General features: G+C 38.9%; 10 protein-coding genes and 3 long non-coding RNA genes across 18 annotated transcripts; 7 read left to right on the plus strand and 6 right to left on the minus strand.

Moving 5' to 3' along the window:
• The first annotated feature begins 9086 nt into the window (after positions 1–9086).
• LOC112172662 (GDSL esterase/lipase EXL3) lies at positions 9087–11234 on the plus strand. Its single transcript, XM_024310098.2, has 5 exons — positions 9087–9499; positions 9955–10085; positions 10187–10420; positions 10506–10761; positions 10863–11234. The coding sequence occupies exons 1-5, from the start codon at positions 9100–9102 to the stop codon at positions 11051–11053; spliced, it is 1212 nt and encodes a 403-aa protein (XP_024165866.1). The 5' UTR covers positions 9087–9099; the 3' UTR covers positions 11054–11234.
• Positions 11235–24539: 13305 nt separating this feature from the next.
• On the plus strand, positions 24540–27847 carry LOC112174424 (GDSL esterase/lipase EXL3). 2 transcript variants are annotated; one of them, XM_024312193.2, is made up of 5 exons: positions 24540–24854; positions 26483–26613; positions 26722–26955; positions 27056–27311; positions 27406–27847. In XM_024312193.2, exons 1-5 carry the CDS (start codon positions 24566–24568, stop codon positions 27594–27596), a joined length of 1101 nt encoding a protein of 366 aa, XP_024167961.1. In that variant the 5' UTR covers positions 24540–24565; the 3' UTR covers positions 27597–27847. The 2 variants fall into 2 exon arrangements, with proteins under 2 accessions (XP_024167961.1, XP_040365531.1); XM_040509597.1 differs by having other exon boundaries at positions 26746–26955.
• A 16721-nt stretch (positions 27848–44568) lies between these two features.
• On the minus strand, positions 44569–48288 carry LOC112174426. Of its 3 annotated transcripts, XR_005802334.1 has the most exons (7): positions 48128–48288; positions 47926–48034; positions 47696–47774; positions 46724–47199; positions 46321–46475; positions 44920–45012; positions 44569–44838 (listed from the first exon to the last, which is right to left on the minus strand). It is a non-coding gene; the product is annotated as an uncharacterized LOC112174426 (long non-coding RNA). The 3 variants fall into 3 exon arrangements; XR_005802333.1 differs by having other exon boundaries at positions 46724–47774; XR_002926010.2 differs by lacking the exon at positions 46724–47199 and having other exon boundaries at positions 48128–48287.
• A 1418-nt stretch (positions 48289–49706) lies between these two features.
• On the plus strand, positions 49707–51548 carry LOC112174425 (GDSL esterase/lipase At5g42170). Its single transcript, XM_024312195.2, has 5 exons — positions 49707–50088; positions 50203–50333; positions 50430–50663; positions 50746–51001; positions 51099–51548. Exons 1-5 carry the CDS (start codon positions 49836–49838, stop codon positions 51290–51292), a joined length of 1068 nt encoding a protein of 355 aa, XP_024167963.1. The 5' UTR covers positions 49707–49835; the 3' UTR covers positions 51293–51548.
• Positions 51549–55255: 3707 nt separating this feature from the next.
• On the plus strand, positions 55256–58004 carry LOC112174315. Its single transcript, XM_024312056.2, has 3 exons — positions 55256–55547; positions 55921–56400; positions 57009–58004. Exons 1-3 carry the CDS (start codon positions 55431–55433, stop codon positions 57714–57716), a joined length of 1305 nt encoding a protein of 434 aa, XP_024167824.1. The 5' UTR covers positions 55256–55430; the 3' UTR covers positions 57717–58004.
• Positions 58005–58538: 534 nt separating this feature from the next.
• On the plus strand, positions 58539–59699 carry LOC112173783 (SKP1-like protein 1B). Its single transcript, XM_024311464.2, has 2 exons — positions 58539–58967; positions 59336–59699. The coding sequence occupies exons 1-2, from the start codon at positions 58662–58664 to the stop codon at positions 59507–59509; spliced, it is 480 nt and encodes a 159-aa protein (XP_024167232.1). The 5' UTR covers positions 58539–58661; the 3' UTR covers positions 59510–59699.
• LOC112173784 (CO(2)-response secreted protease) lies at positions 59515–63569 on the minus strand. Of its 3 annotated transcripts, none has more exons than XM_040509313.1 (9): positions 63113–63569; positions 62750–63009; positions 62542–62653; positions 61900–62410; positions 61716–61816; positions 61358–61603; positions 61163–61277; positions 60862–61072; positions 59515–60762 (listed from the first exon to the last, which is right to left on the minus strand). In XM_040509313.1, exons 1-9 carry the CDS (start codon positions 63310–63312, stop codon positions 60203–60205), a joined length of 2316 nt encoding a protein of 771 aa, XP_040365247.1. In that variant the 5' UTR covers positions 63313–63569; the 3' UTR covers positions 59515–60202. The 3 variants fall into 3 exon arrangements, with proteins under 3 accessions (XP_040365247.1, XP_040365248.1, XP_024167234.1); XM_040509314.1 differs by having other exon boundaries at positions 62750–62995; positions 63113–63568; XM_024311466.2 differs by having other exon boundaries at positions 62750–63039; positions 63113–63568.
• A 1757-nt stretch (positions 63570–65326) lies between these two features.
• On the minus strand, positions 65327–68535 carry LOC121049662. The gene is made up of 2 exons (XR_005800998.1): positions 68379–68535; positions 65327–65510 (listed from the first exon to the last, which is right to left on the minus strand). It is a non-coding gene; the product is annotated as an uncharacterized LOC121049662 (long non-coding RNA).
• A 4635-nt stretch (positions 68536–73170) lies between these two features.
• LOC112173617 (protein FD) lies at positions 73171–74710 on the minus strand. The gene is made up of 3 exons (XM_024311300.2): positions 73889–74710; positions 73697–73774; positions 73171–73611 (listed from the first exon to the last, which is right to left on the minus strand). Exons 1-3 carry the CDS (start codon positions 74423–74425, stop codon positions 73552–73554), a joined length of 675 nt encoding a protein of 224 aa, XP_024167068.1. The 5' UTR covers positions 74426–74710; the 3' UTR covers positions 73171–73551.
• A 778-nt stretch (positions 74711–75488) lies between these two features.
• LOC112171981 (la-related protein 1C) lies at positions 75489–80029 on the minus strand. Its single transcript, XM_024309127.2, has 6 exons — positions 79198–80029; positions 78320–78902; positions 78090–78240; positions 77879–77969; positions 77022–77093; positions 75489–76395 (listed from the first exon to the last, which is right to left on the minus strand). The coding sequence occupies exons 1-6, from the start codon at positions 79690–79692 to the stop codon at positions 76120–76122; spliced, it is 1668 nt and encodes a 555-aa protein (XP_024164895.1). The 5' UTR covers positions 79693–80029; the 3' UTR covers positions 75489–76119.
• Positions 80030–88833: 8804 nt separating this feature from the next.
• LOC112173210 (probable cinnamyl alcohol dehydrogenase 6) lies at positions 88834–94559 on the plus strand. The gene is made up of 5 exons (XM_024310793.2): positions 88834–89028; positions 89123–89464; positions 90851–91139; positions 93906–94059; positions 94188–94559. Exons 1-5 carry the CDS (start codon positions 88934–88936, stop codon positions 94418–94420), a joined length of 1113 nt encoding a protein of 370 aa, XP_024166561.1. The 5' UTR covers positions 88834–88933; the 3' UTR covers positions 94421–94559.
• LOC121050259 lies at positions 91736–92370 on the minus strand. Its single transcript, XR_005802497.1, has 3 exons — positions 92239–92370; positions 91947–92002; positions 91736–91839 (listed from the first exon to the last, which is right to left on the minus strand). It is a non-coding gene; the product is annotated as an uncharacterized LOC121050259 (long non-coding RNA).
• A 2665-nt stretch (positions 94560–97224) lies between the features above and the next one.
• Positions 97225–98669, plus strand: LOC112174770 (aquaporin PIP-type). The gene is made up of 3 exons (XM_024312581.2): positions 97225–97607; positions 97717–98015; positions 98211–98669. Exons 1-3 carry the CDS (start codon positions 97307–97309, stop codon positions 98460–98462), a joined length of 852 nt encoding a protein of 283 aa, XP_024168349.1. The 5' UTR covers positions 97225–97306; the 3' UTR covers positions 98463–98669.
• The last annotated feature ends 14829 nt before the right edge of the window (positions 98670–113498 follow it).

Genomic DNA, 113498 nt, shown 5'->3' on the forward strand with positions numbered 1-113498 from the left:
AAATCCTCTCACCTTCGCTCACTGCGTGACGTGGCCACTCTGCTTTGTCTCTACCGCCGACTCAAACCCGTTGCCGGAGTTCCCGCCGATCTCGGATCCGGGCAAGGAGAATCGAATCATCAGCTGCCCACTTCTACTCTCTTTAATTTTCTCTTCTTTACAGTTTGCCTCTCCTCCCCTTTACCCATCTCCAAGAGAATGAAGGCCAGATCTCATCTCTTATTATCATACAGCTTTATGAATCCCAGTGAGTGAGAAATAGAGAAATTGGAACAGTATCTGTAGCAGAAAGAAAAGAAAAGAAAAAAAACGAAGATGGTCAAAAACTGAAAACGACGGGCCGTAGCCGATCAATCCATAAGCCATAGCCTACCGCTGTAGCCAAGATGGGAATATTTAATTTGGTGTTGGGTGCACCAACCAAATAACATCAGAGGATTCAATGAGTCATTATGAAGAAAACGACATGGATTGGAGTATCAATTGCTGAGTGGTGCATGTGTATCTACAGTAAGGTAGGAATGGGTCATTTGGCTATAGTGTGAGTTTGGATTTTATGAGATATTTCTACATGCTAATTTTTTTGGACTTAAAACATTTCTTTTTTTGTTTTGTTATAACAGACTTAATTAGTTAATTTGGTATAAGTTGCAGAGATTACATAACTATTCTTTGGGTCAAATATTGCAGGTTTGGTTATATGAATTTTGTTATATAGGACAAAAAAAAAATCGAGTATTAATATCTATTAATATTCATATTTGGGGGGTAATAATGGTCTACTGGGGGCATTAGAGGTCTGTTAAGGGTCTATTGGAGAGCAATAGACGTTTTAAATTGATGTAATTTTTTTTTCTCTAATGAAAGTTTTATTTGTCTAATTTTAGGAAGATTAGTTCTTATTCCGGTGACCAACAGTTCTATTGGGGGGCAATAGACATCTATTGTCTCTCTATTAGGGGGGCAATAGATGTCTATTGAGGGCAATAAATATTTCAGGTGAGGTTTTCAGAAAAGTCCGTTGGGCGGCTGCAGGTGATCAAATTCCTACGACCGGTGACCGGGTTCCGGCGAGGTCCCCTATAGTTTCTCTCTCTTTCATTTTTTTTTCTCTCTCTAAGTAACAAAGGTGAGGGTAAAATGGTATTAAAAAAAATAAAAAAATCTTAATGGGGTAGACGGTAAGAGGGAATTAAAAAAACTTAAGAGCAACTCCAACAGATTCCTTATAATTTATGTATTATAGTGAAGCAAGATTCAAACCTTTAGCCTATTTTTCTTCTCCAACTCCAACAGATTCCCTATTTTACAACAATCTTTAAAATTTCCATATTATTCCTTAAAATTTTAGAGTTTGCTGTAAATATAGGGAATTTGGTTTTCTCTTTCCTCACTTTCCCTAAAATAGATATAGTTATAGGGAATCTGTTGGAGCAAAAGAGACTTATTTTTCCCTAAAGTAGAGAATAATCAAAATATAGGGAATCTGTTGAAGTTAATGGGGTAAGTGAGAAAAAAATCTCTAGAAATAGAGTAAATGGACAAAAAGTCATGTTTCCATTCTTTTGCTTTGTTGATGTCTTTACTAAAGACATCAACATTGCGTATATGCATTTCAAAAGAACTTGTAAGAAAAAAAAAAAACTTGTTGCTTTTTAGTGCTTTATCCCAAAAAATAAAGTCAGTAAAGAATGTGTTATTTTTTCTCTCACTTAATCGGTTCATCGGATTCTTTTCTTTTTGTAATGGAACTCTTCCGCCATAAGTCCTTTTCCTTTTCTGGCGTTTTGTGGAAGTGAAAGCTCTTGCAGTAGAATACAAGAGACTAAAGCATTGAACTTTGATGACTCCATTAATCTAGTTGTTGAAGTAATTTATTGCAATTAACGTTTCTTAGTTGCCCGTCTTTTGCGCGTTTTCTGTGGTTGTCTAGAAAGATAGCATTAACCACTGCCTCGGTTGGTACAAGCAAATTGACATGAAGTTGCCACCCTCCTGTTTTATTTTGCTCTCTTAATTTCTGTGTAATGTTTGCTAGCACCGTGTTTTGGTCTCTTTCTAACTTGCAAAGAGAAGGTTGCGTGAGTTAAGGCCGAAAAGCCTAGTCACACTGAGGTCGATCGGGAAGTGAATTGCTAAATGGGACGCTGATCTGAGTGAAACAGCCTAACTGACTAGCTAGCTGAAGGGAAAGCTGTGTTCGGTGATCATGGCTAGTTGAATCCCCATTAATTAGTAAACCGTTGGGAGTGTGGGAGATGGATAGGCTTTAAATCATGCTAAAAAGTAGACGTTGAAATCTGATAGCGTCAATGTTGGTTCCATGTCCTTTAACAGAAAAATTATTCTTTGGTGGTCCTGGACTATAGTACTGATAATTTGGGTTATGTCACTGATTCACATGCACTTGTACTGATTGGTTCCTTTAATTTAATCGAATATTAGAATTTTAAAGAGACTAAACATGTCAACTTTTGAGAAATTTAAGATATTAAATCCTAACTTACATTCCTCACATTTTTAAATAAAATAATACGTTGATGTTAAGTTGTTAATAATGATAGCATACCAAATCTTAAACCTATATTAGTCGGTTTCTCGTCACCAATCATCACACTAATGTTGATAACATCTAAATATGTTTTTTCTATTCTTTTTTCCTGCGCCACAGTACTAGTTCTCTTCACATATGCAGTGTGCCCTTAATGCATATGTATATGTACGGCATTTTTTCATGTATTTTCACAATCACTTTATTAAAGATGAACACTAGTACTGTTTAGTTTCTCTGGTTGTTAACGAAGTATCAAGAGCTCCTGCCTGACCTGCCATGCGTTTCAATTTTTTTTTTTTTACGTACCCTATATACTGCATATCCATAAGCTCAAAGACGCTTTATAGCTAGTTTCAGCAAGAGACCTTAATGCTAAAAAAGCTGACCATGCAGAGAAATTAAATAGTGTTATAGCTTAGAAATTTGACCCAAAGGCTAAATAGAAGTGTGCAGCTACCAGCTAGCTAGCTACGTAGCTTGTAGGTACGTCAGATGTCAAACTCACAGCTTAATTAGATGGTGCGAGTGCGACCAAGGTTTTAAATATCTGCGATATTTTCGATATCATATCTCATTTTTTCGACCGACCAATATATCTAAATGAATAAATATCTTATTTTTTACCGTTTCTGTGAAATTTCTCCCACATCGTCAAATATCTCTGATATATTAGATATTTGCGATATATCCTCGATAAAGTGAAGAAATATCTGTAAAATTTGAACTAAAAAAAAAAACTCAATAATTCTCTAAATGAAAATCTGTGTGAAGTGACATCTCCTAAAGACAAATCTGAGTGAGGAGAAATCCCCTCAAGATAAATCTAGGTGAGTAGAAAATCCCCTCAAGGCGAATCTAGGTGAGGAAAAAAATCTCCTCAAGGTGAATCTAGGTGAGGAGAAATACCCTCAAGGCGATTTTGGGTGAGAAGTAATTCTTTAAAAGTCTAAATGCAAATCTGTGTGAGGAGAGATTTGGTATTGTGTAGTCTGTAACTATGTCTGTAACTCTGTATGTAGCTTGTAACTCTGTAGTTGAATAATAGAAAGAAGATAAAGTCATAAAGGTTCAATTATTCAAATGAGGCCAAATGACATTGCAGAAGGAAGTCAAGGAACCATATATGGATGACATGATGAGAAGAGAGTGCAGAGTACGGAGTATTAAATTTTGGCTATGCATCTTAAAAAATTTTGGCTTTTCAACCGCCTAGAGTCTCTTTTTTGATGTAGATGAAGTTGACATTCATATGTATTTATATGTAGTTCTAAATTTCTAATAAATTGACTTTTTTAAAAAACGACATTTTGTTACCCAGTATCTCAAGACATAACTTTCAGTGATTAGACTTTTAGGGTGCCTAGAAGTCAATAATGAGGGTCAATTGATGATTGGTCTGTTATAGTGTCTTGTCTAGCTCTATATAAAGGTCACTAGTCTGTTCAAGTCAGCATGGATGAGATTGATTTTGTTTTGTTATCAACATTTTGCTGTCGAGTGGTTGTGAGAAGTCTTGGTGTGATTTCAAGAAATCTCAATATGAAGCCAAGAACTTTTTCCGATATTTTCTTTTTTCAAAGAACCAATACATATGAAGATACAGATATTTAAAACCTTGGGTGCGGCAAAGTATGATATTCCAAATCGATTAATTATATCGGGTATGAATCTCTCTGTCTTTCCCCGCTGGGGCTGGTCACTAGTGTTTGTCGGCAAAACGGTTGAGCAATTAACACTACAATAATGACCACGCGCAATGCAAATACGTGGATCCAACAAATAATTAAAAAGCAGCCTTCTCCTTTTGGTAGAGGTCCCACATTTCCTCTCATATCCGATTCCCTCTCCGGTCCCGTGAACGTTCATTCATTTTAATCGTGATGTGCGTCGCTCTCTCCATCCATGCACATCTCATGCAAACAAGTACGACAGACAGAAAACAAGTCGTCGAGTTTTCTGGGTAGCTAGCATCGTCAAGTTTTCTCAGAGACCTCCAGCTGGCTACTTGATTAAGAAAGAAAATGATGCTTCTGGATTAGCCGGTAGATAATAAACCTAACTGCACGTAATACTCACAAAGCTGATAAGAGTTTTGGGACCCTCTATCTTTGAACGATCAAGTTATGTACTACTTAATTAGAATGTGATCGATCGGTGTTTAATTTTTAGTTGGACCAGTCAGTCATTCTCGATATACTCCTATATATCTACGGTATTAATTTCTTAATTGCTTTCTGTTACTTCGTACTGCTGCTCCCAAACACGAGAATTGGCCTGAGCAAGTATATATATAGGAAAAAGATTTGTGGCCTCAATTTTAGGTATCATGCCATGTCACCTACACACATCACCTATTTGTCAAATCATGCCATGTAATTCTAGAGTAAAAATACTATCTTATCCTTCCAAAATCTAATGGCTCTAAATTATTTTGGTTTTCATCTAAAAATAAAATATATTATTTTGGTTTTTTTTCTTTTTCTTTTTTTCGTTATATATATAATTATATATATATATATATACTTGTTTGTGAATATATATATATAATTCGTCAAAAATAAATTATATACAAATGTGTTTGTGTGTATAAATATATATATATATATATATATTCACAAACATATATATATATATAATTATATTATATATGTATATATATAATTCGTACAAAAATTTATATATGTATATTCGATGTAGAATTAATATGGTGTATATATATATATATATATATATATTAATGTCATAATTCTAACCCACAAAATTTTTTAAAAAAAATTTAATTAAAAAAAAAGTCAAATTTAAAATTGATTCCACAAAAATGGAAAGAAAATATATTAATATCTTAATTATAACCCATCAAATTTGGTAAATTGAAGTAATATTCAACTCTTTTAATAAATGAATTTAATAAAATTAATGGAAGATTAGTTTACCTTACACTAACAAGTTAATTAGAAAAGGCAAAAATTAAATTAGATCCACAAAAATGAAAAGAAAATGTATTGAAATCGTAATTAAAACCTATGAAATCTGGTAATTGAAGAGGTAAGAAAATATCATTAATAAATTGAATTGATAAAATTCTAGATTCCATCATTTCAAAATTTCTCGATAATTTAATATTGTCTCATCCAAACGCAACATTAGGAAGTGTTCCTTAAAGGTCAAGTGACGCTTCATTAATACAACTGTTCGTTTATTTTTACATGAAAAAACAATCATAATGTTATTAATATTATGTAGAAATTCAATGAACAATAGGTGTATAACACAACAATAATCAAAGAAAAAGTGCAATTAAGGAAGGTGAAAAATAGAAGTCATCGTCCACATTAACATTAAAGTCAGCTAACTTGTCTTACATGAACAAATAAGTAATAAGTAGCTAATAATGAGCCAGTAAAGTTTACTGGGGACTTTTCCCTAATGGCATATTTACACTGAAATAGAAATCATCATCCACACTGAAATTTAAAGTCAGCTAACATGTCTTACAGTAACAACTAAGTACTAAGTAGCCAATGACGAGCCAGTAGAGTTCACTGGAGACCTTTAGCTAATGGCATATTCACACTTAAATAGAAGTCATCATCTACTGAAACTGAAAGAACTAACATGTCTTGCACGAACAAGTAAGTATTAAATAGCCAATGATGAGCTAGTAGAGTTCACTGGAGACCTTTACCTAATGGCATATTCACACTTAAATAGAAGCCATCATCTACTGAAACTGAAAGAGCTAACATGTCTTGCACGAACAAGTAAGTATTAAGTAGCCAATGATGAGCTGGTCAAGTTTACGGATGATCTTTTTCTAATGGCATAATTACACTAAAATAGAAGTCATCATCCACATTGTCTTACAGTAATAAATAAGTACTAAGTAGCCAATAATGAGCTAGTAAAGTTCACTGGGTACCTTTTCCTAATGACATAATTACACTAAAATAGAAGTCATCATCCATACTGAAATTTAAAGTTAGCTAGCATATCTTACACGAACAATAAGTACTAAATAGCTAATACTGAGCCAGTAAAGTTTACTAGAGACCTTTCCCGAATGACATATTCACACTGAAATAGAAGCCATCATCCATTGAAACTTAAAATAAGCTAGTGTGTCTTGCACGAACAAGTAAGTACTAAGTAGCCAATAGTAAAGTTCAACGGGAATCTTTCCCTAATAACATATTCACACTAAAATTGAAGCCATATATCATTCACATTGAAATTGAAAGTTAGCTAAGTACTAACATGTCTTATACGAACAAAAAAGTACTAAGTAGCTAATAATGAACAAGTAGAGTTCACTGAGAACTTTTTTCTAATGACATATTTACACTAAAATAGAAGCTATCATTCACATTTAAAAATCATTATTGTCTATTGAAAAAATTGGGATCAACAAAACAAGTATACTTTCAAAAATTAATTTCCTCATGTGCAATATATTGTATTCCATATTAAGCAATTTCTTTTCAGATATCAACTTCCCAATCAATTTAGATATCTAGGTTTTCAATCACCAGATTTTATGAGTTAAAATTACGATTTAAATACATTTTCTTTCCATTTTTGTGAATCTAATTTAATTTTTGACTTTTCAAATTAACTTGTTAATATAAGGTAACTAATCTTCCATTAATTTTATTAAATTTATTTATTAAAAGATTTAAATATTACTTCAATTTACCAGATTTCATGGATTATAATTACGATATTAATATATATATATATACACACACACACCCATACTTTTTTTTTAATATGTATAATGAAAAAAAAATCCAAAATAATGAAAAAGAAAGAAAGGAAAAAAAACCAAACAATATTTTTTTAGAAGAAAGTCAAAATAATTTAGAGCCGTTATATATTCAACAACATATATATATATATATATTTTGCCGAATTATAGATAAATATATATATATATATATTCACAAAAATATATAAATATAAAAAAAATTTAGACGAATTATATATATATATATATATAATAAAAAAAAGAAAAAGAAAAATAATAAAATAATGTATCTTTTCTAGAATAAAGCTAAAATAATTTAGAGCCATTAGATTTTGAAAGGATAAGATAGTCTTTTTATTCAAGAATGACATGACATGATTTGATAAATTAATGAGGTGTATAGGTGACATGGCTTGACACCTAGGATTGAGGCCACAAATCTTAGGCCTCATTGAGACCCTATATCATTTGCCCATATATATATCAATATCATCGTAAAATTGAGACCAGATAACCCCATTTGGGGACATGTGTCGACCATTTATTACATTTTGCGTTGCTCTCTCATCTGTTATCTTTTTTCCTAGCCTTTTACCATAACGGGGGGTTGAACAAAAACGAGTGGATGGTTAGAAACACTGTAACGGATTTGTAATGGAAATGGAAATTCTGTAAATTATCCAAAAGGACATTTTTACATAATATACAAACAAAGAATACTAATTGGGGCTTAAAGTTGGTAGAAATTATTAGGCAGTACTCTCCGATGCACGATTCCAATTCAGAGTATGCTCCTATCCATCAATTAAATACATAACTATTGGGAACGAAAAAAATCCTTTATTTTGTAAGCCCTCTTTTTTTCAGAAATAGAAAGAAGAATAGGAATGAAAAAAAAAAAAAGAGAAAGAAACCCAATTCCAATAAAAAAATATCTTTCTTATCCTTTTCCATATCCATATTCATATATAGAATATGTATCATAATTCATAAATTAATATGAAATCCTTAAGTAAAAACGACGGGCTAGTTATAGTTCTACAAGAAGTATTTTATTGAAGAATTAAGTTATTACTCAACAAAGAAGAATTGAAATTATTAAAGAAGGGGTGAGATCAATTCACAAGTACTTTGTTTTTATTTTTTTATTATTTATTATTAATTTATTTAATTTATTTATTTATTTTATTTTATTATTAAAATAATTATAACCGACAGAATTCAATTGTTCTAATTACATGTGTGTTGACCAAGAAGGTCAATCTTTTGGCCTTTTCGGGTCCTAAACGAACTAAACTCCGAATTTTTTCTAGTGTTCTAATACTACTATACTAGTAAAGCATAGTTAAATAACTCAGGTAAAGTGTTTGATTGTTTCGAAGATACTTAAATCCTTACGCATACCTAGATATAATTAGTTTGTTACATTGACATAAAATTACGAACCTAAATTTATAGCCTGTTTTACCAAAGTATGCATCTACTGCTTTGGTCCAGTACAAAAATTCTACTATGGACCAACGTTCAGATAGACCATAGGCAAAATGAGGGGCAAAATGGGACATTTGGGTGCAAAAAATGCTCATTTTTGGCCTTGGTGCAGGTGGACCAAGGTGCACACAAGAGTCTTTGGATCGAAACCAATTGAATGTGGCAGTTGAAGATACATTTTCACACCTACTTTTCTAAATTGGACAGCTCGGATCTTCTTGACTTTCTTGTTGTGTGCAATAAATGACTGGGAAATTGCACCTGTTAAACTTGTCTATATATGGACACACACTGAGAGAACCACCTCCGCATGAGCTTAAAAACCAACATTTGTCACTTATCCTCTTGTATGCTTCCTCTTTGGACCGGAGGAAATTCCAAAAGAATGGGATTCCTCTTTATAGAAACCTTCTCTTCTTCTTCTTCCTCTGGTTCCATAATGTCGTCTTCGAAGGAGCTCTTGATATTTGTTTGTAGTCTTGCTGTGGTTTTAGGGCAGTACCCCAGAATCACGGAGGGTCGGGTGAATATACCACCAGGAAAGTCAGTGCCGGCGGTTATAGTGTTCGGTGATTCGATCATGGACACCGGCAACAATAACAATCTTAACTCTGCTGTTAAATGCAATTTCCCTCCATATGGTGAAAATTTCCCAGGAAAAGTTCCAACCGGTAGATTTGGCAATGGAAAAGTCCCCTCAGACTTCATAGGTACAACTATATATCATACTATATAGACAACTATAACAGACAAATTCCTTCATATATATAGATCTCCGACAAAGATTGTATGGTTTCAATTTCCGCAGCATAAAACTTGTAAACTTTTATGCTGCATATATTGTTTTAATTACTCTAACACCTTCAGGAGGTAATGTATGTGATCAGTTTAATTTTGCACACCTATTTTATTTTTAATTTTACACCTTTACCACCGCCTCAATATATTGATTTAGCTTAATCTTTCCTCTTAGACTTAATTCGTCTGTCCATCTAACAAAGTGACACTTACGTGTATTTATGGATTCTATATATTAAGGTGAATTGGACTTGACTGATCATCTAAAATTAAAAATAGTAATTAATTTCTAGTTGAATTAATATATATATATATATATATATATATATATATATATATATATATATATATCCTGGTTGATCATCAGCTCAAGAACTGGGAATCAAAGAGTTTGTGCCGGCATATGCGGATACTAGTCTAAAACCTGAAGATCTCAGCACTGGAGTCTGCTTCGCTTCAGGTGGCACCGGATATGACCCTCAGACCCCCGAATTAGTAGTAGGTCTATATGTTGCATATAACTTCAAATTTTTCAATTCAATTTGGCTCCTCATGTATTTCTTAGTTCTCGTCCAACGATACACACGGTCATACTGCAGGCAGTTATATCGCTATCGGAGCAGTTGAACATGTTCAAGGAGTATATAGGGAAGCTGAAAGCCAATTTTGGCGAGCAGAGAACAAGCTTCATCCTCGCCAACGGTCTCTTTCTGGTGGTCGCCGGTAGCGATGACATTGCCAACACCTATTTCACTATTGGCATCAGAAAGGCAGAATATGACGTCCCTGCTTACACTGACCTTATGGTCAACTCTGCCACTAGTTTCCTTCAGGTAATTACATTTTAATCATATAAACTCACCGGTCATTATCCTTAATAATTTGTTTAATTAATGTGACTCTATTCTTAATTGGCAGGATTTGTATGCACTTGGGGCTAGAAGGTTCGGTGTTTTCAGTGCACCACCGATAGGGTGTGTACCTTCACAAAGAACTCTAGGTGGAGGAATACAAAGACAGTGTGCAGAAGAGTACAACGACGCAGCGAAGCTATTCAACTCTAAGCTGTCGTCCAACATGCAGTCCTTGAATACAAAGCTGCCCGACAGTAGAATGGTTTATATCGATGTTTACACCCCTCTACTTGATGTCATTCTTCACCCTGCCAAATACGGTAAATAGTTAAAATTTTATTACATCTATTCATGTTTAATCTCAACCGATCGATCATCAAGATTAACATACATTCTGGTGTGTGTTAATTATCTTGTTTAGGGTTTAAAATGGCGGAGAAAGGTTGCTGTGGCACAGGGGCACTAGAGGTAGCGATATTATGCAACAAATTGTCTCCAACGTGTGAAAATCCGGCGGATCATGTATTTTGGGATAGTTATCACCCTACTGAACAAGCATACAGAGTACTCATTCCTCCAGTTCTCCAAAAATACGTAAACCAATTCTTTTGAAGAAGACATATGCAGTTGCCCTAAACCCAATTATTCAAGCTTAATTAATCAACTTGTATTGTTTTAATCTTCTAATTTCTCCAGACAGTAATGTGGTTTGCCTTTTCCTTATCCATGTATTCTTTGAGATCAATATTATACATCCTTTCTTGTTATTGAATAACATACTGTATCAATCAAACTGATTAATTGTTCAGACATGCTTGATTATTCAAGAATAAAATTATAAAATAGATATAATTTTGTGGTGCACTGAATGATAATTCTGTCATGGCAGCACCGCCAACGTAATCACTATCAAAACCCAATGGATATATAATAGAGATATGTTGCAAGAGATCCCATAATTTTCTAGATGAAATGAAGCTTCCCAATGTGCGGAGTTTAAAATTAGGTTCAAAGCATCACATGATATCCCCCTATAATGAACCCATGCATATATTGAGGACCAGGTAAATATCGCATTGTAATGTCAGTGTCAGTCTCCACCTACGTACATAAATTACTGAATCATAACTACGTAGTCAGTGTCTTTTTTTTTTTTTTTTAAGGACTAAAGGATTTCACTCCTATTCTCATGGTGACTTGAAATCATGACCTGAATTCTAGGTAAGTGAGCGCTCTAACCACTAAGCTAACACCACTTGGTCAATTTAATTCTACGTACGCAAACCATCCATGCTTGACAGGCCATCTACCCGTATATTTCACATGTTTATGTTTATTAATTTTTCTATAGAATTTTATTGAGTGATTGCAGGTTTTGGGTTTAGATGCAGTTATTTCATTTTGATAGCCACCGAAAATGAACAAAAGGAAAATCTATACATTTAACTTTTTTTTTTTTTTTTTTTGAACAATGGTATTTGGACGGGAGAGGCAGCCAACTCAGGAATATTATAAACCACTCATAGCCCGCAAGAACCCAACTAAACTGGGTTTTGGGGAGATGAGGGAGGCCACAGTTGCAGACTTGCAGTTGTGGTGGCCGGAGAGAGAGAGACATAAATTAAAAAAGATTAATTTGTTAGTATTAACCATAATTAAGTTATAATACACGTGGCATGTATTTATTGAGTGGTGATACCATCATCAATGTTTATGTGATGAGAAAATTTGAATCCACTAATATCTGGGTTCAGCGCCAATTACCACGTGAGAGCAGTTAGATCCCGCACCTTAAGGTTTTAATTTCGACCTTAAAAGCCCGCAAGCATCTGACAGTCGAGTCTCATGATGACTCATACTCTTAGGAACCTAACACCTTCATCAATATCTCATGGATCCCGCAAGACCCCGGTACTCAGTAACCTACCAACAAACGACTTGTAAATGTTGGAGCTCAACTTGAGTGAGGGTTCCACTCAAACCAACGCCTTGCTATCTCAGCTAACCCTCATTCACATCTAGACATTTAATTTTAAAATCGATGGACTCCAACACTTATGAAGTACGAATCAACTTCCGAAGTCCTTGATTAATGTGATTGACAATGGTGAATATCTTTCTCCTGGTGCCCTCAGTCTTCTGACCTAGACAATCCAATATAACAAAAAGCTATAACCGAGGGAACCTTAACCAATATATATATATATATATATATATATATATAGAGGACAACAATCCACATTCTTACATAAATAAGGGAAAAAGTCACAAAGAGTACTCTAACTTAAACTCATTCTACACTTTGGTATCTCATCTTCTAAATAAATCAGTTTAGTACTTGAAAGTATTATTTCTATATATATATAACATTCATACACGCCGTTACTAACACCGTTAACTCAAGTGCCACATAGCTTTTTCTATGGGTGTTTTCGTCATTTAATGTTTTCCCTCGAAATATATATATATATATATATATATATATATATATATAAAAATCTATAGAACAACAATCCACATTCTTACATAAATAAGGGAAAAAGTCACCAAGAGTACTCAAACTTAAACTCATTCTACACTTTGGTATCTCATATTCTAAATAAATCAGTTTGGTACTTGAAAGTATTATTTCTATATATATAACATTCATACACGCCGTTACTAACACCGTTAACTCAAGTGCCACATAGCTTCTTCTATGGGTGTTTTTGTCATTTAATGTTTTCCCTCGAAAAATCTCATAGCTTTCACTAGATCAATTAGTTCCCTCCAAAAGTTATAACTCCCTCCAAAATATTTGTTCATGGTTTGCAATATTCCCTCCAAAAGTTAAACCCAACTCAATATATATCAATGTGTCATTTTTATCATTGATATAGGGGGGGGGGGGGGTGAAATTTGCACCCCCAAAATTACAAACCACACCCATCTTTCATTTTTTAAATAATATTTCATGTCTCTATCTTTATACTTCCTAGAACACCCTCGTTTGGGTCTTTTCTTCCCTCTTTCTCCCCTCCCCTCTCTCTTCAGACCACCCCCAAGGTCCTCTCTCTCTCTCTCTTCTTCCCGATCAGGACTCTCTCTCTCACACACTGTTCTCTACAACCAAAATTATCCAAGTTGGGTACCTCTTCTACGGCGCTGTCACCGTCGCTTAGCCCTCGGCGGTGCTCCCCTGGCCCGGGCCAGCGATCTCTCTCTCTCTCTCTTCTGGCCAGTGATTTCTCTCTCTCTATGGAAATCCCCAACTTTGTCTTCTTCCATTCTCTCTTCCTCTCTATATAGTTCTCTCTTTCATGACGCCTCTCTAACCCTAGCGCCCTTTTTATTGTCTCCCACCCATGATCTTAACACGCATTGACGGATCACGAATCCCAATCCACCCCTTATGGGGAGAAACCGAACCCAGCCCATTTCCTCCCCTCACCGGTGCCTGATTGCCGGAAACTACTGCCACGACGTTCTCATCCGCGACTGCGTCGTTTTGGCCGAGATGCTCGGCGGGGCCGCTTCTTTCATCTCCAACGTGTTTGACGACGTTTCGGTGAGCTACAATCTGGTATAGAAAGTCAGGTCAGATTTTGCTTACTCGGTCCACCGCGACCCGATTGTGGTATCCGATTGCAGGACGACTCTGTCCCACGCGCATTTTGATTCTGGAATCGAGGGGGAAGGCCAGCAAGATTGGGTTTTGAAGCGGGTGGACTGCGACCCGATTTGCCCCTCAGATCTGCCCGAATCCAGGTTTGATTTCGGAATGGCAATTGGGGTCGGCGGCGAGATTATGGTGGAGACGGTTGAGAACTGGTGGAGATTTGCGCCACTGTGTTTGTGGACATTCAAGCTCTGTTTCAGGTTTTTGATGGGGTTGATGGGGTTGTGAAGCTTGTGGGTTTGAAAGAGAGTGGGTTCTTTCACCTCTTGCCCAGAAAAGAGAGAGACGACCTTGGTGGTGGTCTGAAGAGCTGGGGAGGGGAGAAAGAGAGAAGAAAAGACCCAGAAGAGGGTGTTTTAGGAAGAACAAAGATAGAGACATGAAATGTTACTTAAAAAATGAAAGATAGGTGTGGTTTGTAATTTTGGGGGTGCAAATTTCACCCCCCTTGATATATTGTGAATGGATGGTTATTACCAGAAATGGGAATAGCTTATGGGACTCACCCTTCTCCGCAATTGTACTCATTTTTGGCTATGTGATTGATTGGTATAGGCCGGGTAATGGTCCAATAGCTAGTATCATTGGGGACCTAGGACTGAATTTTTGGTTACTGCAATTTTGTTTACTATTTTTGGTTAACTAGTTTTGTTGGGTAGCTCATCTTAAAAGGGTCGTTGTTTTAGATAGTCGATTGGATGAGAATCATAAGATTTGCCTTTGTATTATCAATGCAACAATCTCCCTTTGTCCATGATCATGCTACTACAAGTACGTATGTAGGGTGCTATTATAAGGAATGAAGTGTCATAGTTACTATTGCTACTAAAATTGTGTACTACTAATATTCATGAGTTCAAATAGATTAATAAGCTCCATATATAAGACATTTGCATTGTTTCAAAGGCAAAACCATTTGTTACACAAAATATTCAAAGGAGCATCATCAATTGTACTTTAATTGTTTTCCAACACAAAAGGATAATAAAATGTCATAGAAACAAATGGCCATGAATGTCACAAAATGTCATAAGTTTGCAGCTGCAAGCATCAGTACTTCCATGGCTTGTGGCTTGTGGGCTCCTGGTTTTGCTCCATCTCCATTCTTAGTGCTTGTGCCAACATTAGTTGCTCCTAGTTTCTTAAAGGGTTTAATCCTATTTGCAGCCTTTGAATCGTTGACTAATAGATAAGGTAGGAGAAAATGTAAATAGACGAGAACACCCATAAAAAAAGTCATGTGGCACTTGAGTTAACGGTGTTAGTAACAGCGTGTATGAATGTTATATAGAAATAATAAGTTGAGCGAAAATTCTTCCATGCTCCGAGCTTGCCATGCTTGGGCATGTCAGCTTACTATGGACTGTTGGATATCAAGTCTAAAATCTAACGGTTGAAAATGTTGACCGGATGACTTGTTATTCTATTCTCTTTCTTTTAACACTATCCCATCATCAGCATCAACACTAACACAATGGGACAGTGGCTGTAGCTTTGTGTGATTATCTTCCATAGATTCACTCCCCATATTCATAACTAACAAAAACCTAGGGTCTCCAATTCAATTAGATCAAGATTGAGAACAAGAACTTTCATTCCAGTTCATGGACCAAATCTACCAAATATCAGAATTCCAAATCAAAATTTGATCTTTCACTATAAATCAAACCTTTGCGATGCAGCTGAGACCTCAGAATTCTCGACCTCGATCGACCTCATTGTTTAATATACCGCAAACCTGTGGCCAAACCCAACCCAATCCCCAACCACCCTCATATCCACCTCACTTTCAGCTATGACCACACTTGCTTCAAAGAGGGTCGTCGCAACCACAGCCAAACGACACCGCTTCATGTAGCGGCAACTCTTATATTATCCATCACTGGCAATCATGCATCAAATTTCACCTAAACCCATCAAATCTCACCAGCACCTGTTTCTGGCAAGAGCCAAAATTGGAAACAAACCAACAAAACTTAGAATAGCTACTATGAGCAGTAAAATTAAAAACCCACCTCGGCGGAGGCTGACTCCCCCCACACACCAACTTGTCCAAAACTACAATAAAATTGAAAACCAATTTCACCAACGTAGAGTTCGATGAGAAAGCTAAATTTCATACCTCATACTGTCATACACTGCGAAAAGTGACCCTACTCGCCGGAAACTTGGAGAAACCGTCGACGGCTCGGCGCCACCGAAACTTTCGGATTTCGATTGTCCTCCTTCACCTAAAGATTGGATAAATCGAGACTAGAGGCATAACACAGCAAATAGACAAATCTAACGGCACCGGCGCACCCCTTTGTGAAGAAGCCTAAAGGCAGAGCTCTAAAATCGGTTCTTCTTCATGGGTATTCGAGTTGAGGAGACGGGTTGGAAGCTAGATCGTCCAATCTGACTTGGGCTATTTATAGGCCAGAAATAATAATTAAAGAACTATCCTGATTAAGAGGTGCTGAGATAAAGGTCCAGATCGCACCATCTAAAATATTCTTTTTGTTAAACTAATTTAACTAGCTTCAACCTTTTGAAAATTATAGAAAATATCTCGGCTATCTGAAAAAACCTCCAAAATATAGCACACTTTATTATAGTGTCCCAAGCCTTGTATCTGTGGTTGTTATCTCATCATTCAACCAAGAGGTTATATATGTTATTTCGGTTGACTAAGTGGATCGAAGTCGAAACTATGATGAAATTGGCTAAATTTTTGACAACATACATATAATATTCCAATACTATCATCCAATGGTCGGTTCCCCCATTTTCATTTTTCTCGATATATAAATTTATGTTTATAAAGGTAAATACAATTGACCAAGCATATCAAAATCAAAACAAATGCAAAATTGGCTGAATTTTTAACAACAACCATAAAAAATTTCAATATTCCCATCGAACAGTCGGTTTCTCCAAATTCATTTTCCACCCTGTTGTCGCTTTTTAAAGGTCCTCATCACTTTAAATGCAACCTACTAGTTAGACAAGCATTAGTAGGCACATTGATATTTCTTACGGTCCGCAAAATAGAAATATAAATTTTTTTGTTTTTAATCATTCACATGTATCCACGGCATATTTATAGATGTCGTGTGAAAAAATTAGCACGTTTCATGGTCGTTATGTCATCGGTCAATCAAGAGGTTGTATACGTTACTTCGGTTGATTAAGTGAATCGAAGTTGAAAATATGATGAAATTGGCTAAATTTTTTACAACTTGCATAAATTATTCCAATGCTCCCATACAACAGTCCGTTCCCTAATTTTCATTTTACTCGATGGGGTTATTCTTTGAAAAATTTGATATATAAATATATATTTATAAAAGTAACTATAGTTGACCAAGTGGATCGAAGTTGAAACGAATACGAAATTGGCTGAATTTTTAACAATAACCATAAAACATTTCAATCTTCCCATCGGTCAGTTTCTTCAAATTTATTTTCCACCTTGACGTCGCTTTATGAAGATCCACATCACTTTAAATGCAATCAACTAACTATACAAGATTAGTAGGCACATTGATATTTTTACGGTCCACAAAATAGAATTTGATTTTTTTTTTTAATCATTCACATGTATCCACGACATGTTTATAAACTTCATGTGAAAAAATTAACACAGTTTGTGGTCATTATGTCATCAGTCAATCAAGACGTTATATATGTTATTTCGATTGACTAAGTGGATTGAAGTTGAAATTATGACGAAATTGGCTAAATTTTTTACGACATGCATAAATACTTTCATCCAACGGTCGGTGCCCCCATTTTCATTTTTTTTCAATGAGGTTGCTCTTTGAGAAATTTGATATATAAATATATGTTTATAAAGGTAACTATAGTTGACCAAATAGATTGAAGCCAAAATGAATACAAAATTGGTTGAATTTTTAACAACAACTTCGGGTTCAAAATTCAGACAATTCCATCATAGTAATGACGTCGATCTACTTGGTCAACCGATTAAGGCGTAATAATCCTATATTTTTTCACTACAAGCTTCAAAGAACAAGGGTGTCATCAGATGGTACACTTGAGACACTATTCGCTAGATATGACAAGTACATAATTTTAGGTTTTGGGTTCAAAATTCAAATAATTCTATAATAGTAATGACGTTGATCCACTCAGTCAACTGGTTAAGGCTTAATAACCCTATATTTTTTCACTACAATCTACAAAGAGCAAGAGTGCCATCAGATAGTACGTTTGAGACACCGTCCGTTAGATATGACAAGTACATAATTTTAGGGTTCGGGTTCAAAATTTAGACAATTCCGTCATAGTAATGACATCGATCTACTCGGTCAACCGATTAATGCTTAATAACCCTATATTTTTTCACTACAAGCTTCAAAGAGCAAGGGTGTCATCGGATCGTACACTTAAGACATTGTCCGTTAGATATGACAAGTACATAATTTTAGGCTTTGGGTTCAAAATTCAGATAATTCTGTAATAGTAATGACGTCGATCCACTCGATCAACCAGTTAAGGCTTAATAACCCTATATTTTTTCACTACAAGCTGCAAAGAGAAAGGGTGTCATCGGATTGTACATTTGAGACACCGTCTGTTAGATATGACAAGTACATCATTTTAGGCTTCGGGTTCAAAATTAAGACAATTCCGTCATTATAATGACGTCGATCAACTCAATTAACTGACTAAGGTTTTTTTCTTATTTGTATTAACTTCGCACTTCGAATGGCTAGATCGTTAATGAATACAAGGTTTGGGACACAATATTAGAGTACAAATCATGACAAGTCTACGAATTTTTGGGAATTTTTACGGACACTCGAGCTATTTATTATGATTTTTAGAAATTTTAAAATTTAAAAAATTATTTATGTATTATTCTTTAAAACATAGAAATTATTTGTTAAAAAAAATTCCTAAGAGGTGCGATCTAGACCGTTTACTCTCCACTGTTTGATCTGAACCGTTGATCGAAACTATTTATCTGGGCCCCAAAGATTGATGAGATCAACATTCCAGAAGAGTTCTCGATCCAGATACTAGCGAGGATGACCCAACCGGAACTCCGGCTTCAGGCGGCGTCACGGCGGCCCACTAGCTAGGACAATGATGGCTTCTTTCCCGCGCATTTCGTTAAGTCCGTTGAGGAACTTCCCTACAACATCCGTCATCCATATCGACGCCATCCTGGCCTCCGCCGTCAATCTCATCAGGATCATGTCGACTCATGACTGCAAGGTCTTTGCCGGAGATGAAGGTGGTGCTACTGCCGTAGTCAGAGTCCAAGGGTGCACGTCGGGGATTATAATGCCAGAGAGCTTCGAGTAGTCACCACTACTGTCGCCTCCGATTCCATTGAAGAGCAGAACTAACACCGTGAGCAAGTGGAGCTTCCACGTTGCTCGTATTTCTCTCTGCGATTCATTCCCTTCTATTTCTGGATTTTTTAGCAGAACAGGAGAGAGGAAGAGGTGACGAGGGCAAAACGGGAAGATGGAATTGGTGATCCCATCAGCTGACCAAACTAATGGCTGAGAATTTGGCACCTTTCTGGGACCCACTAGGCTGCACTGGGTTCTCGCTACATTCCAGAACTTGCCTTAGACTAATGAGTAATGAGATACTATCTTCTCAAAACAAAAAAATGAGTAATAAGATACTAGGAACCGGTCAAGCTTTTTCCTTGTACATTGAAATATAAATAAACTGTCACGTGCATCTCACATGTGTGGACCCAATAATCCGAGTATGGAAAACTCCGAGCATGGAAGACATTTCCTAAGTTGAGGTACCAAAGTGATTTATTTAGAAGATGAGGTATCAAAGTGTACAATAAACTTAAGTTGGGGTACTTTTGTGACTTTTTTCCCATAAACAAATAAGACTGAATTATTTGAACTTGAACGTACATTCTAACAATTAGGCATTTATGCTGCAACACGATCTTTGAAGTGGAGAAGCCATGTGATATGGAGGGAATGGTGGGGTGTGTGGGCAATGGGCATTGATAATTGAAGCTAGCTGAAACAGTAGCGAAGGAGTGAGCCCCTTGGATCTTAATTGATATCAATGTATGGGGTCAGAATTAAACAAGAAAGGACGCTTGAGGAGGAGTTTGTTAGAACCGATTGGTATAGCTATTGGAATAGCTAGTGCTCCCTTATCCCACATAGGAGATAAGGTCATGCTTTGATCTCTTTATATATGTTTTCACAAGAAACATATTATATAGACAAAGTAAAGGTGGAGGCTCATTGAATGGGAAACAAGACCTTTGCAATGAAAATATTTGATATATATATATATAGATCTTATCTAGAGCGGAGCTCCACTTTGAAATTAATATGTGAAGTCCGAGTTTTTGGTCACTTTTCAGTCGCATATCCACATCTCGACCGTTTAGTTTTTAGGTACTAGTGTATAGATCATCTCTGCAAATTTTCAGCCAAATTGATGATCGTTAAGGTATCTAACTCGCTTAAACCAATGGACCAACTAAATCTGTCAACCTGAACCGTACTAGCTTTAAGGCAATTATCAATGCCTTAACGATTATTATTTTGGCTGAAAATTTGCAGGGACGATCTATACACTAGTACCTAAAAACTGAACGGTCGAGATGTGGATATGCGACCGAAAAGTGACCAAAAACTCGAACTTCACACGTTAATTTTCAAAGCGGAGCTCCGCTCTGGATAGGATCTGTATATATATATATATATATATATATATATATATATATATATATATATATTTAATATATCAAAGAGGGCCTTGGGCCGAAATTAAAATTCCAATAAAACCATTTCTTTTTATAAATTCGGATAAAGACAATATTTTTGGTAAATCTGATCCAAAAATAGTTTTTGGAAAAACTGATCCCAAAACGGTTGTAACTGTTCAAATCAAATTCAAATTGATTGAACAGTTACGTCTTCTTCTTCTTGTCCGCTCTTTATAAAAGAGGAATGAAGGTTCATTGCAGAATAAGAAAAAATCATTTCTGACATCTCTTCTCATAAACACTCGAGAGAAACACAAGTGAAGTTCGCTAGGTTTCAAGGTAACGGTGCCACGCCTTGGAACGAGAGTTGTATCTTGCAGGGCAGTAGACATCAACCGCAGCACCTGTGTGGGGACGAAATTCTGTCTTAGGACATTGCGTTGCATACGCAAGCCTCTCTCAACCAACCAAGTCAGTGATTGCATTTTTGTTAATTCAATTTGCTTTAGTATTGTGATCTTCGGATATATATTATAATATATTATAGTTGCGATTTTCTTATTTAGTTCTTAAATATATATTGTGTATTTGCGACAAAAGATTGATCAGGAGGGTACTCATACCCCATTTGGTATAACAGAGTTTACCGGAAATGAAGGATATGGGGCTGCAACTAGTTTTACCGACTTTTCTGGCGGGCTTACATCAATCTTCTTTCATCGATTAGAATAAGTTGGTGTTGAATTTGATCGGTTGGGAATAATAGGCAGAGCGAGTTTCATATCTTGGGTTAATTATGTAGTACCTGCAAACTACCCAAAGATATATCTGACGTACTGTTGTAAATGTTAGAATGTGTTAGCTAGAAAATAAGTCTGATTAGCTAAATGCCTCAAAAAGTTTGATGTAGTGTAGCCTATTGTTCCTTAGCATGGGTAAGGGGATCTTGGAGCTTAGCTTTGACCCCGTGAACTGTGGAGTCTAGGAGAGGAAAAGACTTGGATAGACAGCATGCATGGGTTGATTCAATATTCACAAAGTCCACGATATGACTAGGCTTTTCGGCTTTAACTCTCGCAACCATCTCTTTGCAAGTTAGAAAGAGACCAAAACACGGTGGTAGCAACATTACACAGAAATTAAGAGAGCAAAATGAAACAGGAGACTGACAACTGCATGTCAATTTGCTTGTACCAACCGATCGAGGCAGTGGTTAATGCGATAGAGAGATTTCACTTCTAGACAACCACAGAAAAAGGAGAAAATTAAGACGGGCAACCAAAACAGCTAATTACAATAAATTATTTCAACAACCAAATTAATGGAGTCATCGAAGTTCAACATCCTTCACTAAATTATTCCGTAGTCTCAGATTATCACATGTTGATGATTTGGAGCAAACTAATTGGTCTATATGACCTTTTTTTGATTGTAATAGTAATTGATAGTATCATATAGCGATCGATACCGCGGACAAGTGCTAATCCGTGACCACATAATCACTTAAAAAAAATAGTTGCACTCGATCAAATGAACTATAAAGGAAGAGAGGAATACCAAATTAACTTTCACGAGCTCAACAGTTCTACCAATACCTGCTAAGTAGCTAGTTTCTGACTTGGCTTCTCTGCTATAATATTACATGCTATAATTTGCTTGGATTTTATCACAACCGTCAGATATAGTTTTAAGGGCCAGATGATGCCACATCAAGAAGCATCAAGAAATCACTTTAAGTTCATCCCTTGCAGTTTTTTTTCTAGCAAATTATAGTTATAGCAGAGAAGCCAAATCCTTCCTGAAGGCATTAAGAAAACTGGGGTACAATCATTTCCTTCCCATGTACTTTATATAAAAAAAAAATTTCAAATTTGTACAATGTAATGGGACTAATGTCCTTAACTAAGAAGCTGCTTGGTACGGAATAGTTGAGGGGATTCAACTCATTCAAGGCTGGATGACCTAATGCTTGAGCTAGCTGGTTCTATAAATAATATATACATACATGGAAAAGAAGAACGTACATGCACAAAACAATAACTGAGTGAGCCATGACTCCCTTGCAAATTTGGGGCACTCCTCTTCCTCAATGTCTGTCTGGTCGAATCACATCCCTCCGGCTGGTCGGGCTGCTTTCCAGTTTGATATTTTCGGTAGAGGCTGTGCTAGGGCAGTTAGTCTTTAGTTTCTGTGTTTTGTTTTTTGTTGGTTGTAGTTTTGTTCATCGAGAAAAAACAAAAAAAACAGAACCATGATGTTTTTTTTTTTTTGAGGGGAATGGAAGACTGATCCATTGATATTAAAATCATACGACCTCACTTAGTCAAGCTTGAGAGGTCCAAAGACCACCTCATATTACAAATCAATGCTCGAATAAAACGACTAAAATCCAAAATGAACCTAAAAAAAAAAACTAAAATCCTAAAGGAACTGCAAAAATAAAATGCAGAAATTAAAAACTCCCTATCTCTACACTGCCCTAAAATAGAACCACCGGATTGAACATCTTGGCGCCTAAGATCTTCATGGTGTACGTCGCAACACTGAACACAGCCACAACAACATTCGAGGAACAGTACAGGGTAAAGAGCAAGATAGGCCACCTCCCAGAAATCCCAAAACCCAGCCCAACCCAAGTGTAGGAGGAAAGGGGAACTGAACCAACTAGGCCTAGTTCACCAGCCTGCATATGCAGCCCAGATCGGTAGAGGCCCAAAAGCCCACTACCCAAACCCTTCGCCTCCCACCCCCAGATTGATCGGTTCTGACCTTTCAGAACAGGCGGCCTCCGCCCATCACCACTTTGGCGGCCTTCCACGGCCTTCCCCCATCAAGATAGCTGGAAAGATAGCTGCTTTAGCTCTAGCTTGGAGGCACCTGCAAATGAAGGAAAAGGAGATCCCAATACGAAGCCTGCTTTGCCTTCGGCAAAGCACGACAAGCGCTTCACACCTCCACCAACCCAAGTCGACGCCGCTTCACGTCGGCTACACACCACCTCAGATGCGCCTTAAATCCCAAAGCCTGATAGCTCCGATCACAAGTCGAAGCTGATCCACCACCAGACTGCACCGCCTCCGCCAAGAAAGAGCGACGCCTGCGACGCCCGAGTCACCCAAAGAAAATGGAGATCCGGAGATCGCCGCCGTCCTGCTACCGAAGCCTCGAGGGTTTGGTATGCTCAGCTCCGAGATCTCCGGAGTGATTTTTTTTTTTTTGCCTGATTGGTAATTTTGTATGAGCTGAGCCATGATGTTTATTATTCATTATGTTCAAATATATCTAATACGTCTTAGTTGATTAAGTGAGCCATTCATTCTATTAACTACCATGCCAATTGCATGTGCGTAATTTCATATCTACTGTCATCCTTACCACATTATTATGTGAAGCATAACACAATTACAGAACTCGTTTAGTTACCATAATTAGCAACATTAAATCATGCCCATGCATGTATTTATTCCGCGGCACAAAGAGTTAATTAGAACAGCAAATCTTAATATAATCTGTCTTTTTTAAAAAAAAAAAACATAATCAAAGTTGGTGTGACTTACTTTTGATATTGCTTCACTTTGTGAAAACTGCTAGTGCAGGTGGATTTGTTGCCTAATTTAATCTGTCATGAGCTCTGTTAACCTGTTTCAACTTCCAACAGTATGTTGAAATATGAATAAATGCAAGGAAAACGATACAAGTAATACGGCTATATATAAGACCTGCAGGCAATGCAAGTGCAACCAGATTCAGAATCATGGATGCAGCACGAGCAATAGTACTACCGTGTATTCTTTGTTATATTCTGATGTGCAATGATAGCGTCGGAGAGGATTTAACCCTGAAGCAGATGAAGCTTAAAATACCAGCGAACGTAAGTGTTCCGGCAGTGATTGTGTTTGGAGATTCAATAGTTGATACGGGCAACAATAACAACAACTTCATAACATTTGCTCGCTGCAATTTCCTCCCTTATGGCATAGACTTCCAAGGTGGACGTGCAACCGGACGATTCTCAAATGGAAAGGTTCCTGCTGACCTTGTAGGTACGTTCATTATTTTATGGTTGATTTTTTTATCCTCTTAGAGCAAGTCCATCCGTTATTAAGAAATGTCAAGGTCGAAAAGTCAAGAAACTGTTCACTGCCACTGGACATAGGTTTCCACCCATTCATTTTCTTTACCAGTTAGATTTACTGTTCATTGAAATTTGTTTTTTTTTTTAATTGGAAAATTGAAATAGATTTGATGTAAATAGATGGTAATAATGGAGATTTATGGATAATTAATGTCAGAATTGTGATTGCTATAGCTTTTCGGAAAGGGAACACGCTAGGAAGAGAACTCGTTGCTTTGGCACGACGTGTGGGGTTTTTTGGGCTTTCGGGATCGTTTTGGGCCTCAAAACCGCAATTTACTATTTTTATAATATTTTCGGTGGACAAATTATGAGCCACTGGACGTGTTGGGACTCATCCGTCCATCTCCTCATGGATTCGGTATTATCATCTTCACTTTCATCTCCCTCTTGTCCGGCCACTGGACGTGTATTTCCCCTTTGTTCGGCCATATTGGATATAAACAAATTTGGAATATGAAAGCAATAGCAAGAGGAGGAAGAACAAAATTGGGTTACTATGAAAGATAATTTTTTGGGTGTGAGATGTAAAATAAATGGTAGCTATCTATAGAGAAATGTTTAGAATTTTTTTGTTACCGTTTATTAACCTTACACACACACACACACACACACATATATATATATATATATATATTACATATTAATTGTTTGCCGTTGGATTCTCTTCTTAATTGAAACCAAGGGCTGAGATTAATTGACCGTTACTCTCTCTATTCAAATTGGACCAATGACTCTGTTGCACGTGGCACAGGCCGGTCCCTTCTTTGTCGCTACATGACAAGCGACTGGGCTTCAGTTTCTGCCTACTTGCGGCGCCACGCGTCAGCCTCTTGTCCTCCAATTCCTTCCTTGAGCGCGTCGCCTTCTCCACTTGTGCAGATGACGTCACCCACGTTCACCTCTCTTCTGAGCTGGCAGACTTCTTGGCTGGGTCAAGGAAAATGTCATGGCCTTGCCTTTTTTCTTGGCTTCGGTCAAGAAAGTCTGGCTTTTGGCCAACCAAAAGCCCACCGCTGGAAACCCATTTTTCCCTTCCATGGTCACCACCTCAGCTTTTCCTAGCTGGTGACCGGTCAAAAACACACCGGTGGAGTTGCTTTTAAGGTCATCTCCAATGGATGGTTCTAAACTAAATTATAGCAACTTTTGGTCAAAACCCATCTCCAATTGATGGAATAGAACATAACAGTTCCAATTTGCAGTTCTAAAATATTACAGTTGGTTGCTCAAGCTAAAGGAAAAGTGGGCCCCCCATGTGCGTTATGATTTGAATTATAGAACTTATTAGTTGAAGTTAATTTGGTTATAGAACCTACTATTTAAATGAATAGTGTCAAATGGGGTTGCATTTTCTTGGATAGAACACTTTTTTGCAACCCTCAGCTGGAGAAGGCCTAAGAGATCAATCAAACTGAGAGATTGTTTAGTTATTCATCAAAAATATCAAATACATAAGAAATGTGCTATGAAGCTTCAAAATTAATGTGTCTATGTATGCACTCTTTTGAGTCTTTTCATTATTTTGTTGTCCAGTGGAAGCATTTGGAATTAAGGAGCTGTTGCCACCCTATATGGATCCATCCCTAGAGCCTAATGATCTCCTTACTGGTGTTAACTTTGCTGCTGGAGGTGTAGGTTATGACCCTTTGACATCAGAAGTCGCGGTACGTACAACTATTTCACATAATAATTCTTATAGCTTTTCTATGTCGAAAACCTCGTACATTTTTATTGATCGATCTTTATATATGATAAATGCTGAAATTAAGTAGGCAGTTGAATCACTGTCCGATCAGATGGAACAATTCAAAGGGTACATAGAAAAGCTGAAAGGAATCGTCGGAGAAAAGAGAACAAACTTCATCATATCAAATAGTTTGATTTTAGTGGTAGCAGGAAGCAACGACATTTCGAGTACCTATTTTGTTAGTGGTATCAGGAAATTGCATTTCGATGTTCCTTCTTACACTGACTTCTTGCTCAACCATGCTTCGCAATTCTTCAAGGTGCAGAACAGTTAGCCTCACTCGATACATACACCAAACTTATCTTGCAACCAATTACTAGTATATATATGGATTCTTAGATTGTACGTATGTATGTTAGGAATTATATGGATTGGGTGCACGAAGAATAGGCGTTTTTGGTGTACCAGCTATTGGGTGTGTGCCATCCCAAAGAACAATTGGAGGAGGCATCGGAAGACATTGTGCCGAGAATCAAAACCAAGCAGCGGAGCTCTTCAACTCCAAATTATCTGCAGAGACGAATCACCTCAGACACACACTCCCCAACTCAAAGTTCGTTTACATAGACGTCTACAACCCATTACTTGATATCATCACAAACTCTAATAAATACGGTAAATATTTAATATTTGCTATATGTCGTACTAATGTAATTACTCTTACAGAGATTAAAGATAAAACATGATATGTATATTACATGATGATCAGGGTTTGAAGTTGCAGACAAAGGGTGTTGTGGTACTGGTTTGGTGGAAGTGACAAAACTGTGCAACAAGTTTCAGCGAACCTGTACGGACACCTCCAAATATGTCTTTTGGGATAGTTACCATCCAACTGAAAGAGCAAACAGGATCCTTCTGCAGCAACTCCTAACGCAATCTGCAAGCGGTTTCTTTTGATCGAGACACAGACACTAGAGTATAGATTAAATTCCTTGTGTTATACAAATATATATGCCAATTATATATATGCTTCAAACTTAAGTTCTTATTGTCTCATCATATACTTGTACGTTGCCAGATATCTGGCTGGATTTACTCCTGGGTTTTGTTTCTACAAGTTTTTCATTTATGTATGTACGTACTCATGGGATCGATCTCTGGTGTCTTGGCTAGTTTTGGATCAATAAAATCAATCACAAGTTGGAAAATGCAAGTCTTGCAACAACTATATCTTAACCATTGCCAAATTGAATTGTTTCCAATTATTTTTAGGTTGGATGCCTCAATTTACTATCATTCTAATACCAACCAATCGGTAAGTTCATACACTGGATCAATTAACGCAACGATCCGAATTCGAAAAGGCCAAATTAGACTTTAGATTTTTTAGTGGCAGAATGGGTTTGCATATTGAATGTGTACATACATGCTTGCAAACTTAATTTCACACGTATAGTATTGCACATAGTTAGTAATTTTTTGTATTATACGCGAATAAAACACGTACTTATGTTTTTTTCAAAAATACTTCCGTATTTCGTATTTTTGAAGGAGACTTATTAAATTTTCTGTACTTTTGAAGCCAAAGCTATTATTCACGTACTATACACAATTTTTACATTTTTTCCGTATTTTACAGTTATTATTGAACAAAAATGCATATAAGTTAATATTTTAAATGATTAAATTCTGCTTACTACCTTGTACTTTCAAAGGTTCATCAGTTTAGTCCCTACACTTCTAATTTAATCAGAAAAGTCCTTGCACTCTCCAATTTCATCAAATCGATCCAATCTGTCACTATTCCGTCAATTTTCGCTGTTAAAATGCTGACGTGGGACCTTCTCACAAGGAAAATTCCTAAACTACCCATCGCTAGGCAGCCCACCGACGCATTAGTGTTGTGAATGCCAGATGGATGGTTTGGAAATTTTCTTCGAAAATTGACGGAGTGGGGACGGATTGGATTGATTTGATGAAATTGGAGAGTGCAAAGACTTTTCTGATTAAATTAGAAGTGCAGGGACTGAACTGATGAACCCTTTAAAGAACAGGGTAATAAGCATAATTTAATTATTTTAATTAATTTAAAATATGTTGCCAAACTTTTCAACGAACTATTTGAAAAAAATGTCTGAATAATACGTACACGTACATATTTTTTGCATACTATACAGGTCCCAATTTTTACTAACTATGGTATTACATGCACATGCGATAAAAGATTTCGTGTAGACAATTGATCTTAAAGTTGTTCATAAATTGAATTTGTCATTATGTCTAGTATTTCCAAATTGAACTGTTTCCAATTATAATATACCTCAATTTAGTACCATTCTACTACCAACCTATTGGTAAGTTCATACACCTGGAATTAACGCAACGATTCCAATTCGAAAAAGCCAATTTAGACGTTTTTAGTGGTTGAATGGGTTTGCATATTGAAAGCGTACATGCATTCTTGCAAACTTAATTTCACACGTATAATCACCACAACAATTGTGGGCAACAGCCACACAACTATTGCCACGAAGACTGAATGGTGGATAATGGGGTCATACCCACTGTTCTTGAATAAGTTGGTGTCTATATCTCTCACGTACCAACCATTGAGGGTTGCTATGTATTATTTTATATTTGTGAAAGTCTTCTTTACTAGAAACAGTGACTAGACCCAATTTTTATATAAATTTTTTACATTTTCTATTATTTTCTTATTGAGTGGGTGTTTTTTTTTTGGGCAAATTTCATTTTATCTTCTTGATTTTTAGACCCTAAATCATTTGTGCCCTTGAACTTTTAATTTCATCATAGGTGCCCTGTACTTACCAATTTCAATCAATCTTGTCTAACCATTGGCTTTTTTTCCAACTATTGTGTGATGTATTTTGAAATTGTAGTCGCATATAATATAATTTTGCATGCCACATTAGTAAATTATCATCATACATGGGAGCCCATTAGACTCATATTTTCAATTTACAAAATACTTGAAAAAAAACTAATGATTGGACATGATTGATTAAATTGAAGAACACAAGGGTATATGTGATGAAATTAAAAGAGCAGGGTCATAGCTGATTTAACGTGTAAAGGTTAGGGAGGTAAAATGAAATTAGCTTTTTATTAATTTATTAAACTTCATGAGTGGGTGTTGTTTTTATTTGTTTTACATTAAAATTGAAGAGACCCAACTCCCTGTTTTCCTTACTTAAAGTATATTTGCCACTTTTCCTCCAAAAAAAAAAGAAGTATATTTGCCTCTTGGGGTCTTGGTCTTATACTGATCTTCATTTTGATTGGACCAAACAATTAAGGACTCAGAACTAGAGAGGATAGGATTATAAGAAAACAAAGTAGCATGGTTATCTAACTAGTATCAAATAAAAAATGCTCTCTCTTGAGGAACCCTAAGGCCGCAACCGGCCTTGATTAGAGGCGGCACTGCAAGTTTCTTGATTCTCGACAGAGAGGTTTCGCTGCTATGTGTGGCTTGAAAATTTGGATTTGGAATGGTGGTGGCGCTTCTCTTTCTTCTCCCCTACTTGGCGATGACGACGATTGGCTTCGACGGTGTCCCATGATGTTAGGTTTGGATCGGGTTTGTCCTTTTGGTGGATCAAAGCCTCTGATAGAGGTTATCTTGGCTGTGAAGGCGCTAGACTTCTCGCCTTCAATCTCATCGGTGTTAGGCGGAGCTGGGCCTTTTGCTTTGGGCGATGTCAGATGGGGACTTGATGATGGCAAGGCTGCTCAAGTCTATTTGGGTTCAAATCCGATCGGGTGCACCTTGGCTTCTGTCTCTAAGAACATCGGCTTGGATTTGGTGCGTTGTCCTGGTGGTTGGATCGATGGGACCGGCGACCATATGACTGGTTTTCAGCCTTGGTCTGGGGGCGACGACGATTCTTGGTTGGGATCTAATTTTCTCGATGTCAAGGCAGGCAGCGGTGGTGCAGTGGCAGTGCTGAGCTAGAAGCAACTGTTGTAAGATGGCAACGATACCTTGACATGAAGGCCATAGATCATAGGTTGTTTTAGCTCAATGTCTTTGATTGGCGCGACTTTCGTAAAGGAAAGAAACTAGATGAGGCATGGGATGCAATCAGGGTAATTATACTTACCTACTTAAGTGTCGGTTCATAATTTTAACTTTGACATTCTTATTAGTTTAAAGTTTAATCATTTGCAGCTTCATAATTTAATAATATTTTTTGTATCTATGTAATATTAGAGAACACTTGATTGGTCGGACCCCGAAACTCAAAAGAAGAATGGGAGGATAAGGTTTGTGGTCAAGAGGAAGTTAAATGATCGTTGGAAGACATTTAAGGCAAAACTTCAAAAAGTATGGTATACCCCAAATGTTGGCACTGGAGAGTGTTTTAAATGCAAAGATGGGAGGGTAAGCAAAAAGCAATTGACAGGACCCGCCCCGGATTCCACCCTCGAATCCGAAGTGGCCCTGCGGGACCCACCTTTAAAGAAGGTTTACCAAAAATTTTGGCATAACCTCCCCTAAAAATGGACAACCCAAAAACCTGCGGAAAACCAAAATTCAAATCATTAGAAATTCACTTCTAATGATCCAACCACAAACTCCTGGAGCCACCCTGCTCCCATAATTCAACCAATCCAATCTCAAAGATAATAATATCATAACATAATCTCCAAAAGGTAAAAGAGACTCGAAGATGTAAGATACCACAATCCCCAACGTTAGGTCATAGACCTCAAATCTAATTCGTACAAGTTTGGGTCACAAATCCCATAGTAATCAGAGCATTCTAGGAATGTAAATGGACAAGGAGTGCAGTAGGCTAAACAGGTAACCTACAGAATGTGATGGCGGAAGCAGGTGCGGTCACTATGGCTCACTCTCGTACGCCGAGCAGCAATACTGCAATCTGGGCATTTGAAACCGAAGGGCCCAGGGAAAAGTATATAAAAACGTTAGCGTGAGTGGACAAAAATAAATAATTGAAAAGAAAAAGGAATTTATACTTTCCCACATTTATATCAATAAAACTCCCGATGCATGCAACAATTAAGAAAACCACGAGAAGCTCCGCTGAAGAAAAACCGACTAGCCCCGCTAGTCAAGAACAACAATAAAAGGATATGGGGAAGAGAGTTCACCATACGGGAATGGAGCCTCTCAGGCTCTACCTACCCTCGACTGCCACTCACACATAGATTGTGCGAGGAGGAGAACTAATAACCTCTACTTCCACTCACACATAGATTGTGCGAGGAGGAGAACATTACCTCGACTGCCACCCACGTGAGGAGGAGAAAGGCTACCTCAACTGCCACTCACAAACACAAAGTAAGTGAGGAGGAGACCTAATCACATGACCCGTGTATGGTGAGGAAGAAAATCGTCGAAAACCAATAAATCCGTATAGCTTCCCCACAATTCTCACGAGATAAGAATCCAAGTGTGCAAAGACGTGACCCCGCACGCCAAGATTTCTCTCAATCTCAGAATAGTAAGTAAGAAAAATCCATAATAACCAATATTTCACTTTGGCGGATATTTTGAAAATAAAGTAGAGTATAAATTCTGAATCCGCGCATAGCAAAAATAATGTCCGAAATTAATTATAGATTCTTATCTCGGAAATAAGTAATTAGTCAAATAATATTATAAATCATAACCAACCTTTGAAACTCATTATTGAAAGCAAATCCCCAATATAAACCGAAATCAAATTCTGAAAAAATCAATTCATTTGCTCAAAATGTAATATGATTAATAACCAGGGCATTATTTTAAGAAATAAATGCATGCATCACTATTTAAAAACAAAAGTCCACTCACGATATACGGCTAACGTGGTATCCAAGCGTAAGGATCCTCGTCGAGCGATGGTTCGGTATCACGTCCTGTACACAAATACATTCCGTAAACAATAATTCGATAAACACGTATGTCTCTATAATGAATCCTAAAGCCCTACGTAATCCCACAACTCCATCTCTTTCCGGGTTCTATCCAAACTTCACCATTAATATATATCCGTCGATTAAAGTATTCCATATCGGAACAAAGGAAACCCGAAGGTCGGATTCCCACAATTCGACAACCAAAACTTCCAAACTTCGGGAGTTTCACAAACAAATCCAAACTCCTCTAAAATTCACCAAACAAGCTCCACAAAATTTATACAATTTAATGGGCTAAAAACTGAAATTAAAACGCTGCCCTACACGCCTCCACGCGCCACCAACAGTGGCAGCGCGTGGGCCCCACGCGCCGGCGGTCAGCACCTCCAATGGCCACCATATTTTGACAGTAGCACCTACTCAACACACTGATCAATTTTCTCAACTACAACACATTCCAATTTTACCTTTAAACGGTCGAAACCGGCCGGTGAAATTTTTCCAGAAAATCCCAAGAACCCTAGGATTTGAAATCTTCGATTCGGCCTCCACACTGAAAATCTTGACTCCAGGATAGGGGCGAAATGATCCTTGGCAAAAACCGATCCTTCGACTCCAGTTTGGTGGCCGGATATGGCCGGAATCGCCGGAAATCGATGAAACCTCCGTTCGGCTACCGTAATCTTCGCGGCTCAATTCCGAGCTCCTCCGGTCAAGCCGCCGCAAAACACCACCACAGGCGTGACAAGGACGAGGAGACGAGCTTGCCGGTGCCCGGATTCCGTAGTGGGTCGGCCGGAGAAGGGAGATATCGGAGGAAGAAGAAACCGGACAGAAGGGAAGAAAGGGTCGGGGGATAGGAGAGAGAAAGAGCCGGGTAGGTTTCCAAAAATGGAAACTTACCACAGTAACTCGGCTATTTATAGAAACTTACCATGAACAGTAACCGTAAACAGTAACTTTAATCTTTTGCCTATAACTTTCACATACGAGCTCCGATTTTTTTCGTACCGCATATGCACACGCTCGGTTTAACGTCCTCTACGACTTTCATGAAGGACATTTTCTCAAATTTTGACCCGAACAAAAAGTCAATTTTTAGGGCTACTAAAAGTATCGAAACAACTAGAAAGTGGAAGTAATTGTCGTTTACCGTCCAAATGACTAGTAAACGGTTAAATTTAGGTCCAGGACGTTACAGCAATGGGTTGCACTAGTTAACCATTGGGAAAATAAAAAGGAACATGTATGTCTATGGGATGCATAATGTTTTGATATGGTTGTGTAATATTCGTCCTAAAACATGAACTTTACTGCTATAACTGTTCGCACTAGAAGCAGGGATTGAATATATCTATGTTTAATGAAATCTGCAAAAGTATGGGGTAGTTTATAATTTACCTTACTATAACATATTGAACCTTGATGCAGTGGCGTTCTATATATTGTGAACAAGTAGAATCGGGAAAAGCGTAGGATGATGCACACAACTGGCACAAAGACATTTGCAGAGATCAGGAACAAATATGTAGGTCGTTATGTTATTGAATAGCCATACATATTGAATTAATATGCTAAGTGTTACATATAAGCGTCTATGTTTTCTCTATAACTTAGTGACTCTAGCAGCAGCAACAGAGAACTTAGTCACTCTAGCAGCAACAGAGAACGTATTAAATTATGAGTATCTACTGTGAGAGAATGTAACTAGCATGTCTTAATATGTGGTAATTAGATTCTTGGTTCATATGTATGTAGAAAAAAGAAAATGGAGGTGTAAACCCAGACCGTTGCACAATGTTTGAGCTTACCCATGTCCATGACTCTGAAAAACCTGATGAACCAAATTCTAAACAAGCTATTGTAAGCATCAAATATGACTTCTTGATGTTAGTGTGAGTCATAATTCCCTATTAGGAATAGACTACAAGGGTTTTTTAGTGTGAGGAATTAATTCAAAAACCATTGTTAGGGTTATTTCGTCCAAGAACGATCAATAGCATCTTCTTCTTGGACGTCACTCAGACTGGCCTCGTCTTCAGCCAAAGGCCGCCCTCGTCTTCTCTCCTTCAGATCGACGTCGTCTCGTTCAAAGACCGGTCGTCCTCATCTTCCTGACCAATCTACACCAGCTGTAGTCTTCGTCTTCCTGCTCCATCGAGCCAAACCGGCGTCGCTCATTCATCTCAGTGTCGCCCATCCAGACCGGCATCTCGGGCCCAGATCCGGCTTCGTCTCCGACAACCCAGACCGCCGTTGCTTCCATTCCTCACTCAAGTCGGCCGGATTCTTCAGTTGGCAGCCTAAGTCCGACCAGGTCTGACCTGATTCTCCACCTCGTCGCAACTCAGATCGATCAGACCCAACTCGGTCAACTCAACTCTCAACTCGGTCAACTCAACCCAGTCAACTCAACTCTCATCTCGGTCAACTCAACCCGGTCCACTCCAACAGGTTCCAAAAAAAAAAAAAAAACTGTTATTATTTTTGGAGCCTTCTGTTCTTATTATTTCCGCTGCATACGTTGGGATTTGTGTGTTTTTTGCTATTGTACTATTGCAATGGGTGGTGATGACAGTCAAAGTTCTAAGGCAAATGAGGTCCAGAAGGTTAAGGTCTCTGTCAAGAGCTCAGAAGGTGGTTCTTTCGGGGGTACCAAACTCACTGGTCCCAATTTCCGAACGTGGAAGAAGATTATGTCAGTTTATCTCCGTGGAATACACAAGATGGGGCATGTGACTGGAACAATCAAAGCTCCTAGTGAAGATAATGTGGAGGCCTATGCTAAGTGGGAAGATGATGATGGTTTTGTAATGTCAATTCTATTTCGAGCCATGATTGATGATGTGCTACAGATGGTGGAGGAATGTGAAACTGCTGAGGCGATCTGGAAGACATTGGGGGATTTGTATACCAATGAGTCTAATTTTATACAGGTTCATAAATTGATGTGTAAAGCTGCTAGTATGCAACAGAATGGGCAACCAGTAGCTGTGTATTTCACCAAGCTGAAGAATGTATGGGCTGAAATTGATCAGAAGCGTCCTTGCAAGATCAAGAATCAGGAAGATCTTGTGTGGTACCAGAAGGAGAAGGAGCTAGAAAGGGTTCATGTATTTCTGAGAGGGCTTGATGAGAAGCATAGCAGTGCCAAGGGAGAATTGCTCAAAATGACAAACCCTCCTAGTTTGAACACAGCTTTTACATACATCCGTAAGGATGAGTCTCAACAGGAGAGTGTCAAACATGCACAGATTGAAGTCACTAGCTTAGCCATTCAGGCCAAGTCACCGGCACCTTTCCTTCAGCAGCAGAGTTCAGCCCCATTTCATCAGCAAGGTTCACCACAAGGCTTCACCAATCGCCCTCGTCCTCAATGTTCTTATTGCAACGACCTTGGGATGTTCGGGAGACTTGTTGGAAGTTGAACCCACACCTTAAACCTAAAAAGCAAGGTTATCGTCCTAAGGCGAAAGCAGCTGCTGTTCAATTGGTCCAAGAACCGGATTTCTATGGAGTGGCTGGCCAAGATCATCATACAGCAGGTGGAGCTACCCCTACTGCCTCTATAGCTGGTCGAGGTAAAATTGGTATGGCTTTACAGATTTCAAACATTGTTGGTTCTGATACATGGATTATTGATTCTGGTGCCTCCGATCATATGACTTATGACAAATCATATTTTACTGAATTGTCTTCCCCATCAGTGTCCTATGTAACCAATGCCAATGGTGAGGCTTTTCCTGTGTTAGGGTCAGGGTCAGTGCGTATTACTCCCACTTTAGAACTTCATAATGTGTTATATGTGCCTGACTTATCTCATCACTTGATATATGTCCCACAATTGAACACTGAGTCTAAATGCTCTGTAACCTTTTATTCTATGTATGTGATTTTTCAGGATCTTCTCACCAGGGAGATAGTCGGTCGGGGGTATCTGAGGGGCAGGTTGTTCCATCTGGATCAGACATACGCAGGAGAGAAACCAGGAGCACAGTTCCGAGCCGCTTTGACTTCGACTTCTGATAAGCTAAGTGAGATTTGGTTGTGGCATCGCCGTTTAGGGCATCCATCTTTTAGTCTTATAAAGAAAACCATGCCTACTCTGTTTATTGGTGTGGATGAGTCAGTTTTACGTTGTGAAACATGTGTTTTGGCCAAGAGTCATCGTGCTACTTATTCTCCTAGTATTTCTAATAAAAGTGTTATTCCTTTTGAGTTGATTCATTCTGATGTTTGGGGACCTTCTAGAGAGCCTACTGTATTGGGTATGCGATATTTTGTGTTGTTTATTGATGATTGTACAAGATTGTCATGGGTTGCTCTTCTTAAAACCAAAGATGAAGTCTTCCCCGCTTTTCAAACCTTTCGTAATCTTGTTCAAACCCAATATCATAGCACCATTAAAGTCCTTCGTTCTGACAATGGGGGGGGGGGGGGGGGGAGTATGTTAATCATGTGTTCCAAGAGTTTTTTAAAATCCATAGGATTGTTCACCAAACCACGTGTCCACAAACCCCAGAACAGAATGGAGTGTCCAAACGGAAAAACCGTCATTTACTTGATATGGCTCGTGCCCTTCTTTTTAGTGCTCATATGCCTAAGTATCTTTGGGGCGATGCTATACATGCTTCCTCTCATCTTATCAATCGTCTTCCATCCAGTGTCCTTCAGGGCAAAATTCCATTCGAGGTTCTCGCCTCTCATGTCTCTTTACCATCCTTTCACAATCTTCCAGCTTGTGTTTTTGGTTGTGTTGCCTTTGTCCATGTACTAAAAAATCAGAGGTCTAAGTTGGATGCCTGGGCCCTTAAGTGTGTGTTTGTTGGCTACGGAGGTCATCAGAATGGGTACAAGTGCTATCATCCACCCACCAGCAAGTATTATGTCACTATGGATATTACTTTCTTTGAAGACATGAGTTATTTCTCCTCTTCAGATACAGCTCTTCAGGGGGAGAATTCATATTTTGAAGAGCTATATCATGGAAAAGGGGAGGAATTAGAGGGAGAAGGAGTAGACACACAGCCCGGAGGTATTTTGACGGATCTGGTTGAAACTATTAGCTCGCCGCCTCCAGCAGCAGAAGCACCAGTTCCTATCACTCAGAATGAGGTTGAAGACACAACTGCCCCTCCTGCCATCGCTTCTACCCCTGACCCACAGCTTCCTGGTACTGAAGATCACCCATTTGAGGTATGTCCATCCACTGATACTAGTAGTAGTGAGTCTAATGTTGAGCAATATGTGTTACCCCATAGGACCACTCGAGGTCAATCAGCCAAAAGGTATGAACCTACTCTTACTACCAAATCAACATATCCAGTAGCCAACTATATGTCCACTAGGAGGTTGTCTAAGTCATATGAATCATTTGTGAATCAAATATCTACTGTGTCAGTACCTAACAAAGTGCAGGATGCGTTGGGGGATCCAAAGTGGAGGATGGCTATGGATGAAGAGATGGAGGCGTTGCAGAAGAACAGTACGTGGCAACTTGTGCCTCCACCACAAGGCAAGAAGGTTGTAGGCTGTCGTTGGGTGTTTACCGTGAAGCATAATGCAGATGGATCAGTGAATCGATACAAAGCACGTCTTGTAGCAAAGGGATTTACTCAGACGTATGGTATAGACTATGATGAAACTTTTGCTCCTGTTGCCAAGATGAATACTATTCGGGTTCTGCTCTCGTTCGTTGCTAGTTTAAACTGGCCACTTCGATAGTTTAATGTCAAGAATGCATTTCTTCATGGAGAGTTAGCCGAGGAAGTATACATGAGCCTCCCACCAGGGTATGTAGTTGCTTCTCCTGGTGAGTTTGTATGGAAATTGAGAAAGTCTCTGTATGGTCTCAAACAGTCACCTCGTGCTTGGTTTGGAAGATTTTCACAGTTCATGCGGAAGGTTGGTTACAGGCAGAGCAACTCAGACCATACCTTGTTTCTCAAGCATCAACAGGGGAAGGTAACAGCTCTAATTATCTATATGGATGATATGGTAATCACTGGTAATGACACTGTTGAGATAGATAGACTGCAGAGACAGCTAGCCTCTGAGTTTGAGATGAAGGACTTGGGTGAGCTTAAGTACTTCTTAGGAATTGAGGTAGCCAGGGGGAGAGAAGGAATCTATCTGTGCCAGAGGAAGTATGTTCTTGACTTGCTGACAGAGACAGGTTTGTTGGATTGCAGACCTATTGACACTCCTATTGAGCAGAATCATGGCCTAGCTGAGTATCGAGATCAGGTACCTACTGATCGAGCTCACTATCAGAGGTTAGTTGGGCGCTTGATTTATGTGGCTCATACCAGACCAGACGTTGTGTATGCAGTGAGCGTGGTGAGTCAGTTTATGCATAATCTGAGTGAGAGTCACATAGATGCTGTTATGCGAATTCTAAAGTACTTGAAGTTAGCTCCAGGTAGGGGAGTGCTATTTTCTAAACACAACAACATTCTTGAGGTTTGTGGCTTCACAGATGCAGATTGGGCTGGAAATATCACAGACAGGAGGTCGACATCAGGTTACTTTACCTTTGTGGGAGGTAATTTGGTTACATGGAAGAGTAAGAAACAGAAAGTTGTGGCACGTTCTAGTGCTGAGGCCGAGTATAGAGGTATGGCTCACGGAGTGTGTGAATTGTTGTGGCTGAGAAATCTGTTACGTGATCTGGGTTTCATACTAAAAAATTCCATGCAGTTGTATTGTGACAACAAGGCAGCTATTGACATATCACAGAATCCAGTACAGCATGATCGTAATAAGCATGTGGAGGTTGATCGTCACTTTATAAAGGAGAAGCTAGATGCCAAAATCATTAGCTTTCCTTTTGTTCCAACTGAAGAGCAACTTGCAGATGTACTTACCAAAGGAGTTTTTAGGAAGGCGTTTTATGACTCACTAAGCAAGTTGGGCATGGTCGATGTATATGCGCCAACTTGAGGGGGAGTGTTAGTGTGAGTCATAATTCCCTATTAGGAATAGACTGCAAGGGAATATATTGTTGTAACTACTTACCTTGTATATGTTGTCTAGTACAGTAGTACACAATAGTTGTAGTACGATTGTAATCTGTTTATATACACCACAGAATGGGTATAATAATATATCAGAAAATTGATTCTCTCAATATCGTCTTGTTTGACTCTTGACATATTATTTTCAAGTTCTTAAGCGTACTCAGCATTGATATTGTACTTACCGTACCACAGTGCTCTGAAGAACTGTAACAGCAAGTAAATTACTTTATATCTTATCATGTGTGATGTTTTGTACTATACTATACTTTTTGATATTATATGCTTGTTCTTGCTATGGACTTCACATGATTAGTTTTAGTAATAAGAGCTTCGTTCTTCATTAGTTCTACTGGGTAATTTTGTAGGACAATATGAACTACTTTAGTGTACAAAAAGCTTCCTAAAAACTTACTAATATAATCATACATGTCAATGTAAAAGATAACATATGACTAAGTAAACTTACAACTGTATGATAATGCCTACATGTTTTAGTAAGTTTATTGGATGCTACCTATGGTCATGAAGCATGAATGACCTAGCATTCTGAGACAACTTTATTCATTGTAGTTAAGTTATAGAACTGTGGTATATTCTCATGCTAAAACATGTCAATGATCCATATAGAGAATTAACCAAGAAGTAAAAAGATTTGTATTGAATTTGTGCCAGCCCCCATATGTTTGCAATTGGAAGTTGGGTAAGCTGACTAAGCTCACATCTCTTATTTTAAGTGTCATTTAATATTTGACTAACAACTTTGTTCGTGTATCATCTTCACACCTTATGTTTATAGACAGATTTTGCAGGAGTTGGAGTTGTTGGAGCCTTAACGTGAAGTTGTAGTCATAAGTCATTTAGTTCAACTGGGGCTTAATTTAGACAAGTATTGATGTACTGATGTATCAATTAGTATAGGAGGATAAATTCTTATTAGTACAAGGCATGTACCCATATTTTAGTATTAAGAGACTACTGTAGTATTTTTATTTATCAAATTCGAGAATTTGATATTTTTACTATTTTCAGTGGTTGTTTCAACAAATAAATGTTTTTTTTTATATAATTTTTATAGATGAAGACACGCACAATGAAACAAAGGTGACTTGCACATATATTATAATAGATTTTTTTGATACGACATATATTATAATAGATTAATGGAATATGTTGGTGGCAATTTCAATTACATGGGCCCACCAAGTCACAAACTATACATACGTGACTTTTTTCTGCCATAGCAACTCCCCTACAGCTAGGCCTTGTCAACGGGCCGAGCTGGGCTCGGTCTGGCTCATTCATAGCAGGCTTGGGCCGGGCCGGGCCGGGCTGAGCCTTACTATATTTTTAAATAATGGTGGGCCGAGTTTTATTGTAAATCAAAGAATCCAAGTCCGTCCATATAAAGCGGGCCTTGTGGGCTTTTTGGGGACGGGCCTTGTGGGCTTTATTTATAATAAATATTTAAAGACACTAATTTTTTTATAAATCTATATTTATATATCATACATTCCAAAGTGCAACCTCTATCAATTCAAAGAAAATGGAAAAACCGACCGTTGGATGTGATTATTACAATAAATTATGCGTGTGGTTAAAAATTTAGTCAATTTTACCAAAGTTTCGAACCCGATTGGATTGGTCAACCGTAATCATTTGTATGTTTTCTTGGTTGACCGATGGCGTGACGACCGCGAAACGTGCTTATTTTTTTACTTCACATTTGTAAATATTTCATCGATGGATGTGCGTGGACATAAGATAAAAATTTCAATATTAATTACAAATACGTTGGTCTATACCAATTTGCCTCCTAAAGTTGTATAATTTTTACATTGCATTTAAATTGTTGAGGTTCATTCTAAAGCAAACATGAAGTGGAAAATGAATTTGGAGAAACCAACCGGTCGATGGAGAGATTGTAATGTTTTATGGTGGTTGTAGAAAATCCAGCCAATTTGGTTCTCGTTTAGAATTCGATCAGTTAGGTCAAACTTAGTTACTCTTAAAAACCTATATTTATATATCATACACTCCAAAGGGCAACCTCTATCAATTCAAAGAAAATGAAAAACCGACCTTTAGATGAGATTATTATAATAAATTATCAGTGTGGTAAAAAATTTAGCTAATTTCACCATATTTTTAATTCGATCGAATTGGTCAACCGTAGTCATGATATGTAGAATATATATGCACATATTCTATATAGAAGTATGAGAACGTCCAATTTCACCATAAGCCAAATTACAACAAATTCACACTCACACAAAGAGACACACACACATATAATGATGATGTGGCACACTGAAGATTTCCAAATATATGTGCTCGGCCTTCTAGACATAAACTTGTATAAGATGTTGTAGATTCCCGTCCAAACTGAACTACCTTCACTTAAATTGCCATATCTCCTTCTAGAAAAGTCAGAATCGCAGACCGTAAAATTCTTCAGAAACTAGATACATGAGGATTTCCGTGCATATAGGGTACAGCTCCTAATTCTATCCTAGCAGTTCCCAGTAATTCAGTGAAGTTTGGTTCTAGACATGAACTTGTAAAAGATGTTGCAAATTCCCTTCCAAGCAGAACTGCCTTCACTTAAATTTCCATAACTCCTTCTACAAAAGTTAGAATCGCAAACCGTAAAATTCTTCAGAAACTAGACACTTGGGGCTTTCCGTGCATGTAGGGTACAACTCTTAATTCCATCCGAGCAGTTCCCAGTAATTCAGCGAAGTTAGGTGTTCTGCACAACAGTTTATGTGTTGCAGATTCTCGTTCAAGCTGAACTGCCTTCACTTAAATTGCCATAACTCCTTCTAGAAAAGTCAGAATCGCAAACTGTAACATTCCTCAGAAACTAGACATATGGGGCTTTCTGGGCATATAGGGTACAACTCCTAATTCCATATGAGCAGTTCCCAGTAATTCAGCGAAATTAGGTGTTCTGCACAACAGTTTTTGTGTTATTTATATAATATTTTTTGTTTGGGGGCTTTTACAGGTCGGGTCTAACAGGCTTGACGGGCCTGGCTTAACGGGCTTTTGGCGGGCAGGGCCTATGGGCCGGGTTTCAAATCCCTAAACCAAGCCCGGCCCTCTACCCACTGGGCCGGGCCTATGGCGGGCTTTTTGACGGGCTTTTGGCTCTCGGGGCCGGAGGGCCTCCATCGGCCCACTTGATCCGCGGGCTTTTTGATGAGGCCTGCTACAGCGCACTGACTCAAACATTAGTGGCTGCAGCGTTGCTTTTGCAGATAGACACGTTCATTCGTGGGTAATTAGTTTGCTATTGGGGTCAAAGGCACGCATAAGTGATGTGGCTTTTGCTCAAATTTGTAGCGGTGAATATTGCATGCACATGCGATAAAAGATTTCATGCAAGCAATTAATCTTAACGTTGGTCACAAATTGAAATTGTCATTCTATTGGATATTTCTAAATTGAATTATTTCCATTTATTTTTAGGTTGGATGCCTCAATTTACTATTATTCTAATACCAACCAATCGGTAAGTTCATACACGTAGAATTAAAGCAATGATCCGAATTCGAAAAAGTCAATCTAGACTTTAGATGTTTTTAGTGGCTGAATGGATTTTGCATATTGAATGTGTACATACATGCTTTAAAACTTAATTTCACGTACGTATAGTATTGCATGCATATGAGATAAAAGATTTCGTGTAAGCAATTGATCTTAAGGTTGGTCACAAATTGAATTTGTCACTATGTCTAGTGGATATTAATTTCCAAATTGAATTGTTTCCAATTATTTTTAGGTTGGATGCACTACTAGAATTTTGTTCATAGACATCGGTTTTGGATCGATGTTAACAATGGCGGAACTTGAAACTTCTCTTTGAGGGGGCCAAAAATTTTGATACATTTTTTTTTTTTACAATTGAAATTTACTATAAAATTCAAATACAAACAAATATTGAATAACAAGAAAGGAAAACTATTTTTTCTTCATTTTCAAAGCCATATATCAAGCATGCATTAATATTATCCTTTAAATGCACTCATTAATTTATATTTTTTAGGATTCTATAAGATGCATAAGGCTATTAATTAAGGAAATTATTATAGTTATCTGTTTACTGCAATAATTAATGTTAAAAATTCAATTTGAGGGGGCCATAATTATAAATTTTAGTCAAATAGCTTTTAATTATGATAAAAATATAAGCCTACCAATAAAATAATTTCATTTTTCAAAATAATTGGGGGGGCCAAGGCCCACTCCGGCCCCCAAATAGTTCCGTCATTGGATGTTAAACTAATTTTCGACCGATGTCTTAGTGGGTGTAGAGAAAAGTATAGACATCAGTATAAGCGCGTTTTCAACCGATGTCCCAGACAACAACCAACATCGATTCTAAAAAACAAATCGATGTATAATCATTATAATTATCATATTTTTGTATGTTAGGTATGTCTAATTCTTCATATTTTCACATTTTATGCTTAAAAAAGTATATGTCGAACAATACCTACTTGAACATTTGCATCGATTTCTATTCCAGAAGCGATGTCCAGTACATTTGTAGACATCAGTTCCCATGAGTATTGTTTGTTCGTGGCCATTTTTACATGTAGGTTGCCACATTATTTTCCTAGGAATGATGTCTGTATCTTTATTCTACATTGTTTTTTTATTCAGAAATGATGTTTCCTTTAAGACAGAACATCGTTTCCAATTAAGTAAACCGATGTTCAATGGTATTATGTACGTAAGCTTTTTTTATTCAAACTGATGTGTTAGTTCATTGAAGACATCAGTTTTGGTTTCCAGAACCGATGTTCACCTTTTGACCACACATCGGTTTGCTCCGTGGTAGGTGATTTGTATGTTCATAATAGATTACGGTTTGGTGATTAGAAATTGAGAAATCGATGTGCAGTAGTTTTGATTACATCGGTTTTGAGTTACAATTCGATATATTGATAATCATAGGACATCGATTTCATCTAGTTGCTGGAAAAAGAAATACATTTCTCATCACCCAAAAATTAGAGCTTTCCATTAATTTTCTTTCCAAATTCATGATTCAACATAATTCACAAAATAAAACCCAAAACCTACAAAGGCTAGCTTAGAAACATATTAGCAACCAACTACAAAAGTACGTTCTACACCAAACTTTGCTTCAAAGCAAAAACTAGCCTTACTCAAAATCATGGAAGCCAAAAGTCTTACACCAAACTCTATATATAATCAGCCACTTCAATGCACACCTCGTCAATATCATTTTGGCTATATGATTTGCGCGCCTTTACTGCCCACTAGAAATGTATAAAACAACATATAAGTCACAATCATTGGGTAAAATCCCACAGTTCACTCAAAGTAGGATAAAGCCTTACCTCTTTCCTTAAAACATGTGTTATCAATAAGGGACCCTATAAGTAATGTAACAAAATTCTTCAACCAGGGGTGCACAGATCTCCTCATATTTTCTGGAAATATAAAGTATTTTGTCAAAATCATGTGCCAAGTGTAAAAGAGAACAAAATATAAGATGAACAATCAATACATAAGTAATTTTAACACACTGCAAACAAAGAAGGATGTAAGTTCTTACGACCTTGTGATTAATTGTTTTCTTTGTCCTTTTTTCTTTCTTAGCCTTGTGCTTATACCAAACCCAAAGTCCAATCAACATCCCTTATTATTTTACTCAAATAGATATATCTCTCTCTAGAAGTCTATTAAAACCATAATTAAAATCTCCACCCCTCTTTTCACTTATGCACCTTGAAAGTATTTAATACAGTTGATCAGGATCACTAACCAGCAAATAAGTATATGGATATCAAATATATCGCAGTTGATCACAGTTGCTTAATTTCAATATTTCATGATCACAGTTGCTTATTTTAATATTTCAACTGTAACACTGCAGTGTAACACTTGTAACATTCTTTTGAAACAAAACAAAAAAAATGAACAGAACAATGATGCTGGGGATGACACAGAGGTATAGTGGTGAAATAGAATGAGACAATTATCGAAAATTATAGAAGGTTGAATATCCAATATTTTTCAAGTTTAACATGTCATTAGAGAGCTAGTTGGCTGGATCAGTTATCGTGATCATTCACTTTCACCAACTAATTAGTCATTATATATAGGGGCTAACAGTTGAGCTGAAATATAAAACCACGATTTTAGATCATAAATATGCAGTACTACCCTGCATTAGTATCCCAGGTAAATAAACAACTGGAAATCCAAGTATGGCACATAAGATGAATCATGCTATGTCTCAATGATCTGAACAATTTTGCAGATCCGATTATTTGTTTCAACATTCTGTTATTTAAACTGTATAATCAAAGTGAAAGAGTAGGTGAAGTACAGCAAAAATAGATAGATAGTACAGAATTTTCAAGTACACATATCATTAAGGCAGTTGATATTTGATGGTAAGTACATCACACATGGTCAGCTGAAATATACATCATAGATTCATAGGGGGATTGCATCTCCAACTTTATATACATCACTGCAACTGAACCATTTATGTCTGAAAAAATAGTTCAGAGAAGAATTGTAGTTTTCAAAACTTTATGGATATGTAGTCACAGGATGTACTACAATAGATAACTGAATGGCAGATATTGGCCTTCCAATTTTGGCTCCCTTTTCCGATAGTTTATAAATCAGAAGCATATTTTTTCAAACAAACTATTTGTGGTTTATATATAGAAACACATAGTACTTTTAAATTTAAAGTTGGTGATTTAAAGTTTGGGTTGTGCTACCTGTAATGTGGCTGCTGCATATCATAATCTGGGCAGATTATTAGTTGACTCAGTGGCTTTTTCCTCATTTGCTTCGAGCAGGGGTAGGCTGCATAGAACCACCCATCTTCTGGCACAAACCTGGTTAATGTAGCTTTGCAATAGAACAGCTTGTCCTGAGATGTAAGGCAGAATATGTTTACTGTTGATATATTTAGAGATGTAAATACATTGCGAATGAAAAAAATATAGTTGAAAGTAATTCATGTTGTGAATAAATTGTTTACTGTGGATATATTTAGGGATGTAAATACACTGCTGATGAAAAAAATATAGTTAAAAGTAATTCATGTTGTGAATAAAGTGCTGAATGAGTTTCTATAGCTGGTTGTGAATCAAGTAATTGACTATCTACATTGTTTACCTTCTATATGGCTGGATCCAAGATGTTTAATTCTTTGAGAGTTTTTTTCTCAATTGCCTCTTACTCTTTAGGACTCATTAGCTGCTTAGGTAGACTTGATAAGATAATCACAGTATGATATGGACCTGCAGATCTGTTTTTTTTTTTTTTAACACAACAAAGCAGTCGATAGATGTTAAACCATGAAACATTTGGTACTATTCTGAAAACATAGAAATCCTAATTATACTGAATAATTAAACATTCATTACTATCAACTTATTTTAATGAAATGTTCCTCACTTGTAACACTGCAGGAATGTTTGATATCCATGATCAAATGTTACACTTGTAACTTAATTTTAATATTTCATGATCAAATGTTCCTCACTTGTAACACTGCAGTTGATCACAGTTTCAATATTTCATGATCACAGTTGCTTATTTTAATGATCACAGTTACTTAGAGCCCATGTAACACTGCAGGAATGTTCTCCCTGAGAAGCAAAACAATTGCAACAGAGGAATCATAGTGAGTACCCTACATAATCAAAGCAAACAGAGAAGACCTACATCTCAGCAATGTATTATATATGCAGAGAATTCATGAGTTCCTAATTCCTGCTGAAGAAGACAATGAACCCAAGACTTTGTATGTTTCAAAGGATAAAGTCCACAACTCCAAAAAAAAGAGTACAGAAGCATCATAATAATACAAATCTACCATCCAATAAGATCAAAATAAGACCACAAAATCACATGATCTGAACCGGATCAAAATCCAAAAATCAAAACTTTAATGCAAGACAATACCAATTGGATCCAAAAGAGGGGTCATGAATGGAATTACCTTTAGAGGGAAAAAAAAAACACTACAACCACAACTAATATAAGCAAGAAGCTATTAGCCTATTACAAAAGAAGTCCAAGGCATGAATCAAAGTGCAGTAACACATTCTTGAAGCCAAGAAAAATAGTATGTGGAAGCATTACCAGGCCTTATAAAATCGGAGAGACCAAAATCAATAACCCTCACTGAAGCATCCTCTTCTCTTGTGGCAAAAAGAAAATTCTGCCAAGCAGTCATATGAAAAGAGTTATTGGTAATAGGTTCGGACGAGAACTGAAGATGTAAACAAACTACATGTGGAGGGGACTTTCAATACTATTCCATCCAAATACAAGAAAGTAGTGGAAAGTAGAAACTCTGAATTTAGTTGTACCTCTGGCTTTAGATCACAATGCACAACATCTTGAAGATGACAATAGGCAATAACACTTAAAATTTGCACAACAATAACTTTAGCATCTTCTTCTGTGTATCTTCCACCCCTGCCACAAGGAGTTACTGAGAATAAATCAAACTGAAATCATAAATCTGAAAGTGCCCAACCACAAGTTTCAATATAAAGAATATAAATCTACCTGGACAAAATTTTATCTAGTAGTTCTCCACCTTTACACAACCTGAAAGTGAAAGAAATGAGAGAAAATCATATCAAATTTCAAAACAGGTTTTTCTGCCAACAAAAGTGTTCATTCTTCTCAGTTCTAAGACTAGGCTTAATATATGTGTGTGTGTGTGTGCGTGTGCGTGTGTGTGTGTGTGTGTTCATAAAACTAAACCATAAACAACAATACAAATGATGTCCCAACAAGGCTGACTCCTATAAATTGGTGTGAAGGAATAAGACTAAAAGAAAAATTACACGTACTCCATGACTATGTAGACATTATTGGCATCCTCAAATGCATCATAAAATATGACCAGATTCTTATGTCTAGATAATATTAGATAGGATACAGCAAGATAAGATCAATAAATTGAACCAATAATCTAATACAAGCAAAACCCATAAAGAGAAACAATCAAAATTTCCCTCCAAATAGTTGAAAGAATCCAATTAGATAAAGGACCAGATCTGTGACCCAATAACATGTAATCAAAAGGAGCAAACTTTACATAAGAGAAAAGGAAGCAAAGGCAAAGAGATCGCAAAGCAAATGCAGAGAAAGAAAAGGTACCTCATAAACCAAGTCGAAGAGGGATCGGAGAGTCGGAGGCGATGAGGAAGGCTCGACGCGTTTCAGAACCCCTTTTTGATTAGAGGGGGAGAGAGGGAGAGAGAGGAAAACAAAGGGAAAAGAGGAATAAGGGATGCTGTGATACGACCTCGAAGAAGAGCAGAAGCATAACGATGGAGGAGGCGAGAGTGATGACGTCGCCGGGAAGGCTACCACTGTAGAAATCTTCATTGATTTTGGGGTTGGTCCGTAGCTTGTTCAACATATTCTCCATAGTTTATAGAGAGAGAAAGTGAGAGTCGGGGGGGGGGGGGGGGGGGGGGCGGCCTTGGGTTTGAGGGAGGGGGAGAGAGGGAGGGAGAGAGATAGGATTTGGAAGGAGTGAGAGTCATTAGGGTTCGAAAGTTTCAGAGAAAGTTTTTGTTTCAGTTTTGGGGTTGGGTGCAATTATTTTTCTAAGTGCGAAAGTTTTGAGTTTTAGTCCCCGCTTCTTCATTTCACTTAAAATACTTAGCGCTTTTTGCAAAAATAGGTTCCCGCAAATTTTCAAACAAAACTTTTAACACCGGTCATTTTAAGAACTGATGTTAATGATATACATTTAAATCGGTATTTTCGTAAAACGATGTTAGATTACTTTTTTACATCGTGGGCAAGTCTGACCGATTTAAAATATGCGATGTCTAATAACATAATTCTAGTAGTGATGCCTCAATTTACTATCATTCTACTACCAACCGTCGGTAAGTTCATATACCTGGAATTAACGCAACGATCCGAATTCAAAAAAACCAATTTAGATTTTAGATGGTTTTAGTGGCTGAATGGGTTTGCATATTGAATGTGTACATACATATGCTTGCAAACTTAATTTCACACGTATAGTATTGCATGCACATGCGATAAAAAATTTCGTGCAAGCAATTGATCTTAAGGTTGGTCACACCATCCGCACACGATGATCTCATAAGCCATGACCATGATTTCCATGCCTTGCCCATTCCTTCGGATTTCACTGTAATAACGAGGAGAAGTCTTAATTGGAAGTAAGTAACCAGTTAATTGGTCTGTTCCCGGTCTGAAGTGAAGATTAATCAAACGGCCGGCAATGACTTACAATGTCCTATGGTTGTTTCTTTCTCTGGATCTGATATTTACCAGTGCCCTAGCTATTGTTAAGCTACCGAAAAATGCAACAGTTCCTGCTGTTTTTATGTTCGGAGATTCGATAGTCGACACAGGCAACAATAACAACCTAACAACCATTATAAAAAGCAATTTCCCTCCCTACGGAAGAGACTTTCCCGGAGGAGTTCCAACCGGAAGATTTAGCAACGGCAAGGTTGCATCCGACTTCGTTGGTATGTAATATATAGTTAATTAACTATAGATCCAAATCATTCTAGCATCCAGTGCCTAGTAATCTTCTTGTGTTCCTTGTTTTATTATTATTATTATTATGATTATTTTTTCAGTGGAGGAACTGGGGATCAAAGAATACTTGCCAGCCTATCTTGATCCAGATCTACAAGAGACGGACTTGCTTACTGGAGTAAACTTTGCTTCAAGCGGCTCAGGGTATGATCCCTTGACATCTACAATTATGGTAATAACATGAACACATCTATATAATACGTGCAACTTTAATTATTTAATATCTTCAATACATATTCCGAGTTTCTAACGTAATTTTCTTCATCAGAATGCTATGCCATTATCAAAACAGTTAGACATGTTGAAGGAATGCATTGAGAAGCTGAACAAGTATGTCGGAGAAGAGAAGGCGAACAGCATTATAAGCAACAGCTTTTTCATGGTGGAAACTGGAAGTGATGACCTTGTGAATACCTACTATCGTACACCGACACGTTTCTTTCAGTATGATATTTATGCCTACACTGATCTCCTTCTCACCGAGGCTTCGGCATTTGTGCAGGTAATTAGTTCATTTGTTCACTAAATCGTACTAGTATTGCAAATATATAGATCAATGATTATTTTTATGCTATTCAATGAAGAAATTATATGAATTGGGAGCACGGAGGATAGGGATCATAAGCCTGCCACCAGTTGGATGTATACCGTCACAGAGAACATTAGCAGGAGGTACAGAAAGAAGGTGCGTCGAGAAGTACAACGAAGCGACTGAGCTATTCAACACCAAGTTATCAGCGATGGCTCATTTTCAGACCAGTAACCTACCAGATGCCAGAGTCGTCTTCATGGATGCATACAATCCTTTCCTTCATATCCTCCAACACATACACAAATATGGTAACCAATTTAATTTGATTACGTACCATTCAAATTACATATGTATTTATCTCCTATAAAGCAGTCATTAAATATGCATGCCCATATCTATGTGCAGGATTTGAAGTTGTGGATAAAGGGTGTTGTGGAACAGGGATGATAGAGGTGATCTTTCTTTGCAATAGATGGGCTCCTAACACATGTACAAACGTGTCGAGGTATGTGTTTTGGGACAGTTATCATCCTACGGAAAAAGCATATCAGATTCATACCCATCAAGTACTCCAAAACTCCATCCATTCTTTCTTCTGATCATGGAAGATGCCGCTCGCTGATGATCATCGATCTGGCCTTGCTGGATATTCATGTGTAATCGATCGGCATTGAAGCAATCTATCAGCATTTATGATTCAGTTGACAATTAGATAAGTCAAATCTATTTTGGTGTTATAAGAACCTGTAGACATATACTTCATCCATATATGCTTAATTACAGCTAATACAGAAATCAACTTATTTCAACCAGCTCTTCAAGCAATGATCCTTGAAAAACTTTTTCAGATTATTGAAATGCCATACTTTTTAGGCAAAAAATCACAAACCATTCCTGAATTATCGACCACTAGTAACTTTCGTACCTAAGTTTTTAAAAATATCATATTGGTACCTGAACTTTTAACCCCGACCCAATATTAGAATCAGGGAACATCAAAATTGTTAACCCCATCAACTTTTCAAGGATAGAATCGTCATTTCACTGTTCATCTTCTCTAAAGCTCTCTCTTATCTCCCTGTAATCCCAGATTTTTCATCTTCTTTTTCTACTTCTACTTCAGTAACACCAATCCTATCTCTATTTAATGATTCACACAATCAGCTAATCATTTCCAAAAATCAAAACAAACAAAAATAAATCAGCAACAAATCCCTTAGTATTTCCAGGAGAGTGAAAATTTAAGAACCTTGGTTTTCTTGGAATTCTCATCTTCCATTATTTTACTATCACTTCATATAGCTATTTTGGCCTGCTGGGTTTTCCCATCCTTCCCCAATATATGCGTTCTCACTCTGATAACTCAAAAAGTTGAGTTCTTTGTGTTTTCCCACTAATCCCAAAACCCATGAAATAGGCTTCAAGCTGTAAGAAGTAAAAGCCCATAAGACCATGAAACACTCCTTATTAGATTCGTTTCAAATGTCTTCCATCTCTCATGACCACTCCTTCAGTAACACCATATCTCCAATCATAGTCCATGTGCTTCTTCTTTCTTCTCTTTCTACTTAGGTTTTTCCCATGAAAACTCACCATTGCTCTTAGATCCCTTCCTCTCTATTGGGTTTGAGTGTGTGATTCGTGGCATCGCGTATTAATCGAGGTAACTGAGGTATGAAGAAGATGACAATTTTGGGATTACAGAGAGATAGAAGAGAGCTTTGGAGAAGATGAACCGTGAAAGGATGATTCTACCCTTGAAAAGTTAACGGAGTTAACGATTTTACTGTTCTCAGGTACTAATATTAGGTCGGGGTTAAAAGTCCAGCCGTCTAGGTACCAATCTAATATTTATAAAAACTGAGGTACGAAAGATACTAGTGGCCGATAGTTCATGAACTGTTTGTGATTTTTTCCCTACTTTTTAGGACGTTTATGTACAATCAATCACTATAGATTAAGTAGTTGATCCTTATTTTTTGTTGATAATAATTTAGATACTATTTAGAAAAATATTAAAAAAAAAAAGAGAAAATGAGTCCATATTTATGAGTTCTACCTATTGGATACCATTTAAAAATCATGCTTTACGAGTGGTGAGTTCATGGCATGGAAGAACTTCAATAAAAATAAAGATTGACATGATTTGACATGTTTGAAAGTGTCATATATGATCGTCTTCTGAAATTCAAATTTCACATATGTTAGAGAATAAGAGCATGAATTTTAGAATTAGAATATGGTTGAAGTTGGGGCATGAACTCGCATAGTTTTTAACTTTTTATTTTTTGATAACTAGAGTCTATTAGGAAGTAGGGGTATGAACTCGCATAGTTTTTAACTGGGTTCGATTGGCATCGAGCATATGAGATTATGAGAATATCCGTACCTCATGAGGTATTCTAAAATACCTTTTGTTCCAAACCCCTTCTAAAAAAAAGAGTCTATTAGGAAAATGGAAATGATTGAGATAACATATTAGCCCGATGGGTTCTTGAGATGATGGGCTATTGTTTGACATATGCGTGACTCATACGTAGCCGGCTCGTGGAAGGGCCCAATGGGTTTCCTAATCCGAGTGCTGAAGAGAAACAGCGCACCGTAAATGTAAAGAAAAAAAAAGGGTCCTTGCCCAAAAGCACCAAAATGAGCAAAACTTTGGCCACTTACCCCAGCAACAGTTTTTCATTCCCACTAACCCAATTTTAAGGAAAATGACTATTTTGCCCATAACTTAATTAAAGAATTACAAGCTTCTCTCCCTCCCTCTCCCTCCGGTATCCACCTCCAGCACGACATCACTCTATCTCTCTCTCTCTCTCCCCTCCTCCGATCTCTCTCTCCCTCTCTCTCTACCCCCAAATCAAATGAGACGAACTCCGTCGTACGGACGCCACCGCAACTCCAGCTCCGATGCTCGGAGCAAGCCTGACCGCTACCCCTACTCGCCTACCCCCTCATCCTACTCCGACGCATCCATTGCACGCAAGTCCACCTCCGGCCAGACCACCTCCGCCCTCCGCAAGATCCGCCAAGCCCCCTCCGTCAAAGTCTCCGATCTCCGCTCCCTTATCCACGAAGACTCCGACCAACCGCAGCCGTCTGATGCCTCCAAGCTAGTCGTCCTCCGCGGCCGCGTCCAAGCCACACCCGACGCCGACGGAACCTATAAGAGCCTCAAGTCCAGCCCGATCATCAACCCCGATAATAACGAGAACACCACCATCGACGCCGTCATCGTTCAGAGGACGCAACGGGTGCGTTTAGCGTTTTTGATTTTCGTTCTTGCTAAGCAAGTTTCGGAGTCACAAATCCGAGTCACCGGCGCCGGCTTTTGACTTGGGTGCCCAGTAACCTCCAAAAACCTCCAGATCTGGATCTTCTGTTGACTCTTTGTCGGAGACGAAGACTGTATCCCTCTGCAATTTTCTTTTTCCGTCTGAGATCGACCGCTCTTCTTCCTTTTTTCCTTTTTTTTTTGGACGACGTCCTTTTTTTTTTTGGACAACAATTTTTTTTTTTTAATAGATAACATGGGGCAGGAGGCCTATAATCAAAGAAAAAAGAAAAAAAAATGTTTTATTTGGGAGCAATAGACGTCTATTGGAGGGCAATAGACGTCTATTGGAGGGCAATAGACGTTTTGAATTGATGTAATCTCTGCGTTTTTTTTCTTTAATGGAAGTTTTATTTGTTTAATGTAGAAAAATTAGTTTTCATTCCGGCGATCGAAAGTTGTATTGGGGGGCAATAGACGTCTATTGAGGGGCAATAGACGTTTTGAATGTCTATTGCTCTCTAATTGACGTCTATTACACATCTATTGGAGGGCAATAGACGGCTATTGGGGGGCAATAGACGTTTTGAATTTATGTAATCTCCTTGTTTTTTTCTGTAATCAAAGTTTTATTTGTCTAAATTTTTGGAGATTAGTTCTCATTTTAGCAACTGAAAGTCCTATTGGGGGGTAATAGACGTCTATTGGGGGGCAATACATGGCTGATGGTCGTCTATTGGGGGGCAATACATGGCTGATAGTCGTCTATTGGAGGGTAATAGACGTCTATTAGGGGGCAATAGAAGTCTATTGGGGGGCAATAGAGGTTTATTGCCCATCTACTAGGGGGCAATAGATGTCTATTGGGGGCAAAAAAACTTTCCGGTGAGATTTTCAGCAAATTCCGGTGGGCGGCAGTAGGTGACCGAAATCCGGCGACCGGTGACCGGAATCCGGCGAAAGTTGGCCGGAATCCGGCGAAAATTGGCCGGAATCCGGCGAACGTTGGCCGGAATCCGGCGGCCGGTGACCGGATTCCGGCGGCCGGTGACGGGCTCCGGCGAAGTCTCCCATGGTTTCTCTCTCTTCTATTTTTTCTCTCTCTCTCTCTAAGTAACAAGGGAGTGAGGGTAAAATGGTATTAAAAAAAATTAAAAAAAAAAAAAAAAGGTATTAGGGAAGACTCCCTTAGAGTGTATTGGGTAAGAGAGAATTAAAAAAACTTAATGGGGTAAGTGGGAAAAAAATCCCTAGAAATGGGGTAAATGGACAAAATCCCAAAAAAAAATTTAGAAAAGGGAGAAGATTCCAGTAGACCAATCTCTACCAGCTTGCCGCTCTCTCGTCGGCTCTGGATTTTGAAATCCAAGTACCTGAAACAAGAATTGTTCCTCCCTGAAATTTACAGTAGTCTTTAGTCGTTGTGGTCTGGCTCTGTGGCCCTCGATTTGGGCTCGGAAATGGAAGCCAAAGCTTTCGCAGCAGACAAGTTTAAAGCTCTGACGAAATCCACCCAGGACTTCTTCGACAGTCTCATCCATGGGCCTCCTAAACCTCCACCTCGCCGCAATAATCCGGTATTTCCAAAATTCCTCTGTGTGTGTGTGTGTGTTTTTTTTTTTTTTTGGGTTATTTTCAGTCCATTTCCCACTGTATTTATGCATATGCTTGCTAATTCCTAACTTGATTTTGCCTTAATTTTTGCTCCAAAAGAAGAATATGTAGTTTATTAATGAACGGAGGTGCTGGATTTGTAGTAGACTAATAACATTGACGGTCACTAATTTAATCTGAGAGAGATGAGAAAAGGTAGTGTTCTTATTTAGCTTGGAGTGAGAAATAGTGAATAGTCGATCAGTTAGATAGAGAACATTCCATTTGGGACTTTTGGGTGAGGGTTAAGGAGCAATAAGCTATAAGATGAAGGTCTACATGTTGTGGAATTTTCAGATTGCTATATTGAAGCGGTTGCAACGAGAAGCGTTTTCGGACTTGATGAAATTGAGGGATAGACAGGATAAAGTTGAGAAAATTGTGTCCTTGTATGGGACTTCAGGAGGAAAAGGGAGTCCTTTCCAGGAGGCCAACACCCTTATCGGGGGAGAGTTTGATCACTTGGCGGCGTTATCATTCATGCATAATGATGATGAGTCTCATCAAGAATCCGAGGCTCTTAGTCAGGCAGGAATATTAACTGGGATTAAGTCAAGGTTCAGTGTTGAAACAACTGTTCGAGAAAATGATACGCTTGTGGCGGAGTTTGTGGCCAGAGAAAAACACAAAAATGATCTCTCTGATCTTTCAGAATGCTCGCTTTCTCTAGCAAAAGTGGCATATACAGCAAATGTTAGTGATTGGTTATCTGCAATTGCAATCCCAGTGGGAGCTCAATGCAGGGATGTTGCAGTTCTTACACATCCTTCTCATCAGGTATCAAATCTTCGCACTAACTTTGATACTCGCCTTGATTGTTTGGTCTATTCATTTTTGTTTTCTTCATAAAAAAAAAATTAAAAAAATTGCATGCAGGTATGGGGTGGTTGAGTGGTGTTCAGGTTCTTTTTGGTAACATTAAGGTCATGAGTCATGAACTAGATATCAGGCTACTATTGCTTGAAGACAGTAATGGCTGTAAATGGTATGCCTTTTGCTTAGCTTTTTAGAAGAATTGTCTGGTGGATATAACAAATTGTCATTATGGCTCAGTTGGACAATCCTTGCGCAAGAGTGTTATTTTATTGAGACATGTGTTTGGTTTTCTAAGTTGAGTGATATTAATCCTATCATTGAGAATGCTGCACATGCAAGAGTGTTATTTCTGTTGAGACATGTGTTTAGTTTTTTAGTTGAGTGGTATCAATCCTGAGAATGATGCAGATTCTGTTGTGCCTCATTGTACATACTACTTGTCATGGAGAATGATGCTTGGTCGTAACAACATAATGTGTTTTCTCATTGAAGTTTCACTGGAATTGCCAGTCAGTCTTGTGATGAGCTTTAGTATATCACTTTTTCTTTTCTTTTTCTTTTCCTTGCAGGGAAAGGGCCTAACTCATTTTTCATCATTTGGACCACCTCTTTTAAATGAGCGTAATGGTAGTGCAATTGGCTTGATGGTAAAAAAATCAAATGTTGTTGCTTCATTGGCACAGTTTGTTTCTGGACAAGTAGGTTCTAGTAGAGTCGGGCGCTGCTTCAGCACTTTTGGGCAAGTTGTCTGTCAACTCCCTGCAAGAACAAAGCTCTCACTTCTGGGTCTTCACCAAGTGCCTAAATTATCTAGTGAACATGTCAATCATGCAGCTTCTAACTTTGGATTAGGCGATTTGATACAACATCTATCCCCTGAGACAACAGTTGAAGCATATACTCCACCCCTGGGAACAAGCTCACAGGAAAATGTGTCAACTGGACCAACTGGATCCATCGCTCTGATGCTGGAATCCGAAATTGATGAGATTACAAAGATTGGAGGTTGGATTGAGATGAAGCAATCGAATCCCAAGAATTTAGAATGGGCTGTTACTGTATCTGATGACTCTGAAGATTCCTTTGGATGGGGAGTGAGTTTAAATGGTGGACTGGGAGTCGAAGGCCCTCAAAGTTGGAACCATTTCCAGGTTGAATCCTACTTGAAACTTAACTTGGGTAAGAGACTGAGTGTAAAGCCAGGTATCACAACACATCTAGTGGATGGCAAACCCAGAATGACTGCTCTGATGCTTCGATCTAACTGGTTCCTCTGAGCGATCAGAGTCTCATTTTTGGTGCTAATTACTGGAACTAATTGATCCAAGGGTTCCAGCACATTTATCTTTTTCCGGCACATCAAATTCGGAATAGTACTTGGCTTCTTATGTTCAGATGTTTTGTATAATGTAAGTTCGACTGTAGTGTAGTGAGCATTTCTTCCTCTTCTGTACCAAGTATGTGTTATTATTAGTGGTGATCGTTTTCATGCAGAATGACATTTTTGGATGAGAAACTCGTGCCATTAGTGAATGCATTGTTTTCCGATGAAATAAACCTCAAAATATGAGTAATGATTTTTGGAAGAAGCCTTGCAATTGTTTGATAGCTATGGTTCTTGGTGAAGTCATGAAACCCAGGACCATCAGGCCAGGAGAATATTTATCAGTCACCGTGTTCAAATCGATGTTGGCAGAGGTCTTGAGCTCGACTTCATTTTGATTTTGATAAAAGAGAGGAAAAATAAAAAAGAAAAATGAATTGAACTGCAGGAAAAAGTAAAAATGTTTTGACGCAAGGGGTTTGATTTAGCTGAAACTTAGTTAGGCTTGGAGTGGGTGAATGTGAACTGAATATTCAAAGAGGTCCAGTGTTCGATCATCCACTTATTAAAAACTTCTCATAAGGAGAGGTTTATTTAAATCGGGTCTGGTAGCACATTTCATCATTATTTTTTTTATAAAAAAATAATAATAAGAAAAAAAAACTAATATTTGAATTTTACTAGGTGTATTTTGGTAATTTCAAGGTGAGGGCAGTGTTGGCTTACCTGAGGAGAGTGTCGACCAAAAACAAAAAAGAGAGCAGAGTGTCTGATTTTTGCATTTGCTTTTCCATATTATAAACTCATTTCTTTCCCTTCCACCTCCTCCGTCTCTCTCAATCATTTCATCTCTCTGTGTGTAGAGGTTTGTAGGGTAACCACATCAGCGATCGAAACGATGTCGTCCGGAAGGAAGATAACGCTGAAGAGCTCCGACGGCGAGTCGTTCGAGGTGGACGAGGCGGTGGCTTTGGAATCGCAGACCATCAAGCACATGATCGAGGACGATTGCGCCGACAATGGGATCCCTCTCCCCAACGTCACCAGCAAGATCTTGGCCAAGGTCATCGAGTACTGCAAGAAGCACGTCGACGCTGCGCCTAAGTCCGACGACCGCTCCTCCTCCTCCGGCGACGATGAGCTCAAGAACTGGGACGCCGACTTCGTCAAGGTCGACCAGGCCACCCTCTTCGATCTCATCCTGGTCCGTATTACTACTTTTTATCCTTTTACTGCTGCTTTCTCTTTTATCGCTGCTTCAATTGGCTTAGGGTCTCATGTTATCTGATAAGAATTTTGTTGTTTGATCATGGAAAAATTGATTTTCTTAGCTTTTAGGACATTCGGTTCTCGATAAATTGTTTAATAAGTATTCATGTGCTTAGCATGATCAGTGATTTCATTATATATACCGCCGCAATTTTTATAGAGGAATCTAGGAAAGTTTAGCTGTATGTAATTGGTGAGCACTGGTCCTTTAATTTTCCGAGGAATTTGTAGAGATATGTAGTGTGAAAATGCTGTTATTATGATCTATATGTGTTCCCTATCTTTGAGTTCTTTTGTTTGTAGGCTGCAAACTATCTCAACATCAAGAACTTGCTCGACCTTACTTGCCAAACGGTGGCGGACATGATCAAGGGGAAAACACCTGAGGAGATTCGCAAGACATTCAACATCAAGAATGACTTTACACCAGAGGAAGAGGAGGAGGTCCGCAGGGAGAACCAATGGGCTTTTGAGTGAAGGTCATAAATATGAAGAAACCTGTTTTTGTTGTTTGTTGCTCTTTATGTGCTATGGTCTGTCTGTTTCTGAACTGCTTTTTCTTTACTTAGTGAACTATGTTTCGTTGGATATGCTTCTCCACAGACAATAATTACTTTCCTCCATGTTAACCCTTGCCCTTCTAATTTACAAGTTCTATTGTTCTCCAGTTCTCTTTCGCTATATTAAATATGATTCTAATTCTATGCTTTCTTGTTCTTTTCAGTTGCTTGCACCCCTTAAGCTTTTTGAGTGCTCTAGTTTCTTAGTTTTGACTTCTAAATCCTTGCATCTTAAGTTAGGTAAAGAGCTTGTACTCTTTTGCAATATGATTGGCAAAATCTGCTATTGAGCCTCATAGTACTGAAACTAGTTGTTGGTAATGGAAGTTAGGGACTGAATTGTTGAAAAATATCAGTTCTCTTTAAGTTACTGCATACCACTGCGGAAGTCATTCTTAGGTTGTCATGCTTTGATTTAATAGATATTCAAGGATTTATGAAATGCAAAACCTGTATGCTTTAAATAGCTATGTTTGCTGGCGGTTTAATCTTGTGTGCAGCAGGATGGATTGATTTGTAATTCTTAGATACAGCTCTACCCTGTGCTATTATTAGCTGAGATGTTCTATAATAGTCATTACTTACTGGAACACTCCTCTCCTGTGAGTTTTCAAACACTTACAACAAATGGACTTCGGACTTTATACTTTCCATTGCTCCATGTAAGAGACCCAAACATGTCTTCCTTGGGAACAGATGTGGTTGAAGAGAAAACCATTTGATAACTGAGCTTCTGGTTGTTCTTTGAAAAATGTAGTTTATCAGGAATCACTTTGACGCTTAGACCACTAGGTGTATCCACGATCGCTGTGAAAACCACTTCACCATCTCCTGCAACATTTGTAACCTTCCTGCTTATATTCCTGCTTTCTTTTCCATTGAATTTGGAAATTGCTATTGATGGGTAGTTGATGTTGGATATGTAATCAGCCTTGGAGTCTTTGGAGCAAGCAAAACCTATTGGAGCAGTTCTAGCGATGGTTTTGAGTTTGGATGTATCAAACCCATAATAGCAGAGGTAGTTCAAGTAGTCAACGGTGTCAGTTTCATATACCAGACCTGGATGTAGCGGTCCGGTTACTGTTACTTCCCCCGCACCATAATCGTATGGTGTGGCTATTGAACTTGAATCTGTAGTGATTGGGGTTTTCAAATTGTTTATTCGAGTTGCTGCAGCAAATGGATTGGACAATTAGTTTTGGGAGGGTAAAGGAGCCTGTAAAGTTTAGGAATACCATTTTTTTTGTTAGTAAATATCTAGTCCTTGACCTGTTGTCATGATGGCTGATCTGATGGCTGATGGACTCCATGTGGGGTTTTGAGATTTGACGGTTGCTGCTATCCCAGAAACATGTGGGCATGCCATTGAAGTCCCTGAGAGCACATTGAATTTTGGGGCCTCTTTTCCAGATGGAGTAACCACCGTGTCATTGCCCGTCCAAGCTGCAAGAATGTCCACGCCAGGAGCTGCAATATCAGGCTGCGTAGAAGTAAATTAGAAGTAATTGCTTGCTAGTTTTGGTGACTTATTCACCTAAAATTTAGAAGCCTGCTTTCATAGTTTGCTTGCCTTGAGTATGTTATTTGTGGCAACTGAAGGGCCCCTGGATGAAAAATATGCAACCGTGGGCGCTGGTTTATACTTTGTCACAGTCTCTGTTGGTAAGATTGTTGCAACTGGGTTTCTTCACAGATATTGAATAACTTCCGTCAGTCAGTATTGAATGAAAGGTCTCGTGAATTTGGATTTGCTTTTTTTGTGTACCTGGATGAGTTGATATAGGAGAAGATATCTTTGGCATCCTTTAAACTGATCGCGGTTGCAGGAACTGCTCCATATGTGTCTGCTATTATCCCGATATGATCATCCCTGTTAAAAATTACACCTATTCCACCAAGACTCTTCACGGCCTCTATTTGGTTGTCAGTAGTATAAAAAGGAACATCTGTGTCGCAGATTACAATCTTTCCCTTGATCATTTTTTCGTCCAATGAATGTCTGTCGCAGTTTCTGAACATTTAAGTACTGGTTTAGATGTTTATTTACCAATTAGATGGTGCGGATAAGAGCTGTGAACATGCATGTCATAAGAGAATGGAAAATGGATTCATATGAAGTATACCTTGCTTCGGGTTCCTCAGCGTCTGCTGTCTTGGCAGATGGTGCATATATCAGTGGGTACACAGGAACTTTCTGGAGACTAGAAAAATTTATGCCTTCTCCCTGAGATTCACAATAATCATTTAGAACTATCATACATCATTTATAGAAAGCTAAACCATAAAAATTGATGCACTGTGAATCACCTTGATCACTTTGTTCCCCCCCAAGACCACATTAGACTCAAAGTTCCGGTCAATGGTAGAGGCAGCAACAGTCAATAGCCAAGGCGCAAAGTTCGCAACTGTTTCGCGGTTCGGTCCATCATTCCCTGCCGAGGACACGACTATAATCCCCTGCTCCACTGCATGGAAAGCTCCTATTGCAATGGGGTCACTGCTCAGCTCCGGCTGATAACTTGACGAACCAAGGGACAGAGATAGAACATCCACCCCATCACTGATAGCGTCATCGAATGCTGCTAAAATTGCCGATCCATAGCAACCCTCTGCTGTGCATACTTTATACATGGCGATCCTTGAACCTGGGGAGCCTCCCTTGGCTGTCCCAGCAGCTAAGCCATAGTAGGATGCACCCGGTACAAAACTCCCTGACGCTGTGCCTGCAACATGCGTACCATGCCCCACTAAATCCCTTGGTGAATCGTTGTCTGTGATTAGATCGCTGGAGTTGTAAAATCTTGCTCCTATTAACTTCCTAATATTTTACCCAGAAACAAGATTCAGATCTTCTGTCAAACTGGGAATTATTACTTACTATACATGAAATTAGATCGTCTTCTCGACTTGTTTTTGTCCGGTACTAGTATTTGTTAGTAGGAGCTTTACCTATTACAGCTGGATGAAGTAAAATCAGGTCCTTTCATGCATGCTCCCTTCCACCTTGATGGAATCGGACCCATATCCTTGTCATTAAAACTCTCCGACTCCGGCCAAATACCTATTATATCATCAATGCACACATTTTGCAGTCAGGCACTCAGGCTTAGTTAACTCTATGAATTTGAAGTGCATACCAGATAGAAAGCTCAATCACCTGTGTCTAAAATGCCGATAATGGTGTCAGATCCATTAGAGTCCGGTGCTGTGTCATCAGCAGCACCATCATCATTCTCGGAGATGCTGTTAGGAAATGAGTCGATTTCTAACTCAGTCTGATACTTGAGGAAATCCCAGGAATGAGTGGTGTGGAGTTTCAGTAAGTGATCAGGAAAAACAGATATAACTCCAGGTTTTTGAGCCATCGACTGTGCCTCCTCCTCTGATAGCCGAGCCGCGAATCCTGCGAAACCATGCCTATAAATGTGAACCAACGCATTTGCTTTCCTGTGAAATCACATATATATTCAACTTAATCTTCCATTCTGTACGTAGGCTCAGTGTATATGGAGTAAATTACCGTCTCGACAGAGAAGTAAGGAGACGAGCATGGTCAGTCCTCAAGGAAGCTGTAGTGCTGGTTAAAGAGTTTGGAGCTGCAGATCCCATGTACACAATATAAACTCGGCTGCTGTTGCTCGTCTGATCAGTGCTAGCTTTAATACTAGTAAGGAAGAGAACCACAAATGTCAAGAAAATTGAGATGCCTGCCATGCCCATACTGAATGAATGAAACACCTGAAGGCTTGAAGTAATGATCAGTAAGCTAATGAGTGCTTTATATGTGCTGGACAAGATAATGATGCATAGGGTTAGGCATTTTTGGTGGTGATCAAAGACGATGAGCTAGCTAGTAAGTAGCTAACTGGGATATGCTTATTTGGTGGGTACGAGCACGAGCATTTCTTCAAGACAAGCCACGTAGCTGTATATACTAAAACAGGCAGCAATACCATACTAAACTATACTTCCACTCAATCCCACTGTCGTAGTGCGGTGGATATCTGGGTGGTGTTGGTGAAGATCATAATCATCGTATCATACCGTGACATCATGTCATTAGATCAATGCAGTATGCATTGTTGTCTAGTTTTGAATAACTTATTTAGAATGCACGCCATTCTGTTGTGAGCAATTTAAGCCTAAATTATGGTAACAGGTTTACCAACTGCGTCCCATTCCCTTTGTGCTTAAAGTTCAGATCCTAGCTTGTAGGAATCTAATTATCATGAGTAGCCTTGGATCTCTCCAAATCTAACTTCAAACATAGAAGAAACTATAGTGAATAGTAACCAATTCTCACTGTGATTTGCATTTCTGATGATTAACTTGTGGGGTTTACGATTTGATAGACCAAAGAGAGAACAGAGTGGAGTCGGTGGAGTGTTATTCTCCATCATCTGCATTCGAGTCTTGATTTAGCTTTATCCTTCTAGTCGAAAGAATCTCTTTAAAGAAAATTTACTAAAAATGGCATCCTTGCTTTGTGTTTCAACTTTGAACTCCTTTCATAAGTACTCTACTACTCTATATTTACGAATCTATGGCATGATATTTACCTACGAACGGCTATATATACATAGTGCTCCGTACAAAGGTGGAGGTAGACAAAAGTTTTCAAGTAAGCCAATTGATAAATGTATTGTTTGTCCTCAAAAACAGTAGTGTGAATATTAGCGAAGATAATACGAAATTTTTTTATTTTTAATAAAAAAAACTTACCCTTAGGTGGATAAGAATACACTTACTCTGCCTCTAGCATCTATTAATTTCTTTGTAGGGTTCTATGAAAGATAAAAACGTAGTCTGAACATTTTACGTACAAAAAAAATATTTTTATTGAAGTATCAAAACAAATATTATGCTTGATAAATAGCATACCAACTCTAAAAAATTTTGCGGATTAATAAAACTTATGTCAAGTAGGCTATTACATACCCTTCCGATGACCAGCTGAGGTTAGATCAAGGATTCGTGGTGGAAACTACAGTGGTACATAGAGATAGACCTGCCATATTTGAACTTGGTGTTTACTTAAAAGCAAGCTTATAAGCTATGAAAAAACATAGCGAATAGACAAGCAAACTACACTCGTTAGGACTCATTAAGTAACCTAACAAGCATGGTGCCCTGAAAAATAAGGAATTATTTAGATAAAACTAAACTAAACTAAAATAGAGTTCATAGCCCAATAACCCACAGTCAGTCCTAGCCTGAGCCCGACAATAAGTAGCCTAACCAAGCCCTCATCGCACTGTGCAAAGCCGCCAACAGTAAAACACAGCAGCCCTACCGCGCCACGAGGAACACCACCATCATCTCCCGAAGCTGCCATCCGAAGCCCTAATCGAAATCCTTACTAGGGTTGGGCATATGTAGGGACAGTTCGGTCCGAGGCCCAAACAGTTTTCGAACCGGAACAGTCGGTTGGGCCCAAATCCAAACCGAGCACCGAATTACAAAAGAGTGGGCCGAAAGTTCGGTTTTGGGCTGGGCCGAAATTTCAGTTTTGGGTCGGTTTTTTTTTATTCATTTATGGCTCAATATTTGCAGGCCCAAGTTTTTCACTTTCACATTTTACCTGCTTTTTTTAAGGCCATTCTCAAGCCCATCTACAAGCCATACAATTCAAATATAACACCTGCTTTTACATCCTGAAGGACCTAAACACCTAGAGTCCTAAACAATAAACATTTAAGCAAGAGCTGCAAGCATATTCCATACTCCATAAGTCTATAGTCCAAACTTAGTTAATGGTTACTGACCTAAATAAAAATAGAGAACAATTCAACCAAACTCCAAGTTATTACAAGTTCAAAAGAAAATAAAAGTAGATTGAACACAAGCCATCCTAGATGCTGCAGCTTGCAGGTTTGCTTCAATGCTTCATCATTCTCCCAATTTAACAGGTACATCACCTTGAGTAACACCAGAATTTGCAATCAATCAGATTCAACATCAAATACAAAAAACCCAAAACATAAACAAACCAGTGAGTAGTTTAATTAATAAACACATAACATTAGAATGAAACCCAATCAACTTAATTTCATAGCCATAACCCCAAAAAATGAAACCCAGAAACAACAAACAACAAAAAATGAAACCCAGAAACCCTAAACTCCATCAAATCCCAAATTCAAACCCTAAGCTCATCGGTGGTCTAAAGACTCGAAACTCATAACAATCAGAACTTGTTAATGTTTAAAGTTCAGCGATAGCTAAACCTTTACTAACGCTGGTCCGATGGGCAGACCGCTATCTATGATACTCTTTAGAGTTCCCGCTACCTATTAAATGAAATACAGAGGGTATCAAAGGGAAACCGCGCTCAGCGGTCTTCTCTTCTCCAATACCTAAATTAATCAATGTATTTGTGTTGACAAAGTAACAGTAGATAAGTATTAAATGCGTAATCAATGAGGAGAGAAGAGAGAACCTTTTATAGTTGAAGAATGAGATGATCTTCTTCATGTTTTCGATGTGGGACTGACATGCTTCAGTCCCCAGCTTCTGGAGCTTCTGATGCTGTCTTGGAGAGGCCCGTTAGCGGTGATCTAGGGGCAAGCCAGGGCTTAGGCGGTAGCCTGCTTGGCTGTGTTCCCGTAGGTCATTCCTTTGGCGGGAGTTGGTACTGCTAGCGGTAGCATGAGCGTGGCTCATTATAGCTAATTATGCTTGCAAATGCCTATGTAAGTACAAGTCCCCAAGTCCCCAGTCAAGGAGGGCAATCTTGGTTGTGGAGTTGCCTAGCGGTTCGAAGCGTTGCTTCCGCCATTCTTGCAAAAGCATAATTAGTGTCAGTGCGTTGTCAACCATGGACTTACTGAGCAAACGCTTTATACCCTTTCCGGGTGGGCCCCTGCTAGGCCCCTAGGGAGTCCCCCACTCCCTGGCTAAGATAGACCTCCGTTTGGCCGGTGTATTGTTTGTTAAGGGGAGCTGCGCTGAGCAGAGGGTGTTGGGTAGCGAACCCAATCTTTGATACCCAAGTGGCGGGGGTCAACATGCCTGATCAGGGTCGTCGAAGACTGTTGACGCATCCCCCTACCTGTCCCGGATGACCATGTTTTGACCGCAACGCCCGTTGAGGTCGTTGTCAGTGAGGCGTTACCTCGGGAGTCGCCACTAGTGGCCGACAATGTCGCGAGGACCTGCCTAGCGGCAGGATGGTGCATGGCATTGAGGTCAGCGGTGACGGTCTTCCCAGGTGTTGAGAGAGAAGTCTCGCTTGCGGAGTTATCTTCATCAGATACTAGCTCGCTTGCAAGATGGAAAGAGAAGTTCCGCTAGCGGAGTTGTGCTTAGCGGAGACTATCTCGCTTGCAAGATGGAAAGAGAGAAGTTCCACTAGCGGAATTGCGCTTAGCTGGGACTATCTAGCTTGCAAGATGGAAAGAGAAGTTCCGCTAGCGGAGACTATTTCGCTGAGTCCTTCGATGATTGACAATTTTCCTTTTCGAGGGTTACCTTGGACAGACGCTTTGTGTGATGGTGCCCGACACGTGGACTACATGTATTGGATTAGTGTGTGCGATAGCGTCTCTTCAGTACTCCCGTCATCCCGTCATTAATGGGAGTAATTATTGATTTTGTAACCGAGGCAGAGTATGTGCGTTTGTGGTGCACGTGTACGGTTGTGGTGCGATGTCGTTTTTCGGCGGACGGCCTAGATTAGTTTGATGTTGACATAAAAGAGAGAGAAACCTGTAGGTTTGACATATCGTACTTTTTACCTTCTGTCGTTGTCTTCAAGCTTCGCACTGCATTCCGAGAAGAGGATTGCTAAGGTTCCGCGAAGGTATCCACTTTTGAAGCACTAAGATCTTCTGTAGTGAAGAGAAGCGCCTTTGACTGCAACCAAGTTCTCACCTTTGAGGTTGGTACTCTGAATCTCATCCCTGTTTTATTGGATTTCTGCGTTTGCTTTTGTCGGTTTATGGGTTTTTTCCGATTTGGGGTACTCTGTTCCTCCCCGGTGTGCTCTGAGGGTGTAAAGCGAGTTTTGGGGGTGGGTTTTGGTGTTTGGTAGGGTGTAATATGAGGGTGTGCTATGAGGGTATACTCTGTTCCTCCCCGGTGTGCTTATGCTACCGCTAGCGGTACCAACTCCCGCCAAAGGAGTGACCTACGGGAACATAGCCAAGCAGGCTACCGCCTAAGCCCCGGCTTGTCCACAGATCACCGCTAACGCACCGCCACGCGCCGTGCCAAGACAGCATTAGAAGCTCCAGAAGCTGGGGACTGAAGCATGTCAGTCCCACATCGAAAACATGAAGAAGATCAGCTCATTCTTCACCTATAAAAGGTTCTATCTTCTCTCCTCATTTATTACACATTTAATACTTACCTACTATTACTTTGTCAACACAAATACATTGACTAACTTAGGCATCGGAGAAGAGAAGACCGCTCAGTGCGGTCTCCCTTTGACGTCCTCTGTATTTCATTTGATAGGTAGCGGGAGCTCTAAAGAGTATCATAGATAGCAGTCCGCCCATCGAACCAGCGTTAGTAAAGGCTTAGCTGCCGCTGAACTTTGAACATTAACATAACTCATAAACTTAGAATCAAAGTTTAAACTCATAACATTCCATACAACTCATAACAGTAATACAGAATCTCATAAACTCATAACATTCCATAAAACTAATAACAGTAATACCTACGTGAAACCCATAGCAATCGGAAATCATAAACTCATAATCAAAGTCTAAACAATAAACATTCCATGATTCCATAAAACTCTTAACAATAATGACAGGGTTTGATTTGAGATAACTCACCGAGAGAGCGAGAGATTGAAATGACAGGAGAGAGAGGATTTAATGTGAGAGAGATGATAGGGTTTGATTTGAGAGAGAGGAGATCGAAATCGGACAGAGAGATGATAGGGTTCACTGTTTTGAGAGAGGGCGAAGAGAGGCGCTCGAGAAAGAGTGAAAGTGTGAAACTGAAAAAGAGAGGGGTAGTTTGCGTTTTGTTTACCCTGGTGATAGGCTGTGGTAAGGTCTATGGTAAGAGTTATAACCACCAATAGGATATAAACAGCAATATAAAAATATATATATTAATAAAATTCTGTCGGGTCGGTTTGAAACCGGACACCGAACCTGGACCGCATGTAATCTGGTCAGTGTGGTTCCTGCTGTTTTTTTTACACTATTTATTCCGTTCAGTTACCCGACCCGCTTTTCCGGTGCGGGTCGGTCGATTTTGCCACTGTATTCAGTTTTCTGCCCAGCCCTAATCCTTACAAGAGAAGACTCGTCCCAACACGGACCGATCTCCACTGCACCAAGACACCACCTTAAAACCCCGCTACCTACACCTCTATCAAAGCCACCACCTATGCGTTGCTCCTCGACCCACCATCTCCCCGTTGATCCCACATGCCTCAGCGCAGCAAATGACCATGATTCAGCGCCGATGTTGTCAATGTCCAAGCCAAGAACAAACTGAAAACAGCCATCAGCAGGCCTTTGAGGTTCGTCTAGCAGCAGCCCCAACATCACGCGACCAAGGCCGACATAGATACAGGACCACCAATGGACAAGCGCCATTCAAGTACTCCGAAAGATGCGCTAGGGTCCTTCTTAGAAAAAAAACTCGAAGACCCTGATGAAATCCAGATAATAGGTTTATCGCTGAGAGTTTAATTAAACCATTTGTCTAAATAGATTGGTCATAAGATAACCCAAAAATAATCATAAATGTGAATCAAATCTAAAATACGAGGAGCGAAGGTGAGAATTTTCTCTCTGCCTCTCCTCTAGCACCGGCGAACCTTAGATCTGGTGCTTCGACTGTCAATGACCTTGGCTTACATAGAGACATTTCTTCCTCGTGTTGCCTGTTTGATGTTTTCATTGAGTTCATGGTCTCTTCTGTTAAACCCTTCGGTTTTTCCACCAGTATTTCATCGATTTATCGCTGTTATTCCTCCAATACGAGATTTGCTCATGCAGCACTCAGATCTCGTGGTGGTGATGGGTGGTTGCATCATGGTTTGGATCCTAACCAGTCATGGGATCTTGGATCCACATTGGGGAGGTGACAGATCGACTGGCTCTCTGTATTGTATACAACTGGTTTAGACATGGGCCTGGTTTTTGTTTTTATTTTTATTATTGGTTGGTCTGGAATGGGCTGTGGCCTTCAAACTCATTCACTGTTGGGCCCATATTTAGAACTCATAAAATTTTGTACAAGTATGGGATTGTTTCCATCATCCATGATATAGGCTTAGTTTGGGATTGCTGTGCTGTGAGAGGAAGCACTTCCGAACTTGCTGTGAGAATAAACAGCTGAGTATTTGGTAAACTGTTTTTAAAAGTGTTGTGAGAACAAAAAGCAATTTCTAAGTGTTTGGTAAGTTGCAAGACAAAAGTGTTTTGGCTGGGTATAATCACCAAAATGGTCATACATGTTAATACACTAGGCACATTACTCATCTCATCATCTCCTTTTTGTACTGTACTATTAAAATCAAACCAAGCAGCAATCTTGTTAATTAACTCAAGGGCTTGTGAGACATTCTTCCCATGAACTCTGCAATTTCTATTTTGCCATAAAAAACTAGCAATCACTGCAAACCATTCTAGCTCTCAATCTTTAGCAACAGTTGCAACAAGATTAAAAAGCTCCATGAAATTTCATTATTTCCAGACTTTGCAGACATCCACCAAGAAAGTATTTTTCCACAGATCAGTAGCTACTTTACTGTCCCACAAACAATGAATAGCAGTCTCTTCCCTGAAACCACAACTCCCACAACTTGCACTAGACCCAATATTTCGATAGAACAAGACATGTGAGCCTCGGAAAATTTATCGAGCTTAATTGAGATCATTTGATAATTATTTATTTACGATCTCGAAAATTATTAATGGTGCTCAGAAATATTTATCAGAATTTTTCACTGGGAGAAATTCTTGATTTAAGGGTTTGAGAGTAACGTACACGACACAACGAGTCAGTGAGAATTTTCGGAGAATTTTTCGGATACCTGAGCTAATTTTTACGAATTTTGGAAGTTTTGGGGATTAAAGAAATTATTAAAGGAAAATAGAAAATCAGGAGAAGCGATCTAAGCCGTTCACTTTCTCCACCGACTGATCTTGACCGTTAGATGTTGTTTAAAAGGGGATGGACCAGATCAAATCGATTTAGAAGGCTGGGGAAGGGATCAGAGCCTCTGACCCGCGACGCGACCCGACGACCAGAAAAAGAGATCCGGCTGGAACTTCTCTGTCCGGCCATATCCTGGCGGCGCACCACTAGCGTTCGACTCCTCATCTCAATGCTGACACGTCTATGGTGATGGATCGTCCATGCAAGGATCTGAGAGAGATTCGAAGCTTGGAAGCTTGAAGCATTTCCGACGACTCTGGTCACCGTTGTCGATGCTTGAGGTATAGAAATTGATCTTCTCTTCACGCTCTACACGATAGTACACCTAATTTTCGATTTCGCATGAGTTATGATCGAATGGGATTTTTGGTTGTTTTCGGTGCTGACGGAGCTCACTGTGCACGACAGTTTTCTGGGCTTCGTGGTTTGATTTCGACTTTGATGATCATCCTAGAGCAAGAAACCGGGCTTGGTAGCGCTCAATTTCAGAATCTATGTAGTGGAGTGCAAACCCGAGTGGAATTGGAGGGTAGCAGGGTGTTGGCTTCGAAGTTAGAAAACATCTTGTTCAGTGATCGTGTTCGAAGCTACACACAGTAGCAATAATCGTTATTAACACAGTAAAGGTAAATTTCATTCTCATACTCCATGTGTATTGAGACTGTTTTGCTCGGTGCATAAATAGAATGGGCTGTGGATGTATGCTTATTGTTGGCTCTGTTGTATTTCGATCGATTAGAAAAGGACGAGGATAAAATAGGTAGTTGGCTTAACTTTATTAAATCTTCCGTATTCTGCAAAAGCCATTTTCAAAAGCTACTAAAAGTAGCTTCTGATTTCCTGCTGCCCAGAGAATCGCTTCCGCCCAAAAGCAACAATTTTGAAGTTTACCAAACAACCTTACTTTCCTCCAGAAGCGCTTTTGGACCAAAAGCAATCACAAACTAAGCCATAGTAACTCTGTAGTCACTCTTTGTACACTCTGGCTCTGTTACATTAACCAATTAAGTTGTTGACGTCCTTCTCTTAAAAAAAAAATAATAATAATAAAAATAAAAATAAAAATAAATTAAATAATAATAAAAAAGGCCCAGTCGACAAGTTGAACAACTACCACTACATAAATATGTTATCTCTTTATGGTGGGTTTGAGACTGGGTTAGCAATAGATTTAGTTTAAGCATTCAACCTCTAATGTAACAAAAAGAAATAATTAAATAATAAATAATGTCTTAATTTTTCGGGTTCTGGAAACGGACACAAAGCATAACTGGCAAAGTGGATTCCCTAAAGGAAACAGTCAAAACGCTTTTTATCTCTTACTTAATTACACATTCACTAATCACTTTTTCACCTTAGCTGACCCCTCTTCTGTCTCCTACTTACATCCTTTAATTGGAAAGATAACCACAATCACATAGCATTACTATTATAGTAACAAGATCCATGTCTGAGTGATGTGTGACTGTCTTTGAAGTTGACACAAATTATTAAACAATGTGATGTCTGTTTCACTCCACAGAGGCACAGAACAAGGAAGATAATATAAGGAAAAAAAAAAAAAAATTATATTTTCAAAAGGTATTGTACCATCACATTTCATTAATGAGAAAGTCTTGCGTAGGGCATGCATAAAGGACACGTGGTAGGGCTGCCCAATCAAATTCTTAATAAAGGGTATATTAGATATTTCACTTTAAAAAGTACGGACAGTTTCAAAATACATATAAAATTTGATGGGTTTTGATTGGGCAGCCGCACCACATGGCCGTGCGGCTGCCGTATGTAAGAATTTTTCTTCATTAATAATATACAGCTTTATGTGTCTCAGTAAAATAATGTCATACAATGAACTACTTGTAAGATATGTAATAAATAATGTACAGTTTCTACAAGTTGCCATGTGCAAGTTGTGTTAAAAAATTTAAATAGTTTAGATAATCATCTATATATATATATATATATATTTTTTTTTTTTTGAAATTGGGCTGGTGAGGCTGTCCTTAAGCCTTGATTAACAAAATTGCAGATAATCATCTATATATGTAAGAAGAAATTTTCATCAATTATAATCTTAAGAAAAAAAAATCCAATAAATTTAGACAATTTATAAATTCATTATTTATATATTTTTTTCCCAATTCTCAGTCATTTTAAAAAAAAATAAAATTAATACTTCATTAATCCCAATTGAGGGCAGGACTAAGAAAATTAATTCTCAGTCATTTAGTCAATAAAAATAGGGGAGTGAAATTCACGTTTCTTATTTTACAATCTAAACTCTATATTTTCTTTTTTAGTGTTTTAAGTTTTGTCTTTTTGTAGTGTAAATCGTAAAAATGTGATGTTAACATATTATAAAAAAACATGAAATGTGGATTGTACACTGAAGAGTGTAAATTTCAATCCCCTAAAGATATTGCTCATGATACAAACATGATTATACAGGGCAAACATAAACCTTAGAAAATCCAAGAATTTCTAATAAAATAGTAAAAATACCCGCAAAGGAAAAGAAAAGAATAAGATACTGAGGAGAGTAAGGTAAGGTAATATTGTGGGAGAGGAAATTAAGGGAGTGAAAGAAGACTACATGATAATGAGTAGCAGGTGAGTGAAAGATAAGGTTTGGGAAACAAGAAAGAAAAAAAGTCTAAAAGGGCAAAAAAGATAAGGTTAGCCAAACATGTCCCATCCATGATTCATATATGCCTAGCAGCAAACTTGTCTTCTTTGTACAAGAACAGGGACCAAAAAAAAAAAACAAAAGGAGTTAACCCAATTGAGTAGCTTGGCATCCAAAAACCAAACATCTGTTTCCTTTTTCTACACAGAGTGTGCCCTTTTTGGAGGAGTTGCTGCTGCTACAGGGGCTGCTAAGGAGATCTGCAATCCCACATGAACAAACCCAAATCAATAATTAAGAACACCAAATTATAATTTACCATATAATCAAGTAACCCCCAACAACCTTTTCTTGCCGTCTTTTAAGTCTGGCATTCTCCTCCCGCAAATGTGCTAGTTCAAGTTCCAGCTCACTTGTATAAGCCTGCATAAAGTTCCCAACACAACTCATTTTCAGGAATGAATCTAACCAGAAAAAGTAATAAATCGGTTAGCTAGTATGAACCAAACTGGAGAGTCTTAGCCAGAAAGTACGTACTTGCTTTCGTGCTCGGGAGCGAGAGGCCGATTCTCTGTTCTTGATCATCCGCTTATGCCGGACATGCCTAGAGTTCTCTCCATTTTCTTCTAACGCCCTTTTCTTGCAAGACGGGGAAGAATCCAAAGCCTCCGACGAGTTATTCGCGTGCTTATTGGAGAAAGAGATCACAGAAGATGAAGGAATAGTACTAATACGGTGCAGTCTTTGCGCGTTTGGCGTCACTGGTATTGGTGGAGCGGTAGTGTTGGTACTAGCAGTAGCAGTAGCGCTTTGAACTTGGCAGTGTTGAAAATGATCGGAACCGGAAGAACTCAAGCTGAGGAGAGTGGCCGGTGGCTGTGGCAGTGGCGCTAGATCAGTAGCAAGAGAAGGAGTGAGTTTGTTGGACGCCGCCGCCATGAAATCTTGAAAAATGAAGCCACGAATAGCTGCAGAGTCGTTACGTGAGGCGGAGCTGCCGGCAGCAGCCGCCGGTGAGTTGTGGTCACAAAGAGAAGCTAGACTTATGTCTTTCCACACATCCTCCATCGTCATCGGAAACGGATCGATGTTTCAGATTGAGATGAAGGGTTTTAGAAGTAAGCAAAGAGATGGAAGGCCCTTTGTTTTTGGATCTGTTATTGTTGTAACTAATCAAGAAGAGCTAGGCTTTTAGTTTTGTCTTGTTTCCAAAATCCACTTGCTATTATATTATGGGGCACACGGGACTAGAGTACCTTTTGATGGCGATACCAAATGGAGTAATAGCCTACTAGGGCTCGGAACCTGGGATCATAATCAAAATGGCAAACATTTGCAGCCGGCCCTGTCTCTCACTCGCTTCAGGACTCACCATATAATAACCTTTTAATTTTACTCAACATACCCTAGAGATCTCAAATTTTAGTTTTCTAACCCAGGTCTAGTGCATAAAGCAGTTTAGATCATTTGTTGGAATATAAATATTTTTTTTATATTACATATTAAAATAATTAATTTAAAAAAAATTTACAGTCTGATACTTATCTTGTAAGTGTATCAATTCTTTTAAAAGTGTCGATAATAATTCTCTTTGATTTTTTTTTGCTGATTAACAATTGTCATGATTAAAGTTCACTAGTAGCTATTTATATTGTCAACCCACATACATATATTATCCCCACTACAAAGTGATAGGATTATGCTAATGTATTACAACAGCAAGCCTGCTATTAGCCACTTTGTTTTCCTTCTGGGATGATGAGGTTGTTGGCCATTTTCTTTTAATGAAACTGTACTTCAAATATATTGTAACTAAATATATATATATATATATATATATATTACATATTTATATGTTCTAAACACAAACAATCACTTTGAATCTCTTTTTTTTTTTTTCCTCGAATGGAATCACTTTGAATCTTATTGGTTCAAATTTGTAATAGAGCCGCAGGTATTAACTTCGTATTATGAAACTAGACTAAAAAGTCTACTGATATTATTGCTCTACATTCATTGTTATTTAATTCAAAACCTACACAATGCAGTTATGTACTAGTCTACATCCAAAAACTGTTCTGTCACTGTTGAAAGGCCCATTGATTCTCTGATACACACATTTGAGAAGATTGCCAACTATGTAACGCACTAATGACGCATGTAATAAGATATAAACTTAGGAAAGGAAAAGAGCAACATTAAGATGTTAAAAAAATGTTAATAAAAATTATGAGTACAAAATTGCAAAACTTCAAGCACGGTCTGACCACCCTTGGCAAACAAACATAAGTGCGCACTCCAGCTTCAATCATCACCTCCAACAGAACTAAGATTCATACCCAATAAGGCAATAACTTACTTTCCCACACCCTAATCCCTTGAAAAGAACATCCCAAACAGAGCTCTGATTGATTTTTGCCTACATATGCCACCAAAATGCACCAAAAAATAGAAGCAAGCACAAACATTCACACCAAATCCAAACTATACAACCCAATAACCTCAAAATTCTGCCCGCTCTCTGATCCATCTGTCTTCCTCTCTTCATGCTTGAAGAATAATTTATATTATTTCTTATTTGTTTCTGTACTAGCCTCAAAAACATGCCAAAACTAGGCAAAGTGACAGAAAATAAAGAAATGGTGATCGCAGGCTTTCAATAGCAACCTTCCTCATTTCATTTACGAACCCTTTGAGACCAGAAGTGCACTTTTTTGGACTGGATTTTGCTTGAATGTTTTTGTGGTACATATTGATGTATTTCGACTTCAACTATTGTTTTGAGTGACGTCCCCGTTAGGGAGCTGTGAAACTCCAGCTGACTCAGTAGAAAAGTTCTGTGGAATAGCCTTAGAGTTTGCATCTGGGTTACCTGCCATACTACTTTGGCTAGTCGACGCATCATCCACTGTCATCTTTTGAAAAGAAGTTGAAAGCATGTCAGAACTTTGTACATCATAGGACGATGAGCCTGATTCGGATGCAAGCCGACCAGTGGTTGATATCCATTTCGCCCAATCATGACGCCTCCTCACCTTCTCATCCTGTGGCAATCACAATGGCAATCAAACCATGTCAACAAACAAAAATCCAGTCAATTGCCAGTTGCCAGATTTTATGAGGTAAAAGTGCCTACGGTAAGTCATTTCCTAATTTTCCTCCAATTAACATAACTGATAAACGGGAATAAAAGTGCCCAATGCAAGCCTCCAATTAACATTACAAATGATTGCCTACATTAATAAAAACTAGCAAGCCCCACCCACTAAGTGTGTGGAGAGAAGTTAAAGTAGTGGAAAAACTTCCGGTACAACTACCACATTTTCTGCTTTTTTAATTTTTCTTCTTCTATTTTACAATTTACCATATTATCCTTATTGATTAATTATATTTCATAGATTTTTAATATATAAAGGTTAAATTGGTAATAAAAAAAAATCTGTTTTGGAGAGCAAGCTCTCTTCTCTTAATAATAGTATAGATTAACATAACTGATAAATGGGAATAAAAATTGCCTATGGTAAGTCATTTCCTCCAACTAACACTAAACTACAAGGGGAAAAAAAAGTCTTTTCCAGCGAAAAGTCACTTCATGATCAGAGTACATCAAAAGCACATGTTTCAGAAAATGCATTCCAGTTTTTATGGAAACCTAATATAAGACACTCACCTGAACTTCAACAATACTTGAAGCTCTCAAGGAATCCATTATCAACTGGACATTGGTTGTCAGACTCTTAACCTGTTGAGCATCAAGCAAACCAAGGATGATTAAACAAGCTAAAGCTTACTATTAAATAAACAAATAAAACATTTCAATCAAAGCAATTCTTTGAGACTATATTCATTTAAATCACTCTTGGTATCCTCTCCACATTGAACCACACGGAAAAGAAAACTATTCCACAAGGTTTCAATTATTGGAGCTTGTTATACACATAAATCAAGATTAGATAAAAACAATAAACTGGTACATAATTCAGGATTTCTCCAACATTATATTCACAAATCCCTTGGATTGAACACGTATAACCACAATTTTAGTCATAAAAAATATTTAGCATGTTCTGTTAACAAAGAACCAAATTTTTTGCTCACTGTCTCTCTTCAAAGGATCAACAAAGAGTAAAGATTCTGTTATATAAATAGGGGGGAAAATGAAATATTGCAGATGATAAGAATTATAACAAGGATTTACTAGCTCAAAAGATTACAGTTTTTTCCCTTTTTCATTTAGTACAGGAAGACCATTCTTCATCCTAGCTTCTCTGTTTCCATGTAAAGTACTAATGTGCCCGAATTATTTATTAATCACGTGTAACAAAGCATCGACCTGTTACCATTTAATCATTGCCGGCAAATAAAAAGCAAATTTAGAACTTTCACCGACTCTCATTTCCTTTAAGAATTGAGTTGTGTCAGCATTTCCTTTATTAAAAGGCTATGGTGATAAACACAAGATATTATACTCACTTTCTATAAGGTTAAACAGATGAATTTGGACTAAATCAACAATAAATAACATACTCGAGGAAAGTTTGCTATTAAAGATATGGGAACCCATCCTTGAGCATCCATGTTTGACCGCAAATATTCATCTCTTATCAGGTTAGTATCACTGCAAAAGCAAACAATACAACATGTGCAGTTAGTTTTTAGGATAACTAGTAAGACAAAGGATCATCTAACTAACAAACTGGTAATGAATTAGAGCTGAAACCAAAACAAAAAAATGTACCTGAAGTAATAATCTATTTGGTTGACTATTAAGGAAGGAAGAGAAGGCATAGGAGATTCTGCAACAGGAATAAACATTGCAGGATGTGGTGCATGGGGAATGAATGGCATTCTAATGGGATCCAAAGGCAATGTAGGGATGTAAACAAACTCTAACAAAAACAGAAATATTAGTTTACTTCCATATAACCAAAAAAAAAAAAAACTATTCACTTGGGAAAGTATACTCACCGGGAAAACCCATGGGGTTGGCAAATGGTCTTGCCGGCTGGGGGGTAAATGCGGCACTACTTGGTGGTACTGGTCTTACAAGGCCCCTTGGAGGAGGTCTCTGCTGCTGATGCATCTGGACATCTCTGCCATTCATAAAATTTCCACGATCTTGGTGATCACGCTTGCTCCCATAATTGTTGTGGTAAGGACCATCTCCACGTGGGTGGGAACCAAAACTCCCCCTGCGGGAAGAATTCCTGTGATCGTTTACTTGGTGTGTTTGAGGCCCAAAACCAATCGGTCTAGCATCCCAATTGCTGCCACGGAACGAGGGGTCTCTTGGAGAAGGATCAGGCATGGCAGGCACCAGAGTACCATAACCATTTGGTATAGGGAAGACAGGGAATGGCGGTGGTGGTGGCGGTGGGGGAGGGTGTGCAAAACCACTGTGTGCGTGTGCACTTGTAACCCCCGTGCTACTCCCGCCACCACGTTTTGTAGGTCTTTGTCGAGCTGGCATTGCATGATTTGATGCTGGGTTAGTGTTTGCAGGGTTACCATGGTGCTTTTTGGAGTTGGGTGAAGGTGTTATAACAGGTCCCTATCATCAAGAGCATAAAAGATGATTATCAGTACTTTGAATTAACTATACACTTGAGCAAACATTATAGAATTTACTGATTTTGGTTGCAGAGAATATAAAATAGCTTTCAGTATCTCACTTGGATCATCTTTTGGCACCTGACAAACCTAAAACTAAGCAAAACCAGCAAGCTGAATAAAAACTAGGCAACTCATGCGTCAGTTTTAAACAAAACAATTTCATCCCTTAAATTTTTCTCTGCAACCAAAGACACAAATTATATACAAAAACAGTTGAACAATGGTAACCATACCGGAGATACAGGCACCGGAACTGCCACATCTGTGACGGTCTTGGAAGAGGAATCAGCAGGCAATTTAGGCGAAGCCCTAGCGGACTCGGACAAAGCAGGCCAAGCAACCGCACCCATTACAGGACCAGTACCAACCTCCAACGACGTCGGCTTGTTCCAAGCTGGCTTCTTTGCCATCCGAGCCGCATTGCCGTTGTGTCCATCGCCGCTCTCAGCATCCGCTGGCGGCGGCGGCGGCGGCGGCGGAGAAGGCGAAGAACGAGCCACCGCCGATGGGGAGCAATTGGAAGAGGGGTTTTGCTCCGGTACAGAGGTCGAAGGCGGCGGGGGCGGGGACGGCGGAGATTGATGATTGGGTGATATCGACGACAACTCCGAATCCCCTCGTACAACCTTGGCCCAGGGAGTGGTTCGCCTATTGACGCCGCCGCCGCCGGCGTCAAAATCAGGCCTCGGAGAGTGGTGATTGGCGGAGGAATCGGCAGCCGTGGCCATGCCGATTTAGGGTTACAAGTTTCACAAAACAAAACTCACTCTGATCAGTATATCAAAACCACAGAATATAAAATTAATCAATTAACTAATTACACAACCAAAACAAAACAACCACAGTTTGCAGAACGATTCGAACACAAAAGCAATTGTTCTCGTTCTATAGAAATTAAAATGCAGTAGGATGTTTGTGATAGATTAAACACCGACAGATCTCAACCGTCCACTCTCAGAAAACCCAACGGTGCGACTCTCCTCTCTCCTCTCTCTCTCTCTGTCTCTCGGCCTCTCTCTTTCTGCTTTGGTGTGTTCTCAAGAACTAATGAAACTACAAGCCCACAGGGCTACAAGGTTTTTTCATCAAACTCCTGCAATTACCAAAAACACCCCCGAATGTCTTTCTGATAATAAATTAATTATTAATTATTATTCGCTCACTTTCTTTCTATTTGCGTTTATTTCTTCCCTTGTAGGACTTGCGTACCTTCCCTACACTGATTCTAATAAGGGTTTCTTTTACGTTATGTCAATTACTTTTCTAACCTATCAAATCTGGGCCCCCTATCCGGTCTTAAAAGAGGCTCCAGGCCCGCAGTTTGTTCTTTTGGGTCTTCCGGCCCATTAGGGTTTCCATTTCATGACATGGGCCTTGATTCAGTCACATACTTAATGCGTCTGCGATACGTTTGGGACTCAAAAAACGTATATTTTTGGTACCGACCCAGAAAAATTCCAAGACCGTTCAACTGCAGTAGAAAGTAGAAACAGAACGGAATTGGGATGATCCTAATAGTATTTCCCACAGGAACCTCCATCGTAAAACAAAGAAACAAAATGGGATTCGTTAGATCATAAACAGACAAATTATTATTGCATTTAGAAATATCGTATAAATGATTTCGATACATATTTTCTTATGCGATTACTAACACCAATTGTACTGGAATGTAGACTCTTATGTTATCAAAAGCAACTAAGTTCTTCTATTTGTTCAGAAATTTGATTATATGGTGAGTTAGCATTTAAACTTTAACACTTTCAAGAGTTCATTCTTAATCATCTCATATTATTATTAAGTATTTAATAGTGTCATCAGTATGCATAAAATACCAAGTGGATATAAAAGATTCCATGATTCAGAAAAAGATGTGAAGAATATAGTCCTGCACAAACCGACAAACCCAACAAACATTTGTGGTTGTCAACAAGAAAACAAAAGAATTAAAACTTATGGTTCATGAACTGAAAATTAACGATCGATGACATATGCACTAATTTGCTATTTACTGTTTACCGTAACAACCAGGAGCTTTTGCAGCCCTTAATTGCTTACCAATCTACCATCATCGTCGTCACCATCAAATAGATATATCATATACTTATACATAACTGTAGGTGAGACTAACTAATGAGTAGCCTCGTCGAGTCAGGTACTAAATTATACTAGTCTAGAAAATCATAGGTTTCTTCTCTCTTTTTTAAGGTAATTTTCATTTTGTTTATATCCTCGTGGTGAGCATGCAATCATACCAGTAAGTAGTTGAGTACTAGATACAACACTATACTCATATGATTTAAAGAAAGGATCAATAGCTTTCATTTAAAAATAAAAAAATCAACAATACTAGATTTAATTCAAAAAGGAGCATGAAATTAGGACTCATTTCCATGCACATCATCGAGACCAAGATGATTTAATGATATATTTTTTTATAAGTGTGGATAAGCTCTTCAAATTCAAATCTTACTATTCCAATGATTTAAAAAAAAAAAAAAGCAATTATTCAAAATTTTCTTTTTTTTAAGGAAAACTAAAATTGGGAGAGAATTGAATCGTACTTTCATTGATAATAGGGGTCTCTCTTTATATAGAAGATTACAAGGCATAGAATCAGAGTTCTACAAGAAAACGTAATATTACAATTAATTGGATATCTCCAAGATTCTCCGATATTATCTCTAATTCTAACTCTATTACCACTAGGTCAAGTAACCTAGAGTTTGGGTCATACACATATTCTGGATTTACTTGAACACTCCCCCTAAACGTGTCACCCAAACGTGGTGCTCATTTTGTTGCCTCATTATAAACTTTGCCGAGTAACAAAAACCCAGTGGAACAAAAATAACCTTGGTCCAAGGGGAAAAAGAGGTCAACACACCCTTCACGTTTTGAAACCATACATGTAGACACCTCCCCTGATGTCTGCATCTCCCCCTGACGACTACGGTCATTGGAGTTCGGATAACTTCCGCAAACGATGCTACCAACATGTTTCTCAAAAGTGGAATTTAGCCAATGACTTAGTGAGCAAGTCTGCCATACTGTCCTCAGATCGAACCTAGTTCACTTTGATCTTGAGGAGAGTTTGTTGTTGCTGATTATACTTGGTGTGGTCGCTTTTGATGTAGCCTTGCTTCAAAACAAGCAGCATTATCCTATATGCTCGTAGGCTCATCTGTGGTAGACTTCAAACCACAATTGTTCCAACATGCGTAACTATGGATCCAATCCATATATATTCATGAATCACTTCGTGATGAGCAATAATCTCTGCATTGTTCGAAGATATAGCGACTATGGTCTGTTCTGTAGACCTCTAAGATATCATGGTCTTTATCCATGGTGAACACTTAATCAATTTGGGAATGACCTTTGTATGGGTCAGAGAGATATCCAATATCAACAAACCTTCCAAAATACATGTTGTTTTAGGATGGGGATAGAGGACGTAGGCCAGTATTGGTGGCGTTCCTGGTGTGTGATGGGTCTGAATCCATTATCTCTTTGTAGGGATAGAACAAGCTCATATCAATCATACATCTCAAGTACTGAAAGATATCTTTTACACCAATCAAATGGCGTCACGTTGGCACAAAGCTATATCTAGCTAACAAGTTCATTGCAAACGAGATGTCCGGTCTTGTGCAGTTAGCTAAGTATAATAATGCGCCTATTGTACTTATGTAGGGCACTTCCGCCTCTAGCACATCTTCGCCATCATCCTTCGGACGAAAAAGATCCTTTTCAGGATCAATACTACGGACAATGATGGGGGTGCTTGAAGGTTTGACCATGTCAAAATGCCTAAGCATCTATCAACACGATGCTCAAGTTCCAAACCGAGACATAATCGTGTTCTCCCAAAATCCTTCATCTCAAACTCGGTTTTCAAGTGTTCAACGATTTCCCTTAACTCTTTAAGGGCTTCGAATGAAGATCATGTCCAACATAAACAGCGATAGAATCCAAAACTTGTTATGGAAACGCGTGGGCATATCCCTTCCCAATCAAGTAGTCATCTTAGTGAGCGTTTCAACCTTATTATAAACACTCTTCGTGGTCTAGAGCCACTTGACTTGGGTAAATGAAATTCACCATGAACCTTCATGTACATTCCATATCTAGATCTCCATAGAGATATGTAGTGATCACATTTGTAAGCTGCATGATCAGTTATTCGGAAACTACCAAATTGACAGGGTAGTGGAGTGCAATGACATCCATTACGAGAGAATATGTCTCATCGTAGTCGATTCCAGAGCGTTTTATGAAAAGCCTTGCTCCATAAGGCGAGATTACCATATCTTTTTCTCACTACGCTTTCTAACGAAGACCAATTAGTTAACAGGTTTTATGCATGGTAGGAGGTATTGGCATCATTGGCTCAAAAACCCTCATCTTCGTTAGAGAATCCAACTTAATCTGGATCGCATCTTTCCATTTAGGCCAAATTTCTCTACATTGGCATTCATTCATCAACGGAGTGTGATTCGATATCATCGGACTCAACAAACTCATGCGCAACGAAATCATCAATTATGATGGAGTTTCTATCCCACATCTCATATACACTAGTGTAATTTTTATAGAGTTCTATATTCTCAAGAATAGGTTCTGACGTTGAGGCGTCTCCCAACGATAACCATAATCCGGAAGATTTTCATGAGACGGATTTTGAGTCTTGATGATCAAAGGATTAGAATATGCCAAAGTATCCTTCGAACCCATAGGCCTCTCATGCATCCTACATAGGGCCATGGCCTATAATGCCAGAATGTCACTCTCTTTGGCGTTGGCGCCATGCCTACCTCCTTGCAGACATGTTTGCAGCATATTTGTGTGATCTCGTCACTTTAACGGGGAACGAGATGAGACATAGTGGGGACAGGCCACGACATCTTGTCATTCATGCTGAACATCCGTGTTCTTATTTCCCCCTAACGACGGGAAGACTGTCTCATCAAAGTGACAATCCGCAAATCCAGCGGTAAGGAGATCGCCTTGCAAGGGTATTAAGTGGCGGACGATTGTTGGAGTCTCAAATCCAACGTAGTTGCCCATTCGTCTGTAAAGACCCATCATAGAGCGTTGTTGCAGCTCAATTGGCACATAAATGACTCACTCAAATGTGCATAAGTACGATATTTGTACCCAGTCACTAGCTGTAACGCAGAGGTAGATTGAGCTGCGGTGGGTCGTAAACGAATTAGCATAGCTGCATGCGATATTGCATCACCCCAAGCAGATATAAGGGGATTGGTGCGCATTACCAATGTCCTGACTACCATCGTAGTCGTTTCCGCAAGACCATTTGGGTGTGTTCATAGGAATATGATATCCGACATCAGTCCCAATGCAATAACTATCGAAAGTCTTCGATGTAAACTCTCTAGCCTCGTCAAGTCCAATTGACGGAATAGGATGATCCGGGGAGTGAGCCCGTTGTCATATGATATGTGCTAGGAGTGCAGCATTAACAGCATTACAAGTGGACAATGGCACAACACGTGACCAGTGTGTTTGCGTGTCAACTAATCATCATGAGATATTTAAACGTCTGCAAGTTAGTTGAATCAGTCCACAGAATCCCTATGGATTCTATGTAAGAACAGAATAAATATTTTCATATCCTTTGCATAGGATGGTCTCAGTCCTAATTTCCCTAAGGAACTGGCTTTGTAAAACGAGCCAGAGGCTTTAGAAGCAACCAATGAGGATTTTGGTTGGGCCTGAGAGTCTAAAACGCTATTTGAAGCAAGTTGGTGATTGCAGCATCACCTGTGGCGCCATCACCATGATAAACGCCATCCATGGTATCATAGATAGGGACTGTGCCAGCCCTAGGCTGGTGGTGGATGGCAGCGGTGCCAGAGGCAGCGGCAGCAGTCACACTTAGTCTAAGAATCAACCTTTGATTCATGCTTCATTTCGCTCAAGAGAATGGATGTCCGTGTGAAGTTTTTTGTAGACGGATCATCATATCATGACTAGGATGATCTATCTTGTCATGACAAAGCCAATATGTGTCTAAATCCAAGAGATTTTCTCTCATAACTTTTATTGGATTAATAGTGACATAGAGTCCACTAGAGAAACACATAAACTTTTCTAAGATGCGTCTTTGTTCTCAATCATTAGAGGTATTGCAAAGGGACTCATTTTTGTTCACTATATGCGTTTTCGCATTGAATCCGTTGGCTATTCATAGGGTACGATTTGCCCTAAGAGCGTAAAGGGTTTCTGTGACAGTAATCAGGGTGCCATTTGGCAAGTGAAACTTAGGCTATTCCATGTCCTTGAATTAATACTGATGGCCCAGCCATCGTAGTCACAAAGTAATATACTCAGAATCAAAATTGAGTCATAATGAAAAGAACTCAAAATTTTATTCATAAGCCAACAGAGTTACATCATTATCTCTTTAACCAAAGAAAATCTAATCCAAAATGCTAGCTAATGCAAAACAATGGTAATCGTCTAACTTCTTTCAGTAATTCCAAAATAAATGTGACCAGGTGAGTAGAGAGATGTAGGTGGAGCAAGGCTCGCTTAAGTACCACTAATCTCAGATTCTTCCTAGATATCACACTTACTTTGGGTGAGCCTACTTTGAAGAAAAACTAAACCATTAGCATTCACTACAAAAATATATGGCAATTGCATATTACATCTCTTGGAAAAATAAAGACTTAAACAGAATTGACGATCTATTGATCCCAGCCAGATTTGTAGTCTTCAACCCTTCACTCTAGATCATCTTCTTGATCTTCTTGTTCCACATCGTGAGCTTCTCTTGCTTCACAATATGCTTTGTAGGAGGTGGCAATTTATTCACGAGTTCTACAAATGTGTGCTCAATAACCAGATACTCCACATCGAGAACATACATCTCTTTGCTCATACTCCATTGATTGAGGCGCTTTGAAAGCATCATTTAGATGGCTCTTAGTGTTGGTGGCGCCACCAACATGGCCAGATATGTTGCCTCCCTCTCTCTTTCCACGTTTACCTCTTCGGTTCCGTGTTCGCCTATTTTGGCGGTTACCTTCCCAAGTAGAGCGATTATATGGACCAGAACGTCCAGAAATATCCATAAGATTAGAGTTTCGCTCTTGGCGCCCTCTCTTAGTGGCACGACTATAATTGAATTCCGGAATATGCTATGTTTCCATGGATCTCAAATTACAGTTCTTCACAAGGATGTTGTCATGCTTTTTGGCGACATTCATAGCTCCAATAAGCTTATGAAACCTTGTGATCCATCCTGCAGTAACATCGATTCGATAGTTCTTAGCAACCATCAATGCAGAGACGGGGAAGGTAGAGAGAGTCTTCTCAATCAACATCGCATCTGTAATCTCTTTACCATAGAATTCCATTAATGATTTAATGCAAAGTGCTTCCAAGTTGTAGTCAAGAACTGACTTAAAATCACATAAGCGGAGGCTATGCCATCTCACTTCTAGGTCAGGAAGCAGGGAGTCACGGATGTTGCCAAATCTTTCTTCGAGTGAGACCCACAGCTTTCTGGGGTCTTCTTCATTCATACACTTGTACTTGAGCGAATCATCCATATGACGAGTCATTAGGATAATGGCTTTCTCCTTATTTGCCTCTAAGGCTGCTCTATTTGCTTCAAAAGCTTGAGCTTGCTCAACAGTAAGCACATCCTGGCTAGGCTAGAGAATCGTATCCAGGATTCCATCGGCCTTGAGATGCTGGCGGACATCACGAACCCATCTGTGATATTCAGAGCCAGTTGTTCCCAATGGAGCAAAGTCCAATTTGTTCAGGTTACTCATCCTGAAATAGAACAAGAAATTATGGTTAGTTTCTGAGCGTAAAAGGCTACCACGAAAACGTATAAAATTTATGAGAGTAGTTGCTCCTAAGAAATTCAATTCCAAGAGGTATTGGATTAAAATAAACAATGAAGTAAGTGGACAATCATAAATTCTCTACAAACTCTAAGTTTGGAGATCTCAACAAGCTCCAAGCTTGGAGTGAGCACGAACCCCCACCATTCAGCTTAATTAGGTCTCCCCTATGATGAAGAAAGGGAGGGTAGAAAAAGGGAGTTTGCAAGTCCCCGAAAAAGAAGAGAAATTGAATTTAAAAACTCTAAAAAAGGGGAATTTTTAGAAGAAAAAAATACCTCAAAATAGGTCGACTTAAAATTTGACCAGAAAAGTGGCCGGAAAAGTCACCAGCAGTCATTGACCGGCGTTGACTGTTGAGCTCCGTTGACTAGGGGCTAACTGAGTTGACGTGGCAGTGGGTCCCCTGGATGCTGACGTAGCAGATGACTGTTTTGCTGACGTGGCTCTGGGTTTGCGTCAGTGGGGTTGGTCTTGGGCTTCAAGGCTTCTTGGGTTTCTGGGCTTCTTTTCCTTTTTCTTTTTTTTCTTTCTTCTGCCGGCTTTTTTGTTGGCTGGTTTTGCTACTTTTATACCAATTTTTGGTATTTTTCTTCCTGTTCCCAGATCCTGGTATTGAAGATCTGCTGCTGGAAAAATCTGGTAGCAATCGGAGGTTCGGAAGGTGGTGAACCGGTGTAGGGATCCCTTTTTTTCTTCTTGGAGGGCTAATTCGATACTTTCGGTGGCCGGTTCGGTGGTTTTCCGGCCGGTTCTAGAATCCTGGGATTAAGGGCTTCAATATATGCGGCGGTGGTGGCTAGGGTTTGAAGGCTACGAATTTAGGGTTTCAGGGTTAGGGCTTCATGCTGATAACGTGTTTAAGGAAAACTGAAATTGGGAGAGAATTGAGTCGTGCTTTCATTGATAATAGGTGCTTCTTTATATAGAGGATTACAACGCATAGAATCAGAGTTCTACAAGGAAACGTAATATTACAATTGATTGGATATCTCAAAGACTCTCATATATTATCTCTAATTCTAACTCTATTACCACTAGGTCAAGTAACCTAGAGTTTGGGCCAGACACATATTTTGGATTTACTTGAACATTTTTGTATAATTTATATATAATTATAAAAATTATTATATATTATTTTTAAGAGATGAATGAAAATTATAAGAAAAAACGTCGAGTACGTGCAACCAAAATTAAGAAGGTCTAGATTAAAGAAAGAAAGAGCTGAAGGCAAGAGCTTCTTAATCCAGAGCTGCATAGAAGAATGGTTATGGCCAATAGAGCCATAGAGGTGACTACGTCTTCACGAAGAATGTGGCTGAAATTGAATGAAATATCTTCAAACTTTCCAGGTATCTCTTTAATATCACGTATTAGAGATAGGGTGAATGCATCTCACACATATTATTAATGCAGTTGCGAATGATTAAATTTTTAACCACCCCATTTATGCAAAACAGATGGATCGCGCTGATGGGTATGGGGTGAGTGCGTGGGCTCCACTTTTCTGATGATCATATATTAAAAATATCTTTCTAATATAAAACAGGAATTGAATTGCTCATGTGCATCCCAGATATTTAATATCATATATTAAAAATATCTTTCTAATATCTACAACTTCATATTATTGCACATTACCCCCACGTTGAAGTTAATTTTACAAAAGAATTTGAGGTTCCTACTAAAGTACCAAAACTGAGAATCTTTTTGAGTAGTTTACAAACAAAAATCTCATAAATTAATATTTTCTTAAATAATTTCTACGATCGATTCGAGACTAGCATTTTTCACGTTCCATCGGTACTTAATCAGGCAATGACAGAATTATAGCATGTGAACTGGGTTTCAAGGAAAATGATCGACGAGAGTTCCAACATATCTTTATTCTTCAGAAGTGACTTGGAAATGACTATGAAATATGAATTTCAATCATTTTCATTCAAACTTCAAAAGTCTGTCTGTTTTAGTCCGAGTCAATACCTACCCACGTACGCTTATAATTACTGTTATAAATATCGAGTTCCCCCACTCCTACATATCTCAAACCAAGTCAATCATTCCTCGTAGCTAGATCGCTCTTATGGCTCAGACGACTCCGAATCATACACAGACCGTTTCTGGGTGGGCAGCTCACGATTCCTCCGGCGAGATTACCCCTTTCATCTTCAAGCGAAGGTACGTACCTATATACTAAACTCATCACTCATTAATTAAATGAGAATTTTGTTTGCAGCCTCTCTCATCATGTGTCTTATACTAAAAACTACAGAGAAAACGGGATCAACGATGTCACGATAAAGATATTATACTGCGGGATATGCCACACTGATCTCCACCAAGCTAGGAATGACTGGGGCATCACCATGTATCCTGTTGTCCCTGGTCATGAGATTACTGGGGTGGTCACGAAAGTTGGGAGCAACGTGAAGACCTTCTCGGTCGGAGATAGAGTTGGAGTCGGGTGCTTGGCGGCGACGTGTTTGGAGTGCGATTTCTGCAAGGAATCCCAGGAGAACTACTGCGAGGACCTTCAATTTACCTACAATGGCATCTTCTGGGATGGTAGTATCACCTATGGTGGCTACTCCAAAATGTTGGTTGCTGATCATAGGTAAGTTACCTACAAATACCAACTAATTTAACCGATCAAGCTCATAAATCTCATGTTTACAATTAGTCACCGTAATTCTCTGTTTAATGGAAAGAGGTAACAAAAGCGATTGATTTAGGTCTTTGGTCTTGTTCTTTGAGAGGTCTATTCTTAATTGACTTTCCTAGCTGGCATATATGGCGTAGAATGTTTTATTAAAGGGATAGTGGGAAACCAGCTTATTAAACTGCGTACTGGTGGTTCTTTATTTTTCTCTTTGGGGGAAAAGACGACGTACAATTGGTTAGTAGGTCATATATTAGTCACCAATTTTTTTTTTTTTTTTATCAGAGTTTGTTCTTAATTTTCTAATCTAGCTAGTAGCTACCATGTTACTACGACTACCTCGAAAAATTGGGTGGAATATACATATTGTTCGGCCCCTGAAAGTTCTAGCTATAACAGTTGAAATTTTGGAAATTAATTTTATTATTAGTTAACTCAATGTTATCGGTGTGACACAGTGAGTTAATCTAATGACTCAAGTCTTCAATTTCAATATTCAGAGTACATGGACAGCCAGCCAACACCTACCCGTCCTGGCTTCTTTTTGATGAAATATCTTTTGAAAGGCTTCAAATCTTCTGTCCCCATTTTCCTATCAAATTTTGACACGTGGAATTTTGGTCTCTTCAGCCTAACCCTCTCTTACCAGCCTACAACCCCCCGTGTGTATCTCTAACCCAACTCTAACTCAGGGTATCTCTTCGAAGAGAGATACCATCAACAACCCACATCACATCAATTGAACCCAGCTGCTTATAGTACTTGTTTTCTCTCTTCGAAGAGATACTCTGAGTTAGAGTTAGGTTAGAGATACACACGGGGGGTTGTAGGCTGGTAAGAGATGGTTAGGCTGAGGAGACCAAAATTCCACGTGTCAAAATTTAACAGGGAGACAGGGAAGGGGATAGGAAAATGGGGCCAGAAGATTTGAAGCCCTTTTGAAAGTAGTGATGGCTTCCGCCTGATCCTCCTTTTTGGTAAAGCTGTGGGAGAGTAGGGTCTGTGCGATATTATGAACTCCATTACTCCTTTATATGGGTTTCTGTGGTTGTAAAGGTTTTTAAAGCAGAAAAAGAAGAGAAGAAACAAAAAGATGTCATAATCGATCGGTTCGGTACTTAATTATAGTAGCAGTAGTTCATCGATCATTGGCTCATTGCAGAAGATTAATAAGAAAATATTGCAGCTAGCTGTCAAATAACTATATACAAAGCTAGCTTAGCTTGTCTTTGGCTAGGCAAACTAAAAAACAAAACCAGATTTTAAATTAAAGATGAGTGATTAATTAATCGCGGTGTTAACGTACTTGTTGAACATGATGGTTAATTGATAATGAATTAGGTACGTGGTGCGCATACCAGAAAACCTACCAATGGATGCTGCAGCGCCGCTATTGTGTGCCGGAGTGACTGTGTTCAGCCCCTTGAGAGACCACGACTTGCACAAAACACCGGGGAAGAAGATAGGCGTCGTCGGCCTCGGAGGTCTCGGACACGTGGCGGTGAAATTCGGGAAGGCCTTTGGTCATCACGTCACCGTCATCAGCACCTCTCCGTCCAAAGAGAAAGAGGCCAAAGATCACTTGGGTGCAGACGATTTCATAGTCAGCACTGACGACCAACAAATGCAGGTTTAATTTGCATGGAATAATTTATTAACATGCGGATTATATATTAATTAATCTTGCTTATACTTAAGAATAATCTATAATCACTACAAAAAAATGAGTCTTTTGCGACATATGAAAACCGTCGTAAAAAAAGTAAAAAACGTCGCAAATAACTTTTTGCGACGGTTTTGCGACGCTTATTGAAGCGTCGTCATAAATCGCGTAGCAAATACTTTTTTGTTTTTTACGACACTTTAAGAGGCGTCGCAAATACCTTTCGCGACGGTTTTGCGACGTTTCTTCAAGTGTCGCAATAATTTATGTCATAAATAGTTTCATTAAATACGACGCGTAAACAAGCGTCGTAAAAACCTTTTGCGACAAAGATGCGACACTTTTTATCCGTCGCAAATACTTTGTGGGGTAATAAAAAAAACTGCGACAGTCATTTGACTGTCGCAATAAGAGGTTCTGATCTTTCACTTCACAGGGATCTAGCAAGTAAACACCATTTGCATGTGTATTAAAAGTACCTTTCACTCATAACAAATAAACATCATAGCTGATGTAAATGTTTACACAAAAAATTTATATTCTAATGTCAGAAAATTTTTATTATTCAAAGTAGTGATATGGGCATGTACAGTATGTAAAGTAGCTTTCTACATCCAAATTAATGTGGAAATTTCGCATGTTTGTCATCAATTGAACCTGCAATATCCTGTCACAAATGCACAAAGCATGATCAAGATTTCTCTAGGCACATAACATCAGCATATCATTCCTTCCCAATAAGAAACTCTGAAATCAAGCAGCTTAGTAGCTTACCAATTGGTTGTTCCCTTGTTCTTCAAGGATGGAAGTTGCCTCTCAAATGAATACACCTATAACCAATTAAAGTAACATATACTTAACTGTAGATGATTAAGAAGACAACAAACAGTGGGAGGGCAAGCAATGAACAAAACCCTCAATAGACAATGAAAAGAGAAAAAAAAATAACTGAGAAAAGTATATTCTTGTATGTACTAAGGCCACTCTAGGAACACTTTTCAGGATGTGTATTGCATATTTTATATGACTCATTAAAACATATAAAGAGCTGAAATATTAAACCAACCTTAGTTGAGACTCAGTGCTGCTGCTGCATTTGAAAAATAGCACCTTGATGACAGGATGCAGATCTATCTTTGGTACTGGTTTGGTATTGCCCAGTGTGGCCAAACATGACCACTGCCAGACCAAGAATTTGTATTTATGACATGAGAACAATTTGCAGCATTGGAGATCTGAGTCACGGCTCTAAATGATAATTGATCTTTTGCACATTCGAGTAGCTGGTTTGCAAACATTCTCTCCAAGGTATACTTCCTGTTCCATGAAACAAATTAAATGAATTAAGCTTATATCCACCACATGAATATTCGAACACTACAATACTAAATAGAAAGGAAATCCAAAGGTGGACATGAGAGATGGGTGAGCATATGTGAGTGCCCACCAGAAGAGAAATTTTCTTCATAAAATACAATAAAGGGAAAAAATTAATAAACAAATAAAGAGAAATGGAAAGCATATCCAGATTTATACAACAGTAAGGTCCTTTGTTTATTCTTCCACATAGTGATGGCTAATGGATCAATTATTAAACCTGGAATTAGAACCATTCAATAAGAAAACCAAACTCAATTGCTAAACTAATAACCAAAATTATCAAAGTCAAAATTACCTTCTTGCAGTGATGTTGTTCCAGTGAGAAATCCGAAACTCCATATATATAGGAACCCAAGGCATTTGAAAATGGGGCAACATGAAAACCAGAAAAACGCATTATTCAAACTAAAAAATCTCAACCAAAATTCATAGAAATTGAACCAAACAACAATTCCCTTTTAACCAGCAATCAAATTAACCCAAAGTAAATTGTACCTGAGACACAAGAAAAATAGGAACGACTAGATATAAATTGAAGGTTAGACTTTTGATCTCTCGTGATCTCAGAACCTACATATAAAACAAAGCATGATTAGCATGGTTGCTCTGTCAGCCGAAATGTGAAGATATTCCTGAACTCACAGCAATACATGGACTGTAATATCACACTGAGATCCATAAAACCTAATGTGATTGAGTTTGTTTTTCTTGTAATTAACAGAATTACAAAGTAGGAGACATTTATACATCATATCCCAGCAATTGAAGAAACTGAAAGTAAAATGAACTCTGCAACCGGACAAAATGGGGGCAAATAAGATAATGGGTGTAAAGAGAATTCTAAAGGAAAATGGGCTCGTACCAGTTTAGGGTTGCACGCCAATTGCTTGAGAAATTGCCCCAATGAAGCCCGAACACAGTAGAAACTTTGAGTCGGGGTACTCTGGCATATCTCAAGTTTTCAATCAGAGCTGCTGGTCTCACTCATCGGAGAGGGGATGCGAAGGAGTGTACCGGATTGTGGGCTCATACGGATGGAAGATCAAAATTCTTGCTTGGTTGCAGGCGGTTTAGATCTAACTAGGATAGGAGTTTGTTTTTGGGGCTTTGATGGTCAGATTGAGAGAAGATCGTGTATTTGGAAAACCTTGTTCCGTTTATTTTTTATTTTTTTTCACCGAGTGTGCGATATAAGCAGTATATACGACAACAAATGCGACATTACTTAAACTCATGTAGTAAATAGTTTCGCCCTATTATTTAGGAGGTAAAATGTTTATACTTGCGACAATTTAGTGTATCTGTCGCAGAACCAATGTCGCAAATGCACCTTTTTCTTGTAGTGAATGACAGAAAGGAAAGAGGAGCCTTGACTTCATATTAAACACGGTGTCAGCTAAGCACTGTCTCGGACCACTCTTAGAGTTGCTCAAAGTGAACGGGACCATGGTGGTTGTGGGTGCACCTGACCAGCCCTTTACGTTGCCTTCCTTCCCTATGATATTTGGTACGTAATTAACTAATTATATCAAGTGTACATATGTAAATATTATAAGCATGCTAACTAATTAGCCTTATGCGCATGTCCTTATTAATTTAATTAGATTAAACTATCATGCATGGTAATTGCTACAGGGAAGAGGGCAGTGAAGGGTAGTGTGATCGGAGGAATGGATGAGACGAGGGAGATGATGGAACTTTGCGGCAAACACAACATTACGTGCGACATTGAGCTTACATCGCCAGACAAAATTAACCAAGCCTTGGACCGCGTCGCAAAGAATGATGTTAGGTATCGCTTTGTCATCGACATTGCTAATGCCCCCGCTGCTACTGTTGATGATGATCAAATCTGTTCCAATCTTTAGAGGAGCTATCTAAGACATCTAAGACGTACTACGGCAGCATTTTTATGCATGCCGTCTTAATATCATTGTAATTTTCATCTCAATTGGTTGTGTCATTTGAGTTAATTAATCAAGGTGTTTGATGGGTCTTTGTTGTTTAGTTTGGTCAAGACTCGAGATAGTTGTTGGAGAAACTTTAGTCAAAAATCATGGTGGCTACTTGTGTAAACATCGGGTTCATACTTTTTAATTTATGTTGAATAAGTCAATTTGTTTAGTTGAAGTGCGGCGTTCATGACCTGATTTCTTGTGTATACGATGAAACTATGTTGGTTAACTTTCGACTCCTAGAAAAATCAAGAAAAACATAGGGTTAAGATATCTCAAAATAGCCTTCAATTTTATTATTTCAAGTTATTCTTCAAATAGACACTCGTAATACATCATCACACTCTCAGAGAGAATGATCCTCGATGCTCAAACATGCGTAAAAAAATTAGCTTATTCTTTCATTAACATGTTTACACATCTTTTCAAATAGTGAACCAAAACTAGTTTAGTGATAGAAAATACAATCATATAGCCATACCAAAATCTAACAGAGTGAGCGAGACCACTTACCTCTTTTTATTTCTTATGCATATACATAGTGAATGGGCCAAGGCCACAAACAACAACCATACTGTGCAATTATCTCTTAAACATTTGGCTCATTTTATGCTCCGTACAGATATCTTGATTTTGAAACCCAATCCATCCATCAAATTGTGGATATTCTCCTTTTTAATATATGAAATTCTAGATACGAAAGTTTTAGTGTTTCAATCGAGTAGTGCTACATACACCAAAAAATTATACTAAAAACAAATACCAAATGATGTGGCATCCTACGTGGCATATGTCAAGTCATAACTTATGAAGATACCTCTTTTCTGTTTTGAGATCCATGAACTATTTTGGTCTGAAAAACATAAAAAGACCATGTAGCCTCTAGACTTATGAATTTACCACTTTTGATATTGTATATCAAAAGAATCAATATGATAGAGAAGAAGAAAAAAATCAGTTAAATTCTGCTCTTACCTTCTGTGCATTGAAAGATTATTGTAAGCAAAGGCGGAGACGCTAAGGGACACAGTGGGTTACGGGACCCAGTAACTTTTTGAAGGTATAAATAAAATGAAGTTGCATTACCTTCAAGAATTGTTAGTATTGTTTAGTGTTGTGGCCTACTTACTTTGTGGAAGGGGTCTAGGTTTGGATTCTCCCTAGCGACAAGTTTTTTTGTTCAACATATTTACGGTTAGTTAGACTAACTTTTTTGGAATGTTGTGTTGTTCAAATTTTGAAGTTTTTCTCTATATGTTCTTGTTTCTTTTTGGGTTTGTTTACGTTTCTTCATTACCAACAAAAAAATTATGAATGAATTATTTAATTATAAAAGATGAATGAATTAGTTAATTATAAAAGATTTTTTTTTACTTGATATATCCATTTAAAAGAAATGAATGATTTCTAAATTTCTTCTATTGAGAAAAACATTTTACTAGTATAAATAAGAGACTTTTATGGAAAAACTTTAAAGTATAAAATCTCGTTGAAAACAATCACTATTTTAGTAGGTAAAAATTTCATTTAGACATTTTTTATGTTTTGATATTATTGATTTGTGCCCCAGCAACTTTGAAATGTGTAAGTTCATCCAATAGCACCACGTAGAGGAAGCATATATAGTTTCATCACATGACGAACAAGCATAGCAAACCTTGATTATTTGATTGCCCTTAGCCCTAACCCTTGGGATACATAGAAACAGCCTTCCCTATTTCAAGGCCTTGCTCATTTTTGTGAGATTGGGAAGGCAAGGAGAGCAAATTTTTTTTGAGATTGTGCACTGAGATGAAAAGATAATTCAAGCTCGTGGTTGAATTAAAATTTTCTGCTAAGTTTTTTCTAATAACCAAACCCTTAAGTTCAAAGCTATATTAATTCATTGATACCATCCAGTTTTTTAATAAACAAGATATCAAAATAAAAATTTATACTTTAATTGTTGGTTTTTATTTTAAATAAAAAAGAATAAAATAAGAAGACATGTTGAAAATTATTAGATTAAGATGATGATGTGCCACGTCATTTGGTATATATTTTTGTATAACATTTACGAATCTCAAGTATTTTCTGTTTTAAAATATTAAAATTTTAAAGCCAGAAAATTATTAAATAAATTATTTTTTAGAGTGCGTACCAACAGTTTTAAACTTCAAAATTTCAGTAGTCATAATAATTATTGTATAACACTCACGCATGCATGAAACATGATAATCTCTTGCAAGATTCGCCCCAATGCTCAGGCACTATTGCCCACATCTTTATCTTCTGGCTTTCAATCATTAAGTGACGAATATATACCCACTTGCAAAATAAATATTATTGCTTTCCGAATGATCGATAATCACAAGCTAAGCATAATTTTGATGAAGATATACCAATCTGAAAACACGAATATGCTTTGCTTTTCTCTTTCACTTTGTAAAGCAATCAACCATGTATTAGTTACAGTAATGAAAATGCACATTAACGAGTGTGACATGTACGTGTGAGATTAGGTCAAGCCATATTCACTGTGTTTTGGAGGTCGACATGTCCCCTATCTTGCGTACAAAATGAAAATGAAATCCTAGGTTTAAAATCCAGCCACATTTTGATCCATCGTCATGTATCCAGCCAGCCACGTCAACCCTAATTGATTAGTTTCCATGATTGGTCTTATCAGCAACATATTAGTTCTGCCATGGTTGTATGGCATATGCTCTTTCGCCTCTCGCATTAATAATGTTATAAATCTCACTTCTATCACACTCTAAGCCAAGTGAACGACACAGAATCGATATCACACTCTTAACGATGTCGAAAGAAGAAGTGACTGAAGAAGGAGAGGTGTTCTCTCATGGTCAGCAACCTAGAGACTACAGCGAACCGGCACCGGCACCGCTCTTTGATGCCGGAGAGCTCAGCCTCTGGTCTTTTTACAGAGCCGTGATTGCCGAGTTCATCGCCAGCCTTCTGTTTTTGTACATCACAGTCGCTACAGTAATAGGGTATCAAAAAGAATCGAACCCATGCGACACTATTGGAGTCTTGGGAATTGCATGGTCTTTCGGAGGCATGATTTTCATCCTTGTATATTCCACTGCTGGAATTTCGGGTATGTTTCGATTTGATTGACCTCGCCAACTTTATATCAATTTCCGGCTCAATAGTCAAGACTTTGTTAAGTACAATTTACGACTACATGTATACACGTACACATGCAGGTGGTCACATAAATCCAGCGGTGACGTTCGGATTGTTCTTGGCAAGGAAGGTTTCGTTGGTAAGGGCAGTGGCATACATAGTGGCACAGTGCTTGGGAGCAGTATGTGGAGTTGGGTTGGTAAAGGGAGTGATGAAGCATTACTATGAAAGCTCACCAGGTGGAGGTGCCAATACTGTGGCTGCTGGCTACTCTAATGGAACCGCTTTGGGAGCTGAGATTATCGGAACTTTTGTGCTGGTCTACACCGTCTTCTCTGCCACCGATCCTAAGAGAAACGCACGAGATTCTCACGTACCTGTAAGCTGCTACCTTGCTAACTTTACTTACAATATATACCACGTACTCTTTTGTGTTTTGAATTTCGTAACTTCAATCGAATCATGTGCTTAGCAATCGTTGCAATTTTGCCATTTTAATTGACGTCAAAGTCGATACAAACAATTTCACTTGCTTAGTTGATTGTTTGGGTTTGGAACGAACGAATGATATTAGGTTTTGGCCCCGTTGCCGATTGGGTTTGCGGTGTTTGTGGTGCACTTGGCCACGATTCCCATGACAGGGACCGGGATCAACCCTGCTCGGAGCTTGGGAGCAGCCGTCATCTTCGACAACCATAACGTTTGGGACGATCAGTGGATATTCTGGGTTGGGCCCCTTGTTGGGGCACTGGCTGCCGCAATTTACCATGAGCACATATTGAGAGCCGCCGCCATAAAGGCTTTGGGATCTTTCATAGCCCGCTGACTTACGACTCAGAAGCCACAAAGTATCCAGGGCTGTCTATACAGAAATGTATATTTGCTTAATTGCTTTGTAATTTTTTTCGATGGAATTTTCGTTGTTTGTGTATATATGTTTGAAGTGTGGGTTGGTTGTAAAATGCTTTATGCACCATATCCTTCTATGTATTCTATGGGTTGTAATCAATAGATTGGGATAGTTTATTAATTACAAGCATGGTTTTGGGAACTATCTGAGTTGCTTGCATATTGAGGTAGGTTTAATATCTATATCCTACATCTGTGACTAGAAATTATGGCACCACATAATTAAGACAACGTACTCGAATTAGAATGTTCATCTTTTGGTTCAAATAAAGCCAAAAATAATGGAGGCTAGAACTCAGGTTTGAGCAAAAATGAACTCTCAGTAATCATGTTTTCCTGTCTTTTGAGTAAAAGAAAAAAGTTAAAAGAGTTGCTTGAATACATCTTTCCGTATCTACTTATATCATTGTCATTCCTTAATCCACTTTGATGATTCTCAGAGAATGTAGATTGGACATCATGCAAAAATATAAATCATCTACAGTCATCCGTAATTTTCTTCGAAATGAATTGCATATTTTGAGCCACCACGTACCATTTTCACCTATATCCATTCTGTCCTCATAAAGCATGTGTTCAAATTTCAAGTACTCAGATTCTGATCTTGTTTTGCCTTCTTTTATATAAGCTTCATATCCATCCTCCACAAAGTAAAATTGTGATGCCCCGGAAATTCATAATTATTTTCCGAGGATTTTCCGGAATTAATTTTATAACTATTGGACGGTTTCGTGGCTTGTGGATGGAGCGGAAGTATTTCGGGCGAATAATTAATTGAAGAATATGGTTTTAGGGGGTTGCCAAAGGTTGACTTTTTATTCGTTGGGATTCTCCGAAAACTTCCTTCACGAAAGTTGTAGTGCGCGTCGATACGAGTTCGTGGACATGTGGAACGCGAGAATCGGAGTTCGTATGAGAAAGTTATGGCCATTGGAAAGAATTTCCATTTTGGTATAAATAGAAGTTTCCCAAGTTGGAAACTTACTATTTTCATTATTTCCGTTTCCGGAAATCCTTTCTCTCTCTCTTCTCTCTCGTTCGCACCCTCAGAATCGAAGAAACCCGCCTGACCCGACCCGAACCCGGCCGATCCGACCCGGCTTTTCCGGCCAACTGCGGCGGTCTCCGGCCGTGAAACTTGGCCAGCAGGGTCGTCTCCTCCGTCTGGTCGTCCCTCTGGTGTTCTCTTACGGCGATTCTCCGTCTCGGTGGCAGTTCAAGGCGGTGCAGCCTTGTGTTTTCGGACCCGGCCGGAAAACACAACTCCGGCGACCTCATGACTTCAGGCTTCTTGGGTTGAGTTCAGAACAAGCTCGCTGATCGATCCTTGGTGTTTGTTTCAACCGGCTTACGTGAAAATTCGATCAACTCAGTTGGGATTACTGTTCACGGCTTGTGAGGTAGTTTTCGATCCCTTAAGCTTGTTTTCTGACTTCGAGCTAGTTATGAGAATTCACAAGCATGCTTAGATGAAGCTTTTTGATGTTGGGAGTTTTGTGAAATAATGAGTTTTTGGCCGGCGGCGGTGCACCACCGTCTGTGGCGGTGTTCCGGCGGTGTTCCGGCCACTTAAGGAACTGTTTTTGGTATTATATATGTTCTACTCGTTGATACGAGCGTTTCGATATATAATATGCAAATTTTGGAGTTCGTATGGAATTGTTAGGATTTTTACCCTTTCATATCGGTGAATTTATTCGATCCGTGAGGATTTGAGCGTCCGATCGACTTGTGGTTTGGTCACATCGATCGTGGGCGTATTCCGGAGACTTTGGGAGGTCTCGGATGTGGTTTTGCCTCGATTGGCGCCACTTTGGGGATTTTAGTTCAAAACAAGGGTTTCGGACTTAAATCGTTTGTGAATTGTTACTGATTTGAGATCATTGGTGAATAGGTGCTTCTAAAAGGTGAATTGGACGAGTTGTTGGTGATAGTGTTAGTTCGGTTCTGTATTGAAGACGCAGCGGGATCCTGAGGTGAGTAATCTCACGAAGTTCATATCACGAACGGGTTCACCATACTGTTTTGAGAGTTATTTAGTTAACTGCAAACTATAGATGGTATTAGTGGCACTTTTGAGTAGATGATTACGTGTGTATATATGTATATTATGGGATGTATGTATATACATACGTATTCATGTATTAGTAGATATATGTTTACGTGAAATATATATGTTTTGGGTGGTTTGTGGAATTATGAGAACAATATGCATGAAATGATGCTTTTTATTGTTTTGGGGTGTGGCTTTTGGAAAACAAATGATTTGTGGAAATGATTGATTTCGATTTGTTTTGAAAAGCGTTGAGATTTGAGAAAAGTGTTGAGATTTGGGTATGAAAACAATGGGCATGAATTGATGCTTTTTATTGTTTTGTGTTATGGCTTTTTCGGAAAACAATGATTATGGAAATGTTGATTTCGATTGTTTTCAAAAGCGTTGCGATTTGTGTAACATTTTGGGTCAGATGCGACTCCTTTAATGTTTTGCTCCAAGGGACATTGCGGCCCGAGGATCGAAGGTCTGAGACCTTGGGCAGAATACCAGGTGACCACGTCTTTGGCCGGACGAGTGGTTACGTTTTTCAGTTAGAGCTCTAATCTGTCTGCCATATAGGTAATTCATGGGGTAACGGGAATTGGTTATTTACAACTCATGACATTACGTATTTTTAGGGAACAAGGTGTGAGTTGCTTCCTTATTAATGGTTTTTAAGGGGACAAGGTGTGAGTTGTTTTCCTTATTAACGTTTTGATAGAAATCAAGGTGTGAGTTGCTTTCTATGGTACGATAATGGTACATTTGATAGGAAACAAGGTGTGAGTTGTTTTCTATGTTTTACTGATAGAAATCAAGGAGTGAGTTGCTTTCTATGTTTTACTGATAGAAATCAAGGAGTGAGTTGCTTTCTATGTTTTACTGATAGAAATCAAGGTGTGAGTTGCTTTCTGTGGTACGCTTATGGTACAACTGATAGAATTCAAGGTGTGCGTTGTTTTCTATGTTTTATTGATAGAATTCAAGTGTGGGTTGTTTTCTATGTTTCGTTTTAAAAGGAAACAAGGTGTGAGTTGCTTTCTTTTATTTCGATTTGAAAGGAAATTAAAGTGTGAGTTATTCTCCTTTATTTCGTGTTTTAAGGAAATCAAAGCGTGAGTTGTTTTCCTTATTTTTGGCGTGAGTTGTGTGTGGTTTGAGTTACTCATACGGGCTTGCAAAAGCTTACCGGGGTGTTGTGTGGCAACCCGGTGCACCATTCCAACGGTGTAGGGGTTAATCCTGCAGGTTAGGACAATCGAGGTTGAGGCAGCGAGCTAGCAGCTTTACGGTAGGAAGCCAATTTTGTGACTTTACCGTTATTTGGACTTCCGTTGTAGTGAGCTCTGAGGAGCATTACGTTTATCTTGTTGTTGACAATTTTATTCGTAAGCTTGTGTAATATATAACTCTTTGGAGTGAGTGTATATTAACTTTGAGGGTTCAGGGCATCAATAAGTGTGTAAGTTTAAGGGAAAAAGATTTCAGGTATTTTGTATTGATGACTGGACGTTCACGCATATATAATTATGGGGTTATATATATCGATTTTCGTGTGTGTAAAATCTGGGGCGTGACAGTTTGGTATCAGAGCGTAAGGTGCATATTTGGTGACAATCAATACTCCTCGAGTGATGGCCCGTCTGCAGCGGATCCCCATCTGATGCTCTTCGGTATTGATATAGTCATTGGGTATGCAATGAGTGTTGGAATGTGAGTCTTCAGGGTAGTGTTGGCTCAGTGAATAAGTTGTAGGAGCTTAAGGTAGCTTCTAGGAGTTATAGTCTTTTGAGGAACGAGGACCTTTAGATTTAACTCTTGTTTACGTAGGGGATAGAATTGTATCTTCTAACGTAGTAAGGTGGTTGATGTAGTCTTGTAGTTGACTTATACTTGTGATTGGGAGAGTACCTTATGGTTACGCTATGTTCTTTAGGTAATGGATCTTCAGGGAGACAGTGCTAAGGATAGAGGCAGATTTTTCCCTCTGAAGGAGTCTTATCGGAAAGATGATGTGCAAGCACCGCTTTTGATGCAGCCTGTTCTGCCTGTTTTTGAGGGCATCAATACTACTCGCCTATCATGGTTGACTGGGGAAGTTACTAGATTGGGAGCAGTCGCATTTCATGGTGGTACAGATTACATGTTAGCCGAATGCTGGATCGAGAATATGGAGACCTATTTTAAGATGATTATCTGTACTGACGTTGAGAGGTGGATAGTAGCTACATTTCTCCTCCAGGATGAGGCAAAGCAGTGGTGGGATTTTGTACTGAAGACAAAGGATGTGGCCACCTTGACCTGGAGATGTTTTGTTGGACTCTTTCGAGATATGTATTTTCCGGCTTCTGCTAGAGAGCAATTGGGGATCGACTTTATCTCACTAGTTCAAGGAACTATGAGTGTCAGAGACTATGAGGCTCGATTTTCACAACTGTATCGGTTTGTCTGGCCGATGGATGCAGAAAAGTTGGCTCGTAGGTTCGAACAAGGATTGAACTATGAGATCAGGGAGAGGATGATTATCCTTCGACTGCCTACTGTGGCAATGATATTGGATAGGGCTATAGCAATCGAGCGGGAACTCCAGGCTTCTCGTGAGGAGTCATCAATCGTAGGAGATTTCCGAGGAAAGGGAAAGGCAATTGCGGAAGGCAGTAATGCACCAGGTACTCAAGATGGGTCTCGGAAAAGACAGAAGACTTGTCAGCAGGCTCCTGTTGGTGTAGCCGCTGAACCTACTTGGATTGCACCTGTTGGGCAAGCTGTGCCTTTGAGATGTTTTAACTGCAACGAGTTGGGGCATGTGGCTAGGAATTGTGTGAAGCCGAAGTGCAGGAAATGTTACAAGTGTGGGCTGAAGGGACATGTTGTTCGGGAGTGTACCCAACCTAAAGTTATGAGAGAGAGGACTCATCAGCAGGCGCCAGCTAGGGCTGCAGCTGCACCTGTTAGGGTTGCACCTGTGGGGCAGGTGGCAAACCATAAGTGTTTCAATTGCAATGAGATGGGCCATGTTGCTCGAGTTTGCACGAAACCGAAGAATTTGGTATGTTTCACATGTGGCCAGACAGGGCATTTCTCAAGGGATTGTACCCAGCAGCAGGGTAGGGGACAAGGGAACCAGCAGAGGCAACTGCCTCAGGGGCAAACTAGGGTGTTTGCTATTGATCAACAGAATACCGAGGAAGAAGGTACTTTATCTATTTCTACTTGGGTTGTTAGAACGATGTGTGATAGTTGCGTACTTCTTTCCGTATGTTGTGTTGTGATAGATTTTACTTGTTGATTTTAGTTTGACCTATGAGTGTGGCATGTTGAGATGCATAGGCTTTGGTCGAATTGGATTGAATTGACGGTTTCATTTTCAATTCTTGTAACGTAAGGGTTACATCATCGTTGAGTGGTGCAGATACTGTTGTGATAACAGGATTCTGGACTTTTGTGTGATCTGTGTGTAGTGTTGCAGTCACAAGAGTTTTAGTGGGTAGGGTACGAGGACGGGAATTCATGAAATTATTGGGTTACCACCAAGTGGTGTGGTAACGATTCTTATTGTTGTGATACTAGGTGAGGTACCTATATCCACTATTGAGCGAGGAAGTTGTACTTTGAAATGAAGGAATTCTTGCTGAGAATGAAAATTGGAATTGAGCTTGGTTTATGCGTACTTGTGGGATTGGTGCGTGTAAATTTCGGGACGAAATTTCTTTAAGGGGGGTAGAATGTGATGCCCCGGAAATTCATAATTATTTTCCGAGGATTTTCCGGAATTAATTTTATAACTATTGGACGGTTTCGTGGCTTGTGGATGGAGCGGAAGTATTTCGGGCGAATAATTAATTGAAGAATATGGTTTTAGGGGGGTTGCCAAAGGTTGACTTTTTATTCGTTGGGATTCTCCGAAAACTTCCTTCACGAAAGTTGTAGTGCGCGTCGATACGAGTTCGTGGACATGTGGAACGCGAGAATCGGAGTTCGTATGAGAAAGTTATGGCCATTGGAAAGAATTTCCATTTTGGTATAAATAGAAGTTTCCCAAGTTGGAAACTTACTATTTTCATTATTTCCGTTTCCGGAAATCCTTTCTCTCTCTCTTCTCTCTCGTTCGCACCCTCAGAATCGAAGAAACCCGCCTGACCCGACCCGAACCCGGCCGATCCGACCCGGCTTTTCCGGCCAACTGCGGCGGTCTCCGGCCGTGAAACTTGGCCAGCAGGGTCGTCTCCTCCGTCTGGTCGTCCCTCTGGTGTTCTCTTACGGCGATTCTCCGTCTCGGTGGCAGTTCAAGGCGGTGCAGCCTTGTGTTTTCGGACCCGGCCGGAAAACACAACTCCGGCGACCTCATGACTTCAGGCTTCTTGGGTTGAGTTCAGAACAAGCTCGCTGATCGATCCTTGGTGTTTGTTTCAACCGGCTTACGTGAAAATTCGATCAACTCAGTTGGGATTACTGTTCACGGCTTGTGAGGTAGTTTTCGATCCCTTAAGCTTGTTTTCTGACTTCGAGCTAGTTATGAGAATTCACAAGCATGCTTAGATGAAGCTTTTTGATGTTGGGAGTTTTGTGAAATAATGAGTTTTTGGCCGGCGGCGGTGCACCACCGTCTGTGGCGGTGTTCCGGCGGTGTTCCGGCCACTTAAGGAACTGTTTTTGGTATTATATATGTTCTACTCGTTGATACGAGCGTTTCGATATATAATATGCAAATTTTGGAGTTCGTATGGAATTGTTAGGATTTTTACCCTTTCATATCGGTGAATTTATTCGATCCGTGAGGATTTGAGCGTCCGATCGACTTGTGGTTTGGTCACATCGATCGTGGGCGTATTCCGGAGACTTTGGGAGGTCTCGGATGTGGTTTTGCCTCGATTGGCGCCACTTTGGGGATTTTAGTTCAAAACAAGGGTTTCGGACTTAAATCGTTTGTGAATTGTTACTGATTTGAGATCATTGGTGAATAGGTGCTTCTAAAAGGTGAATTGGACGAGTTGTTGGTGATAGTGTTAGTTCGGTTCTGTATTGAAGACGCAGCGGGATCCTGAGGTGAGTAATCTCACGAAGTTCATATCACGAACGGGTTCACCATACTGTTTTGAGAGTTATTTAGTTAACTGCAAACTATAGATGGTATTAGTGGCACTTTTGAGTAGATGATTACGTGTGTATATATGTATATTATGGGATGTATGTATATACATACGTATTCATGTATTAGTAGATATATGTTTACGTGAAATATATATGTTTTGGGTGGTTTGTGGAATTATGAGAACAATATGCATGAAATGATGCTTTTTATTGTTTTGGGGTGTGGCTTTTGGAAAACAAATGATTTGTGGAAATGATTGATTTCGATTTGTTTTGAAAAGCGTTGAGATTTGAGAAAAGTGTTGAGATTTGGGTATGAAAACAATGGGCATGAATTGATGCTTTTTATTGTTTTGTGTTATGGCTTTTTCGGAAAACAATGATTATGGAAATGTTGATTTCGATTGTTTTCAAAAGCGTTGCGATTTGTGTAACATTTTGGGTCAGATGCGACTCCTTTAATGTTTTGCTCCAAGGGACATTGCGGCCCGAGGATCGAAGGTCTGAGACCTTGGGCAGAATACCAGGTGACCACGTCTTTGGCCGGACGAGTGGTTACGTTTTTCAGTTAGAGCTCTAATCTGTCTGCCATATAGGTAATTCATGGGGTAACGGGAATTGGTTATTTACAACTCATGACATTACGTATTTTTAGGGAACAAGGTGTGAGTTGCTTCCTTATTAATGGTTTTTAAGGGGACAAGGTGTGAGTTGTTTTCCTTATTAACGTTTTGATAGAAATCAAGGTGTGAGTTGCTTTCTATGGTACGATAATGGTACATTTGATAGGAAACAAGGTGTGAGTTGTTTTCTATGTTTTACTGATAGAAATCAAGGAGTGAGTTGCTTTCTATGTTTTACTGATAGAAATCAAGGAGTGAGTTGCTTTCTATGTTTTACTGATAGAAATCAAGGTGTGAGTTGCTTTCTGTGGTACGCTTATGGTACAACTGATAGAATTCAAGGTGTGCGTTGTTTTCTATGTTTTATTGATAGAATTCAAGTGTGGGTTGTTTTCTATGTTTCGTTTTAAAAGGAAACAAGGTGTGAGTTGCTTTCTTTTATTTCGATTTGAAAGGAAATTAAAGTGTGAGTTATTCTCCTTTATTTCGTGTTTTAAGGAAATCAAAGCGTGAGTTGTTTTCCTTATTTTTGGCGTGAGTTGTGTGTGGTTTGAGTTACTCATACGGGCTTGCAAAAGCTTACCGGGGTGTTGTGTGGCAACCCGGTGCACCATTCCAACGGTGTAGGGGTTAATCCTGCAGGTTAGGACAATCGAGGTTGAGGCAGCGAGCTAGCAGCTTTACGGTAGGAAGCCAATTTTGTGACTTTACCGTTATTTGGACTTCCGTTGTAGTGAGCTCTGAGGAGCATTACGTTTATCTTGTTGTTGACAATTTTATTCGTAAGCTTGTGTAATATATAACTCTTTGGAGTGAGTGTATATTAACTTTGAGGGTTCAGGGCATCAATAAGTGTGTAAGTTTAAGGGAAAAAGATTTCAGGTATTTTGTATTGATGACTGGACGTTCACGCATATATAATTATGGGGTTATATATATCGATTTTCGTGTGTGTAAAATCTGGGGCGTGACAGTTTGGTATCAGAGCGTAAGGTGCATATTTGGTGACAATCAATACTCCTCGAGTGATGGCCCGTCTGCAGCGGATCCCCATCTGATGCTCTTCGGTATTGATATAGTCATTGGGTATGCAATGAGTGTTGGAATGTGAGTCTTCAGGGTAGTGTTGGCTCAGTGAATAAGTTGTAGGAGCTTAAGGTAGCTTCTAGGAGTTATAGTCTTTTGAGGAACGAGGACCTTTAGATTTAACTCTTGTTTACGTAGGGGATAGAATTGTATCTTCTAACGTAGTAAGGTGGTTGATGTAGTCTTGTAGTTGACTTATACTTGTGATTGGGAGAGTACCTTATGGTTACGCTATGTTCTTTAGGTAATGGATCTTCAGGGAGACAGTGCTAAGGATAGAGGCAGATTTTTCCCTCTGAAGGAGTCTTATCGGAAAGATGATGTGCAAGCACCGCTTTTGATGCAGCCTGTTCTGCCTGTTTTTGAGGGCATCAATACTACTCGCCTATCATGGTTGACTGGGGAAGTTACTAGATTGGGAGCAGTCGCATTTCATGGTGGTACAGATTACATGTTAGCCGAATGCTGGATCGAGAATATGGAGACCTATTTTAAGATGATTATCTGTACTGACGTTGAGAGGTGGATAGTAGCTACATTTCTCCTCCAGGATGAGGCAAAGCAGTGGTGGGATTTTGTACTGAAGACAAAGGATGTGGCCACCTTGACCTGGAGATGTTTTGTTGGACTCTTTCGAGATATGTATTTTCCGGCTTCTGCTAGAGAGCAATTGGGGATCGACTTTATCTCACTAGTTCAAGGAACTATGAGTGTCAGAGACTATGAGGCTCGATTTTCACAACTGTATCGGTTTGTCTGGCCGATGGATGCAGAAAAGTTGGCTCGTAGGTTCGAACAAGGATTGAACTATGAGATCAGGGAGAGGATGATTATCCTTCGACTGCCTACTGTGGCAATGATATTGGATAGGGCTATAGCAATCGAGCGGGAACTCCAGGCTTCTCGTGAGGAGTCATCAATCGTAGGAGATTTCCGAGGAAAGGGAAAGGCAATTGCGGAAGGCAGTAATGCACCAGGTACTCAAGATGGGTCTCGGAAAAGACAGAAGACTTGTCAGCAGGCTCCTGTTGGTGTAGCCGCTGAACCTACTTGGATTGCACCTGTTGGGCAAGCTGTGCCTTTGAGATGTTTTAACTGCAACGAGTTGGGGCATGTGGCTAGGAATTGTGTGAAGCCGAAGTGCAGGAAATGTTACAAGTGTGGGCTGAAGGGACATGTTGTTCGGGAGTGTACCCAACCTAAAGTTATGAGAGAGAGGACTCATCAGCAGGCGCCAGCTAGGGCTGCAGCTGCACCTGTTAGGGTTGCACCTGTGGGGCAGGTGGCAAACCATAAGTGTTTCAATTGCAATGAGATGGGCCATGTTGCTCGAGTTTGCACGAAACCGAAGAATTTGGTATGTTTCACATGTGGCCAGACAGGGCATTTCTCAAGGGATTGTACCCAGCAGCAGGGTAGGGGACAAGGGAACCAGCAGAGGCAACTGCCTCAGGGGCAAACTAGGGTGTTTGCTATTGATCAACAGAATACCGAGGAAGAAGGTACTTTATCTATTTCTACTTGGGTTGTTAGAACGATGTGTGATAGTTGCGTACTTCTTTCCGTATGTTGTGTTGTGATAGATTTTACTTGTTGATTTTAGTTTGACCTATGAGTGTGGCATGTTGAGATGCATAGGCTTTGGTCGAATTGGATTGAATTGACGGTTTCATTTTCAATTCTTGTAACGTAAGGGTTACATCATCGTTGAGTGGTGCAGATACTGTTGTGATAACAGGATTCTGGACTTTTGTGTGATCTGTGTGTAGTGTTGCAGTCACAAGAGTTTTAGTGGGTAGGGTACGAGGACGGGAATTCATGAAATTATTGGGTTACCACCAAGTGGTGTGGTAACGATTCTTATTGTTGTGATACTAGGTGAGGTACCTATATCCACTATTGAGCGAGGAAGTTGTACTTTGAAATGAAGGAATTCTTGCTGAGAATGAAAATTGGAATTGAGCTTGGTTTATGCGTACTTGTGGGATTGGTGCGTGTAAATTTCGGGACGAAATTTCTTTAAGGGGGGTAGAATGTGATGCCCCGGAAATTCATAATTATTTTCCGAGGATTTTCCGGAATTAATTTTATAACTATTGGACGGTTTCGTGGCTTGTGGATGGAGCGGAAGTATTTCGGGCGAATAATTAATTGAAGAATATGGTTTTAGGGGGGTTGCCAAAGGTTGACTTTTTATTCGTTGGGATTCTCCGAAAACTTCCTTCACGAAAGTTGTAGTGCGCGTCGATACGAGTTCGTGGACATGTGGAACGCGAGAATCGGAGTTCGTATGAGAAAGTTATGGCCATTGGAAAGAATTTCCATTTTGGTATAAATAGAAGTTTCCCAAGTTGGAAACTTACTATTTTCATTATTTCCGTTTCCGGAAATCCTTTCTCTCTCTCTTCTCTCTCGTTCGCACCCTCAGAATCGAAGAAACCCGCCTGACCCGACCCGAACCCGGCCGATCCGACCCGGCTTTTCCGGCCAACTGCGGCGGTCTCCGGCCGTGAAACTTGGCCAGCAGGGTCGTCTCCTCCGTCTGGTCGTCCCTCTGGTGTTCTCTTACGGCGATTCTCCGTCTCGGTGGCAGTTCAAGGCGGTGCAGCCTTGTGTTTTCGGACCCGGCCGGAAAACACAACTCCGGCGACCTCATGACTTCAGGCTTCTTGGGTTGAGTTCAGAACAAGCTCGCTGATCGATCCTTGGTGTTTGTTTCAACCGGCTTACGTGAAAATTCGATCAACTCAGTTGGGATTACTGTTCACGGCTTGTGAGGTAGTTTTCGATCCCTTAAGCTTGTTTTCTGACTTCGAGCTAGTTATGAGAATTCACAAGCATGCTTAGATGAAGCTTTTTGATGTTGGGAGTTTTGTGAAATAATGAGTTTTTGGCCGGCGGCGGTGCACCACCGTCTGTGGCGGTGTTCCGGCGGTGTTCCGGCCACTTAAGGAACTGTTTTTGGTATTATATATGTTCTACTCGTTGATACGAGCGTTTCGATATATAATATGCAAATTTTGGAGTTCGTATGGAATTGTTAGGATTTTTACCCTTTCATATCGGTGAATTTATTCGATCCGTGAGGATTTGAGCGTCCGATCGACTTGTGGTTTGGTCACATCGATCGTGGGCGTATTCCGGAGACTTTGGGAGGTCTCGGATGTGGTTTTGCCTCGATTGGCGCCACTTTGGGGATTTTAGTTCAAAACAAGGGTTTCGGACTTAAATCGTTTGTGAATTGTTACTGATTTGAGATCATTGGTGAATAGGTGCTTCTAAAAGGTGAATTGGACGAGTTGTTGGTGATAGTGTTAGTTCGGTTCTGTATTGAAGACGCAGCGGGATCCTGAGGTGAGTAATCTCACGAAGTTCATATCACGAACGGGTTCACCATACTGTTTTGAGAGTTATTTAGTTAACTGCAAACTATAGATGGTATTAGTGGCACTTTTGAGTAGATGATTACGTGTGTATATATGTATATTATGGGATGTATGTATATACATACGTATTCATGTATTAGTAGATATATGTTTACGTGAAATATATATGTTTTGGGTGGTTTGTGGAATTATGAGAACAATATGCATGAAATGATGCTTTTTATTGTTTTGGGGTGTGGCTTTTGGAAAACAAATGATTTGTGGAAATGATTGATTTCGATTTGTTTTGAAAAGCGTTGAGATTTGAGAAAAGTGTTGAGATTTGGGTATGAAAACAATGGGCATGAATTGATGCTTTTTATTGTTTTGTGTTATGGCTTTTTCGGAAAACAATGATTATGGAAATGTTGATTTCGATTGTTTTCAAAAGCGTTGCGATTTGTGTAACATTTTGGGTCAGATGCGACTCCTTTAATGTTTTGCTCCAAGGGACATTGCGGCCCGAGGATCGAAGGTCTGAGACCTTGGGCAGAATACCAGGTGACCACGTCTTTGGCCGGACGAGTGGTTACGTTTTTCAGTTAGAGCTCTAATCTGTCTGCCATATAGGTAATTCATGGGGTAACGGGAATTGGTTATTTACAACTCATGACATTACGTATTTTTAGGGAACAAGGTGTGAGTTGCTTCCTTATTAATGGTTTTTAAGGGGACAAGGTGTGAGTTGTTTTCCTTATTAACGTTTTGATAGAAATCAAGGTGTGAGTTGCTTTCTATGGTACGATAATGGTACATTTGATAGGAAACAAGGTGTGAGTTGTTTTCTATGTTTTACTGATAGAAATCAAGGAGTGAGTTGCTTTCTATGTTTTACTGATAGAAATCAAGGAGTGAGTTGCTTTCTATGTTTTACTGATAGAAATCAAGGTGTGAGTTGCTTTCTGTGGTACGCTTATGGTACAACTGATAGAATTCAAGGTGTGCGTTGTTTTCTATGTTTTATTGATAGAATTCAAGTGTGGGTTGTTTTCTATGTTTCGTTTTAAAAGGAAACAAGGTGTGAGTTGCTTTCTTTTATTTCGATTTGAAAGGAAATTAAAGTGTGAGTTATTCTCCTTTATTTCGTGTTTTAAGGAAATCAAAGCGTGAGTTGTTTTCCTTATTTTTGGCGTGAGTTGTGTGTGGTTTGAGTTACTCATACGGGCTTGCAAAAGCTTACCGGGGTGTTGTGTGGCAACCCGGTGCACCATTCCAACGGTGTAGGGGTTAATCCTGCAGGTTAGGACAATCGAGGTTGAGGCAGCGAGCTAGCAGCTTTACGGTAGGAAGCCAATTTTGTGACTTTACCGTTATTTGGACTTCCGTTGTAGTGAGCTCTGAGGAGCATTACGTTTATCTTGTTGTTGACAATTTTATTCGTAAGCTTGTGTAATATATAACTCTTTGGAGTGAGTGTATATTAACTTTGAGGGTTCAGGGCATCAATAAGTGTGTAAGTTTAAGGGAAAAAGATTTCAGGTATTTTGTATTGATGACTGGACGTTCACGCATATATAATTATGGGGTTATATATATCGATTTTCGTGTGTGTAAAATCTGGGGCGTGACAGTTTGGTATCAGAGCGTAAGGTGCATATTTGGTGACAATCAATACTCCTCGAGTGATGGCCCGTCTGCAGCGGATCCCCATCTGATGCTCTTCGGTATTGATATAGTCATTGGGTATGCAATGAGTGTTGGAATGTGAGTCTTCAGGGTAGTGTTGGCTCAGTGAATAAGTTGTAGGAGCTTAAGGTAGCTTCTAGGAGTTATAGTCTTTTGAGGAACGAGGACCTTTAGATTTAACTCTTGTTTACGTAGGGGATAGAATTGTATCTTCTAACGTAGTAAGGTGGTTGATGTAGTCTTGTAGTTGACTTATACTTGTGATTGGGAGAGTACCTTATGGTTACGCTATGTTCTTTAGGTAATGGATCTTCAGGGAGACAGTGCTAAGGATAGAGGCAGATTTTTCCCTCTGAAGGAGTCTTATCGGAAAGATGATGTGCAAGCACCGCTTTTGATGCAGCCTGTTCTGCCTGTTTTTGAGGGCATCAATACTACTCGCCTATCATGGTTGACTGGGGAAGTTACTAGATTGGGAGCAGTCGCATTTCATGGTGGTACAGATTACATGTTAGCCGAATGCTGGATCGAGAATATGGAGACCTATTTTAAGATGATTATCTGTACTGACGTTGAGAGGTGGATAGTAGCTACATTTCTCCTCCAGGATGAGGCAAAGCAGTGGTGGGATTTTGTACTGAAGACAAAGGATGTGGCCACCTTGACCTGGAGATGTTTTGTTGGACTCTTTCGAGATATGTATTTTCCGGCTTCTGCTAGAGAGCAATTGGGGATCGACTTTATCTCACTAGTTCAAGGAACTATGAGTGTCAGAGACTATGAGGCTCGATTTTCACAACTGTATCGGTTTGTCTGGCCGATGGATGCAGAAAAGTTGGCTCGTAGGTTCGAACAAGGATTGAACTATGAGATCAGGGAGAGGATGATTATCCTTCGACTGCCTACTGTGGCAATGATATTGGATAGGGCTATAGCAATCGAGCGGGAACTCCAGGCTTCTCGTGAGGAGTCATCAATCGTAGGAGATTTCCGAGGAAAGGGAAAGGCAATTGCGGAAGGCAGTAATGCACCAGGTACTCAAGATGGGTCTCGGAAAAGACAGA

This window comes from Rosa chinensis, chromosome 6 (assembly GCF_002994745.2).
Source record: "Rosa chinensis cultivar Old Blush chromosome 6, RchiOBHm-V2, whole genome shotgun sequence".
NCBI classification, from domain to species: Eukaryota; Viridiplantae; Streptophyta; class Magnoliopsida; order Rosales; family Rosaceae; genus Rosa; species Rosa chinensis.

Excerpts from the sequence above, each read along its gene's own strand:
- LOC112172662 (XM_024310098.2), top strand. The coding sequence starts at position 9,100 with ATGAGCTTAAAAACCAACATTTGTCACTTATCCTCTTGTATGCTTCCT. Across the intron at positions 10,086-10,186 it reads CTCAGACCCCCGAATTAGTA|GCAGTTATATCGCTATCGGA; the intron begins GTAGGTCTATAT and ends GTCATACTGCAG. Across the intron at positions 10,762-10,862 it reads TCTTCACCCTGCCAAATACG|GGTTTAAAATGGCGGAGAAA; the intron begins GTAAATAGTTAA and ends TATCTTGTTTAG.
- LOC112174424 (XM_024312193.2), top strand. The coding sequence starts at position 24,566 with ATGGATGCAGCACGAGCAATAGTACTACCGTGTATTCTTTGTTATATT. Across the intron at positions 24,855-26,482 it reads GGTTCCTGCTGACCTTGTAG|TGGAAGCATTTGGAATTAAG; the intron begins GTACGTTCATTA and ends TTTGTTGTCCAG. Across the intron at positions 26,614-26,721 it reads CTTTGACATCAGAAGTCGCG|GCAGTTGAATCACTGTCCGA; the intron begins GTACGTACAACT and ends GAAATTAAGTAG.
- LOC112174425 (XM_024312195.2), top strand. The coding sequence starts at position 49,836 with ATGACTTACAATGTCCTATGGTTGTTTCTTTCTCTGGATCTGATATTT. Across the intron at positions 50,334-50,429 it reads CCTTGACATCTACAATTATG|AATGCTATGCCATTATCAAA; the intron begins GTAATAACATGA and ends TTTCTTCATCAG. Across the intron at positions 50,664-50,745 it reads AGGCTTCGGCATTTGTGCAG|AAATTATATGAATTGGGAGC; the intron begins GTAATTAGTTCA and ends TATTCAATGAAG.
- LOC112174315 (XM_024312056.2), top strand. The coding sequence starts at position 55,431 with ATGGAAGCCAAAGCTTTCGCAGCAGACAAGTTTAAAGCTCTGACGAAA. Across the intron at positions 55,548-55,920 it reads CACCTCGCCGCAATAATCCG|ATTGCTATATTGAAGCGGTT; the intron begins GTATTTCCAAAA and ends TGGAATTTTCAG. Across the intron at positions 56,401-57,008 it reads TTACACATCCTTCTCATCAG|GGAAAGGGCCTAACTCATTT; the intron begins GTATCAAATCTT and ends TTTTCCTTGCAG.
- LOC112173783 (XM_024311464.2), top strand. The coding sequence starts at position 58,662 with ATGTCGTCCGGAAGGAAGATAACGCTGAAGAGCTCCGACGGCGAGTCG. Across the intron at positions 58,968-59,335 it reads CCCTCTTCGATCTCATCCTG|GCTGCAAACTATCTCAACAT; the intron begins GTCCGTATTACT and ends TTTTGTTTGTAG.
- LOC112173784 (XM_024311466.2), bottom strand. The coding sequence starts at position 63,312 with ATGGGCATGGCAGGCATCTCAATTTTCTTGACATTTGTGGTTCTCTTC. Across the intron at positions 62,654-62,749 it reads TATCGGCATTTTAGACACAG|GTATTTGGCCGGAGTCGGAG; the intron begins GTGATTGAGCTT and ends ATGATATAATAG. Across the intron at positions 61,278-61,357 it reads TCCTATATCAACTCATCCAG|AAACCCAGTTGCAACAATCT; the intron begins GTACACAAAAAA and ends ATATCTGTGAAG.
- LOC112173617 (XM_024311300.2), bottom strand. The coding sequence starts at position 74,425 with ATGACGATGGAGGATGTGTGGAAAGACATAAGTCTAGCTTCTCTTTGT. Across the intron at positions 73,775-73,888 it reads GCTCCCGAGCACGAAAGCAA|GCTTATACAAGTGAGCTGGA; the intron begins GTACGTACTTTC and ends AACTTTATGCAG. Across the intron at positions 73,612-73,696 it reads TTAAAAGACGGCAAGAAAAG|ATCTCCTTAGCAGCCCCTGT; the intron begins GTTGTTGGGGGT and ends GTGGGATTGCAG.
- LOC112171981 (XM_024309127.2), bottom strand. The coding sequence starts at position 79,692 with ATGGCCACGGCTGCCGATTCCTCCGCCAATCACCACTCTCCGAGGCCT. Across the intron at positions 78,241-78,319 it reads CAACCCCATGGGTTTTCCCG|AGTTTGTTTACATCCCTACA; the intron begins GTGAGTATACTT and ends TGTTTTTGTTAG. Across the intron at positions 77,970-78,089 it reads CAAATAGATTATTACTTCAG|TGATACTAACCTGATAAGAG; the intron begins GTACATTTTTTT and ends TTGCTTTTGCAG.
- LOC112173210 (XM_024310793.2), top strand. The coding sequence starts at position 88,934 with ATGGCTCAGACGACTCCGAATCATACACAGACCGTTTCTGGGTGGGCA. Across the intron at positions 91,140-93,905 it reads CTGACGACCAACAAATGCAG|AAAGGAAAGAGGAGCCTTGA; the intron begins GTTTAATTTGCA and ends AGTGAATGACAG. Across the intron at positions 94,060-94,187 it reads TTCCTTCCCTATGATATTTG|GGAAGAGGGCAGTGAAGGGT; the intron begins GTACGTAATTAA and ends TAATTGCTACAG.
- LOC112174770 (XM_024312581.2), top strand. The coding sequence starts at position 97,307 with ATGTCGAAAGAAGAAGTGACTGAAGAAGGAGAGGTGTTCTCTCATGGT. Across the intron at positions 97,608-97,716 it reads TTCCACTGCTGGAATTTCGG|GTGGTCACATAAATCCAGCG; the intron begins GTATGTTTCGAT and ends GTACACATGCAG. Across the intron at positions 98,016-98,210 it reads CACGAGATTCTCACGTACCT|GTTTTGGCCCCGTTGCCGAT; the intron begins GTAAGCTGCTAC and ends GAATGATATTAG.